General features: G+C 36.7%; 1 protein-coding gene across 8 annotated transcripts; it reads right to left on the bottom strand.

Moving 5' to 3' along the window:
• Window positions 1-25401: 25401 nt before the first annotated feature.
• TBC1D32 (TBC1 domain family member 32) lies at window positions 25402-105483 on the bottom strand. Of its 8 annotated transcripts, none has more exons than XM_065834808.2 (34): window positions 105107-105483; window positions 102654-102808; window positions 99152-99313; window positions 97052-97229; window positions 96352-96423; window positions 95042-95167; window positions 94117-94195; window positions 93871-93971; window positions 93720-93781; window positions 93089-93221; window positions 92276-92335; window positions 91090-91189; window positions 89825-89962; window positions 88363-88455; window positions 87966-88108; window positions 83569-83696; window positions 82243-82444; window positions 79247-79329; window positions 77427-77565; window positions 76627-76714; window positions 74977-75095; window positions 74220-74336; window positions 71442-71530; window positions 61476-61598; window positions 60542-60650; window positions 59588-59681; window positions 50040-50165; window positions 43215-43298; window positions 34231-34300; window positions 33340-33455; window positions 32246-32400; window positions 30463-30603; window positions 28442-28630; window positions 25402-26210 (listed from the first exon to the last, which is right to left on the bottom strand). In XM_065834808.2, exons 2-34 carry the CDS (start codon window positions 102806-102808, stop codon window positions 26091-26093), a joined length of 3894 nt encoding a protein of 1297 aa, XP_065690880.2. In that variant the 5' UTR covers window positions 105107-105483; the 3' UTR covers window positions 25402-26090. The 8 variants fall into 8 exon arrangements, 7 of the variants coding, with proteins under 7 accessions (XP_065690880.2, XP_071662693.1, XP_071662694.1 ...); XM_071806592.1 differs by lacking the exon at window positions 105107-105483 and adding an exon at window positions 104691-104886; XM_071806593.1 differs by lacking the exon at window positions 105107-105483 and adding an exon at window positions 101354-101540 and having other exon boundaries at window positions 102654-102743.
• Between the last annotated feature and the right edge of the window lie 38696 nt (window positions 105484-144179).

Raw genomic sequence — 144179 nt, 5'->3', positions numbered from 1 at the left:
TTTTGAGAGCTGGGTCTGCATGGGTGTAGCGTATCTTTACAGCAGATCAGGGCATCTAAATTCTGGCACCGAAACCATATGCAAGTACAGAACCATGTTGTTTTCTGAAGGAGATTAGAAATGTTTGTATACAATGTTTGGAAGATACCACATTGGAAATGCTTTTTCTTTCGATGTGGATACACATTCTTTTGTGTGGACTAACAAATATTTGACTCTGATTCTAACAGACTATTGCATGTCCTAATGTTTTAACCAGTGTTAAAAATATGGGCCAGATTCTCAGATAGAAGGTAATGTTACCAAAATCACTGGAACTGTCTGATCTCCTGAAGAACTGACCGTTCTATTTGAAAATCTGGCCGAGAGTTTAACCTGGCGGGTGGTTTCTTTTTCTTCTTTTGACACTTCAATCTTTATCAGATTATGTTTTTTGTCTATCTAGTCTTTCAACTGATGCAGAACCTCTGGAGAAAAAAAAAAAAAAAAAGACAAAAAAAATCCTTTTTTTTATTTTCTGATTGATTTTCCAGGGTGACTTACTGTCCTTTACTTCTCATGATGATAACACTTATGTGGGAGGGGAGACAACTGATTTTGTTTGGTCTAATTTATCTCTTTGACATAGTGTTATTCGAGAGGCATAAGTGCTCAACCGGGAAAAAAAAAAAAAAAAAAAAAGAAATTTAGTAAATGTGTGTGGAGCCAGGTTTCATTAAGAGTTCTGAGCAAAAAAGATGCTCTACTTCTACTGACACTGTGAAAGTTAAACAGGAGAGGTCTGATCTGTAACAAAAATGAGCAGAGGAAATGAGCTTTACTGGAGTGAATGAATTGTTGAAATTGTGCAACTGGTGTAACTTTTTTTCCAGAGGACTTAGCATGTGCTCTGCTATTGTCAGAAAATTCTTACTTGTGCTTAATATTTTAGAGATTTGACAAATGATCCTTTATTTGTAATCCACTGGAGATGTGAGATCATCCTTCACAAGAAATTTAAAGCCAATTGTTTTACTTAATGAACAGTCAAATACGAAGTATTAGAAGGTGTTTCATTCATAGAACTAATATTTATGCCATATGCATATTTAAGTTGAGTATGTGTGCCTCCAGGACACTTTTTGCATGGTCCTAAATTATTCTTTTAATGCAATGAATGAGGCAACCTTTCAAAAACATCCTATCCCCATTTTTAAGAGTGTGTGTCCATTTTGGAGAAGTATTCGCAAATGATCTTCGTGTAGAGCTTCTCTTGTTTCACAGAAGACTATGATAGAGAAAAGTTCGTGGAAGCTGTGTCATTATACTTGATACAATAAAGAACAAAGTAAAATAAAAGTAAATATAAGCAAAAAATAATAGCAAGTAACAATGTTTTGACCTCTGTTAAAACTGAGTTTATTATTTGGTATTTACATCATTGTATGTGCCTGTGAATGTATATATGCATCCGTATATCTCCACTTGTTTTACACTCCGGGTTTGAATCAAGGACTGGTTGCAGGCAGGACTGTCATTGGTCTTGTTCTGGCCCCTAACCTGCCTGTAGCCCATGCACTCAGAGGGATGCTGACAAACCAAGTCCGCAGTTCTGCTACTGCTGCTTTCCCAGCCAAACTGTATGTGCTGGAAGTCCTTGTGGTGCCCTACTCCTCTATTCCCACCACACTGCTTAAGACTTTTCAAAGGGACTAGTTAGGCATAGGAGGGTTGATCCATTATTCTAACACTGGTAAGGCATTTACATTTCTGAAGACAGCTTCAAAACAGAAATGTTGCTCCGTAGCCTGAAAATCCAAGTGCTTGTTCCCACCAAGATGAGTAGAGTGGTCTTTGAAACCAGACCCGTTTGAATCTTGTGATTGTGTTTCCACATCAATACGTGAAGAACACTCTTATCAAGCCTTCCTTTTTCATCAAAAATGAAGTGTTGCTTAGGCTCTTGAGGGGTAAAGGAGGTAAGGCAGTTCTTCTGTAAAGTTTGGCTCAGACGTAGTTCTGTTAAAGACTAAGATTCCACCTCAAAATTTCTGTTTGTGTTTTTAATAGTCCCTCTTAAAAATGAACAACAAGTATTTACCAGCTATGAGGTGTATGCAAATGAAGCAAGGGATTTACACCTGGACGTTAAAAAGTAAGCTGTTCCCTGCCTAACTGCAGTTCCTAGGCTTGTATTATAGACTACAACATTCTGCAAATAAACAGCTAAACCCTGACTGACAAGTAAAACCATGTAATTTCTAATGGGTACAGCTGCAAAGCAAAGTAGGTATTGAGCTGGGCAGCGAGTATTCCTTAGTAACAGTGCTTCTGCCCACCTTGTTTTGTGTAACCCTAGGCTAATCATTTTACCTCTATGTCACTGCATCTGTGCTTAGAATGAGAGTAATATATGATATACTTGCTTTCTTAATAGTGTTGCTTGGAAGAATAATTATCCAGAGTGTACACAGTGTTCTGAAAATGTAAAATTCTGTATGAATCCACAGAAGGCATTTGTTTCTTAATCTAGAGAGACAGATGTGTTTCTTAGTATAGTGCTTTTTTAATTATTATTAACACTTCAACAACACAAGTAATATCTTAGAAAATGTTTTGTTAATACCAAAGGGCCTATTGTAAGAAAAAAAGGCAGAAATGACTGCTAGATCACTAGTTGGAAAGGATTTGATAACTTATTATGAATAATACAAAACATTAATCTAAAATTACAAAAAATAAGATGCTGACTGTGGCTCAGGTGCACTACATTTTTAAATTTGCCCTAGTTTAGTGAAAATTTTTTAGTCTGAGATGTTAGGCAACTACATCTCCTACATTCACTAAGAAACAGAATGTTCTTCTCATGCATTCAAGCTATAAAATTACCCTTTGTATAGCGTAGGTTAAGCAGTTTCATGGGTTTGAGGGTTCCATAAATCTTATAAACCAAGGTGCTGATTGTTCTAAAGTGACTGCCTATTGCTAGCTGTAGTTCTTGCATTACACTAGGAATTAAAGATTAAGGAAGCTTGTTTAAAGAATGCTACTGCCATCTTTTAGCACAAAGAGTACTAATTCGCCATTTAAAAAAGATTAAAAAGTACAGTGATTCTTCATCATCTTGAGGTCTGCAGTGAAATTAACTCTGGAGAGAAGACAAGGGGATTTCAGGACAGTTCTGGAAGAGGTATAAAAGCATTAAACGGGTCACAAAGCAATCAACAGTGGCAGCTATATACTAGACTTACTGAGAAATGTAAAGGCGGATGAGAATAATCTGTTATTTTCACATGTAGCATCAGAAGTTTATTAATATAGAAATGGTGCCTTAACTTCCTAAAGATGCATCAGTGAAAGAAAATAGTTGGAGAGGAGGTCAGAACTGAAGGTTTAAGAGCTGAAACCTTGCTAGCTGAAGGTTTAAGAGCAATCCTTTTCTAAGGAAATCTGTGTTTTTGCAAGCTGAGTAATGTCAGACAAAGGAGCAATGCGTGCCCTCGCAGTAGCTTCCATGTCCAGCTACAGCTTCTTTACTGAGAGGTTACAGAGGGGCCTTTGTCAGCTTTTTGTCTAGAATTCTTTTCATGGCCCTGCTCCTTGCCAGAGGCTTAGAGCTGAGAAGGTCTCTATTCTCAGATTCTGCAGTTCTCATACATCATTTCAGGAGGCAGTTTAAAGATTCGTATTATTCTTCTGAATAAGGCAAGTAAAAACTCCATCTCCGCTTGTGATGATTACAGTTTTCCAAGTTTAAACGGAAGGCAGCAAGTGAGATGTCTTTGAACCATTTCAGAAATTTTTGAATTTTACTCTTGCATTTCCCATCCTTGAACTTTTACTGACAACATAATTTGGTCCTTCGCCTGCCTTCACCAAAAAAGCTAGTCAAGCATACAAGAAGTTGTCATGTTACTTGGATAACTGATTCTTTAGATCAGGGCAGCTGAACTGCAGGGATTTTTGTCTGTTTTGGGGGTTAGTTTGGTTGGTTGGTGGGGTTTTTTTTTTGTTTTTCCTGTGGAATTTTCTGGTTTTCCTCTGAAATGGCTTAGTTTCTATTCAATTAAACAGAACTTTAATGTTTCCTCTTGCCTCTACTTTGTTGCTCTCGATGTTCATCGTCTGTTGATGGTGAAGAAGTTCATCAGTTTCATCAGGTGTTCTAAGAAACTTCTGCTTCTCTTTAAGCCTTCCTCAGCCACTTGTAAATTAATTAGACAGGGTAATTTCTCCTTGTGTATACTAAATCCTGATTCTTATTTTGACAAATTTTTATAACCTATGTTCTTCAAATACCTTTGAAGAAAAGTATAACATTAAATTATAGTGAGATATATCAGGACAAGTTCCTTAAAAGAGAGGAAGCAGGGCTTATATACATGTTGCCTGTCTTTTTCTCCCAGAAAGCTTTCCTTTTTGATTTAGCCCTAAGAAGTGATTTAAGTTGGACAGCTGAAAGGCTTTAAATCAGCTGCCTCATTTAAATGCCATATTCTGGAAATTCTGACAACATCCAAAAGACAGAGCCTTTTTGGCCTGAAAGCTAGTACATAATAATTTATTTGTTGACCCTGTAAAAGGTATTGCATTATCTACCTTGTCAGTAGATCCTGACATTCATAGTGCTTGGCCCTTACCCTGGAACACATAAAACCCACTTGATAAATTACTTATGAAAAGGCTTGGTAGACAACAGGCACAATGACAGCAGCGTATCTCTCTTCCGTACCTCATTCAAACAGGCGAAACAGTAAGTTTGATTTTTCAAGTTTGATGTTTCAGAAGGATTATAGTAATTGAATCTGGCAGTAGACACATTTGTGGCTTTGCAGAGCTACTGCAATGTTGTAAAATAGCATTCATTGTTCTCTATCTTTAGTCTCTTGCAATGGCTCCCTCCTCTTCCCACCAAGAAAAATACCTGCTGAGGTAACAGCTTTTATGTCTGTTAAGGGATTAGCCCTTAAAGTGCACATCAGATCAGCTTTTTTATGTGCATATTGGCTTCCCACAGAATGCCAGGACAAAGTCAGGAATTCAGCATCACCCAGGCTGTGTTTTCAAAGCTATTCCTTGACACCTGGAGTTTCAAGACGGAAACCTTGTCCTAAAGGTTGGTTCAAGCAAAACAGTGGTTTCTATAGTAGAACAGAGCTTAGCCATGAGGAGGATAGAGCTCACTGGCTGCTGGGCCAATGCAGCGCAGGAACATTCTGAACTGATCATGGGCAGCGATCAATGTTCAGCACCATTCATTATAGAAAACCCATATACACACCCCACTAAAATAAAAAATTGTGCAGCCATTCCTCTGGAAAGTGGGTGAAAGAGTGAACAATGTTTATGCAGCTGATGGTCTATAAATTCAGGGGCTATAAAAAGTGCTGAGATACTACAGTGAACTGTATTTCTACAGGTCCATGGAGGTGTCTTGTTTTTAACAAAACCAAGACAGGAGGGAATATAGTTTCAGTGTAGGTTTAAGAATCTATGAAGATTCAAACTGATGTATGGAACTTCACCATCCTCATCCCTGAAGATTTACACCCTAACCAACAAAGTCTGAGGGTATAGAATGATATGAAAGAAAATTCATTAGCTGCTGAGAAACCATGCATTTCAATAGATTACAGGAAATAGATCTCCTAGGGGAAAACAAATTACCTTCTAAAATATATCCGTTTTTTAAGGATAGGTGTGGATGACAAATTCCCTTTTCAGAAGTCACTAATATTCTAGGTGAAATGTTTATGAACTGTTTTGTGCTGTCGTTTGTTGTTGTTGTTTTTCTGAAGAGGTTTCTGTTCATCCTTCCCCTCTACATATTTTAATTAAACAATTAAGAATGGTATAGAACAACTTTAAAACATTTCTTCTGGCAACAGAGATTTGCTGAATAGGAATGCCATGGGCTTTTATGGACTGGAAATGCAAAAAAAAAAGATTATTCTTTTAGTACCCAAACATTCATCTCAATGAAACAATTCAGTCTATAAAATAAGGCAAGAACTGTGAAAATAATTCATATGTACTAAAGTTGTGGAGTACTGAGTTTTAGGAAGAAGTTTTTATAAGGGATGTTGGGATTGAAAGAAATGAGAATTAATGAAAAGCAGTTCTCAGAAAACATGACAGAGTGAATTCATGATGTGAAATAGTCTGATTGGTCCTACAGAAACTTTGGTGACCTTTCAAAGAATCTTTGATCTAATTCAGCTTTGTAGGTTTGAAAGTGATTTTCCTCAAAAATGGTACCTGTATACTATAAGGAAAACCATTTGAGTACAAAATAAAGGTTGTATTTACATTGTGAGTTTCCTTTTATCTTTTCTTCTGGTCTTTCAGGCCTTGCCCAATAACTGCACAAGGACGCAGAATGAATCAGAACATAGTCATTTCTATTTCCTTTGAGTGCAGATAGTGTGTTTTATGCCAGAGCCTTGGATTTACCTCTTACAGAAGAAGAAAAGTTTGGGAGTACTGCACAGAAATCCAAGCCTGTAATAATTAAAGATTATAAAATACTCTTCTGCTTGCCTCCTATTTCTTCAGTCCAGCTAGCTGTCTATCTGCTTTCCATGTCTTGCAAACAGAGGGGAAGGTCTCAGCTGATCTCTAAGGGAGAAGTAAAATATTAGCTATTGCTCCTCTTTCCTTGGTGTAACAAATGTTCTAGGGAGAACCCCTAAATGTTGTTTAAGAAAGCAAAATTTTAGGGAGGAATGTTTCTTCCGGAAAGTTTTGTCAGAAGAAAAGTCCTTTACTGTAGTATACAAAATGCCTCTTTCTTCTAAACTGCTGGGAAATATTTATTAATTAAAAAAAAAAAAAAAAAAAAAAAAAAAGTGTGCTCTGTTCTGCAATGTCAGATAACAAGAATGGTTCATAATTTTTGCTCAAATCTTTCTAATGCCTCATTTTTTATTTTTTTTTTTTCCTGGAAATAATACCTTTGCACCTAAGGCCTTTACATTAATTTAGTCTCATAACTCTCTTACAAGACAGGAAAGCAAGACAGAAAACTATTAGCCTTCTGTCATGGATGGGAGAAGTGGGATACAATGTGTTTTAAGTAATTTCTGTCAGGTCATATATAGAGTCACTGCAGAGTCATGATGTAAGATTGCTGACCATATTCTCTCTTCATCTGTTGCACCTTTTCTCACATCCAGACTGTATTGTCCCTCAAGAGCACAGAGACGCATATATCAGTGGGAAGATTCATCCTCTGATAAGCAGTAGATAAAATTTTGAAAAATATGTATTAAATGAGGCATTTTTCTTCACTGTGAAGGATGAAAGGAGGAAGATGATATTTTTGCCCTTTAGAGCACAAAGCTAAATGTTTGGCATAGCAGGAATCTGATGACTAATTAAAACCAGTGATCATTCATACGAGATAGTTTTCTTTTCATGAAAGAGGGAAAATAACCAGAGAATGGAAGAAAAAAAGAACAAACTTAGGAGTGTAGTCCAACCCTTTCGATACATGAGTAGGAATAAGAATAGGATATGAGCAAAATCAGTGCTCTTCTCATGGAGAATTTGTTAGTGTTTGGCTTAAAAAAAAGTTGCAGTTTGGGAAGTGATTTCCATTTTATGGTATTACATTTAACAGTTCTATGTGGAAACAACCCTCTTGCAAGCTCACGTATCTATAAATAATTTTTAAAAAGCAGGTTACACCTGCAAAATGGATCTTGGGATGAGAATGAATGGTGGTGGGTTATCAGTTCACTGCGAACTAATGGTTCCCTCCTGTACCAGAACAGACATGGTCCATGGATGCAAGGGCAGGAATCGACCAATGAAAATAGTGAGAGGTCCACAATTGAGCACACTGAAAAATTAGAAAATGTTTAATAAAGAAATAGGGCTCTCCCAGAAAGAAAAAAAAAAAAAAAGAAATGTGGCCATCAAACAGCATGACAATCCTTTAATACTTGAACCTTAGGTCAAGATTTAGATACAGATCAAATGGAAGTTATTTGCTGAGGGACTTGTGTGGCTTATTTTATGGAGGAAGTCAGTATTTAATCATAAGTGATTTGTTTGGCCTGAAGATTTGTGACTTTTCAGTAAAAGCAGTTTTCTTATTAGTGCTTTATTCATATTTCCAAGGAAAACAGCTTTTCCCTTTAATCCTCAGTTTACCTACAGCTAGGTTTGTTCAGAGCATTCTTCTTGTTCTTTTTGGACTGTCCTCGACTGAACACTTACCTCCTAATTTTCTCAAAGTCATCCGTCCATCTCATTATTGCTTTTGAAGGTAGTAATATATTCTGTGTATCACTAGATGGATTTGGGAGTAATTTGGGATCAAGTTACACTGTTTTTTCCACTATGCAGCAGCTTGGTTTTGGGGGCAGAGATGAGGAAAGGCCCCCAAGAGCATTAAAGACACAAGTAAACACTTGTCTGAATGTCCAGAACCAGCATATTTTCGCTCACCACTTGGTTGCAGTCAGGATATCAGATGTCACACCTACTACTTTGATCTTGGGTAGCATTAAGCTGATCTTATTGACTATACATATTAACTTTTGTTGGCCAGATGTGAGAGTAAATGTATCATAGTCCAGCTCTTTGCTGTCACTGTGGAATAGGATGGGAAAGCTGTGGAAGGTGGGACTGTGTGATCACTGTGCAGAGTGTGTGGACTGACAAGCGATGTTAACACAGCAGTTGTTCACAGTATCACAGTATGTTTGGGATTGGAAGGGACCTCAAAAGATCATCTAGTCCAATCCCCCTGCTGGAGCAGGAACGCCTAGGTGAGGTCGCACAGGAATGTGTCCAGGCAGGCTTTGAATGTCTTCAGGGAAGAAGACTCCACAAGCCCCCTCGGCAGCCTGTTCCAGTGCTCTGTTGTCCTTTTATTCCACGCTTTGTCCATACAGATACAGAAATAGAGATATGTCTGTTTGTCAGTAACTACATGGGACAAGACTATATCTTTGATTGACACATTTATTATTCAACTGCAGCAATAAAAATGGAGACCAGGTGGTTATGGACAGAAAGTTTTCTGTTAAAGTGGGTTTGTGTCATACCCAGTACCCAGGGTTTCATCTTAGCAAGGACCTTGCCACATTTCTATATACAGCCAGTACTTGGCTGTCTATCAATGGAGCCAGTGAGGGCCTAGCAGTTCATAGATTAAGTGACAGATGAAAGACATGGTCTCCATCATCATTTAACTTAACTTCAGACTGATGAGATTCAGTCAGTTTTCCTTTCATTCCAAGATGAAAATCTTTTAACTGCACTTCAAATAGAAGAAAGCTACTCACTTTGTTTCTGACAGAAAACCCAGCAGGGATGAATAATTTTTGAAATGGTAATAACAAAACAGTCTGTGCCCTAGTCACCCTAGTAAGATTAATTTCTTGTAGATCTCTGCATCACACATCCAGAGGTTGAATAGCAGTTCCAAAGGAAACCAGAAGGAATGAGTAAGTCAACTTCACTCCTTTACAATGTTAGCATCATTGGGGTTTATAGCGCCCTTGTTAGATAAATCAGAAATACCACATAAGTCTGAAGTTACAACAACTCTTCCTCTAAGAACAGGAGGAAATTACTTGCTTTTATAACTAAATATAATTTGCCACATGGGCTGTGCTTTCTAGATGTGGCCCAAAAAAATTTGCATAGCAGTTAAAATCTCCTGTATTTGTTGAGTATTTATTGGGACATAGAGGCCAAATGCACTACATCTTTTCAGCTGAATTCAATTTCTGATTCTAGAATGGAGACCAGGTTTTTACTAACGAAGCTTGTAGTGTGCCTGAGAACAGAAAAAATAAGCCCTTTGCTCTTTTTGCTACTCATTTCTGGGACTGCAGTGTGAAGTCTGAACTTTTGCAAAGGTGCAGAAACAACACTTTAGGATTTCCTGAATAAGTTATTCTTCTTAATTGGCTTTTAAAAATCCCATTCTGAGTGCTTTTCAAAGTGTAGCCTATTTCAGCTTTTATCTGGCACTTCTACCTTTACTCCACGCTAACTCTCACTGTGATAGGCAGAGACTGTCTGCATTATCTATTTGTGTTTCAGAGGAAAGCAGATGGAATTTTTGTTTTGCCTTTTTAAATTTTTTTAACCTAAGGCTTCACATCTTTTATTAGAATAGCAAGGCATCTACAGGCTTATGTATGTTCGTATTGCTTATTGCTAAAACAAGTGTTCAAGTTTAATCTTCACTGCAGTCCTAGGAGCAAATCCTCATATAGGCTAATTTTTGTAGCTGCCAGAAATTTTGTTGAAGCACTGACCACTTCATGTCAACAGAGCATTGTCTCAGCTCAGATTTAATGTTCCATCCATCTTGCTGGGAGTTTTCTCATCTCTTCTTGAAGGAAAGATGGAGTTATAGGAAAGAGACAATATCTTCTATAACTGTAAATCACTGTAGGATTGATTTTGGAGGGAGGAGGAAACGGGGAGACAAAAGTGTAATGGTTTATAAGAGTTGAGAGATCTGACCATAATAGGCAGACACAATAGAAATTCATTGCAGTGCAGCACCATATATTCTTTCTTTCAGGAAAGATCTTTCTCAGACAAAGGTGCCATCTATTAGTTTGTCATGCCCAGCCTGCATGTACTGCAGTGGATGAGGAAACTGTGGGGAGGAGTTGCACTCAGCCCTCCCACCTGCCTGCATTCTGCCCACAAATTTGGCCTTGTGAGGACAGTGGGAGCTCAATGCACTAGAATATGTCAATGAGCTGAATTAAAATCAGGAAAGGATGATTTCCTCATCAAAGTATGCTAGCCTGAACAGTAAGGCATCAGTATTCAGCATGAGCTGATAACAGGTTTAAAAGATGCAGTATAACCACCAGTGCCAGGAGACAGCACAGGTGAATCATTCCTTGTCTGCTGCCGTAGAATAGAAATTATCTGGTCCCAAAAGGCTGTATGGAAATAGAACTTCGTATCTGTGCTTTGTGCTTTATCAAAAGTTGTGATACTTGGAGATTGCTGAAGCAAAAGTTTCTTTTCATTTCTTTTTTTTTTTTTTTTTTTCTTTTCTTCATATCTATCTGAAGAAGTGGGAGAAGTTTTAGTATAGCGATATTTGCTAACAGCAGTTGCTGAAGGTGTCAGCACACTGTAGTGCCTAGAGCAGGAAGCAACAACTTAAACAGCCTCAGGGAAGGCTTTTAAATCAGCTCTAGGATACCCAATAGGCTCTGCTTTGAGGGTTGCTCTTGATTTTACTGAAGTTAAAGAAATAAAAGAATTAAAGGGAATATTTTCCCAGCAAAGGTATTTCTCAGTTGACCCTATAAAAGTCTTACTCTTCAGTCTCTTCTAAATGAATAGAGAGGGGATCAACACTGTCAGCTGTGGTGCGTGCAGAAATACATAACAAAATGTGAAATAAAAACAGTTTTCTGTAGTTTAGTTGAGAATCACAAAGGTTACAAAACGTAGAAATCTGCAGTGTTTCTTGGAAAGAGAACTATAGGCTCGGAACCCATTCCATTAGGTCTGTTTTTACCTCTGACTAGCTTTTAAGACTGCAACAGTCTGGCATTTGAAACCACCAGTCACCTCGTCATACTGTGCAATCACTGTGGAATATCACTTTTGCATAGACTGAGGTGACCATTGTTCACAGGCAAAAGTCCAGAAACATCTCAGATATTAAATTTCGATCTTGAAATGCTGATTCATAAAGCTTTTTAAATCTCTGGAAGTCTTCTTATTTTTGCATAGAATCAACTCTTATAGAGAGCCATCATTTAACTTCATTGCTATTAGAAATATACATCAGAACTTACTTAACAATAACGGGAAAAGTCATGATTTCTTATTCTTCTTAAGATGCTGAAAATGTATAGTAATTTTCACTTTTAAGTTCTGTTAGAATTGAGGAGGAGGTGAAATTTTTAAATTTTTGAGATTTTTATCCATTTGTTATAAAGGTTTCTGCATGCACTGATGATGTTCAGAATCCTAGCTTTTATTTACAGAAATGTAATCTTTCTATGTATTTGATAAAGATCAATTTGAAGGAGAAGGTCATGGAGCAGATCATCTTGAGTGCCATCACATGACACATATAAGACAATTAAGTGATCAGACCCAGTCAGCATGGGTTTATGAAAGGCAGGTCCTGCTTGACCAACCTGTTCTCCTTCTATGACAAGGTGGCCCGTAGAGTGGATGAGGGAAAGGCTGTGGATGTTGTGTACTTAGACTTCAGTAAAGTCTTTGACACCGTATCCCCCAGCAATGGATAAAGAACTGGCTGGAGGACAGGGCCCAAAGAGTAATGGTGAACGGAGCCAAATCCAGTTGGTGGTCAGTGAGGAGTGGTGTTTCCCAAGGCTCAGTATTGGGGTCAGTTCTCTTTAATTTCTTTACCAATGATCTGGATGAAGGGTTTGAGTGCACCCTCAGAAAGTTTGCAGATGACACCAAATCGGGTGGGATTGTTGATCTGCTTGGAGGGTAGAGAGGCCATACAGAGGGATTGTTGGGCTGAGGTCAACTGAATGAGGTTTAAGAAAGCCAAGTGTCAGGTCCTGCACTTGTGTCACAACAACCTCAGGTAACGCTACAGGCTCGGGGAAGATTGACTGGAAAGCTGCCTGGCGAAAAGGACCTGGGGGTGTTGATTGACAGCCGGCTGAACATGAGCCAGCAGTGTGCCCAGGTGGCCAAAAAGGTCAACAGCATCCTGGCTTGTATCAGGAATAGTGTGGCCAGCAGGATTAGGACAGTGATTTGACCCTGCACTCAGTGCTGATGAGACATCACCTCGAATCTTGTGTACAGTTTTGGTCCCCTCACTACAGGAAAGACATTGAGTTGCTGGAGAGAGTTCATAGAAGTGTGATGAAGCTGGTGAGGGGCCTGAAGCACAAGTCTGATGAGGAGTGGCTGAGGGAACTGGTGTTGTTTAGCCTGAACATAAGGAGGCTGAGGGAAGATCTTATTGCTGTCTACAACTACCTGAAAGGAGATTGTAGCACGGAGGGTGTTGGTCTCTTCTCCCAGGTAGCAAGAGATAAGACAAGAAGAAATGGCCTCAGGTTGCACCGGGGGAGGTTTGGATTGGTTATTAGGAAAAATTTCTTCACAGAAAAGGTTGTCAGGCATTGGAACAGGCTGCCCAGGGAAGTGGTAGAGTCACCATCCCTGAAGGTGAGCTTCTTAGGGACATGGTTTAGTGTCAGAGTTAGGTTATGGTTGGACTAGATAATCCTAAGGATCTCTTCCAATCAGAATGATTCTGTGATTCTGAGTGAGGGTTAGAAGGACTGATCTAATGAGACTCAGTTATGTTCACAGCAAATAATACAAAACTTGTAAATGAAAGCTCCCTCCCTCGAGAGCGTCATCAGTTCTTACATGGACCAGGAAAGAAATATGAAGAGTTGTTTAGTTTCCTCATGTGCCCTTTTAGCCATCTGTGTTAGTTTTGCAATACTAAGTCAATTTATCAGCAGTGACACTGTGTAAGAAGGATCTCATTGCCTATCAGTCATGCACTAAGAAAATTATTGTTCAGGACCACAGTGTCAAGAAAATGGACATATTCCATTTTACTCCTATCTCAAAGGCTGAGCTTCCGATAATGACTGTTACTTTTGTAAAAAGGATTATGTTTCAGATATTTCTCAGAGTATGGAGAGTCATCCTAAGTACCTCATAGAGGTTAAGGCACCCAGTCACTCTCTAACAGTTAAGAATGATCAATTCTTGTAATCAACAGGAACCAAATGTCAGTTTTCCCTGACACACTGCACATCCAACATTGATTTATTGCTCATGAAGTCCCTTTTCTTTCTCACTGCTGCTATTAGATTACCAGGCATCCTCCCAGAAGAGAAGACCATTTTATTCCACATCAGGGCATGTAGGTAAGATGACATTAAAAAGCCTGGGATGAACTAACCATCTAAGACCTTCAACAATCCAACCCTTGGCAGAGCTGACCTTGCTCTGGGTGCCGCTTCAGACTGAATTAGAGCTAATCATTGCAGGCAGTATTGCAACGCAGAGAGAACAAACAGCGACATTCAAATGAAACACAAGAAATTTGTGCTAAACAAGGACGGATTGAATGAGTGACTCTATTTTATTATTTTGTAATGCAAAAATTTTGTTTTGTTACTGACCTATTGCTTAAGCCAGTAGCATTAAAGTGAAACTGGAATGTTAATAACCTAACTATTTCTTTCTGATGGTTCAGGCTTAATGTACCGTTAATTAAATTTATTGGAATGAATGCTTTGCTTTTCTTGGAAAGGTGGAAAAATGTTGACAAGGATCCGTTGCTAATTTAGGGATTGCATTTTTGTAACAATCAATGCAATTATTGAATGCTGCTTGGATATTTTGAAGCAAAATGTAGTGTTAGAGCTTTGAAACGTTTTCTGTAATCTTTTTACACGTGTAACTCTTTGTAGGCTGCTAAAATAGGATAGTGATAACAGCAAGATGATTATTCCTTTTTGTTAACTTCCTTAATGCTTTCCCTACAGCAAGTACTGTCAGGGGTATTGAAAAAAAAAATTTAAAAAGGCTGACAAAGGGAAATTAGAAGCATTTTTATTCTTTCCACTTTATTGCTAAGCATGTGAATCATATGTCACTGAATTTTAGCTTTGAAATACAAATAAAGGTGGAAAGAACAAAAAGTGAATTATCAATGCTGTTGAAGTTGATGGGGAAACCACCCTGACTTTATCAGAGGTCAGTTTGAACTCCGAATAAATTCTAAATGGCTGAAAGTTCAGTTCTGGCAGTAGATACTGCAAGCACGGCTGGGTGCCTGATACACCTCAGCATCTCACTGGTGCCTGTTCACTTGCTTGTAACTTGCAGACACAGATAACAGTAGCAGTGGGGAAATGGGCAAGGTTAGGATCTGCTCCAGAGGAGATATAGCCCCCTCATTTGCTGTTTATGTGGGGACAGAGGGGAAGGGAAAGTAGCAGGATAAAGGGACGGATTAAAACCTTCTTCTGAATTTTCCTTTTCTAAGGGGGAAGAAGGTATATAATGCTTAATGGGTAATGGTGGACTGCTTATGAGGTCTAGCAGAAGAACCTGTTTCTATTCAAGAATATTACTGGGGAAGTTTTTCCACTGCTCTGGTATCTGTGGGAAAAGAGAAAAAATTGCTAGCAATGTTGCTAAGGCAAAGTAGCTTCTATTCTCATTAAAGTGCCCCCCATGCTGGCATATAGTGCAATTTGCTGCTACTCAGTGTTATTTCAGTACCTGACATGATGTATCAACAGGGAAAGAATCCTCCTAAACCATATCATTGGGCTACGGCAATGGATGGTGTTAATGACTCCTCTCCGGCTGCGTTTGTAGACAGCACTTGCTGTCTACAGCATCTTGTACTGCTGTCTGCAGTATCGCTTTGCTTAAGATAGAAGACTTGTACTGCTGTCTGCAGTATCGCTTTGCTTAAGATACCCTGAAAGTAGAAGAACTGGTATTCAAATAGATACCATTCTGGGTTTTTTCCAGACTAGATATTAGTGCCAACCAACCTCAGTGACATAGTGTGCCCATCTCTGGAACATCTGTTTGGTTAAGATTAAATTTTGTTGCTTGCTGTTGTTTTCTTTTTTTTTTTCGTGAAACAGAAATACCAATGGCACATCTGCTTGTCAGGTACTCTTCAGTCAGAGAAATCAAATGTTGCTGAATGTCATTAACTGTTCATAGGCTGGGAAAGTTTTTAGCTTTGGGAATCTACATTCTTCCATGACAATATAAATAATAATAAATACATGTTTGGTACTAATAGATGTTATAGTGGACTACTAACCCGCTTTGAAAAAAAAAACCATAAAGGAAACCAACCTCAATAATGTGTGAAGAAACCCTGTACGTTCCTGTTTACAGTCATGCATGATGAGAAGCAGAGGGCTTGGGTTGGAGGCAGAAGTACACTTAAGAGTATTCTGCTGATGTAGCAACAAATGTTGCTAACCAAAAAGTCCTAAACCTAGTGTTACCTGTCCAAACTGTATAGCACACACATATGGACAGGCAATATTATAACACAAAAAGAACCAAATTCAAACACATACTAATGAAGTTGACTTAGATATTTATAATGAGTAGGTGAGGAAATATTATGTATGTAGATTATTTTCATGAATCACTGCTGTACAGAATGAATTTCCAGCTACCCTATCACAAGCATGTGTACCAGTCATCATTAAGGTGTGCTGATGTTGTCAGAAACCATCTCGGAGGAAACACAATCATTAGGGATGTAAAATGACAATCCTTGGATTGACAGTATAGGCACAGGACCACAGAGAGGGCCTCAGACTATGAACACAGCTGACTACTTCTTGATCAGTCACCTGGAGAGAAAATGTTTTAGAGCATAACAAAAAACATTGTTTGGCTTGTCTGTTGTGATTGAAGGCGTTAGTGATGCTGAGGTGTGTATCCTGAAGAGTGCTGAGGAAAACAGGAATCACCTGCTGGAAGGTGGGTCATTAGTTATAAAGCTTATGGCAGAGAACTCTGGCCTGCAATAAATCTATCTCTGTTGCTTTAAACTACAGGTATTCATGAGCAGCCCCAGTGATATGGGCAAAGTGAACTTGAGGGGAAACTGAAGCAATACAAAGGAGGATCAGTGTCATGTGCATAAGCAGTATGGAAAAAGAGGTAAAGTTGAAAAAGTAATTGTAGTAAACATAGGAAGGGTGTTACCAGTGGCCTTAGGTTGTGAAAAAAACAGGCCCTTAGGGTTTCTTTATAAATGTTATACGTGTATGGCAGTAGCTGGTATAAATTTATTTTACTGACTTCTTTTGTGCACAGGTGGGCAGGCTGAGATAACACCTGAGAGTTAGGTATTATATGGTACAGATTTAGGAATTATGGAAGAGACAGGTGTAAATTTTAGAGTTTTAGTAAATCTAAAAGGGTTAGATATCCCTATCCAAACTTTCAGAGACTGAAGCATCTACAGGTTTAGATCAGAGATCAGCAGTGATTTTTACAATATCAAAGGCAGATTAACCAAAAAATTCATAGCTAGTTGGGTCCTAGTTCTTTTGGTATTGTGGAAAATGGTTTGTATTATAATATCATCACAATCATAAACAACCTTCTCCCATTGGTATTAGACTGAGGTGCAGAACAGAAACTTCAAGTCATATCAGAAGAAAATAAAAAAGAACTAACTATCTCCATTTTTGTTTTTTCTTGGTGGTTTGAGGTTTTGTTTGTTTGTTTGTTTTCTTTCACTTCTCTCTTCAATTAACTTCTGGTGTTTACTAGGAAATTTGAGAAACCAAGATAATTTGTAATTAATTCTTCTGTAATTCCTCCTTTGCAAACTTCTCATCTGTATCAGGTTCTAACACTGGTGTTTTTCTTTTAGTCTAACATACAGCAAGGTAAATGTTCCCTATCAAAGTGGGTATGGGCTTAATCCCTACTTTTTTGGTGGGTTAGCTGGATTATTTTTTTTTCCAGACTGAAATCCTTCTCTTTGAATGGCACGTGATGCTTAAGATCCATTGTACCTTTCAATGCTAGACCAGGTGGAGTGCTGCATTGCTGCGTTTCAGAACAGATTTTCTCTAACAGTGTTCCCTACTCACAGAGAAACAAATGGCTCTTGCAGCATCACAGCACAGCAGAGTGGGGAGACGGGTTTAGTCACAGTTTGAAAATAGTGAAAAAGAAAGCAGTCTCCTAAACAAATGCTTTCCTACTGCATGAGGCTAATTAAAATCCATTACTGCTTTCTGCTTTGCAAACAGCGGTTGAGATAGATTTATTGGTGGCTTGTGGATAAACTTGAAAATCATACTGAAAAGCAGCGAACTATTTGCAGTTACGTATTGGAGATTTATGTATCAGTGATGTTTATCTGAGACTAACAGTGAATGATCAAAATATTTGAAAGAAACTGAGCAAATTCTTAGGACACACACCAATAGTTGGTAATGGAACATCCAAATACTGGTTTTAAAGCTTTAGCTCCTTCTAATGATGTGAAAAGTTTCTTTAGAAGGATCTAAGTGCATATGGCAATTTGAATGCCTATACAAAGAATTAGATGCCGAGTATTAAGTGCCCCAAACTTTGAAACAATTGAGTTTCTTTAAGCTAGTTTCCAGGATTTGTTATCTGATGTCATGTTGTCAGAATACGTTTGCCCAGACATATGTGTAAACCTGGGACTTTCAGTTGATATTTTTGGGTTTTCATTCAAAAACCTGGAACTATTTAAGCACTTCTATACAATTAAGAAGGTATTTAGAGCTTGTATTTCTCAGTGAGACTGGAATTGGCTAGGCTGACATGGAGGCGTGTAATTGTGTGCTGACTCAAACCTGATCACTCCTGCCTGGAAGTTGTGTGGACAAGGCATGGACATGTCTTCATCCATGTCTCTAAAAGGCTTCCCAACATAGCCTGGGCTCTGCTTTGTTACCTCACAGCTTGGCTGGTGACACAAGACGGGTCGTTTCTTCTTTGTTCCTGATGTTACCAGTACTTCTAGAGCAGCCAGGTTGGGAGGTTGGGAAGAGCTTGAGCTCTGGTAGGGCAAGCAGGGTTTTTAAAATACCCGCCTTGCGCTTATGGAAAATTCTTCACTGTAAGAAGTTTCAAAAGAGCTGCCTGAGGCCAATACACCAGCAACTTTAACAAAACTGTTCTGTCAAGGAAATTGTCAGCTGTGTAAACACAGGACAGCATTGCACAGGAGACACCATTCTACTGCAGGGGGAGAGCTCTGTGGATTTCATTTACCCCCTTGGGGCTGATTTTTGTTGCAAGCGGATGATATTTTCATATTTGTTGGAACTGCAAGTTTAAATTCAGATGGTCTCTGTTGTGCTCTGATTATTTTATGAAGGGCCTTGCTTTCCAGTTCCATGCTGGCATACTAATTTGATAGTTATTTCTTTTCTAATTTCTTAGTCTCAGATCTAATGTTTACACTCCTTCTAATTGTTTTTTATTATTACATTTACTGTTTTAAATTCTCGTTTCTCTCTGTACCTTAAGTAGCTTGCTGCCAGTGCAGCATCTTTGCTATACCACTGTGCACACAGTGTGCACTGCCTGCATTTGCATAATGAGCTAATCTTTGTTGGCTGATTACTTTGTGGAAAGAATTGAACATTTAACTGATAATAATTGCAATCTATCAAACCGCACAGTCACCTCACAAATGATCACAGTATGTTTGCTAAAACTTCTGCTGAATTTTATGAGCTCTCACTCTCCATATTGACACCTGACTAGAAACTTTACCTGACATTCAGACTTATCAGAAGAAATCATGGGATCTTATCAGGTCAGTTGCTGTGGAATTAAAAAAATGAAAGGGATTTCTCAAAAGAACCCCTGTTCTTTGTTAAAGGTCATGATGTATCTTAATATAATGTTAGTGTGAGGGCAACAGAGAAAAGGATATGCTTTTCCAAGCTACTGTTTTAAATTGGCTGCCCAGCCTTATTGTCCACTGATGGTATAATTCTAAGATTTTCTTTGCGAGCAGAACATGTAAAGTTTTCATTTCTTAGACCAGACTACATATTAACTTAATGATCACATCTAGCCTAAATTTCTCAATCATCTACCTTTTTGCAGAAAAGATCGAGCAAGTCTTAGCTTTCCTTATTCCTTATTCACAGATGAAACTTTGGAAGTTGAATTTACAAATAACCTAATCTAATCTCAGTGAAATTATCACTGGAATTAAATAAAGGAAAGCTATGTCAACATTGGCCTCTACTACATGGCAGAGTGGCATGTTTTTCTAAAGTGATAAAATGCAGCTAGGTCCCTCGGCCTTTGTGAGCAGCACATTCTTTTTGTGACTTTGACTTTTTCAGAAACACAAGCCATAAGACTGTTACTTTAATTTAAGGAATTGTTCATACCTTCCTGTCCTATGTCATGAAATGTTTTGAAATTTCAATAGAAACTAAACTGCAGGTACAAATACTAACGAGGAGGCTTTTTCCTGAAGGTCTTGTAGGAGCTAGGGCAGAGAGGGACCAAATATTATTCTCCATGTTGTACAGTTATGAATCTGCTGTACAGAGAACTTGTGATTTGCACACCATTGCCCATGAGGAGGGATGAGGAGCCATGAGCTAAATGCAAATCTTAGTCTTGAGCATCTGCTGACAAAAGACCTTTGTATACATATATATGGAGTTCCCCATATTGCTTAAACTTTTAAGCAGCTCTCTTCCTTGTTATTTTGGGGGGCAATGCTGGTGGAGAGGGGGACTATTTTTATGGGAGACATTCAAGAGTGTTTCCTCCTCTGAAAAAGAATCACTGTGCTTTTGGAAAATATTATATGAAAACATATGTCAAAATTTTGTTGTGGCAAAAAATTCCATTATTCACAATAGTGAAAGAGCGAGCAGCTTGCAGGTGGAAGATGATACTGTTTTCCTCAGCGTAGCATGTTAATATTGCATGAAGTTGACAGTAGCTGTTTGAAAATCTGTCCTCACAGATGAAAAGCAGCTGACACTAAGAATACCCATAGTGCTAGTGTGCAACAGCACTGAAGAATAAATCCAGAATAGTGGCTGTTAAACGCTACACTGATATTCTCCCACTCCTGCAGTGCAGGATGTTTAGGAAGCTTCAAGTCTAGTGCATGTTGAAGGTGAAGGCAATTATTCAGGATATAAAATTAATTTCTCTAAGGGAGAAAGCTGTTTGGCTCCAAGTAATTTGGCTGAAAATTCATTAAATTTAATTTTCTTGGGAATCTGAAAGGGTTAGGGTACCCAGAGGCCATGGTTTCCCCTGAACTCCAGGATCTGTATAAAATAAATTTCCTATGAGTATCTGAATGACTCCAAAGTGATTTAGACAGATGGTCTAACTGACTTCATGGGTCTATAATTTCTCTCAGAAGGAATTCCTTGCCAAAATGGTATTTGTTCCAAACGCTGGTTTCCTGTTTTCTAGCAGGAGGCTTTTCTTTTTTGATTTAGAGCTGGAGAAAAATAACATTACAACTCAACACCAGCCTGAACTGAAATAGGGAATAAGTTCTCTTGGACATGAAAGTTGTACCTAGAAGGTCCATGACACAGGTTATGACAGTATATGGCATTATTCACAACATTGGGTTTTACAAACCAAGAAAAGGTTGATCTGGAAAAAAATAGTTGTAATTTGCTTTCTAAGTGAATATTGTGCTGCAGGAGGTAGTCTTGATAACTCCAGAAAAATGTACCTTATCTAGACCTCTGAACAAGAGATTATTTCAAATAGATGAATGCAAATATGACAAAATGGGCACAATTCGTTAAATGTTTACATTCTCAGTGGGGTTTTTCATCACTTTTACTGCTTTGCTTGAAATTTCATCTTCTAGTCCAGAGAACAGCTGAGCTAATGGATTTTATTATTAGGGTCCTTCCCCTTTCAATTAATGCTCCTTTTGTCAACAAGGCGAGACCCTCAGCCTCCCAGTTTTATTAGGAGTATTGCCTGCTTTCAGCATTGACTTTCCCTGCAGTTGTGGTGTAAGGGAATGCTGCAGTGCAAATGGATTGTTGTGTTGGCTTATGAATGTTTGTATTATTTTAAAGAAACATTTCAAAATTTGAGTCCATTTTAAAAGCATCTAATTCCCACACGATGGATTAATCTGATACCATGTTAGGCTTTGAGTTAGAACACAGGAAATATGGAGAGCAGATGAAATCTTTTGAGAGAATAGACTTTGATTTATTTCAAATGGTTAATCTCCCTCAGAATTTCTGGTTTTGTTGTGCTTGTTTCTTTAAAAATCTACCAAAAATGCTTGCTTTCCACATTCATCATTCTAAGTGAATTTCATCTATTCTCCTTGTCTCATTCTATTTCTGAGCAGGAAACCAACCTGATGAAATATTAGTTAAGTGTCAGTTTCCAATTTAACCTCATCTAAACTAATTTTTCAAACCATGTTGATAACTCCCTATGCACCACTGCATTTGTACGTTAAGCTTGAAGACCATTTTTCTGTGATGAAACAGAATCAAACAGCATTATGGTCTGGAGCTGTGGGGTTCTTTCCTGATACTCTGCTGAGTATACAGAACTTTTTGAACCAGTTCTTGTTAGGTGAGGTAGTACAAGCGCTACCTCATTCATTTCCTGAAATTGAAAGATTTGTTCTGACTTAGCTTAGATTTTGAACAAAAGTGAAATCCGAAAGCACAGAGTCTGTGTATCTAGAATTAGTATTTTAAATGATTGGAAGCTAGGATACTTATCCTAGCTTCGAAGTGAGAGACATATCTCTTGTCTATTTGTGTGTGGTCAGTTAATAAAATGCCAGAACAAGTGTCATGAATATATTCAACTGATTTGCAGAAATAGTACACACATCACAGCTCTTCAAATGCTAGTTACTGCTTATATAAATACAATGTTATGTTTCAAACAGGCTTTGATTTTCTATCTGCTCAAGCTAGTTAAAATTATATTTACAGTTCTAGTGCAATGCGGTATATGGTTATATATTGTCCTTTGAATGGGAAAATCTGTCGTTTTGTTACCATCTAATGTTAAAAGTCTTTATATAAATTTTCTGTTGTCCTACCTCAGATTTGTCTGCCTCTAACTCCTTGTGTTGTTTGTTGTTTTGATTGTTTGTTTGTGTTTGGTTTGTTTTGGTATGCTTGAGATATATGACCTGGCAGTTGGCCGTATTAAAATGCATGATTTCTAATTAGCCTGCTGCACCAACTGACCCAGATCCATCTCCATTGCTTCCTTATCTCAGTCTTTATTTATCTCTCCATCAGTTTTGTGGTCATCTGGAAATGTTCTGAGAGAGAGTGTTGCAGTTTCTGCAGCATCACTGGCTTTGGTGCAGTTCCAGCTGATGTGAGTCCTGCTGCCTGACCTCACCCTGGTGTGTGGATGAGCCTGGTGAACCTGTCCATTTCCTCAGGAAATGCAGCCTAAAGTAATTGCTTTCAGGGGTTGATTTTTAACAATGTCCTATAACGTATCCTTTTTCTCAAATGTTGACAGAGTCCTGGTTTCCTTACCTGGGCAGCTGCTGCTCTAATTCACTTGTGAGGGACCTGCTGTAAGCCGAGCATTGCTCTTGATGGGGACAGAGAACACACGTATCCTGAAACTCTGCCGATGCCAACTCTGTCTTGCCAATTTTCTTGCCATCCCTGAAACATCATCTTTGTATCAAAAATGCAAATGATTGAACCAAGTACATGAACAAACAATAAAGGATGATGCTCACACTGAGGTGTGCAAAGGGACTGGCAGCAAAGCATCGTGTCACTGCTGTGTGCTGTGGGACACCTGGGCTTGGCCTGCAGCCCGGCCCTTTCTAACTTCCTTCTGAACGTCAGCAAATCTTCTGGTTTTAATCTGTATTGTGATCTCTTGTCATTAATGATAACATGTTATACTGGAATTCAGCCTATTTACTGGGATCTTTTAATGTTAGTCAAACTTAGCTCATTTTGAAACCAATGGAATAATCCTATGTATTAGCTAGGAGTTATTTTACGGCAACACCAAATGGTTTAGAGAAACTCTTTATCTGTTGACCTAGCGGATGTTTGAGTTGGACATCTTAAAACAGATGAAGATAGACCTTGCAGTGTAGCTATTTAACTTTGATCTATTATTTCCTACCAGATCTAAAGGATTTTTAAAAATTTTTTACCTTCTAGTTGCTTCCACTGTCAGTATTTCTCTTGTTGCATGAACACGATATATGATAATCAGGAAACTGTTGCCATTCTCATCTGCAGAACAGTCATTTTTAGAAAAACAAGTAAACGTTACTTGGATTTTTTTTTAGATAGATATTCAAAGTTTTCAGAAGTTAAATAACTAACTTGGCTAAAGGCAACATGGCAGACATGAACAGGTGAAAAATACTTTTTGTAGGTTACTGTTTTTATCCCAAAAGGTTTAGTCATGCTGCAGCGGCTGCTGAAGGAGGTGATCTGGAAGCAGCGTGTTTTTGGGGGCTAACATAGATTATTTTATTCAGCATTGCATCCCAGCTGACGGTTCAGGGAGTGTGACAGGCAGAGGCAGCAGTGCTCAGCTCCCTGCAGTGGGACACTGGGTCCTGACTGCTCACAGCTTCTTGGAGAGAGTTGTCTTCCTACAACTGGCTTTCCAATTTTTACAGGTTGGGGTTTTATTTTGCAATTCCTCATTTTAGGTACCAGCAAGGAAACATTTCTTATCCTTTAGTGCTTAGACCGCCACAGGGGTTTGGGAACAATGAGGCAGGTGAAAATAGAGAGAAAGAGCCTGAGACAGGTAAATACAGTCAAGAAGGAAAGCAGGGAAAAAGCAGCTGGAAGAAGTAAGAACAAAAATACAAATAGATTTAGAGATAGAAAATGTCTACATCTCGGCAGACCTTAGTTCCCTAGAAGAAAATGGGGAGCTGAGTGAAGGGAGAAACTCGTATTCAAGCCAGTAAGGCTGGGTGAGGGAGTCATGAGCACATGAGTGTGGCTTCAGATACCTGTTCCTAAAATGGTCATTTGTTTTTTAGATTTCTGTTGATCCAAATGAGATGCCATTGGTTTCCCTGACTATCATCACTTCAGGCTCTGTTTCAGTCTGCTTGCAACACGTGTCAACATCCTGTTTCTGTCATAGGACACAATAGAATTTTATATTATTATCAGGTATTAACATTTAGCATTTACATAGAATTTTCATGCACTAAATATTTTACAAATATTCTCTCATTAATAATCTCAGTACCTTCATGGACTATGAAATTGTAGCTGTTTTGCAGACGGGGAAGCTGCAGCTGATGGAATTGCTGGAGGGAATGCAAGAAGTGTTTTTTTTTCAGGAGCAGCACTTGTTGCTCAAGATGTTTCCTTTATATTTGTATTTGATTCATCCTCCTGATTATTGTCCTGTACCTCTTTGCACTGATTTGATGCCATATTGATGAAAGTCATTGATATTTAGGGTCCACTCGGCAGTGCCTCTCCTTTGTTGGGGGATAAGGAGTACAAAGTGGCAGCTATTTAGATGGCAGGAGTGTCTGGGTTACTCAAATGCCCAGCACAAGGTCTAATTTTCCTGACAAATACCTGCTGCTGATAAAGGAACTGATTACTTCATAACTGGTAGCTTAATCAACTGTGGTCTCTTTAAAACTGTATAGAATTTCTGGAAACATGTAATATATTTGTGTTCTAGTGTTATTTACCATCAGGATGTTTGTAATTTGGTTATTTTGAGAAAGTTGGCTGTTATTAAGGTTAAAAGAACAGATTTTATTGGAGTCTTGATATTCTTCAACCCTGGTGTCAGGCAAGTACTTGGTTCTATCAGTTGTTGTCATAATTTCTTCTTCAGAGTTGCCAGTCTCTTTTATTAATGTAGGTAAGTCAACACAGTTCACAAAAGTCCAAAAATATTTAAAACATTTATTTTCTAGACAGGAAAAAAAAGCTAAATACATGAACTTATGAAATGCACAGTCAGGAAAACAGAAATTAGTGGCAAAACCTTTGTCAGTGCTGCGTACTCTGAGGTTGCATATAATTACAGAAATTTCAGCTGCAGGTTCTAATGTATTTTATAATTTCAGTTTGTGTATGTGCTCACACATTCATTTTATCTAGTGAAATTGCTTTTCAAGAACTTTGCAGTAATGTTTAGTTAGTCTCACAGGGAAGTGTGGTAATGATATTGGATAAATCTAAATTAAACATTTGTGGTTTCTGTTAGACTTCTAAAACATTAATTATATCACAAATTCTCATCAAAATATTTTGAGATTCCAGACATTCTGTAAAGAAAACGTTACTGCAGGTTCTAAGGAAGACACTTCAGTGTCCTACATGTGGGTTCTGAAGCTCCCTTCTGCCAGCTGAAAATGGGGTTGCGCATACAGCCCATCTGCAAAAATGTGTTATTTTTGGTCATCAAACTGAAGTCCTTTTGCAAAACCTATTTTTCTGAAAAAAACCTCTTTATTTTACAGTATGTATATTTACACCGACTGACTTATTTTAGGTGAGACTGATATATCAATCAGCATCCTTTTCAAGGATGTAAAAAAACCTGGAAAATAAAGTGCTTGTTTGCTTCATTCATGTATTCTGTACTCTTATGTTCCTCATGTCTTTCAGCAGCACATGTCTGTAGCTTGTCTCCAGGCTTTCCATGTATTCTAAATAATCACTCACTCGAAATCCATGGAGTGCTTCTTCCTGCACAAATACATACAGAAAACATTTATTAGCTAGGAAAAAGAGATGTACAGCTCAAATTCAGCGAATTTCAAGTTGCTAAAGAAAATTTTGTTCTGCTTGTCACAGCCTGGGCACTTTTTTTAAAGCAGTCCAATCTTATGTTGATTAAATGTGGGCACAGATTGATCAGCAATGTAGTTATCAATTATATGGTTCATACTTACAGAAAATAAAGTGAAGAATAGCTAAATTACTCCTAGAAGACACTGACGTACTGGCCTACGTGTGCTATTACAAGTCACAAATCCTGTAGCTCCAAGTTTCTCTATTTTATCCAAATGAAATGAAACCAATGAAACCAAGATAGTCAAGGTGGATTTACTGAGGTGGCAGGTTACACTATGCACCTTCATTCTTCTATGAAAGCATTAAAAAAAAGAAAAAGCAATAAATTGAAAATTCAGCTAATGCTGAATCTTCAAGGTTCAGGGATCATCACTGTTAGTAATCACTCTCAGCCAACAGGAAGAACAAGGGAAAAAGTATTCATAGACAATTCATTACTTCTACATTCCTCTTGGCACAGAGGAAAGGCAAATTAGAGAGTAATAGAAAATGATCTCACAGGTTGTTGTCTGTGTTTTGTCACTAGAAGAACCCACTAAAAGGGTGAATGTTCTACATATTTTAAGTACTAGGCATAATGTCATCTGAATTGACAGCAAAGTTGTCTCCAACTTCTTTTTTCATGTGCAAATGAAAGTATATTTGTATTTTAAGAAGAAAATATTTGTTTTTCATTTTAATAGCTAGCTGGAAATACTTATTAGATATTACCAACAAAGGTGTATTCCTGTCAAATGATCATATTTCCATGACAAATATAATGCATGTTACAAGCTTAAAAACAGAAAGTACTATTGGTTCTTGAAAGGAAAGTAGGTAGGAGGACTTGTTTGTAGAGCAAATGATCATTGCTAGTATGAAGTTTGAGATGTCACATTACATTAAAAAATAAAATTAATATTCTAAGTTTTTTGGTGTGGTGGTGGTGGTGTTTTTTTTCTTAGATTATGTTCTCAAAATAGTTTATACTTCCACTTTTAAGAGAATTGCTCCACTACATTAATCCAAATTTGTGAATGTTATGCTGAGAGATAGGCTAAAACTTGAAATGGAATTTTGCTATTTCAATAAACAGGCAGCTGACTAATGCCTTTGCAAGTACTAAGTAACCTCACATGAAGCCCATAATACAGCTGAAATTGAATGAATATAATGACACGAATTAAAAACTATCAAAAGCAAGAGTACATTTTAAGTATACTGTTAACTCCTCTTTTTCTGCGTACTCATTGAATTGTAAATACTTCGGTAGTGCCTTAATATACAGTATTACTCATTAATATAACAGTACCATGTCATGTCTTTGGCCTGTTTACACTATAGTTGACAATATACAAAATCTCTCTTCTATAATCTACATAAACTATCCTAACAATGCCATCAAGATGATGTAGTTTTTAAGCCACATTGACCAAAAACAGGTCAAACAAAACAGTTTATTCATTAGACTTCATATCATACTTTTTCAATGAAAATTATTGTGTTGACATATTATTCATATTTAAGAATACTTAAGGTGGATGCAAACTAATCAGAAAACTATTGTTGTTAAGACAGACTAAGATGCAGATATATGCAAAAGAACTCTGACTGGAGAAAAAAAAAAAAGACCAGAGAAAAAAAGAAAAAATATCTCTGGAAAGAAGAGTCAAACGTTTGTATCTATTCATGATCTGTTCATGACTGTATCTACAGCTGAGCAGTACCCTGCAAAAAAAAGAATTGAATAACCAAATGTATTTTATAATATGGCAAAGAAAATGAAATTGTGAGGCTGGCTGTGTAGTAATTGGCACCTGTTCTCAATTCCAGCTCATTGAGTTTTGTGCCACATCTCTTCAAGCTTCGGTAGGAGACCCCTGTGTAAACCCACCTTCCTGGAGAACATTTTAAAGAGATTGGAGTCACATAGAGAGAACTGAACGAAATGCCCTCAGGACTTCATGTGGCTATTTACTTCGCTTACAAAGGGAACTGATTAGGATTTCCTGCCAAGAAGTAAATAAAATTGAAGTATTATTTCACTCACTTAAGTGAAATTCAGATTAAGTAACATACGTATTTTCAGTACTGAGAGCTTTGCTTCCCTTCAGCAATTCAAAAATTAAAAAAGAAACCCTTACTTTAAGAAAAATCTGGAGATCTTGGGCTTCAGTGTGCTTCAGAATGTCTTGATGCAGGTGTTTGAACACAGAAATACACATATATATTTGATAATCAGGACCCAGGAAAATACATATAGCAATGTAGTGACAGATCTCACTCCAGTCCATGTAATTCCAGAAGCACTGAGTTATCCATTGAAGACAAATCTAGATGAGATAAAATTATATATAATTAAATTCCTGTAGACATTCAGTCAGTTGATCAGCTTTATCTCTTAACTTTCCTGTATTACAGGCCCTTTTTCCTATAACATTACACTACTTAAGAAAACAGAAGAGCTAAAGTACAAGAAGCCAAGAATCACAATTTTTTTAAATCGCAGCTTCTGAATAGGCTTCCAGTGAGTTCCACTAAACATAACACCCTGCATCTGTACCTCTCAGTTTTCTGAGAATATTCTGGCAACTTCTGAGGCTGAAACATAAAACTCGAAGCTGAGTGAAAGCAAAAGTGATGTTTTCAAGATTTTTTTTTTAAACATAGTCTAGATGGTAATGAGGGTGATGACGGTATGCTTAATGTGGATTTTCATTTAAATTAAAATAATTCTTTGCCTTATAAATGAATGTTATGCCCTTCCCTAAGACACATTTTTATTTAATTAAATGGGCATGGAACACATTTAGCAACTCCTTTTTCCTTTTCTAAATCACAATGTACTAAGACGCATACAGCATATTTCATTTAGTTCTAGACCACAAACATTCTGCTAATCATTTGTTAAAGTGTTTAGAAGTATGCAGCAGCCAAAGTACCAAGATTCTAATTGGATTACAGCAGCCATACTCTGGCATTAAATCTGTTTTCAGGTATTTATTGACACACACAATCACTTCAATACATTAGAGTTATTTTCACAGTTCAGAGTTTGTTTGTTTTTAATCCTTCAGTAAAACTGAAAAATCACACAGAAGAGACACAGTGGCACCCACCAGTGGCATTTCAGTAACACATTAAATAAATAAATAAAAATCCCCAATAAAAAACCTTATCAGCAGTTTAGGACAATAACTATTCTATTATTAATTGTGTGCAAACAATAAAAAATGCATTCAGTACAATGAACACAAGAATAGTTGCGGAAAGAGTGACTGTCCTTCCCACCCCAAACCAGGAACCTTATTACAAGCACCTCATTCTTACTCTGAGATGAAGTCACTCATCTGCCAGTCTTCCCAAAGACCAAATCCCAAGCTATTTTAAGCAATACCTATACCACACTGACATCTGCCCCATTATGAAGTTTCTTGAGCTGCAAATCTTGTTGTAAAAACAAATTACAAAGGCATAAGATTAAAAATATTTTTCTTGCCTTGGCACAGCAATAAGCTTTCTTACTGTGGCAAGACCTCCTTTGCTTTGGCAATCTGTTATTATTACATTAAGCCGTTTACGCTTCATCATGACTGTAGTCTTGCGACGACGATCCATACATAGCATTCCATGTTACCAAAGAACTGCAGTAAGTAGGTAAACTGAAAACTAACATTATGGATAAATGTTCTTCTTTAGTAACATCTCTTTAATATAGAAGCATGGCGTGTTACCTGATTGTAATAGTTATGGCAGCTCACGTAAAATGAATTTTGTTCTAATACCTGAACTGCTTCCTCTTATACACCTATCCCAAATTACTCATTCTGGTCCCATGGAAAATTCAGAGAATGATTCCAAGGAATAAGATATGCTATTTATTTTTAATGATAAATATGAGGTTTTAGTATAAATTATTGTTATCAAATTTTCTGCATGAACGTGTAATGGAAGGTCAGTACACTGTCATTGCTCTATCAAGTCAGTTGCTTTCTATTTTCAGATGCTCTAAGTCACTATGCATTCAATACTCCCTCCTACCCCCCAGTTTCATAACCACCACACAAGCGCTGTACAGAAAAAACACAGCAGTTCCTGAATGCCCTTGATTCTGTGGATTTAAGTCAAAAAGTTGATGATACTCTGATACCCTTTCATCAGTTACCTGGGATGGAGTGAAACCAGACATGTGGAAGGCTGAAGAGACAAGTGGCAACTCAGCTTTCAGCAGCATTTCGATGTAGTGACCACTGCAAAAATAGACTGGATGGATGCCACATTCCACTGTGGTAATAGGCAGGTGAACCTGATTAACAACATCATCATCATCAACAACAAAACTGAGGAAAAGGATTAGAAACTACAAAAATGTGTTATTTTAAAATGCCTTCCTGCAAATGATATATAAAACCATTCATGTTTACTTCTAGGACAAGTCATCCCAGTTATTTTACAGACAGAAAATAAAATATGCAAAAAAGTTGATACTGTCATCAGGAAAAACATGCAGTTAAACTAAATAAAAAAAGTTAGAAACTGTTTAAAATATATCCTGACTATTCCTTTGCATTACCAATCTAGTTTTTTACTGAGTGCAAACTTTGTCAAAGCAGGGATGGAGAAACCATTGTTATATTCTAAACAAAAGAACAGAAGTAAAGAAAGACTAATTTATGTCAGGTTTTTTTTCCTATTTACTGGTGGATAAAGTGGAACTTCTATGGTATTTGAAGTCGTTCTCTGTGTGCACGTTTCTTTGCAGTATGCGTGGCTTAGTATGAGTGAAATTATATTTGTGCAGCAAAAGGAACAGAAGTTTTATCAGTATGGAAAGCTCTGGATGTCAGTGCTTGGGTCTAAGTAATGAATCCTTGGCTTCATGCTAGAAGGTCAAGGTACATCCTCTAGGATTTTCCTCCTTCCTGAGTTAGGTAGCATCACAATCCAATCAATAACTGGATAATTTCTCCTTTATGTTTTGACACTTTAACTTACTTGAATAACATCCGCAATGTAAACTAAAACAAGTATTGAATCTTCTCTTTGTGTTTTCAAGATATATTATGAAAGAGAAATCATTTAAGTATTGAGTATTAGCACTGCACCAACCTGCCTGCAATGCTGACAAGGTCTTGTATGGAAGACAACACTGACAGTTGTTCAGCACAATCATATTCACACAATGGAGCAACATTTCATTGTGCTGGAACAACCACAGGGCTGCGCTCAGGGCTGTGAGTGGACCAAGACGGTCACTTCTGGTGAGAAGACAGACCGATTCATATTAATACAGAGACAGCATGCAGAACAGGTACAGAATCTAATCCGTGCTTCTTATACCCCAGAGTTCTCTGGTAAAGACTAGAGTTGTTTATGTTCAAAACACTCAAGATGATGTGACAATGTATAAAGTCAAACTGAATGGGTTTTATTTTAAATTAATGGAATCACATCTAGGACAGGTGAAAATTATGTTGCTACAAACTTCATCCAAAACAATAATAATTCAAAACTATCAATAATTCAGTATTTCTGCAATATTTTAAAAAAATACTAAATTGAAACATTTAGTAAATTTTAAACCAGATAGTTTTACTAAAGAAACCAAAAGGATGGACTTGCACACTGTAATAATGAAAAAAGGCCATTCAACAGTATTGCAGACTTCACACAGAATTTAATGCTACTAACAAACTATCAGCTTTAAAATTCAATAACATTACTGTCAGTCCACCTGTTATTTCACTACTTTTAAACAATCATTTGAACAAATGTCAAATCTATATTTTTCTTAGAGAATTTTTCAGGGTTCAGTTAAAGGGCTTCAGTAAAAACATCCTGCATTAGAAAAAAAAAAAGGGGGGGGGCGCAAAACTAAGGAAATTGATAGTCTCCTTTAGAAACTTTCAAAGTTGCCTTTCAGAAAGAAAGAGCTTTTAAATTCTTACAGATTTATGCAGTCTTGGTAGCCAGAGAAACGCTGAAACAAGAAGACGTGAAAAATCCTGAAGAAATGTCAGTGTCTTCTCCCTGTCCCCTGACATGATGAGGAAGATGGAAGAGGCGAACCAGTCATAGCCAGAAAAGCACTCCTGCAAGCAGCCTGGGGAGAAGGTCAAGGAGTTGGGGCAGAGATCTCCTCATCCCCACCCTCCTCCTCCTCCCCAGGCCCACGCACCCAGAGGGAAGAGCTGCTTGGTTAGATTAGATGGGAATACAGCTGCAAAGAGGCAGCTTCTTCAGGCACGGCTGCCTCTCAAACTGAATTAAGACAAACGATTTAAGCTGTTTTCCCTATACACTACTTTTCTTCCAGTCCATAAGCAGTCTCACCAAATCGACAAAAGTAAACGAAAGCTAAGTAAATGTAAAAAACCCTGCACCAAAACAAGCGTGTGTGTAGTACAAAAAAGGAGAATGGTGGAGGAGGAAAACGGGAGTTGCGAAGAGTATGGAAGAAAATAAAACAAAAAGGTAAAACCAAGGCTTTGAAAAAAGTATATTCTGACTAATATACCTGAAGTGTATTTTAATAGTGGTTTGTAAGTCTAATACCTGAAGAATATAGCAAAGCTTGCTGGAAAGGGGTATCTGTTTTATTTTTTAAAAAAGTTTCACAGTAAATCTAAAAGAGTCAGAATTCAAAACATTCCTGTTGACCAGATTACAGCCACATAATGTCATATGAGCAATACCATTACACTGTTGGTATTATGGGAGTACCACAAATATTAATGCTGCAGACTCTTTACCACATGCAGAAAGATGTGGATCCTACTCCAAAACAATTTATGAAAAATGAATGAGAATTACAATTTTAGCCAAGCATAGGAAGAAAATGGTAAGGATTTTCTTGACTGGATTGAGTATGCATTTTTAACTTAACAAAATCTCGAAGAAAAAGTGCTGCTCTATTTTGTTTGCTTGTTTGTTTCTTAATCTTTCAGTACATATTACGCACCACCATCAAAAGCCCAAACTAAGAGTTCAAATTCCACTGGCATTTTCAGGCAATAGAATTTATACCACCAAGAAAGGATACGAAGTGAGGATACCACAGTTCTCTGCTGTTGTTTCAGAAACTTCTCACAATTCATTAATAAAAAGCACAGATCATTTTCAGCATGTTCTTCTAGCAAGTTTAGGTATTTTCCATATCTAGCACAAAAAGTTAAAAACCAAAACTGTTTAACAGTTAAATATTGTATTAATTCCTAAAAAGCAAGAACTCATATTGAATAGGCCTGTGAAAGTTAAGCTGTCACAGCGTTGTTCATCACAAACACCATGTTGTAGATACACACATAAATGGTTTAATAAACCCTGTCATGCTTTATCTACACACCAAACATTTGCTACTCAGTGTTAAAATTCCATACCTAAATTCCTTTCACTTCAGATTGAGAGACTGTACTCTAACACACATGACTCATTTTCTTCACGTACATTGTTTGGAATTCCATCTAAGTATACGGTATGTGTAATTATTAGCATCTGAATTCAAATACTAATGCTAAAGATAACAATCTGTGGAAGTACAGACACATTAGCTTTTCCTTCATCAAAGCTCTGCAAATTACCAGTCAAATAAAATGTTTAAATGGCATATAACTAAGCTTAGCTAAACAGAGCCATTTAGAGAAGTAATGTGAGGAAAAAAAAGACAGATAACTCAGGATAATGTAACTTTACGGTAAATCTTACTATCAAGTTACAATTAGCCTTACAACAATAAAGGATAATCACCTATATAATCTGTAAAGATAATTTAATTATGTATAATATCTTTTTCATTTTCAAAGTCAGAATTAATTTTCTTAAAGATGATCTTTAGATTTAAATCGTATAAAGCACTGGTTGATGGATTAGGTATCATTAAAGTCACCTCATGAAAATCAAAATAATTCTAGGGGAATATTTTAATACCATATACCTGACTGTCATTTCAACACCAAGCTGCTGAACAGATGAAAGGCTTTCATTCTTCACAGCTACATCTGTGGCTAAAACAAAAGAAAAAAATGTAATAAAATATTAGGATAAATATGATTTTAACTGAATACTAATGTAAAGCTTATTTTATGTCAATACCAATTTTGGAAAGCTGTTTCCTATTTGAAATGAGTTTGTAGTGTTTGAAAAGGATGCATGAAGAACATGCATTCCTCATATACTTTTACTTTTTTTAATTAAAATAATTTTCTTTCTATGAAAATCTTCACTTTTAGTACAGTTATCATTAGCTTTACAGCATGATGCAAACGAAAAACATCTTTTTTCAGACCCATTTCTTAGTAGAGCTTTATCCCTTCTGGTCAAGGTATGGGAGAAAGTATCATTTTGTGATGTATTTTCTTCCCTTCCAGTGGCCTTAAAGTCTCCTATCTGTGAAAACAACCTTATTAACAACAAAATTTATTTTGATATAAATGTCAGAAAACTTTATAACTGATGGATTTAGAAAAATCCTGCATTTCTATGCATTGTTCATTCACAAAGTAATATATATCCCCTTTTCTGCGTTTGTTTGAACTAAAAATCCAAGTTAGACAAATTAATAAATCATGAACTAAAGCAACTTATGTTGTAAAGTTTTCTCAAAATTTTAAACTCTAAATACAATTAAAACTGGTCATTGTTTCTCTCATGTACACATATCACCTAAGATAACTCTACATCCAAAAAACTGCAGTCCTATAATATGAGTTACAAAGCTGAGGGCTTAAATCTTTAACATACTTCTTTCAGACAAAGTGCTAATTAAAAAACCAACCAAATTGAAAAACCCCAGCCAACCAACAATACCCACCCCCCCGTCCGGTTAAATAAATGTAAATAACCCCATAACAACCAACACAATTTGTTAAAAGTGAAAATAACAGATATGGCAGCAGAAGTTAATATATATATCCATGTACCACAGTATCACAGTATCACAGTATGTTTGGGATTGGAAGGGACCTCAAAAGATCATCTAGTCCAATCCCCCTGCTGGAGCAGGAACGCCTAGGTGAGGTCGCACAGGAATGTGTCCAGGCGGGCTTTGAATGTCTGCAGGGAAGGAGACTCCACAACCTCCCTGGGCAGCCTGTTCCAGTGCTCTGTTACCCTCACTGAGCAGAAGTTCTTTCTCAAATTTAAGTGGAAGCTCTTGTGTTCCAGCTTGATCCCATTGCCCCTTGTCCTATCATTGTTTGCCACTGAGAAGAGCCTGACTCCATCCTCGTGGCACTCACCCTTTATATATTTATAAACATTAATAAGGTCACCCCTCAGTCTCCTCTTCTCCAAACTAAAGAGACCCAGCTCCCTCAGCCTTTCTTCATAAGGGAGATGCTCCACTCCCTTAATCATCTTTGTTGCCCTACACTGGACCCTCTCCAGCAGTTCCCTGTCCTTCTTGAACTGAGGGGCCCAGAACTGGACACAATATTCCAGATGGGGTCTCACCAGAGGGGAAGGAGGACCTCTCTCGATCTACTGACCACCCCCCTTGTAATACACCCAAGGATGCCATTGGCCTTCCTGGCCACAAGGGCACAGTGCTGGCTCATGGTCATCCTGCTGTCCACCAGGACCCCCAGGTCCCTTTCCCCTACACTGCTCTCTAATAGGTCATTCCCCAACCTATACATTTATCACATGTGAGTGATAAATGTCAAAATCCAATTACATGGTAACTTGATATGTACTTTTTCTATACCCTTCTCTGGCAGATAGAGAAATCAAACTGAAGGATTCCTTCACTACCTATTCTAGTAAACACTTGATATTCCTGGTAAGCAATATTTACAGGTTAAGGGAGGAAATGCCTCTGGTTGAGTACAGAAGTTAAAGAAAACAACTTAAGAAGCACTCTGCTCAGATGAGATGAAGTAGGTTGGAATTTTCTTGAAGGAAACAACACAGTAAAATTACACTCAACAACAAAAGGATAAAAATCAGCAGAGGCAGTATGGTAAGAGAAAAAACCCACTCTGTATTACAGCTTCAAGAGAGGACCATGATCTAAGTGTTAGGCTCATGAGAAATTAACCTTGTACTTTTGACAAATACATTTATACATAGGAAAAATCAACTAATCTTCGAGTAAAACAAATTTATTCAATAATCTGATGAGACTGAAATAGCAATCCCACTTCAGAGAGGATTTTTTTTTATCTGGAGAAAAGAAGTTCAAATGTCTTTTGCATACTATACCACCAACTAAATATTTGGAAGAATACATATAAAATCACAGGGCATTTCAGTTAAAACCCCACAGAGATGAGTGAAACAGTTCATATATTTTTACCGCTCCTGCTCCAGGTTTCCCATTTACTCAAGCTGCAATTACCACATCAACAGTCAATTCATTTTCAGGTTCCTGTTCACAATCAGGAAAGCAAGAAGCATACTTATATCCTAGAGATCACGATGGAAGTCAAACCAGGGGGAATTTCAATGAGTTGGCTGTGATTGATGGCAGAACCACATTCAATGGCAGGGGAGAGGAAATTGGCATAGCAACCCCTAAACCACAAGGCAGTCCTGTCTCCATTTTGACGTGGATCTTCCTGTGGGTGGCAATGCAGGAGCTCATACCCCAGTCCAGCAAGGGTGTCATGAGGAACAGCTGTATCATCACCCACAACCTGAGCTCAGTTTTCATCCTGTAGCAGTTTACAGCAAGTACTGACTTTTCCATTAACATTTAAAGAACACAATTGATTTAATTGATTCTCCTCTTTGTTGCAATAGTTTCTTAGTTGCTGAAAAGGGTTTTCTCCTCATCAGTTTTCCTTTGGTATTTTCCCCTGTATTATGAAAGAAGAGTTTGGATTGAATAATAATTCTATATTATATAGTACCTCATCGGGACAGGAAAAGATAGGCTGATGGTCTTCTGTGTTTGGTAGTTTGTTTTTTAAAGCTTCCAGGTTTTTCTGCAAAACTTTGAGGAATCATAAATGTCAAAAGGGATTAGGGGAAATAGGAAGAACCGGATGAAAGGAAGATGGGGGGCAATTCTTTAAGCAATTTCAGCTCTCCCTTGCTTCAAGGTCATGACTGATAATTTGTACTGCTCTGACCATGTCCGTTGCAAACACTTTGATGGGCAATACTTCTCAAAACATTTTGAAGCATTCAGGAGCACAAAACCAGACATCCCATAAGGCACGGTTTGCAAAGGCAATTCCATAGTATTATTAAGCTATAACTACAAACACTTCAGAGTAAGTTAACTGGCACACATAGTCCAGCAGTATTTTTTCTCATCAGACCAAACTTCAATCAACTTTACAACTTGCCTGAAAGATTGCTTTCTCATTCATTTTCCCTCCTACCATGAAGCAGTTTTTATGTGTTTAAGTCAGAAAATAGGCTACATCGCAGTCCTACTGAAGTGTCAGGATGCCAAACTGAAACAGCTTTACAGCATATTTCATACAAGTTGTATGGTCTTTAGGTAATAATCAATTTACTTCCCTATTTAACTGCTGTTAGCTCAAAGAAACTACTGGCTTCCCTCTTGTGTTAAGTGGAGGAAATGACTAAAGCTGTTGCTCACATTATTGATTTTGTTTTTTCACTCCATGGTGCCTGGGCCAAATGTTTTTATCACAAACATAAATATGTTTGCCATAAAAATGTTTATGTTTTTACTGCAAACAATTGTTGAAAATGCCATGATGGTCAGAGCCATCTGCATAATTCTTGCAGATGCTCCAAAAATCTTTACAGCATGTAGTCATGTTCACCATCAGGTCTCTAGTCCTTGGCTTTGTACCTATAAATTGAAATTGTGGAACTCACTTTTAAAAAACAAACAAACAAACCTAGCAAGTTTTTTACTTACTCTTCAGCAGGTATCTAAACATTGACACTGTCAGTGGGCAGGTGCTCAAGGAGTCAGGATTATGTTTTGTCCGTACCTACCCTCTCTCCTTCTGATGTCCTTATGAAAGTTTTCTTTTTTAAAATATTATTTAGAGTTGGGGCATGGCAGATGTCATACATTTCTCACTATATTCTCTTCTGCCATTTTCCTACCTTTTTTGATGGTGTCATCTCCTCCACCAGGCTACTCATCTAGAGAGCTTCTGACAGTTTCAATCTCATTGTCATTGCTAGAATGGTCTACAAAAATATCCTACTTCAAGGAAAGGTATTATTGTTGGATTTGAATTGCAAATGGAGACAATGTAAAAAAGATGCAAGAATAGTTGCTAGAGAATATTGTTGGTTTTTCATCAGAGCTAGGTAATCTCATGTGCAGTTTCACCTTGACTACTAAGAGTATCTGTTATATCATCAGTACATTTGTCATAACAATACAAGATCAAAATATTAATACCTAGAACTTCTTTATGTATTGGTCATCACAAATACGCAAGCTGTTCTTGGCAGCAACATCAGTAAGAATAAACCACATTTTCAATCTAGTTACATACAAACTGGCAAAGGGCAAAAAGCTTTTTGCTAACAGCATCTTTACAGTTGGCACCCACCTTTGAAGAAGTGCATTCAACAAATGATGCAGGAAGAATGAAAGAATGCCCTCCCTTCTCCTTCCCTCACAGTCCAATCTGGGGTGTAGTCCTGTAAATCTCATTGTCTCTTTTCTGATCTATACTGGCAGTCTCCCATTGGTGTTTTTAAAATTTCTCAGTTTGTTACTCAATCCATCTGACCCTTAGAAGATTAGGAGCTCATTAAATGGTAGAAAGTTCCTATGAGATTTTGCTCAGTCAGAGAACTAAGCCTCATCTAGAGAAGAAACACACCATGACATTCGAATTTTACAGCCAGGACCTGAAATCCCTGAGGCTCTGTCCCTCTGGCAGTACATGACCGAGCTGTTTCAGAGACAAAGTCCAGTGGAAATAGAGAACTGAACTTCAAGGTCATCTGCACAGCCAGAACTACCAAACAGAACAGATGATCCTGAAAGGTCGTAGCATTCCCATGTCTGGGCAGCCCGCAACACATGGTGGAGATGAGTAAAGAAGTTCAGACACCAACATATCAGTGGAAGTGGAATTCTTTCAGAAATCGGTTTGTTAAAACCTTAAGAAAACTAACATATTTCCACAAAGCATTTATGTTGCAATGAACTGGAATTTGCGAACGGGAAGAGCAAATGGCCATTTTAGGAACTTCATATCCCTAGCACATAATGCCGATTTTACTACCATAGCAAATTTCAGTTTCTTGCCATCCTATTGCCTATTACAGCTAGACAGCAACGATTTGGTTTTAAATGGTTATGTTTTTTGTTTTATTTGTTTGTGTTTTGTTTTGTTTGGTTGGTTGGTTTTTGTGTGTGTGTTTTTTTGTTAGTTTCGTTTTTTGGTGGTTTTTTTTTGTTTGGTTTTGTTTGATTTTGTGTTTTGGGTTTTTTTTAGAAAAAGAATAATAGAGGCAAAATATAAAGTATTAATTCTGGGAAAGGGGATAGACAGAGTTCATTAACATTTAACATACGTATTGTATGTTATTTTACTCATTTGAATCCACATCACAGCAGTATCACAGCTGCTAGAAGAAAGTAAACTTCAAGTAAGATTTGTGTTATAGTTTATAATTAAACACAGGAACCACACAGTGTTTCAGCATACATTTTTTCTCCTCTCATCTTGAAAATGATAACAACCCAAACTAATTTGATTTTTCTATATTTGCAAATTTTACAATAAACTAAAATCCTGAGGGATTCCACAGCAGATGGATGACTCTGTTAATCTAATTACAACTACCTACGGGTTTAGAAAGCTGTCATTCTTTAAGATAATCAATTTCTCATTTATAGAAACATAATAAACACTGAGTATCTATGCATCGTACTGAATCCACTTTCATGAAAATTGTGGTTTCTCCTCATTAACATTTAACAACTATTAGTAACCGTTTTTCAGTTCCTCAGACCCACATTTATTCAAGTGAATGGTGGACACAGACAACTGCCAAGTGCATGTTTGGCTTACTTAGATGTGCAGCTAGAAAGATGCATCTGGAATACAGTTTACCTTCTAACAACTCATTAGATTTACCTAATTCAGAAAAGTGTCTCTACTGCAACAGCAGTTATAGGATTTAGCTTAGATAGCTGTTACACGTTGGCATATGGAAAAGATACTGTGAAATAACATGGCATTTAATAAATGAGTTGTTCTGCTTGGAGAAATTCCAACCCTTCATACACAGTAGCAAAAAATCCTGGGAAACATATACATTGTATACAAGTGTATACAATGTATACAATCACTATTCAATCAGTGAGAAAACTAATTTTAAGTAAATAAGGTCTGATAAATATTTGAGTGTGTTTTGTTTGTCTCTTCTGTACACACATAGGAAGGATAATACAGACTTGGGTTCTCAAAGTGCATTTCCTGCCTTCACAGGAATGCCACAGTGTGTGTTTCATGATGTAAAAAATAACCTGAAATGAGTGTAAATTTAGCTGTACAACTGATTCTAACAATCAAGCACATTGACTGTTCCAGAGTGGAGCACGATCACAGATACAATTATAGAGCCAGATTTTTGTTTCACTTTCACATCAACCAGCATGACTTTGTTGGTCTAAACTAGTTTCCCTGGACATCACTCATTGCTAGACCTGTCTGAAAAAGGTGGTACAAAATTTTAGTAGCTATTTTCCTATAAAACTTAAAATAAACCCTTGATGAAACATATTCTGTTTGCCTGAGCAACACTCTTTCCCAGACTGAAGAACTCTTCACAGAATGGTGTTGTGGACAGCGGAAGAAAACATCAAGACAACATCAGCCCTTTGCCTACATTTTGCATCAGTTCCTTGCCACCAGACTACTGCCTGCCCTTGAGAAGGCTTCTCACTCTCCCATTTCCAAGCTTACCTTTATTAAAGCACATTTGCAAATGAAAATTGTTCACCGGCCAACCCTTTAAATTTTGTAACTTCTATTTGAGAACTGAAGAGGCAAACTTAATGTCCAATACTGTCTGTGTAAGACTGAATGAAAAAAATATTCAGAAAATACAAAAAGGAATGTCTTACAGACTGGGTTGGTTTACCATACAAATAAAATCTTTCAGGCTCAAGAAAATCAAGAATTGAGGTTTTTACTACATCGTATGTTTCGTTTCTGTACCTATCCATTGGGATTTTCAGTTCTAAAAATTTAATTTAATGTATGCAATTGTCACAGGATTTTCAAATCTGGTGTTTCTTCAAAGTTTACATCAAATGTTAGATAAATATCATAGTGTTGTTGCCACCTCCACCTAGTCAACGGTTCATGGTGAAATCACACATCAATGAAGTAGGAGATCCAGGTTCAACATTCCTGAACAGGTTTTAAATCCTAGCTTTGAACAAAAGGTTGACAAGAGCAGATTGAAACGAAGGTACTTGACATCGAAATCAACTGAGTATGGACTGCTGCTTCCCTCCATTAGAGTTCTTCCATATTGGATGGAAGCACTTTGCTGTTATGATTAAGCAACAGCAGGATGCTGTTTCTGCTGGGCAAGGCATCCTCTTGGAGGTCATGCAGTTGGATGTCTGTTCCTCCTCCAGTTAGTTTTTGCCTTACTCAAACCAAGTGGGTTTTCCTGTTTTTCTAACACATAACACTAAGACAACCATGCAAAATTGGGTCTGCGGGCTATAGTGTCTCCAAAGAAATGCAAGGTAGGTGTTCCCCAAGGCAGAAAACTACTCTTGGGACTTCCTTATTGTTGGAGAATGTGTGATATTTTGAACTATGGCCTAAAAAGACAGACATACAGAGAGGAGCAAGAGATGCAAACATTTATGTCATGAAGACATTATGTGGGCTTCTAAAGGAACCACCAAAGTCATCATTTGAATTGGTGTCAGAAATATGTAACTAGCAAGTCTCATGAGTCCCTGAAAAGATTTTTTTGCTCATTATGCCACCTGAGAAGTTGAAAAGTAAATGATGAACTAATTCAGGACAACAAAAGCCCTTTAAGGATCTTGTAAGGAAAAATAAAGTAGTAACAGAAAGAACTATCACTTCAGCAACTCTCTCCATTACGCAAAGAAAGAGACTGTCAAATAAAATTAAGAGTACTCCATTATCGAGCTTCCAGAAGGAAAAGGTCATTACATAAAAGAAAGAGATCCTCTGAAGTCTCCAAGGACACTATGTTTTCATCCTATGGATGCGAGAATAAAGTAGCAGTATAAATAACAGACACTCCCCAAAGCAGGCTTGGTTCTCCAGAGTTAGTGGCAGAATAAGTACTCTAAATGACTGAACTACAAGCTAAGAGAAAAGTCCTTGACACACAGTAAAGAATGAAAGTGCATTTTCTGACAGATATTAACAATGCTTCTAAATCTTCTAATTTTGCAAGTACTTCAAAATACTAAAATGTATTGCTTTACACTCGGAATAAATCAACTTTATCATTCATCCTTTACTCTTGGCTGTAAGCACGACACCTGTACAAAACTAACACTCAGATTACCCTGCCAACAATAGCAGTTTTTCAATAAATATCCTTTAATGCAATACAAATCGCATACCTTTGGGTTGATTATATTAATATATTAGGGGGCTTTCAAAACACGAGCCAGATTGCTTACAGTATCTTAAATGTTTATGCCACTAGCTTTGCAAGTCATTCTATAATAGGTGTCAACAAATACTTTGAATCATACATCCACCTGTTCTGCATCCCCATTTTTCCATTACACATACAGAAATGTGAAAGCCCATCACTAACAATTACCTGTACTGCTTACTCCAGCATGTCATCTTTTGCTCCAAAGTGAGGTATTTCCCATCAGTTAAGTAATAAAATTCTGAGTTGTTAAAGAATATTTTAAACAACCTCCAAAATGCTACAAATACATTTAAAAGGAAAGTCATTTAAATATGAAGCAGCCACATGGCAATAAATTATTAGGAAACTGACCTTTATAGTTTCCCGTGCTGAAATAACAATCTGACTGGTTTTCAGAAAGTTGCGACACAAACTTTTCAATTAATTCTGCCAGAACTGCAGAAAGAAAAAATCCATTAAAACATTAGAGACAACAAACAAAATGTGGAACTACATTATTTAACAAAATGTCAATATGTGAGAAACCAAAGCTATTTGAATTCCTGCATGTTTATGCATGTTTTTGTAGGGGTACCATTCAAAGTGTGTATTGCGCTTTTGCATTCGTAACACCATTCCTAACTTAAATTGAATTTTAATAGCTTTACTGAGAATATATTCAGTGTAAACGGAAAGAGAATCCCATATTATCTTTATATCCTCCAAGGATTACTTCATAATTTGTTATAGAGTTTCAATTTGAAATTAAAATTAACTATAATTAAACCATAATACAATACCATACCATTTTTGTCTGTGTATGTAGACAGGAGAGGGAAAAAAAAAGAAAAAAAAAAAAGCCCAAGAACCTCCACACAGCCAAAAACTCACACCACCCCTAAATGGCGCTAACAAAAATTTTAAGGGCTGTTTCAAAAAAACCCCATACAATATAAAGTACCTATGCCATCATAAGACAGAAATTATTGACTTAAAACGAAGCAACAGGAACACTTCCTTTGGGAAATTCTGTATTTTACAATAACCATAGTGTTCTTATTCAGCTCTTGCCATGGAACTTTGAGTCTGTAGATACCACTTACACAAGTCAGCTGCTGACATCTGGCCGCTATGTAGAAAATCACATCTCCCACCTTACCAGGATGTTAGCAAGGAAGTTAGCAAGAACTCTCAATGACAAATCATTAGAAAAAGCTGTTCCTGATTCTGCAAGTTTGAGACCACTGCAACTGCACGTGCTACCACTTTACACATTTAAACACAGGATCCAAGGAAGCCTTAACACACAATGCATAGAGGGAGCCCATATTGAGATGAGCCATGTTAAGAATTTAAGATAGCAACAATCAACATTTTTTATAAGTAAATGCTATCCCATAACAGCTGCTGTTCTCATGATTAACAGGATTTACATAATAGTGATATAACCTTCTTTGCACAATAACGCCAAGCAAGGAGAGTAAGGAGTGTTGCTACCCATGGGATTCCATTTGAAGCCGGCATGTTACTGTTTCCTTGGCAGCACGTCAATTTCACAGCACTGAAGCTTCAGCCCCTTCTCACCCCCTCCTGCATATAACTCCATGTACCCACGGGTGCTTTTGCCATTTTTAGACCAAATCATTCCACTAAACCCTGTAGTGGCTGTACGAACAGTTGTAGCAGCATAAGTAAGGCAAAACAATCTGTGGTGGAGGTGATGGTGGAGAAAGCTAGAAAATTCTGGAACCAGCCCTGTTGACAGGAAAACTAACACAGAAGGAGACGGCATGCAAGCTGTTTAGTGCATGTGGAAGAGGGAGACTGAACGTCCACCCTGTCTGACACTTGTTATGACAGAAAAATAGTGAAGAAAAAGATATTGTAAAGAGAATTACCTCTTCTTCCAACCATTTTAATCTAACACACTGACATTAAATCACATTTTTTTCCTAGATCAGCTGTCTAAAACATCTACAGAAATTCATTGACACTGAATGAGTCAAGAAAGTTTTTAAAAAATTGAGTTCTGGTCATACTGTGTTGATGGGTAGGCCTAAGGGGAAATAAAGTTTCACTACAACAGCTAAACACAGATTTACAGTTTGAGTAGCCAATTCTAACAGAAACAAAATTAATTTTGCTTTGCAAAGTACTATTAAATCAAAACAAAAAAATTTACATGCATAATTTATATTCTTATACATTTTTATGGAGAGAAGAAACTGCTAATTAAACATAATATAGCTATTTTTAATCATGGTTAATAAACCACATGGGGCTAGCAAAAAGCAATTTATTTTATAGAAGAGCAACAGTCTATTCATTTTGTGAGAATAAACAGAATTAACAATCTCACTAATCTTCACTAAGATACCTAGAGGAATTTGGTCCACAAACAATATAACAAATATTTGTGTAAAATGAGAAACGGTGTCTATACCTGGAGCTTTAGGTAGCAAAAAGCAGAAATTAAAATTCCTAGCTAGCTAAATGTTTACTATGTGATTATTAGTATCATGATTGATGAATATGCCATATTATTATAATGAACAGGAACTATGTTAAAAAGACTAAAATATCATTTAATTCAGAAAGTTTAAAACCAAGTCAGAACATTGTACATCGTTTCTCTTTTTGTTGGAAGGCATCCACACACTTGGCCTAGCAGTCGAATATTTCAGTTCAGCGCTTGAGTTAATGGGAGAAGTGACAACTCAACTGCTAAACAAACTTCCGAATCTCAAGCACTAAATTGGTTTCCACCATTTGAAAGTATTTATCTAAGTGCCTATCAGGATCTCTAAAAAGCTTTTAATCAAATTTTAGAGAGGAAGACACACATAAGAGTTTATCAAAACAAATTTGGTTATTACATAAATAGAGGGTTTTCACAGGACATTGTATCTTCCAAAACAACATCTATGTGAAATGACAAGCAGATACTTTAATTTTTGTCTTTTAACACTACATTACGTAGCTGCTATGTGAACACTCCCTGAAAATCTTTATTGAAGGTGGAAAGTACTCAGTGATTTTCAATTTAACTAGAAAAGTAAAGAAAATAAATTCAGGAAAGTTAATCGTATTGTACAGTCAGTATCGTTGTAAAAGCCCGCATTCCCGTGCAGAGGTTACGTTCAAGAGGTAGAGATTAGTGTTGTGGTCTACCAACTCAGTGAAAAAGTTGATTTTCTTAGATTACAGTGGCTTGACTGTATTAACATTGAAGTTTTTAAGAGACTGGAAATTACCTCATGCAAATTTAATCTACACATCCAAAATAAAGATAATTTTAATTTAGGAGTGTACAATCATATACGAAGTAAATGAAAGGTTTTTAAAATTCCTTAAATGATTGCAGTATGCTCATAAAGCAGCTGAATTCCCGCAGGATGTATGTTTGGTTTTTTGTTTTTTTTCTTCTTGAAGAACTAATGTATAAAAGCAAGGTAATCAAAATGGCTTCTAAACTGCATAAGAACGCTGATTAAACAAATTCACATGATTAATACTGTTTTAATAGGTAACCACCATGAGAGGTTCCCTAGTTCCTACTCTGAAACGTTCATGCTAAACAGGTCAAAAACTGCAAAACACATCAGATTTTTCTAGATTCTTTAATGTAACTAGTATTACTGGATTATATTCTATACTAACTCGCAGATGCTTCAGAGGAGTTTAAAAGGAAAATAACTTTCTTAAGAGAATTAACAGTAGTTCTGCTTGAGTTGTGTTAGATTAAAAATTCAAGACTGAAAACCTCGAATAGTTGACTTCTTTGTAAGAGGAGTGTCAGAAATTTTAAACTCCATCAACCATACTTCAGTTTAATTAATCTATGAAAAATACAGTTGGCAATTCCTGAGACAATGGGTGAAATTTTCAATTATTGTACATTGAAAAGGCAAAGGAATAATCTGTATTTTTTTAAAAAAGAAGAAAATAAGATAATAAAAATTCTGACAGTGTTTCCAATAGAGATGAAGGCTGCACATTGTATTTGGTCTGGTTGAGATGGACTTGCTCCAAACTGGTTTGGTGGGCAGAAGAAAAAAAGGTTTGATCTGCAACTGTTCTTCCTATCTAACATGAAAGACCCTCTGTTCCACTCTAGTTCTGAAACAAGCCTCCTTGAAAAAGTCAAGTAAGGACATAAAAATGTAAACATCTTTTTTTTTGGCATTATTCTAAAAACCTCTTTTGCGAATGCAGTGTTTTTAAATTGGTCATACTAAAAAATGAAACCAGGCTGCAGGCAGAATGTAGATCTAATTGAGTGATCTTTGAGGTAGAAGATGTGGTCCACATTTAAAAAGATTAAATGGAGCTTAGAGAATCTATGTTCTTCTTACAGAGATGAATAGGATCCTCTGTGCATCAATTCAGAAAGGAAATCTAAGCAGTTACTCTGATTTCTCTTGTTGAAATCACAGCCTAGAGGATTCTCTCTCACACACTTAACAAGAGCCCCTGTGGAAGACTGCTATGCAGGACTAAAGTTGGTCTTGGTCTTGGACCTAATGAAGACTGAAATTTAAATAACTTTCTCCTTAAAAAAAAAAGGAGCAACTTGCTAGTAATGGCTCTTTATCAGAGAAAAGGCTAATCTAGGGGTGAAGATGGACATTCTCAAAACTAATGCAAAACCATAGAATATAGCACAAAATTGCTGACCAAGTCACTGCGATGGTAAATCAACAGCAAAAGAGTGAATGAAAGATATTGATACTATACAGTTTGCTCAAGAATTTTCTAATTGCGTTCAAGCACATTCTATACATTCAGCATCTGATAATCCTGACACCAGGTCACAAAACACTTTAAGAGTCAATACACACTACACTATATAGTCATTGAATACAATGTCATCTTTGCTGACTATGTTCTGGTTCAACTGCTGTTAATCTCACTGTCTGTTAATAAGGGCCCGGTACAAGAAGCGTACATGTGCATCTTTGTTCCATAATCCTTGCAGTTTGCTTCATCTGCGACTAAAGAGAAAGCTTTGATTTCTTCATTCCATGCTGAAGCCTCTGAGTCCTATGAAATTTTTGAGAGCTTCACATGCTGCAAAAGACACATAGCAGGACAGCTGTCTCTCATAAAATAATTTCAATGAACACGATATTGTTTCAAATCACACAGTGAGCAGGTATTTTGCTGCTTCCAAAATATCTCCAAGCAGATCATTTGAACAGTTTTGCATCCAGTTTGAATTACCAGAAATTACACTCAGTTTATAATATTACTATCCTTTTGTAAGGTGTTGTTACTTATTTATTTACTGTTTCATTATGCTCTTCTGTTTCTGTTTTCATACTTTATTTTTTTGTGCAGTTTGTGAAAGCCTTTGCAGAAGTCCCTGTGAGGCTTAACACAATTCCACAGATAATTTCTTGCTTACTTCTACTCCTAGTTCCATCTCAGCTGGAAACAGTTATTCAGAAGCAAGAACAATTTTTTTGCTCTGGGTTAACTAATCTTAACAACTCTCCATAATTCTACATTGTAGCTTCTAGTACCTCTAACAAAGTTACAGAAAACAACCTACAAAGGTTAGAATAACTACAAAGCACAAAATGAGAGATTTTTCTTTGTAAGCCACCTCCTTTAAACATATGTTCTGCTTTTTGTAAAACTATGTTGTTTCAACAAATAATGCCTTTTAGATGCAGGAAGACAGACTAACAATTTTCAACAACAACAACAACAAAAAAAATACAATCCAAGAAGGGATCAGTCTAGAAAATATGCTGCATTCAAATAAAGCCAATTTTATGAAGACTAAATTATTTATGCTTCACAACATATAACATCACAAAAAACCCTCACTGAACTACTAGATCACAGTCTTGCAGGAAAAGTAAGCATACCGCTCTGCTAGAAAAATCTAGGGGTTTTAATGGTTACTTCTGAATTTACTTTACTTATACTACCAGAAGCTCATATAAAATACATTTAGTTGTTTCTGAATGGTTATGAGTCTCTGTTCACCTATTTCAAAAGGCTGTCTGAATATATGCATTTGTGGATGTGCGCAATATTACGTACATTATAAGTGCATATGTGCATTATATACAAATACATACGTATTTTCTCTACACACACATTCTTCCCAACAGAAGGTGAGAGCTCTGACTAATTTACAGTCATGTAAAACTAGAGACTCAAACCTGTTTCAAACAAGCAATAAGAACAGAAAGCTCTAAGAATTTAGAAACATCCAATAATTATTGACTTTAACAACACTGTACAAATGACGAATTTCTTATTAACTGTTTTAATATTAAATCAGTTCCAATATAAATTACTTACTTAAGGCTTCTGAAACTGCCCTATAACTTTTATATTGGTATAAAATTTATCATAAAACTTAGGTCTCTTCTGTAAAACACACATACTGGGTTATTTTGATCCCACATAGAAGACATTTCATCCGTCTTCACTGTCAGTTTTATTAACTGCTCACCTAAGGAATTTGAAGGGAAACCTTCGGGATCTGTAAACAAAAAGTTAGACTATGTACCAAATCAGAATTCTTTCAGAAATGAAAGCCAGCAATTTCTGAAAACACCTAGCTTCTTTATTGCTACAGAAGTTTATCTGATATTGCAAGAGAATTATTACATCTGATTTTTGATGATTTATGTCATATCGATGATCACTGGTTTTGTTAGGGCTGGTTTATTGTTTTAACTGATCTATACCAATGCTCCTTCATGAGCACACTCTTCACTAGAAAATACATATGAAAATGAAGAAAAATCTGAAGGAGTGGGTTCCCTGATGTTTAGTATGGCATAATTTTGAAAGTTTTTACTGAAATCACCCACTAATACAATTTCCTGTCAAAGTCATTCATTGATCTCTGGTAAACGTCTGTTTTCTCTCAGGCTTTCTTTCCGATTTTCTCAGCACCTCAATAACGGACCCTTTAGAGATGTGAAACAGAGAGTTACACTTGAGCCCTCTTTCTGTGTCAAATTTCACTGAAAACAGCCAACACAGAGGGATGATGGCCATAAAGGGAGAAATACAGGACATGAGGCATAAGATCACTGAAATAACTTTCATAATCAACACAAAATTCTTGACTATTTGCATAGATAATGTAATCCTTAATGAAACTTTAAAGAATGGTTGCTTACTAGTGGTCTTCTGTTTGTTTGCTTTAACTCAGTAAGTCATACTCACTTGTTCCACTAATGATTTCCGGTCTGGCTTTCATGACTTTGCAGAAGAGTTTTCTACAAATTTCTGTCCAACCAGTTTGCTTCTCTGGATGTTTTAAGAGTGATAAGAGCTTATCAAGATCTTTATCTAGAAAAAAAGGAAAAATGAGTGTTATTCTATAATTATAATATTGGCTTATTATTTTTTCCTTTCCTTTTCCTTCTCCCCTATTTTTTTCTTTCTTTCTTTCTTTTAAACTTACTACGTAAGTAATAAGAAGCTATTTTTTACAAAGTACCCCAGAGACAAGTAGATGAATTCAAAAACTAGAAAACATTTTGACAAAGAACAAGAAAATTCAGATGCATCTGAGAGGTCTGTCACTGCCTGGCATTTTTGGCAGACTTCATACCTTAGGAAGAAAATACAAAATAAATATCCCTTATCCTCTGACAATTAAACTGGAGAAGCAGTCCTAAACGTAACACTTAACACATTACTAAGGCACATTTTGTAATTCGCCTAAAGGTATTACTCCCCCGCCCTGAAATGCTAAGAATCGGAAAGACATTTTAAAGAAAGTAGTTGGGTATTTCCATGTAATTTCACCACTCTGAGAATCTAAAATAGAAAAGATAGGAAAAGATCCTTCTCCAGATATCATTAGTTTAATAATAATAAAACCATGAGGTGGCAGCACTACTTTGTAGAATAGGACATGAAGCATGGTAAGACAGTAACACAACGATGTTCCACAGAAAATTTCTGCTTCTTTTTGTAGGCAGGTTTCCTTCAGATGCTTCCACTATGGACAGACATATAATAGTTTTGCTGGTAATCCCCAGCATTTCCCAACTTTAGCACCAGGACGTAAAACTGGGACAAAAGGTTACACTAAAAGTACACTTTTGTTGACGATGAAATGTCACCTTGCAAGTTTTGTGTTACTATTTTGAGAAACTTAGAATTTTAAATCAAATTTTCTGAAAAATCCAGGTGCAGCCAACATGCTTCTGCTCAGGGCCACAGGCTCTTTGTTGGTTGTGTCAGAGACTGCAAGAACATAATTCAAGTATTTTCTAACTTCTCAATGTTTAACTTCTTACCCGAGCACTACTAAAACACAGTCTTTTGGTACAATTTTTATATATGAGGTATGAATATATCAGATAACGTTTTTCATTATATGTTCAGCTTGCTTATAAAACAAATTTGTGGAACAATTTACTAAAAGGTTTTTAGAAAAGATTCCTTTTAAACGCAAAGAATTTCAAAGATTGATCCCTATTGTTGCTTTCACCTTGTTATTAAAGACACGTTCTCTCTTTACAATAGGGAGACATGCTTTCAAAATTAAAATTTTCATTGATGCAATGACAAAAGCACAGTAAGTATATTCTCTCTTGGCTAAAGCTTTTTTTTTTTTCCTCCATTTTCTACTAAGCTAGAGGAAATTACACACACATTACCAGTTTTCTAGTATTAAATATCACGGGCAGAGGCAGTAAATTTCACAACTAGCTGATTCTCACAGAGGACTGAAAACAGAACCATTGCAACAGATGTAGAACCAGCATGTGTAATCCAGGTTTTCAACAATATGATGTCTGTACATAAAGTCTTAACAATATTTTTTTCTTTAAAACGAACATCTTCTGCAACCAAAATGTCTGTCTTGGAATTCACAGCGAACAAGGACTATTTGCAAGTTACCACCACGCATGATGACACAGCACACTGAAGGCAGCAATTAAAAGAATGCATAAATATGCTCTGGCAAATCAAAAAGGAAATAATTTCTTCCCATATGCAAGATTTGTTAAAAAATGCTGACATATTAGGAAGGGCTGACTGTTCAAATTCTATTTTTCTGAAAGTACAACAAATTTCAAGTTCAAATGCCAAGTCATTTTATAAAGTAATTTCATGTAAGATAAAACTGACCAAACTCAGTTTTCTAACAGAAAATCCTGACCCGACAAAATGGAAACAATCGATTAGACTGCCTCTCCTCAGAAAACCTCATTCCCAGGATACTTGATTCTGCTATGAAACACTTCTGGTCAACTTCAGGGGAAAAATAAAGGTGGTACCTGTAATAAGGTAAATCCACTCGAGCTGTGCACACTACCTTTGGTATGGGATCATGCAGTTTCCGTCATTAGGAAAGGATTGTAGCCTACACCACTGCTACTAACTATTCACTAAGGTGATGAAGGTTCTTTATATCTTGCAAACACTCCTTTGTTCTGTTTTCTACATTTTGGAAAAACAAAACAAAAACAAAACAAACAACCAAAAAAACCAAACAAACAAACAAAAAAACCTTCATAGAAATGAATTCTGTAATGAAAAAAGACTTCTGATTAAAGATTCAACAACAGTTTGAGCCAGTTTACAGCTATTTAGAATATCTGCTGTTACTTTTACTTCCTTAGAATACTTCAGTATTCACTTTCCAATAAAACTTAATTGTTTCCACAAACAAAACACTATTTTCTAATTATCTTATTCTTTTAAGATGATTAGAGTATTTTCAGCATAATTACAATCTTGTATAAAATTTATTTTAAGCTGGTCTGAAGACCTCATTGATTTATAAACAGTACATTGTATAACTGTCACTGGGATTTATTACATGATATACAGTACTTCAAAAAAAGCTTATTACAGTAACTTCATTATTATAATTAATAATTATTCCAAATTAATTAACATCTAATTCCTTTGTCATCCTCAAATAACTAGATTTTCAGTTAGGATCTTTCCACATAACATGAACTGATGCTTAGAACCGCTTACGTGAGTATGAAAATTTAATGTGAAGAAGGATTTACTCTTACAATATTATCAGTAGGATTTCCAGTTTTCTCCGCCCTTTTCTGCTATTTCTATAACAGATGAAGGTTGAAGAAAATCTTAGAACTGCAAAGCAACACTCCTCTACAAGTTAAATAGTTATTCTACTTCCCAAAAGATTGTAATAATTCAGTTTGGCAGAAGAGGATCAGAGACTACAAGCTGAGATTTAATCAGACAGTTTACCAGATACCAGGGTGAAATTTTGATTCCTCTGAAAAAAATAAAACTACAAAAATATCCCTCAATAATTTCAAGAAAGTAAGACTTCAAGACCATGGCACATTCCTCTGCTGCTTCCTCCTGACTTCTTCATTTGTGATTGCTGAAATGCACACATGCTAATATCCAGCAGTGTCAATACATCCAAAATTGTACTGTTTAAACATGTAACCTTTTATAATGCTAATTCATGCTCCAACAACAGGACATAAAGATGACACTATTACAGTATTTTCTGAAATTTAGCTAAAGACCATCAACCACTGTATTCACATTAAGGTTCCTCTGGAAAGGTAGTCTTTAACAAAAAGAACTTAAGTAGCCTCAAATATGTAGCAAATATAACTAATGCATGCATATGTATGCAAATCTGCAAAAAGTTTAGACAAGAGACAAAATCTAAGATTAAATACTCTCAGTAAAACGTGAACTACCTACTTATCACAACTGCCAAGTCAACACTAAATTTCCATTTCTGTCATCAGAATAGAGACAGGCAACCTACTGAAAACAATAACTCATTTTTATATAATTATTGGACACTTTTTTCCCTCAGTCAACAAGGACACAAGATTTCAGATCCTCAGGGAGCTCACAGGAACTTTCAAACCCAAATTACAAAGAAACAAGCTTGAGATCCATGCAACCAAGGTACTATAGCATAACCATGTATTCAATATATTCATTACACACTGTAACTGGTATCATATTGTGGCAACTCAAAGTTTCTTATTTTCTTCCAGCTAAACCATTCACTTATCTTAACAGCTTGTCATTAGAGATGGACTATCATTTTCTCCAGCAGGTTATCACAGTACAAAAAACGAAGAGAACCTTCTGGGGCAGGGAGGTTGAATGAAAATTGCTTCCAAAAAAACTCATTATACCAAATAAAAGTCAGCTCACTTTCACAAGTTAGTAGTCAAATATAACTTGTCTGACAGGATTACCACATAAGCTGAACTCCAAGAACTACACAGTCCTGGCTATGCCAACTACTTGTTACTGAGGATGGGCTTTCACACTATTGCCAGAGGTTTTCTAAACACATATCAGAGAAATGTCCTCCTATTCTTTCTTCTCTTTTCACTGGTACATCACTAAATGGGTTCACTAGTTATGGTAAATTAATTTTTATCCTAGATTTTCTTTTTTTTCTGGAAGAAATGCCAGAACTGCTAAAGGAGGTGAAGGAAAGAAAGGGAGAGAGCGGAGGGAGGGAGAAGAACAAAATTCACAGCAATAGAAAGAAAAGTGAGGAAGGAAATGAGTAAGGCCTTCCTCTTCTGGTGATAGTAAGCTTTTAAATATGCTTAACCATAACACAAAATCATACCGAACAGCATGACTGAAGACACCTTTACACCAATTCAATTAACCTGCTGCAATCCTGCCTTCTTTGACATTTGTGGTTAAATTTTGCTACCCCATTCCCTTCTTTGTGCTAGCACTGGTTGCTTTGTGTAGCCTTGTCAAAAAGAAAAAAACAAAACCACAACAAACCAACAAACAAACCAACCCACTAAACCAAAACCCCATGACCTTTACTAGTTTATGAAAATATGGAACTGCACTACAAACAACCTACAGTTACCTGCATGTAGGAAATCTGAACCACCACACCATAACTTTCTCCAAGTGTAAACTGATCCCATTCCCTAAAAATGCTGGTATATAGTTTTTCAAATAATTGTTCAGCTAGCTTTTGTGTCTAAAGTGGGTAAGACCTAGGAAAATTCCTAAATGTTCTAGAAAATGTTAGAAATGCCACAAGACCTTTCTCATCTAATTGTTTTGTGATAAAAGTGTTTTTCTACTACTAGGAAACTAAGATCTGTAAATCCATGTGTATCTTATAAAAAATTTAAATTTAGAGTTAATGAATAATCTGGCTATATTATATTTGACTACTACACAAAAACAAATCCATATAAGGACTGCTAGTTTCAGACAGATACTAAAAAACAAACAAATAAAACAAAAACAAACAAAACACAAAAAAGAAGCACGGCACCATGTCCACATTCAAGTTAGAGTATAAAGCAAAGAACTCAGAGAACAGTGGCTGAGATAAAACACCAAAAGACTTTAAGAACATTTTCACAGGAGATTTTTGGTAGTAATTCTAGACTGTACGAGTAAGAAACAGAGGAAGATTAATGGATGGTGGGGTGCCTACGGGTATGGAAATGCTAAGCAGTGAATGTATCATTGCAGGACTATTACGGACACTATTCTTCAGTCACACTCATCACCAACTGTCACAGCTGCAGAGAAGAAAAGGAAAACAGATCTGTGCAAACAGATCCAGTTCTAAAAAGTTTAACTTTTAATAACATACAGTGTAGGTAATATTACAAGTAAAAACCCCACCATTTTTAATAGTTGTATCATGAATAACGAAGGACTATATGACTTTTTGAAAACCACTTAATAGTTCTTCCTCTTATCTTAGTGAAATAATAATTGAACAATTAAGACAAAAGAAAAGCAACAGGGTATCTTGCTGCAGTGTAAACATGTGGAAATGGCATAATTAATTTCCACATGTAAATAACGATCCACATAAATCACTTGAAGCTTCACTATAAATTTTCTTTGACAGAAGTGAACCATTAATATACTGCTATACTATAGTTTTCCAATTCTAAATACTGGCTAAAATAATTAATGCATATTAATACAGAATCCAGCAAGTTTATTTTTCCATATATCCTTTCCTACAGACACATATACCATACCGGCAAATGCCTAATATCTGCAAAAACAGGGCAGATATTTAAAAGGAATGATGCAATACAGATTTTCCTCAAATACAAAGATACTTTTTGGGTGAGTTTATCCATTCAAAGTGTCATGAAATGGAGGAATTACTCCACTAATCCAATGCAGCTACTAATTTTACCAGCATAAATTACAACAGCTTCATTTTTGATCTAGTGAAGCAAAATATCCAGTTACCAGTGTTTGTGAGCACTACATCAGCACAAAATAATAGCACGAGTGTTAAAAAAGTTTGCTAAGATGAAGCCTTTGGGCCTTGGTGCTGAGAAACACATATTGCAGACACTCTGCAGAGTTAGCACTCCTCTGCATTTTCTTACAGCTAATTAATCCTTCCCCTTCCCCCAAAAAATTTAACAACCAAAAATGTGCCAGTACTGCATGTTTACCTCTGTTTTTAAAAAGAATGTAGAGAGGGAAGGAAAAAAAAAAAATATATATATATATATATATATTTCCTGAGTTTTCTTCATTAAAAAAACTCAGTGTGAATAAGTTCTTTTCAGTGACCCCCATTCATGCGCTACTTTAAAGTTTATCTATCGTTTCCATTATACTGGATACACAGGCTGTGTGATATCTAGGGATGTGGAAATGAAGCTTTCTGTTTCCTGACCTCAGCAGAATCACAGAATCATTTTGGTTGGAAGAGACCTTAAAGATCATCGAGTCCAACCACAATCTAACTCTAACACAAAACCATGTCCCTAAGAGCCTCATCTCTATGTCTTTTAAACACCACCATGGCGGTGTATATTAAAAACAACAAAAAAAATCAACTCCAGTTATGTTTTTACAGCTGACATCATAATCATGGACACATGATCAGTTTTCAAAGAAGAAAGGTAAGCTTCTCTTCCAGTGTCCGGGTTGCCTGCATAATAAGAAAGGAGGTAAATAAGAGGTCAGGACAGACAGAATAAAACCTACAGTTACAGCCTTTTCAGACAAAGAAACTGCACATTCTTTAACAGTGCTAAGAGTCTAGCAGTCTTAACTATTCAGGTAATAGAAACACCCCAAAAAGAGGGGAAGACACAGCACAAATTACACAATGAAGCACTGCAGTATGAAATCTGAAGGCACAGAGCTCTGGGGAACTGCAGAAGTATCATGCTGGCCTTCAGTCCCTGGGGGCAGGTGTGACAAAGCTGTCCTGCATTCCCACTCATAACATGTACAAGTGTTTGCGCGGCTGCAGAACTGTTGCCATTCAGAATTCTGTGTGAAGCCTGTCTGTCTCTTTGCACTGAAGCAGAATTAAAATTTAAAAAGTACTTGCCTAAACTGTTTTAAAAACCTCTGAGCAAGTTGTGTAACTAACACACAACATGAATTCTGAATATTCACAATAACACAGATGTTCTTAAAACCTCCGGTGATGATTTCATGAGTTCCAGATGTACCCTACTAGATTTCTTTTTTTTATTATTTGATTTGTAAAAAATCTTTATTGCCAAGTAAGCCAACTATTCCTTTTTCTGCACAGGGACACAGAAAACAATCAATCTTCTCTCCTTGCAACTCCTTTTAACATATTAAGAGACTTGCAAGACGTCTCTCCTTCGGGCAGCCAGTTCTAATTATTTCAATCTATACTTGCATCTAACATTTCAAAGTCACAACCTGTAGCTGTGCTCTAGAACTCTTAAACGTACCTGTTTGCCTCAGACTGCAGAGCCTGTGCCAGAGGTACTCCACTCTAGGACTCACCACTTCCAACTGACAAAGATCATCTGCTGTCTTGCATAAACCTAACTCACAGATCTTTCTCATAACTACATTTTTAAACTCTCCTGTAAAAGAGCATTCCTATCACTGCCATACTGTAGTGCTGAAGAATCCAATTCAGATATTCCCCATCATTCACTCATGCTCTTGAGTTCTTTTTTTTTCCTTAAACACTGGAAATAGCAATTTATGAATTTAATTATTTTCATCTTTTATCTACTTATTCTGATATTTTCTTTCAAAATAACTTCAGTCTGGCAAATCAGATACTTGCAGTTTCACAGAAGAAATTTTTTTTTAAATACTTACTGAAAATGAACACTTTCAGTGGTTTTTTTTTTTTTTCAAACCACAAACACAAAATATTGTGTTTGACTATGAAACTAAATGTTCTGATCATTTTTCAGTTATATAGTTTTTCACTTCAGTTACTGTAGTGACAGTGCTCATCCTGGGGGGACGGAGTTGTCGCAAGCCTGGCTAGAAGGTGAAGTCAGAGACAAAAGAGACAACAGGAATCCTATAAGGAAGTACCAGCCAATGAGCAATCGCCGACACGTGTGTGCAGAGCATGTGGACAGTGCATGCAGCCAATCACATTACTGTATAGCGCGTGCTGTAACCAATCATATTGTTGCAAGGTGCGTGGACAGGGCAGCTTTTGGTATAAAGCTAGCTCGGTCAGACAATAAAGTTGAAGTCTGTGAACATCATATTGGTGTGTCAAGTTCCGTCTCTCGCATGGAAAGAAACAAGTTACCTTTAAGATAAAAAATTCATTTTCAAATAAAAATATTTCAATCCTTCAAACACATTTGCAAACTTTTGAAACTTCAGCAAATTTACTATTAGTCAAAAAGGTTTACCCTAGGTTTCCTAGCTGGTTGTCATCCACAAAAGTCACAACTTCAGTCTCCCTTCCATTATCCCACTTGTAATGATGAGCAACAGAATTGCTCTGAAGAAGAAAACAGAGAGGTTCTCTAGGATACAATAAAATATGCTTTTCCAGTCCAAGAGCAATACTACCTGCCTCCTTGAAGACAAATTCAAAGCAAGTGGGTACCCACTTTTTAGTGATTGGATTATTGACTCAAGAAAATTGCCTTGGGAAGCCTGAAACAATGTTAGCAAAGTTAAGATCCAGAAAATTCCCTTCTTATATGATTACACGGCCTTCATTCTTGTCAGAGAAGAGAATCAGCCTTTCTTTTAGTTTTTGCTAGATATTTATAAACAGACTATTTGTATTCTACAGTTAATGTAGAATTGCTATTACTTCTGAAAACCTATATCTACTAAGGAAGTTCACAAATACTTTCTAATAAATACATCTCAAGGATACGGTAAACATGAACAAATACAAAGAATTATTTATTTCCTATGAACCATTAATCAGATTCTTTTACATTGTCTATGGAAACTAAAACCTTAGAAAGGTTTCTCTGTATGAGTGAAAACTGCTTTGCCTAGATAGCTCTTCAAAGGATTCTTCAGTGTGCCCACATTCCAAATTGATGTTCAGTGTGGAAACCAACTATCCTAAACGCTCTCTATTTCACACACCACCAAGCTTTGTAAACACAGGGATCTGAATCACCAAAGTAGTGTACAAAAAATTTGTAGCTTAGCCACACTGTCTTGCTTCAGTTACCAGAGAGATGATACAAATATATCTCATGAGTCACCCACCTGAGACGAGCCAAAAGGTTAATCTTGAAGTTTGCATAAGAATTAGATTACTAAATGGAGCTTTGCGGATTGACAGTTGCACAGAGCCAGACAAGCAAAACCAAACCAACTTCTTTAGCTACAAATGCAGCCAACAATTGAAAAATCCGTAATTTTTACGAGATTATAATCTGGTGGATGGGGTGTGGGGAGCAGGAAGGAAAGAAAAAAATGTTAAAAAAAAAAGAAATCAACAAAGATGCTTGTTTGACATCTACACTGCTTGCATGCTTTATATGTACCTTGTCTGAATTCGGCTTTCGTAGGGATTTCTGCAAGATAGCACCTTGGCAAAGGGAATGATGAAAACATTGGCCAAATGTATGGATCACTGCCCTAGAAATAGGACCAGAGAGAAATTAATTTAGGAGAAGAATTAATAGCATTTGCTCAATCAACACACAGGTAAAGTTCCCAGAATTACTGCCTATGCACCAAAATTATGCTTGATACTACAATTTGCAATCGGATATTCCACAACTCAAAAAAAAAAAAGTTAAAAGATACAAAACCCAAAAAACATTGAGCCAGAATTTTTCCTGGTACATACCACTGACAGTTTTGATTTTACAGATTTTTTTTTCAAGCAAAAGGGAAAATGCATTTTTTCTTAAATAATTTTTAAAAAATTTTAAAACCCTGCAGTTCCAATTTTGTGCATTGATCTAGCTGTCTTTGCTGTGATGACAGTAATTTGCATTTCATCTTTATAAGAATGACAGCCAGTGAGAAGCAGACCATTTAAAGGAGTTGCTGAACAAACACAGTATTGTTAGAACATCGATGAAAGCTCCAGGTATTAGACACTGCAGATGAAAACCCAAGCATGGAAAAAAAATATCTAATGAAAGGAAGATATAACAAATGGAAAGCTAATAAAGAAAAGATAAAATACAAAAGTAAGAAAAAATACAGATTTCACTTTTATAGTAGAAAAAGTAACATTAAAATGGAGCAATATAAACATTTCATTTGAAAGTGATATAACCTAGGCATATCTCAACCCCCTAGATAGCAGGACCAATATATTTTTTCAGTGTATCGCTCCTAAAAGTTTTAGCTCTTTATAAAGTTAAAGGTGAACTGCTACTTCATAGTGTTAATTAATTTTCCACATGCTGAAATTTCAGCAAAAATGTTGAATTAATTAAGGTGGAAGTTATGGAAAGAGAAACTGTTAAACTTTAGATTCTAACCTTATCTAGTACTCTCAAAGGCAAATTTCTTTCCTGTGGTCCTCCAATTAGATTTATCCTTACAAGAACATGGTTCCTCTCCACTGATAGAGCATCAATTATAAAATCTCTGTAAAAACAAACAAATACCAAACCAAAAAACAAGTAGAAAACTCTGGAAGTTATTCATAACACACAGACAACATGCTGTCTGAAGTCACTGTGTAGTTCCAGGTACAAAACTTTTTAAAGGAATAAAAATCAGCCTTTATACACCAACTTTCTTACAACTTTTTCCTTCAAAAGGAAATAGTAGGTTTCATCCTCAAATGGTATGCAATGATCATCTATATCTATTGAGATTTCACCCATACTGTTTGATTTAAACCCTGTACTGGTCGCATATGCGAAGAGAAAGGACAGAATGTCTGTGACTAAATGACCATCCACTTCTGTCCCAAAAACACACTTTTCACTTTGAAAGGATACATTGTGAAATTTTATTTAGAAGCCAAAAAACGAAAGTCAGAGAAGTTTCAGTCAACTAAGTTATAAACAAATCGAAACCAAAACAAAACCCCAACAAAGTACTGATAATGCCTTTAATTCCTAAGCATTTTATATTGTATACATAACATAAAAATAATAGAAATGGCATATTTGCATCCACAAATTTTGCACTGTTTTTTTTAAGAGGTAATTTAAGATTAATACAAGTAAAAATGCTTTTTTATTTCTTACACTTTTGAGGTGGACATGGGAGAAAGAAGAAGACTGTTGTAACTTTCCAGAATTTAAGATTGATGACAAACCTGCATCAAAGTAAACTTATGCACATTAGAAGCCAAAGTGAGTAAGAGCATTTGTATGTTTAAAGCCAGTAATGGATTCATGTATTTGTTCTCAGAAGAAAAGTTTGATAGTTAAAATAACATTTACATCAGTCACTTCTTACCCTGGTCCTTCTGAAGGTTCTGTGACATTTTCCTCCTGAGCAGTCAGTAAAACTTGTGACACCTTGTACTGAGTCTCCAAGAGTAAAAGGGTATTGAGGTCACAGCACAGCACATTTAACAGCCTGCAGAAGGACACATTGAAATGATGGCACACTAGTCAGGAACCCAGTAATGCAGAATAAGACAAAGGCAAACATGTTTATGAGATCTCATAATGGAAAGAAAAAAAAAACAAAACACAACAAACAAGAAACTTTGAGTGTTTGAAAAATACTGAGACAGAACTGGGTCAGGAACACTCTCACATCCTTTTTAGCCACTCAAGTGGCACAGCCTTGAGCACACAGGGAACGGTTCTCAACAGATTTTTCATGTGCACTGTAGAATCAGAGAAAATATTCACTGGTGAGCTCAGTCTGCTTTTGACTTTATATCACAGAATAATAACGGTGACACAGATTTAAAAAGACATTCCATGTCAAATGTGAAGAAATTATACAATAACAGGTTTGTAAGGCAACTCCAAACCAGGTTGTCCAAAGGGAGGGGAAAGTTGGGAGATAAAAATACACTTTCCCTTTAGAAAACAGGTTTTAAGCACTTCTATATAATCAAATTTAACACGGTTCAAAAGCAATAAAAGATTTAACATATAACAAAACCAGTAAATGTCCTTTATTTTTTTTTATTTCAGAGAAACACAAAACAATGGTAAATGAAGTTAATAAACAAAACAGTACATGACGGCACATTACATACCATTTTCTTTTATAACCTCAGGGCAAATTAAGAATGAAAGTAATCCAGCGTATTTCATTTAAATCTCATGTAGGGCAATCCAAGTCATATTACTTTTTTTTTTTTCCTCTTTTTTTTTTTTTTTAACACAGCAACAAAATATCATTGTAGGTGATATGACTAAATGTTCTTGTTGCTATTTTTATTCTCTGTTTTATCACAGTCATAAGCCACAATATAAATTAAGTCTGATCAGCATTTTATTTTGTATTCACATAAGATTTGATGCAAACGAGAGAATATATATTGTTTGAAATTTGTAGTCTGTTAGTCACTGCTTATTTTCTTCCATGTAATTCTCAATATGCTTCTACTGACAATAGCAAAAATTTGCAAGCCATTCTTTTGATAATTTAGCACCTCCAAATTCACACAACTGTGGTAAAGGATTAAACAGTCTAAATGATAATGTTTTTTCTTTTTTTGTCTGTTGTTTTTTTTAATATAACTTGATCTGTTCAGTTTCAGACCTCTTCAAATTTATTTATTTTACATTAACTATTTCCTGACATTGATTTATTCTCAGTACTTTCCTAAATCACAGAAGAAGAAATGACAGTACAACTACGATTTTTTTATTATTATTACATAGCAAAAATAAAATCCACAAAAAGAGCACTGAAACCATTATGAAGATGAACCATTTCTTTTGTTAAGTATGATGACTAAATGGCAAAAGAACCTTTTTCCAGTAGTCAAAAACCACTTGGGAGAAGACTGATGGCTAAGAATGCACATAATATCTCATCTGGTACACAAGGCAGAGCAAAAAAAGACAAACCACAAGCAAATAAAATCAGGTAGAAAGGACAGTGGTAGGATAAATGACAAAACATACAAGATCTAACATGTGTAGCCTCTGCTGAGGCAATCAAATGAAATTTTCATCTACATGAAAAAATCCATTTAAAAATGCCATCACTGAAGTACAGATATTTGATTAAAAGTAATATTCTATTGCTTTACTTTCCAAAGTCATAAATTTACAGACTAGAGCACAAAAATAAAAAATCCCACATTTTACAGTGTGTATATATGTGAGTGTGCTTGAATATGGCTGTGGATTTCTTCTTCTTTGTTTATATTAAACTGTGTTTGGAACAGAAGAATTGGATCAGATCCCTCAGCTCAATATCCTCTCTATAAAGAGTGCATGCTTCTGAAAACATATGAAACCTTGACAGATATAACACAATGAAATCAAAGCATATCTTTTTGAGATACATTTAAAAATTCTGGTTTTAAAGCCGAAGATAGAATTTCTAACCTAAACGTTGCTGAAAATTGGAAGATATGCTTTGGTATGAGGTCTGGTACCCAAAAAGGAATAATCGCAGGCAACAGCAGAAGCTGGGGACTGAGCAGTTAGCAAGCAGCTTTGGAGACAAGGACTTGGTGGTCCTTGGTGGACAACAGGTTGAAAAGGTGACAGCAACATGCCCTTGAAAACCAACAGCATTGTGGGCTGTGTGAGGAAGAGTGGTGCCAGAACGTCATGCAAGGGAGGTGAACCCCTCTAGCACTACTGGTGAGGTCATACTTGAGTGTTGAGTTCAGTTCTGGGCTCTCCAGCAAAATACATAGATGCACTGGAGCAGGTACAGCAAAAGGTCACAAAGATGATTAAGGGCCTTGGGCCATTTGACATAAGGAAAGAAGCTGAGAGAGCTGGGACTGCTCTGCCAAGAGAAAGCTCAAAGGAGATGCTATCAATGTGCAGAAATACTGACAAGAGGGTTTGAAGATGCAGCCAGACTCTTCTCAGTGGTACCCAGTGAAAGGACAAGACACAATGGGCATGTATTGAAACAGGATATTCCATTTCAAGATGTAATGGTGGTGAAACAGCGAACAGGTTATCCAGAGATGCTGCAGAATCACCAGCCTTGAGGACGTTATAAACTAGATTGGACACAGAGTAATGCTCTCTAGTAGAATGCACTTTGAGCAGAGCAGTTGCACTACACAATCTTGAATCTCCCTTTCACTTCCAACTCTATAATTCTGTGAAAACTTGTAGTAAGATATGCCATGTTCCCAGGAAAAAACTGCAATACAGATAAAATAGGTTACCTGAAGGCAATCTTTTACAGAACAGCAATTTTAAAGAAATTCAGAAAAATCAAAATACATATCATAGTTGTGAAAATATGGTAGCAATAAGTAATCTGGCTTCTGAATTCTGCATTTCCTGTACTATGTCATCCCTGTCTTTCTTGGAGGGTGTTCCCTCGATTCCCCCCATTCAACTATAATTTCACAACTAACATTTCACTGTAAAAATTTCTAGTCTGAAAGAAGGCATGCTAACTAGTATTTGAGTATCTGTGTAAACTGACCAACTCACTGGTTTGGTAAGTAGAATCATAATGACTTCTTTAATTACAGCAAAATACAGGGTCCTTCATGGGATATAAAACAGCTGCAAAATAATTCTAGCTGCTAGAAAAGCCCTGTTAATTTTATGTTGCCTCTCTAAGTTTTTTCACTTGAAAATAATATAATTAAACCACCTATGAATTTCTCCGAGTTGCTAAAAACACCCATTATGAGGATAGCTTATTATCATATTTCTCAGTATTTTTTCTGTCAGTTCCTTCTAAAAACACAAAATAATATGATGCTCCCTGTTGCTAAGCAGCGCTTGCATTGATAGCCAAAACACACGTACATTATCAATACTATTCTAGTCATAAATCCAAAACATAACATCATGTGAGCTGCTATGAAAAAAATGAACTCAATCCCAGCCAGTACATCATCCTAGCAAAAGAAGATGCAATGTCACGCAATAAGCAAAAGTCCAGCCACCCTAGGGAAAAAAGAAACTGGTGCATCCAAAGTAAAATAACCTGCAATCTCGGAAACAGATGTGTGCAGGCAGCATGCAACAGCTAACCAAACCTGGAATGCTTGCATCTATGCTGTCCATAAGGTGTTCCAGTGATGTGACCTCGAAATGGTGGACTAAATTGGTCTTTGCTACCAGGTTTTCTTCTGGCTTGCAGTTACTTCCTTCTATAGATACAGGCATGGATGATTCAGACCAGTGCACAATCTAGAACATGACACTTGTAGAGAGCTCAGCTATGGTACAAAGTAAGGTCTTTCCTTCTCTCCCAGGATTCAATATTAAAAACATAAGTGGGGGAAAAAAAAAAAACAGACAAAAACACACATACACACACAAAAAAACCCCACAAAACAACCACACAAAAAAGCTAAACAAAACCAAAAACAAAAGAGCAACAACAACAAAACACACACACACAAAAAAAAAAAAAAAAAAAACACCAAAAAAAAAACCCAGAACCTTCTTGCAGCAGCAGGACCTCCTTCCTTCTTGCTATATGAATACGTATACTAACAGCGAAACCCAAAGCAGAATTTTTGTTAAATAATTCCAGTGTTGTCAGGATGGGGTACAGCCTCAAAATAGTTAACATCAGAGCCTTATATTACCAATTTGATTTATTCTTTATTATGCTTTGAGTAACAGCCTGAGCTCCAATGAAATCACTGATCCAAACAGCAAGTGGGAATTACTATCAAGCATGCCACACAAAGCAGATGAAGGCAAATGGTTAGCAGAAAAAAAACCCGTAAGAAGCCAAAAGCTACCTAGTCAGCATTAGAACACGGGGCATTTGGAAGCTTCAGCTACACAAAGCCTTGCACACTGCCCTTGCAGACAGAGCAAAGGGCATTAGTAATGAGCAAAGAGAACACACCTCTGCATGGGGTCTTTCTAAAGAACCAAAGCTTTTGATTGTCTCACTGAAGGCAATGCTCATAGCGGTTTTAAAAAAAATGAGATCTTCTGGATATGGAGTATTTATCGATACCCTGCGTTACACCTCTGGTGCCTGGGGAACTCAAAGCTACTACCTCAGGGTACTCATGTTTCTCCCAGTAAGAAAACTTGGAGACCAATTTATTCCTTACGATCTTTTCCACATGAAAAGATTTAAAAAAAAAAGCACCTAGTGCACTTCACCCAATGTACTTACAAATCACACGTAACATGATTGCTAATGGTAAAAGTTTCCCGAGCTAAACAAAAATGCTTTTCATGAGCATCACTTGCCAGCCTAGAGGACTCAGAAGTGAAGCTGATTTTAAATTGCAGGAAGCAAAGTGTTTTAATTCCCCTCAGTGAAAAAAAAAAAAAAGAGTGACACAATCATATCACAGAATCTGCTGCTACTACTTCACTAGTTATAAATTGTTTTAAATTAATAAACCTAACAAAATTCTATTAACATATAAACTAACAAAAAATGAATTAATTAATGTATAACTACATCACATGGAAGCCTGACAACATAATGCCGTTGCATATCCCCATCACTATGAATGTAGACTCCGTCCTCTTTTACTTTTGAATTATTAAACAAGGTTCAAAGTTTTACAGCACATGGGCACCCGCCAGTGATCGGTACTGCAGAAGTCTTTTCCCTCACACACATCCAGCATGAACATTTGGAGGGAAAACATTCATTTCTAAAGAATCGTATATAATTTACCAACCATAAAACACATTTAAAATAATAGAAAATGGGTCTTTAATTATTAACTCCGTCAATTCTCCTTATTTAGTTGAAAAGTGTTTGGTAGAAAATAACTAGAAGACTACATAGTCTTTCATGCTTCCATCATAAGAAGTCAAATCTGGTAGATTTGGAGGAAGAAATAAATACTGTCATGCTCAATTTCTCCCCTCTCTCACCATTGTCCTCCTTCCCCTTGAGAGGAGGAACTCTGCGAATACGGCTTTCTTCCCTTCACAAAGACATAAGGATGGCATGAGAAGGGCTTCTTCAGCACATCCAGCCAATAGGACCATAAATGTTGTTGCACGATGTACCAGGCAGTCTTTCAAATGTTAGTGATCAAAAAGAGTCATCACTGGCATTATACAATGGTGTTTATGGGCCATAACAGTGTGTTTAAAACAAAGATTGGAAAAGCAAGAAATACAGCCTTGTTGTCAGCTCTACACAGTAGATGGAAAAGAGAACATGCAACTTTATAAAAGAGCCGCTTTTTTTAACGAGGAAACTGATTTAAAAAAGAAAAAAAAAGTTTTAAATTTAAAAAAAAAAACTTGCTTCAATTTAGAATGAAGGAGATTTTAAAGAATTATATATTAACATTTTCAAAAAGTTTCTGCTGCTCATAATGCTTTTTAATAAAGAGAAAAAGAGGATAAATCTATATATCATGCTGACCTAAGGAAAAAGGATGATCATGATTCTTAATTTCTACCTTTAGAAAACAAGAGAATTAATGCACCTTCCATTGTGTTGCAATCATTAAAATCAAACATTCTCTTAATTAACATTACACGTAATGTAAGTACAATTAAGGGAACAAACTATTTCATATGCTGAAGCTACCTCATTATTAAAATGCAATTATATATAAGAGGGTGTGTTTACAATGCAGATCAAAACGGAATGGAAAAGAATGCATGGGTGTTTATTATCTGTATTTCCTAAACCCACAAAGCTGTTTCTTGCCTTCAGTTTCTTCATCTCCCAACTCCTGCAGGATTTAAGTTATTCTCCTGGATTTCACTGGAGTGCACTAGACGAAATTTTTACTAATACTGCTTTGAGGTAAATTTCAAGCCACTGATTGATTTTGATGTCAATATTGTATAAGCCATTTAAATTCTTTCCTAAATCTTTCTCTTACTAGTTTGTAGGCCAACAGAAATACATACAGTGCATTTTTATCATCTTCTGCACCCTTTAGTAAGTAAGAAAATGAGTATTATAAGAAAAAAACATATTCACCATGATATTTTATCTGACAAAATAATGTGACTTAACAATGTCAAAATATTTACTATTCCAATCTGAAAATAGAGAGCCAACATTCTTTTTTCAGCTGTCGCAGGCTCTGCAGCTCTGCAATCCTGAGGCTGATATTGATGAACATATGACTTAGACTAGTATTTACATTTTTCTATAATTCCACAGAAGCATAAATGCATTTAGAAGATTCACACATAGCACTACCATAAATACTCCTTCAACCTTACCTTACACAGGCCTAAAATACAGTTCAAATTACGATTCTACAAAATAGGTTATCTTCAGATATCTCTAATGCTAAGCAAGTACATCATGTCTTTAAAGTTAAACAGTCCCGATTTCCACATTTGAAGGAATAGTATTTTACTCATAGAGTTCACAGGTATTTTCCTGAAGAAAACCAAACTTTGGAACAGAGTGCTGTCCTTGTTGCTGGACACCCGCTAGGCATGAGGTGTTTCAGTGAACAAGCGTGGGGCTGACAAAGGTTCTTCTGATTCGGAAAGTACATATGAAAGACCTTTTGATTTCACTATATTTAGGAGTTTTGTCGACTTATGGCCAGAATAAGCCAACAGAGGGAAAAATGGAAGAAAAAAAAAATTTGATAGTGGCTCATGTAGAGGGAGGGAAGGAGGAAAGGAGGGAGGTTTTTTCCCTCTTTGAAGTATTCAGATACCTATTACTGCCATATTGTCATATATGCACAAAAAAACAAACAAACAAAACCCCACATTTTTCCAGGAACAGTATGTGTTATAAAATGTTACAAAAGTCTTTACTTGGTTAAATGAGGGGAATTTTTTCAAAGCTGCCTATTAGACCAACTCCAATCCCCTCCTACTAGCCACAGTCTATGCCCACTCCCAGTACCCCTGTTTCTCCTGTTTTTCACATAAGCTACCTCTGAGTTTCTTTGGATTTATTTTGGAGTTTTGATACTTTTTAGCTATGAGGAGTTGGTTATTAAGGTAAAACTTTGGTATTTTGCCACACTTTAATACAGCTAACAACACAGTGTCACAGACATTCAAAGAAAACTCAGCTTCTGAATAGACAGAATAGCAATATGCAAATGCCTGAATAACGCTTTAGGCAGAGGCTTTGAAAATATATAGAATATGCATATATTCTCTTGGCAGGCTGTAAAAACTCACAACTCATGGATGTGCTGAAATATTAGACAAGCTGCCTTGATGCCATATAATTCATCAGTCTGAAAGAAGACATATGTAACTGCTGTTTACTTAGTTCCTTTGTTATTAATAATATAAGTTACAGAGATTCAAAGAGCTTGGCCTTGAAAGGGAGAAGGTTAGCATCTCCAAAGCCACACCTTTATGAAAACTGATCTTTTCACATTCAAAAACTTATAAGATCAATAAGTACACCTGTATCAGAGAAATAAAGCTGACAACTATATTAAGAGAATTCGCTATATTTAATATGTTAAAAATTTATGACTGATTATTGCTGCCAATTCCCTTTTTATAGGATTTTTGCCCTGGCAGCAATTTAAATTCAGAATTTTCTAAAACAGAAAGACAGTTTCTGTGCATCCAGATTTTCAGGCTGTACAGAAGAGCAGCTGATCCAGACTTCAGTGTTCTTTTATCAACCAATATTGGCTGATTGAGAGAATTCCTGCTTCTGAATAAGTATAAATCTGCTTTGAAGTTGAAAGTTGAACTAACAGTTTGAAAAATCTTTCTATACACAAGTTAGAAACTGTTTATTTACTTTCACTTTCCTATTCTTATCTCCAATTTCTTGCCTGATACTTACTAGTAATAACAACAATAATTTGTTTCTGTTTTTGTTTTTTAAATGAGTTGCAAAGGACCTTCAAGTGAATAAATCTCATCCTAGAAGTACACAATAGCTGCAATTAAAGGCATTCCAGATCAGCATCTGTGAAACTACTGAAGAAGAATCCTAGGCCAAGATACTTCCAAGTTGAGAATTAAAAAAAAAAAAAAAAATTCACACTAGGCTATAGCTCACTGTGGAACTGAGTATTTTACCTTGATCACACAGGAACTAGTCAGTACGAATGCACTCTAGGGAGCATTCCTTATAGACTGAGAGATATTGGCTATGCAAATCCATAACTAGCTTCCCTATGTTTTCCCTTTGATTTCTACTGCATGCACACTGCTTTGCAGAACAGGCAAGCTTGAAAAGGAAAGCTGACAGCTGAGCCTCCACAGGACTGTCCTTGAAAATTGTAGTTCAGAATTCATACTTACTCAAAATGAAAACATTCATCCACCAGAAAATGCAATGTTAACCTTAAAAACAAACAGATAAACCTGTGCTTTTTGGATTAGACAGACTGTAGAAATACCTATATATTTTAAGTTTCCTATATAGTTACACAGCTAGTAACCAAAATAATTTTAAGTCACTGAAGCACAGTATACACATGAAGAAAAATGTAGTTCTGAATTGCAGAAGTTGCTTAACATTCAAGTAAGCAAATTTGTAACTCCTTTGAATTATAAAAGTGCGTTACAGGCCCTCAGAGTATAACCTATAAGTTAAACAGATCTGAAGTTCAACTCTGGGTGAGCCACTCATACAATGATACCTGACCAAATAACAAAATATATTGCTGTGTAAATCCGTGAATGACTAAAGAACGTCAGTTTGGCTGCACTACTGGTATTATGTTTAGCAGAAAGAAATGTTTCTAGACAAATGTTTCACTAAAATCATCCAGTCACACAACTGTTCATTTTTTCAGTGTTGCAGTTATCATAAATATTTAAATATTTGATTTGTACATAGTAGCAAAGAGAAAAGTAGAACTTTTGCTCTTTCTAATTAATTTTATACATTTTCAGATCCGTTAAGCATCTGACAGTTTTTGACCTAACTACTGCTGAATTTTGTATTCTGGATGGAATTTCATTAAGGTGATAATTAGACAAACACATTTAAAAAAAAAAATAAGTACAGGGAGACTATATACATATTTAACTGATATAAACATGGTAAAAAATACTTTGTTTCTCTTAGTATTTTGGTACAATTTTTCATTTATGCACTACAATGGATCTATAACATGCTCTTTTCAATCAACTAGGCAAAATAACAACATGGAATTTCTATCACTGCTCATTGTATTAAAATATATCCATTTACAGGTAATAAGATTAGATTCATTGCTATTCTCATTTTGTAGGCCATTTTTCATTTAATCTTCTTATGTTAAAAAAAAGAGAAATTTCACCTTCACGCGTAATAAAAACCAAATAATGTTATCTTATCAGAAGCAACACATCCAAGCATGTTATATCCTATTTAGTTATGTGACCAGAGAATATAAAATGAGCATCTTACCTCAGACCAAAGATATGTGATTGTTCATAATTGAATAAGGAATGAATTTTAGCTTCTGAATTCAAAATTATAAGCCTGTCAATGATATCCTGCCAAAGGAAGACAAGTGTAAAAATCTCATGTATGGTTTTATATTTTTTGCACGTAATAGTTTCATAGGGATGTTTACTATAAAATGAAACCTTAATTACTAAAACACACATTGAAATTTCTGTAAGAAGGGGTGCTTTCCACCATAAAAGCTCATAGCAAGAACAAACCATACAGAAGGTTAGGGAAGAAAAATAGTTAAAAAAATAAATAAACCACTAAACATACAAAAAATTCTAGCATATCAAGTATCCTAGTTCTTGTTTAGTTTGAAACCACAACAAAAGTGTTCAACAGTTTTTTTGTATGTTTGAAAGGTGTATACATCTATTTTGATTAAAAGAACAGCAAACCCTTCAGTATAATACCCTTTCTAACACTGGTTACTACTACACGCTTCAAAACATGCCATTTATTCTCAGTGTAACCAGGCTTGGCTTGGGTGTCGAGGCTTACATCTTTCATCCTACAGCATCTCATGTTACAGACCATGACCTGTGGCTGCTTTCTACTTCTACCACAAATCCAACCTAATTATCTTCCCCTCTAGTTCACTGCACATCCAAATCACTTCTGAAGAAACAGTTTCATTAAAAGACTAAGAAATCTGTAAAAACATTCATTGACGTTATTGTCTTAGAGACAGATTGTTGTGCTATGGTCAGAAGAAACAAACTACAAAGTCCTTCAGGCTTTAATTAATCTGGATTAGACTTTTATTTTCCCTATGTTTAAGAAGTATAGTCTCAGAGACAGTAGAATGAGTTATTATTGAACTGGTTAGATCAATGGGTTGTTTCAATATGATAATAGAGAATAGTCAGGATCCATACTTTCATGAAATCAACCAAAGCTCTGGTTTTTAACAAAGACCACAGGTAAAACTCCCAGCAGGAGGAAAAAACAAACAAACAAACAAGAACTTGTCAAAGTAAACAGCCTTCATAAAATTCATTCTTATCTAAAACACAGTGAAACCGTACTTCCCCTATTAGAGCTTTTGGGGCAGTAAGGGAGAGGGCTATGAAGAATGCACTTTTTCCACATAGTATGTTTACAATAAAACTCACAATAAAACAATTCATCTCTGACCTCTTGGCCGTTCATAAAATTGGTAATGCAAGCAATTGATTTGTTTGGGGTTTAAGGTTTTTTAGATATTTGCACATGTAAAGAGTTAAATGCCAAGGGACATTTCTCTAGCAACAACCTCCTCCTCTCATCCTTACATCAAAGCTTGGAGCCTGCAAAAGAGGAGAAAGCACAGGCACAGAGAAAGGACTACTGAGAAAGCAGACTAAGCTCTGACTTGGAATATTAGGATGGAAGATAATGAACAAGGTCCAATGCAAGGTCTGATCAGATAAACATGCAGGTAAATCTGCACTGCTTAACGACAGAGCATAGCTTAAATATTGCAGGTAGGATGCCATCTACTTTTAATTTCACCTGCTTAAACATGTCTTTCAAAGCTACAGATCTTTAGCTTTCTGCAATCACTGCCCAAAGACATGTTTATAACAAATCTACATGTCTGTGTAAACCCAGAAGGTTTTCTGAGTACTTAGACTCAGCTGATACATGTTAAATTAACATTAGATGAACTGTTTCCCTTCTGTTAACTATCTTGGCCCCTCAGCTCAAGAAGGACAGGGAACTGCTGGAGAGGGTCCAGCGCAGGACAAGGAAGATGATTAAGGAAGTGGAGCATCTCCTTATGAGGAAAGGCTGAGGGAGCTGGGGCTCTTTAGCTTGGAGAAGAGGAGACTGAGGGGTGACTTCATTAATGTTTATAAATATATAAAGGGTGAGTGTCGCGAGGATGAAGCCAGGCTCTTCTCGGTGACAACCAATGGTTAGACAAGGGGCAATGGGTTCAAACTGGAACACAAGGGGTTCCACTTAAATTTGAGAAGAAACTTCTTCTCAGTGAGTGTAACAAACACTGGAACAGGCTGCCCAGGGGGGTTGTCGAGTCTCCTTCTCTGGAGACATTCAAAATCCACCTGGACACATTCCTGTGTAACCTCATCTAGGTGCTCCTGCTCCGGCAGAGGGATTGGACTAGATGATCTTTCGAGGTCCCTTCCAATTCCTAACACTCTGTGATTCTGTGATGCTGTGAAATGGTAATACTATTTTTCTTAGGACTTCAATAGGCCTTAATCAGTAGCTTTCCAATTAGTAATTTTTTCTGCATGTAAATCATCTGTGCTATTAAGAAAGTCTGAAGTTTTGATGTGTTTGGTTGTTCTTTTGTTTGTTGGTTTTGGTTTTTTTTTAATTTTTGTTAAATCCACAGATAATGTCATAGAGCAATGTTATATAAAATATGAGTATAGAGGTTTTCCAGCATCTTCCAGCATGTAACTGTATGCACATACAGAAGCGTTTCTGTATGTCACTTTTTTTCCACAGAAAAACAGAATCGTAATAAGTCAGAAAAGCTGATCACTAAAGTAGGCATCAAATTTCATATTATCTTTACGATTTCAAAATGAATATTTAGGTTAACATGAAGTGATATGTGTATATACTGCCCTCATGCTGTATATAATACAAAATGCAGAAAATTTCAAAAACTTTCAGTGAGAAGAAAAAAATTATTATTACACTAACATTTTCTCAGAAAAAAAAATGTCTTCACAGAAGTATTTAGTTCTCATTCAAAGTAAAAACTATACTTACAATAACATCTGTAGGTACTTCTCGGAGTGAATACATTTGTTTATTTGGTATATCTTGTTCACTCAGGAGCTCAAAAACTGCCTGGTAAGTGAGCAAGTTTATCAGAGACAGAAAAGACTAGAAAAAAAAAAAAAAAAGAAAAAAAAAGGGAGGGGAGGGACAAAAGAGTATGTTAATCAGTTCAGTAAAACCAAACAGATGTTAACAATTATTTGCCATTTACTTTAAGTTTGTTCTTATCCTTCTTTGCAGGCTGAACTCGACAGAACTAGAGCTGCCCAAAACAAGACTGTAAACGCTGGCAGGTGTCCATATAACTTAAAAGTCCAGTAGCATCTGTGAAATTATGTATTATCTATCAAACTGTACAAGTAATTTTGAAAATCATAATATTTTCATTATCACGTATTTCTAAAATCTAAAGACACAACATACTGTAAAACATGTTACTCTGCCTTATCTTACTACAGTAACCAGAGATATGAACTGATGGCCAGTATTTCAAGACTTTCACTTTTGTCATTATTGTTATTTATTATTTCATATTTACTTCAACAGATGCTTGGTACTGTGATCTGCCATGCAACACAAGAATCCTTTAAATCAGTCATCATTTGACTAGTGCATTACAGTAATTTTGCTTCACGTGCCAAGAAGCAATAGTCTCAATAAAAATTCACAGAAATATATGTATCATCCTATCTGAAATACAGCAATGTTTTTTCCACACCAATACAGAAGATAAGTAACTTCTCACCTTCTGACAACTCCGGTCAATAGGGTCAACTGGAGTAGATTTAGGTTGGGTTATCCTCACATCATCTTTTCCACACTCCAAAAGAGCCCATAGTTCAGTTACAAGTGCCTTTATAAAGCCTAAACCAAATTTTTGTTCTAATCATGAGAATGCCAAGAACACCAGAAAAACAATTTTCATATTAAACAAACATTGAATACCACAATTCTAACTCAGATTCTCAAAACTCTTTACATTGTGGACTAAAATTTCACAAGACAGACTGCCTGAGGTTGCTCTCCCTGCTATTTTCAGTCCTTTAGTCAAAACACCTTTACTCAGCAGTCTGCTTCTATTCAATTTAAGATCTACAGCAACAGTTTGCAGACTATTATACTAAAGTAGGATGACATTTCTATATCTTCCACATAAATGAGCTGCTGACCTTCTTTAACAAGTTAGCTGCTACAGATCGAGGCCTAGCTAATACTGGCTGTGTGGTTTTAAAAATACAGATCTACTACAATTCATTAATAAATTAAAACATACCACAATGAAAGGCTAAGGACTGAAAAAAATCTTTTTAAGAGAAGCACTAGTAGCTGAATTTAAAATGCTAAATATTAAAATTGAAGAAGGATAACCATCTAACTCTGAAATCTTCAAATGTAAGTTATAGGCCTAATGCAAACTTTACATACATTACACAACCTCCTCTCAGGGTTGAAAAACAATACTGATTATTTTTCGTCGACCATTTGTTTTAAACACCAAAGGCCATGAGAAGCAACTTGGCAGAGAACCTTAAACAGGACATACGGGCTGCTCCTCAAGCAGATCTGCACTCTGCTTTCTGAAAGATCCCAGAGGCATAAAAAACAAGCAAATAACAATCAGTTTCCTTGACTGGCAGAATTTGCCTGCCTTTCTGACAGTCTTTCAGTTGAGTCCTTTTAATTACACACCAGTCACTTCTAGATTCTCAGAGAGGATACTTTCAACTTTTGTACCTCATGGACTTCCTTATCAACTTAAGACAGTAGCTTTAGTTAATTGATAAGATTCTAGTTTTAACATAACTGCTACCTAGACAGCTGCGTAGTATGGCAACAGCTGAGTTATCTGAGAATCAATCTGAAGGGGCTCTGGTGGTATGGGTTGACATATGAGAAGAACTATCGGTTCAGACAATCTCAGTTCCATCTCACTATTGTATAAAAGTGCCAATGACATTTAGGCATTTGCAGTTTCTCACTATGAGTAGTCAGTAACTGTGAAAAAGTACATATAAACTGCAGAAATCAACAGTTATTAATTCTGATCTGTAGATCAATAAGAAGCACTAGCAAATCATTAGCAACTAATTTTTTAACAGATATAAATGTCTTCACGCACATAGAAGAAAATTCTGAAAATCCAAAGCAATGAAGTAAAGATTTCACATAGCTTAAGGAAAACAAACAAACAAACAACAGACCTGCATCAAAGATAAGTGGATGACTTAAAAACTGGAATTTCCACCATGAAGAAATCAATAGACATTTAAGTAGTCCTTGTTAATACTGTGTTATTATTCCACTCAGTTGATATTTCTTAGCCTCTTTCTGTCTTTTTCTAATATGCAAGACTACAACATGTAACTATTCATAACAACATAATTCTTCAATTTACCTGAACTCTGTAGAGCTACTGCACCTGTCGGTGTTGTTGCCATTTGTGTAACAATCACTCTATTACCAAACTCTTCATATTCATCTGCCTGTTGGTAACAAATACAAAAGCACAGTGTTAGTTATTCAGAGGGCCTGAAACTCTCTAATGATCTCTTAAATATTGATCTTTCCTACACTTGTTTACAGAATTTAATCCACAGTATGTAGAGTTGAACAGTTCATAGATATTATCCTCTACAGACTCACCAGAGTCAAATTTCAAACCAAACATCTTTATCAAATTTATTTTTCAAAATTTAAGTGCAAAGTATTATGGTTGAGACACGTAACATCAGCAAAAAATAAAAATTATAGTATTTATTATTATTATTATTTTTGCACACACTCAGTAGGATGTCTGTAACATTATGTTTTTTTTTCCTAAAATGCATATTATCTGATTTTTGGTTACATTTCAAGTATTGTCTAGGATCTGGATTTCAACATCACCTACCAATGTGGTCTAGAAAAATATTCACTTAGAATTTTTTAAAAATTATTTTTCCTAGTGTTTCAAACTTTACAGTTAAAGGTCAGAAAAACTAAGTATATGCCTGACATTCTGAAGATGAGCAACATCTGATAAACTTAAATCAGTGTGGCACCAATATCAAACATGGTGAGCTACATTTTGAATTCTTTTTTTGCAAAAATTTAGTGACAAAATGGTTTCTGAACTTATTTTCTTATTATTTGATTTCTATATTTTATTATGATCATTACGAGAAACAAAAACTTCACAGACTCTGTAATGCTTACCTGGAGTTTTTTTGATAAACTGCTGAACATAAAGCTCACACAGTCATTCAAGGCACCCGTACTATGAAGCAGAAATAGTCCTTTGGGTGTGGCAGAAAAATTTAGCAAGGCATCTAACAAAGTCTCTTCCCATAACAAACTGCAAGAGTAGTAAAATAATAATTAAAAAATATATGTAAAAAAGCATGGGGAAAAAAAGAAGAACAACAACACTTCATTCATTGGACTCTGTTTTTACTCTGTGTGTTTATGTGAGTTTAAGAAAGTTTTGGGAAAGTATTAGACTGTAATATGTAATATGTATTAGACTGTATTTTGTACAAACAATCAAACTCATCCTAACAAAACTAAGGTTAGGTAGGAACCTGGGACAGGAAGATGATGTTATGGGGAATCCAAAAGATCTGAACCATTCTGAAATGTACTTATGACATGCTACCTGACTCTAGACAAGTCTTACGGTATTGATGTGACAGTTACAAACTGGCAAAGCAGACAGTGAATTTCTCACTAATATGAAAATACTATGAGAAACTAATAAAAACTCACATTTGAGGAGACAAGAGACTCCTACTAGAATTTAGCACAGATTTATGAAAATTAGGCATTGTATATACACAATAGCTTCATGTACTAACAGCAGTATACAGAAAATATTTTCTACAGACATGGCAGAAAGAACAGCAATTGCAAGAATCAAGTACGATGATACCCTCTGCCCCACAAAATATTCTATGCCCTAAAAAGCGAAGCAACTGCATCACCTTTCACTAGGTACAAACCCTGCAGGTATCACTAGACTCTTGTGATTCTGTTTCTCTAAAAGTATTTGCTTACTGGATTCTCATCTCTAGTTCTCATTTCCCATTTTTGACTCTTCTCATCAGCAAGCAGCATGCAGGTTTTTTTGTAGCAGTCAACCATTACTCCAAACTTCAATCACTTATCCTGCAAAATCCCTGCCCCCTCATGTTCAGAAGCAAAAATTTCACCCAGAAATATATCAGCATGTCTTGTTCCACAGTTAAATAAAAAAATCTAGATGAGGAAATCACAGCTTATGTCAATGGTAGTGATTAGTAACAGCTGCCTCAGTCAGAGCTCGGCATCCCTACATTTCTTTTTACCACTAGATTTGAACTGCTCTAACCAGCTCACATGCCACCAACACAGACTAGAGTAATAACTGTTGAGGCATCTTTGCAAATGATACACTAAATCTATGGTAAAGTATAAACAAGAATCTACTGAACTAACTAGATTCTGTGCTACCACCAACATCACTCTGAATTTTCAGGCTCTCAAATATTTGTATATTTCTCATCTGAATGCACACAAACTTTTATAAAGGGACATGAAGTTTTAGTATAAAAGGAAGGATGCCTTTCACTTAGTACGTATCAGGCTTTCAGCCAGAATGCTGGCAATCTCATTACATAATATTTTGAAGGCACAGATACCATTCAGCAGAACCACTTTTTAATTTAATACCATATCAAAGCCATCAGATAAACTCTGACAGATACTTGGTTTTATGCTTTCTAATTCACATTTTCCTCAAACCAATTTCTGTAGTCAGAAAGAATCAACTATAAGTCAATTTTACACAAACTCGACACGACTCTGTAAGGCAAGAAAGTCCTGAAAGGTCAAGAACAATTTGTAACTGTACCGAGACCTATGCTAGGATGATTCCACTCCCTCTACCTACCACTATGCTTCTGGCAAAAAGACACAGGATTACAAAATGCCTCAACTGTGGCTAAAGTAGTAGCATGTGCTAATACTTGTGCATGTGCATAAATTAACCACCAACTTACGTGTTTTTTGACTCCAGGTTTATTGATGAAGTCGACTCCATGCCAGTTACAGGAGTGGGTACTCTTTCTGAAAGCGAACTTGCCTGTGAAATAATAAATAAATACATAAATAAATCCTTAGTGTTTATTTACACCATTTTTAAACTCCTGATCTTGCTCATTCTCTTGTTATCTATTAAAAAACAAACAAACCAACAAGTGACCAGGTTGCATTCTATCGTTTGGCACAGAATCCTCTATTCCTCTACAGCTTCTATTCCAGAAAAGCTTATCTTTTATTTCTTCTTTGGGTATAAACCATTTTAAAGCTAGTACATTTAAAAATATATTTATTAGAATTCTTATAATAAAAACCTATTTCTTTTTACTTTTTGACTAGAGACTCCCAAAGCAAAAATTGATATTAAAAACAAACAAAAAATCAGAAAGGAACTCTTTACTCCACTTCTGTCACAGGTAACGGACATAACAGCTTCTGGACTCAACAACTCAACACCAAATTCATTAAGTACTCCTACCAATTTTTATTTTACTTATTTATAAAGTATACATATTATCTCTATTGGCATGGATATAATTAGAGCTACAAACATAGACAAATACATTTGCATATTTTTATATTTGATGGAGTTCCTAGTTTAAATTATATTTGAAAATAATTAACATGAAAAACACTGTATATTAAAGATGAATGATTTAAGTTATTTTATGTTTCTTGGGATAAAAACCAAATTGCACTATTCAAATTAAAGTGAGCAGTAATTAATTTACTCTCTTATAAAGGTGATTTAATAAATCCATGAAATATTCCTCTATTAAACTACTTAGTTGTCCTGGTTCTGTTAAGTTTGCCTTTTATTATTATCTGTACATATTCTATCCCATAATTCCTGCAGAATCTGCCAATTAAAAAATGGTTTCTCCACCAGTCTTAAAAATCCAAGAGACATGTAAAATAGGAGGAAATAAATTACCAGTCTCACTACTTCTTGAATGGAGTCCAAAGTCCATCATTTTTGCTACACTATAAATTGTAAAATACTTTATATATTGCAGATGTTTAAAAATTTAACAATGACAACAAGCAATTTAAAAAGTAATCAACATCACAGCATTGAAAATGTGAATTTCCTATATTAACTTGTCAATTCCTAAAGTCCTGAATATGTTGATTGCTCTTCAGTCTCAATTGACCTCCAGAGTGATGTAAGAAAATGTCATTTTGTCAGTTAAATGTTTCATGATTTAAGTTCAACACATTGCACCTACTTATCTTGTATGTATCAAAACAATTTGTCTAAATGTTCTGTACCATAATAAAGGATTTTAATGTGCAAAGAAGTCTATTTTTGCATGTGGAAATGCTGTGGTGCTTTGGAGCAAATAACTGGAAATGCCAATCAAAAGCACGTAATACCCTGCCTGTGATAAACATTAAACAGAATAAAAGGTTAATTCTAGGAGGACTGACACAATGAGAAAGCACAAAAAGACAAATTATTGAGTTATGTAAATCACAGCAAGTTTCAAGTTAAATAAACTCCTTAACTCTCAATAAAATCCTCAAGTTCTCAAAGCAAAGAACACAAGTTTCAAAACCAACATTATTTGATAAGAAACAGAGTTTACTGTGATATTATTATGATTGTAAGTAATAATATATTTTATTTTCAATCAAAATGTATGCTTTCACAATAATATTCATGTATGAAAGCTGTGAGAAATACCCACAAGCTGGTGATTTCAGTATCTCTTCTATTCATGTTCTATCTTCCTGATATTTTCTGCCTCAGTTTACATCGTGACTCTATTTTTTAAATTTCTAATCATCATATAAGCATACAGCATCTGACAGGAAGAATAGCTGCTCCGTTCTCTTTCCCTTGCATTCAAGTCCCTCTTCCCCTTCCTCATCTCCAAAAAAACCTCTTTTCTTAGCCAATTTTTTCTTCCAGCTTGGTTGATCCTCCTCTAAGAAAATATTTTACAATCACTGGAGAAAGAAAAAGAGATGGTTCAATTTTTCAGTATAAAGTGAAATAACACAGCTAAATTTTAGTGTTCCACTACGAGTTCTAATACCTGTAGGTTAAATATGCTTTCAATTTAGTTGGAAGCCAAAGCTGAAGCTTTATATGCTACTCTTACATAAATACTAGCCATGTTATTTTAATGATTCAAATGTTTGTTTGTATTTTACTTTATGGTGAACTTTCTGAAAACTGCTCTTGCAAGACCTGCTGTAATTTTTCCATCTTAACTAAATTTTTTAATACATAAAAATTTTCACACTGCATATGGCTACCAGAACAACAAAAAGTTTAGTGAATACATCTTGTTCAGTAAATTTATAACAGAAACCAGAATACACACAACTGTTACACCCAAGCTCATCCATGCAGAAAAAGCATCAGACTAGGGATCAAACTGAAGTTGAAGTACAGACTCTACACTTCTTAAGATATCCAAGTACACAGCTAAGACAGTAACTCCTTCCTGGCACTTTTTGTTATGGTCTCTTGAGAACATTACAATGGCATCTAACTATTTAGATCAAGTATTTGGAACCTTCTTTTTTTCCTCCATATTTCCCACTGAAACAAACTAGTTTAACCTAAAAATTACTAAGACCACATCTCCGGAGTTTCTCTTTTCAAAATATCCCAAACCAAGTGTGAAGACAAGACCTGTGGTGGACACTGGCTGTCATGACGTCAGGTGACCTCTAGCATCAAGGAAAACGAAAAATAGGTCTACTGATGCAACTTGAGAGCTCCTGGTTTAATCTTAAGGCACGAAAGACTCAAACTAAGCTGCTGCTAGGTTCGCATACAGAAGGAAAATTTGAAAAAACAGAATTTCATTTTTAGAACAGTTCCAAGCATTATCTCACTACTTAAATATAAGTAACCTGAAGCAAATAATAACTATTACATAAGATGAACTTCTTCCAGTAAGATTTTTTCCCAGTCTTCCCAATACAAAACAAGACTTACCTTTTTCCAGGCCTCTGTGATAGATTCATGCAAGCCATAAGGAATTAACATCTGCAGGCCTTCACAAGTGCTGTACATCTGACGACATACAAAAATGAAAGCTCCTTTAACAACTGGCAAAAGCTCGGATCCAGATAAATGAGAAATGTCGTCATGAAGAAGTTTCTTTGTAAACTGAACAATTATATGAACAGCTGTAGGGCTAGAAATAAAATAACACTTTTAAAATTCTGGTTTGTAGTCATCAATAAGCCTTGAAACAAATCCTCTGACTAAACTTATTTAATTTTTTCTAGTGGAAAAGAAAACTATGGAAAGAAACTATGACCCACTACGGAGGGCCCAACTAAATTATAACTTGTAACACCAGTCAGAAGAAAAAAAAATGTACAGCAAATGATGTTACTTTGGCTACAGTCTACATAAAGCAAAAATGTATCAGTGTCTTCCATCCAGCCCACATGGCCATGAACTGCAGAGACTGTGTTTTAGGGGAGTCCACTTAGCAAGAGTAACAAGACAAACATTCTAGCTTCTGTTTAATCAGCGTTAAGGATATCACTACAAGGCAAAATTTGTCTTTGTTCTTCCTTTTTCCTATCTGAGAGCTCCTTCTGAAGACTTGTAGGTTTGTGATGAAGAAGAACAACTCTTTCTCCAACCCCCCTTAAAACACATGCAACTTCTGAAATTACTCCACTTAGAAGACATGCTTTCCAAACATTTTCATGACCTACAGCTTAGATATTTTTAAAGGCCACTCTCAATTTTACTATCGTGTTTCAGGTTTTAGCATCAGCCAACAATATACTACCCACAGGACCACAAAGATCCTAAGCTAGGTACAGAGTTACAAATGACAGTTTCTGATACAAGATCTGTCTCTACTAGATATATTGAAAAGTGAATGCCATATTAAATCTATTATTTCAATAAATTATGTTGATTTTGAATATTCTAAAAAAAAAACCAAAAAACAGAGAAGAGAGGGCTTTGGCCTGAACAGAAGTACCATGAATACAATGAAGCTGCATTCAGAGAAAGGAAAGCTCTCACATGAATAAGGAAAAGAAGTAAACTATGGAAATCTCTTTTAATAAAAGTATTTCTTTAAACTGCCGTTTCACCTAGTTATACACATAAATGTCTCTCTAACACATTCTCTGAAACACTTACTACTTTACTTAGTAATCAGATATTTTACACCAAACATAAACAAAACATACCACATTACAGATGAAAAAAAAAAAAAAAGAAAATGAGTCCTGTAACACTAATGCAGTTCATTAAAGTACTCACTAATGACATTCATTAATGCACTCTTACCGATTTTCTTTAGCAGTTTTTTCATTTTCTCCATAAAGAAGAAGAGAAAGACCATCGTCTACAGCAGCAATCCTTGTCAAAATATCAGCTACATCAATTAAAGTGGTTTCAAGACAATTTATATACACCTATGTGGAAGGAAAAAAAAAATAAATTCAATGCTTTTGTGAAAGCTGTTTATTCAAGCCTGGCTTATGTATGCAGAACGTGAAGGTCACCTTCCTGATGGTTGCTCAATGGCTTAAACAAAATAAGTAAACAGCCTATGTTCAAACACCATTACATAGAATTTTTCATCACAAATGGCAATAATTCACTTCTAATGATTATGGCAGAAGTCCGATGACTGCACAGATATAGAAAACACACATTTTTCTCTTTCACCACCATGAATGTGGAAAGGTTCTTGATACACTATCTAGGGGTATAAGAACAATACCTGAATCAAGGTGAGAATCATGCTAATTCTCTCATTGCTGCACACACACTGGCAACATTCTGACTAGAAATGAAATTCTGGTTCCCAAGATCTTCTGCATCCACCTCATGTCCAAGCTGCCGTAGGACCAAACAGGCATTTGCTTTGGAATCGTGAGGCAAGCCTTCCCCACTGGAGCAAAGCAGAAATCCTCTGCCAATTTCTTATTCACTTCAGAGCACTGTAGAGCCAAAAATAGGCTCTAATCAAGTGGAACTTGAATATTTAACACTGGGATTCAGGCTGTTTGGTATGGTACCATGACTAATGAATGTACTAATCAAATTAATGTTAAATTGGCTATTGCTTATTAATATGTGAAGTCAATTTTCCCACGACAGACAAGGAGAATATGGGTGCTCCATGAAGAGCCTGTCAGAGAGGAGCAGTGGCGTAATGCTCAGTAAGAGACGAGAAGCCAGGAGATAAGCATGAAAACAAAGCAGGTAGATAGAATGGCTCGCCATCAGATGGACAGGCAGTTCCACCACACCCAAGCAAAGTGAGCAGACAAGGTAGAGTGGTAGTAATCAGGTCCACCCAACAGTCCAGCTCCCCTCCACAATGATGAGGGAGGTCCAAGGTTAAGCCAGGAAGTCAAGTGAATGAGCTGAGGTCAGCTCCAGTCACAGTAACCATGGTCAGATACAGCCCAATGATCACCGTGTAACTGGATTTATAGTGACAAAACAGGTCTGAGGTGAAGCAAACCAAGAAATCATGTCTGCGGGTCACAACTCAGATCAATGGGACAGTAGGCTTCAATGCTTCTACAGGCAGGGAATGAGGACAAGAATCTCCTTTTAAAAAACACTCCTGAGTGGAGGATGGAATGAGTCCACACTGAGGCTTATTAGCAGAGCCATCACTGGAGGATCTCGGTTGAGGCTTCTTAGCAGAGCTTTCTCAAAGAGCTCTCTTCAAGGCTGGACACCCACACCACTACTTGTGCTGTCCCAAGCCCAGGCTGCCAAGCCCAGGGGAGGGGATAAGGAGATGTGCCAAGGGCAAGACAGTCAACAGTAGCTGTAATTCTGTAGGACTTATGTAGTGTCCTAAAGGTGCTCACCAAAAGTCTGTTACTGTTCATATGCCACAATAATATACAGTCATGAGACAGCCAGAGCATACCTTCTCATCCAGGGACTGAGAAACACTCCAAATTTCTACAATTTATGCATAAATATACTTACAAAGAAGGAGGACAGTTTTCAAAGTGAGATGTCCCCTTTGATAGCTTCCCCCTATCCACACCCAGGACAACTGAGTGGAGTCGACAGTGAGAATCAGTTTAGACAACAACGAACTAGGCAGGGGTTACTTTCCCCATAACACTTGCTAAATAGCTAGTGTGTCAGAATGGGTAATAAAGCACCACTGTCCTTAAGTTTAAGTCCACTGTCTAAATCTTTTCCACTCTTCTGTTATTCATCAAGGACAGCTGGACTCACAAGAGAAATTATTTTTAAAATGCTATGCAATCCAGCTTCTGCTTCTTCTCTTACATGTAACTCTACATTTTATATAACGCACAAAGGAAAACTAAACTGCCTACTTTAAAAAATAAGGAATTTACTATTAAAGCTGGTGGTCAAAGTAACCCAAGAGAAAAATACAATTTTGTCTTGTTTTTTTTTTTAGTTAAAATGTTCAGTGACAGAGAGTTAAAAAAATCTCTTTGATCTTTTATTTTTAGGTTACTGGCTATTATTGTTCAGAATTTTAAGAAAGGAACCTACTGTGCTGTCACTGTGTTTTCAAGAGTGATATTACTTTGTTTTTCCTGTGCAAGACCAAAACAAAACTCAAAAACATGGTACTTTGTTTATTTAAAAAGTTAATACATTGTTCCGCACCAGCTACGCTTCAGCAGCAACTCAGACGCAACAGAGCCCAAAAGGTCAATATTGCTGTGCACAAACTGATCTGCCTGACAACTAGTGCTCATGGTCACCGAGTTTCCCCTTGCCTCTCTACTACAGATACACAAAACTCCTCTGCCTAAAAGGCAAGTAAGACTTGCACTTATCTGAGGGAATTCAGAGCTCAAATGTAAAATAACAGCATTGTGTCTGCTCATTAGGCCCACTGTACAACCATACGCGGTTCCAGTGATACCCACGCCCATAACCCAAGCTGAAAAAAGATGCATACATGGCCACCTTCCTTTTGAGGCAGGCATTGTCCAGTATTAGAGTCCAATGTTAGGGTTTCTGGGTGACTAAGAAGTGCCAATGGTTTGACTGGGAAGAAAAAATAGTTCAAATTCTTGTAAAAGAGGAAAAGGGTCACTCTGACATGGTTTACCTTTTCTAGATACTGTTTTGCCAAATGTAATGCAAAAGATTTGCACTTTTGTTAGAACAAATATGACATGTTCCAGATTCACAACACATATCCAACCTTCTACAGCTACCTTGGATTAAATAATCTTTAACATGACCTGTTTTATTAAACAGACCAGTTACGAAATCACAGGAGGGCTTACAATTCGTAAAGAGTTCAGCTACCTAAGAGAAACAGCTGAGAAAGACAGAAACAAAAACAAAACAAAAAAAAAAGGGAAGAACTATCAAACATTGAGATAATTTCTTTTTTTAACTATTAATGTATAAGAAAGAAGAGAGACAGTTGTATATGCTTTAGAGTACCCTGTGACCAGAGAGATCGCCTGGGGGATTACACAGGCCTCCATCAGAGCAAGTCAATGAAGCATTCCTTTAGTACTATTTTTCAATCTGACTATCTGTGTTCAAAGCATATTCAGGTTCAAGTAATATTTTGTACTTGAAAAAAAAATTGCTTTAAATTTTTGCAATGTACAGTAAAAACAAGACAACGTAAAGCATCCATAGATAGCCTTAAATCAGTAACATTACTGTATTCAGTACAGATACCCACAGAAGAGCCAAATTATTGACATTATCAAATTTTTGCAAGACTATCATGTTAAGCTTTACAGAAATACACACTTTAAAATATTTACTTGGGAACTAATTGTTTACACTTCTGAAATTGCATTGGAATATCTTCAGGAATTAATACAAAGAGGCTTTTCTGAAAAATAAACAAACTGCACTGAAAAAATAATCAGAAGGATACTGACAAAATTCAACTTTAAGAACCTAGATGAGGTATTTAATAGGGACCCAGACTGTCTTTGTGTGAGTCTCGGGAAGTAAATTTTAAATTTCTCAGCCATTAATTTCTCTCAAGCTCTCTTTATGGAAGAAAGCTCAGTCTCCACCATGGGTATTTCAGACCCACAGCCTCTCTGTCTTGAGACTTACAGTCACCTCGGTCAATTGAATCGTCTCAGTGAAAACAAAGAGAATACGACAGGTTTAAACCATAACTAGACTTTCAAGGTACATAATGTTTCCCAAGATTTTGACAATTGTTATAGAAATGTTAAAACAAACAAACAAACAAAAACACCTCTTCCTTTTACCAGTTCAGAAAATAATAATTTTCCAGGAAGAATTACATATTTTACTTATGCTAATTACTGGGAATACTTGAAATTGCCAGCTCGATTTAAAAAAAAACAAACAAAACAAAACAATAGAAGTGAGTTGCCTTTTAAAAAGCAGGTAGAGCAAATAAGCAGCCAAGAAGTATCCAAAAGACACACAAAAACATCAGAAGAAAAAAAAAAAATTAAAAATCGAGCTACGTGATTTTCCCAAGGGCGCAGTCTCACTACAGCACAATTTTTACTACTATTCAAAAGATTTCAGGAAAACCAAGTTTGTCAGACCAATCATAATGACAGCCTACACTATTTAAGACATAACAGCTAATGTAGAAAATACTACAGAAGTTACCATGTGACTAAATAAATCTTCTCTATAGAAAATGCAGAAAAAAATGATAATATTCTATAGATTTTAAAGCTATTTGGAAGATTATTACAAACCTCTGTGCCACTCAGTAAACTTTGAACAGGATGAAGTAGGGCATCTATCACTGCATCCGTATATAAACATTCAGCAGTACATCCTGTTTGATCACAAAAAACTTGCAGAATCTCCATTACAAGACTTGCTGGAGAATAATTGTCTGGTGAACACAAGAAGTATTTATTTACATTTTAATTTACATAAACATATCTATATGATTTATGTAGATACTTCTGAATTATAATGCTGTTAAGTATTGATTTAACACAGTTAGAGGGAAGAAGAAAAGTTACGGGAGCAATGAAAGAGAAAAATCTGCACAAATAACTGCCCCAAATTAAAAACTGCAAAAGAAGTTACCACATGCCTCATTATAATTATATATGTTATCATATATTAAAACCAGACATTTACCTGCATGTGCTGCCACAAGTGCCTTTGGGTAACTTGGAGAGCAATAAATAAGCTGAGTAAATAATACCAACAGATTGGTTATGGATACACTATCTATCAAAAAAAAAAAAAAAAAAAGAGAGAAAAGTAATCTGCAAATTAAAGTGTAACTTTCATTTTAACAATAAAATGGATTTTGCAAATGCATGTAAACAATGTTTTGCTTTATTGAGGAAATCAACATACATACAACTAATAAAGCAAATGACCTGCACGTCCCTGGGATGCTATCAAGGTCTTTCAGTGATCAACTTATAAGGCTTGATCTTGCTCCCAATTTAGCCAATTTCAATTTTACCCTGTCTGCCACTGAAACAGATGGCAGCCAAAGTTTGAAAATGCTGAATATACACAACTGTAGGAAAAACCATTACCTTGCCATTAGATTTAATGAAACAACTAGAAAAGAGACAAGCTGTCAGACAACTCTTCCTCGGGTTGCAAACAAAAGCAACAAATGTAGCTAAATGCAGGTCAGGAACTATTGCTCCAAGTTTAATAATATCATTATGTTAATAAACCAGACAATTTCTGAGGAAAGGGTTGTTATCTATGAAGCTGAAAAGGATAGCATTAAGGAGATAGATGGTGAGATTGTTGCTTTTGTAGGGGAGAGAAAAAGCAATCATCACCAATGGATCACTGTTTGAATCATGTTATACAGATAATCCATAAATGACAAAGTACTCAATTAGTAGATGTTTCTTCTTTACAATTGTTCTACATTGGATCTATTAAATCCCGATTCTCAAACCAGAAGTATAAAATACCTTCAAATTACAAGTCTCAGAATTAGTATCCAGTGATGTTTTGAATTCCATATTGAATTCATAGAGATACTGACGTAACGCAACACTACAGTTGTTGTCACACACTTGTATTTGCCAACCCTGCACAATGTACAACCATATGCAGATTTCTCTGGATGTCCAAGAGCTTTTCCATCTCCTATCTTCTGTCCTTATTAGCACCTCTGTTCCACAGGTACTGACCTTTTCCTCTACCACTGTTTTACCTTTATTATATTAAAAGGTTAAGCTCAAAGTAATTGTTCTCAACTCGCAATTAGCTTGAAATACAGATTTTTTTTCACACCTGAAAAACAGTTTCTCTTCCAACCAATTCTATCAATTGGTTTGACAAAAGATATTACTCATACCTAGAAAGACTGAACCACTTACACACTGATTCAACTCTCCTTCAACATGAAATTAACATTTTAAATGTGAGGACAAAAGTAATCTATTCAACTACATCCATCAAAGACTAAAAAACTGTGTTGATGTCCAAAATTACCTATGCCATCTTTTAAGAAAGGTTTCCAGGCACAGAATTGCTAAGCAGTTAAGGTTATTGAAGTGGAAGTATGTATCAAGTATGGATAAAGTGTTGCCCAACAGCTTCCATTTTCCTCAGCCCTTACCTTTTTTATTTTTCAGCTGTACTGGGAAGAGATTTCGGCCTTGCTTATAGATCAACAATCTTCCTAAGAGGCACAGTGAATGAACAAAATAGATATACTGCAACCCTGATCCAGTGTAAGAAAAGTTCTGTTTATCACCTTTAACCAAAAAAAAAAAAAAAAAAGTTTTGAATTTGACTCTGTTTACTTCACAGTACATAGCTACTACCTGGAACGTTATGGCTCATTTTGTACATAAAGACAGACAGCTTATGTAACTAGGCATTGCTGTTATTGTTCTCTCAAATGGCACACATACAATATTTGGGGGAAAAAAAGAACAGATAGAATGTCTTCCTCTTGAGGCAGTGTCCTGGTTTTGTTAAAAAATAAGTTTCTCTTTTAGTGAATTTTGCCTGCCAGCTAAAACCTTCATATTAGCTGCATTTTCCTGGAAAACCAGATACATGTTTTGGTAAACCTAGCAATGGAATGCAAACTTATCGATAAGCACGGATGGACATCTCGCGAGAGGGGCAACGAGAAACTGGTGACCAAAAAACTGACCAACTGTGTATAACATTCCATTCACATGAATACTTCATATAAAAGTGGGAGATCACGAGGATCTCGTCCCTTTTTCCTTTTCCCTTCTGCTTATGGCCGACATTAGGAGAGGACCTTGCTAGTTGTCCCTGCAAACTGAGGCCTAGTGAGAGACTGAATCCAGCTCCGGTTGGCTACAGAGTCTAATCCAGGACTTTGGGTGCTGGCTCTGCAGTTGCTGAGACTTTCAAGATTGGTTTTGTATATTTTGTATTATTTTCTCTATTCTCATTAGTAGCATTAGTAAAATATCTTTAATTTTTCCAACTCTCTTCTCTCTGTCCTTCTTTCCCTCCCGATCACCTGTCCTTAGTGGGAAGGGGGGAGAGAGAGGGGGAAAAGGGGGAAGTGGGGGGGAGAGGAGGTTAACAATACATCTGCCAGAGTTTTATTGACACCCCACAATCTTAACCCTCAACAGGCAGCATGCTCAAAGACCTCAAGCAGGGGTGTCAAACTCATTTTCACCGGGGCTACATCAGCCTTGCGGTTGCCTTCAAAAGTCCAAATGTAATTTTAGGAGTATATGAATGTAGCTACATATGGTTCTAAAATTACATTCGGCCCTTTGAAGGAAAGCGAGAGGATGATGTGGCCCTGGTGAAAATGAGTTTGACACTGCTGACCTAGAGAATATGGATATACATGCATATAATGCAAGACATTGCAAAGATACTCACTACAGTGCTGCTGGAAGAAGTCATTGACTCTGGATTTTTTATTTACTACTGCCTTGCAAAATTCAAAATAATCAAGACATTGCTGCACAGCTGCATTAATCTGTGGAAATAAGTACACAATAAAAAAATACCTGGTATTTTACAATAAAGTCATTCTCTCTTGTATACAATATTCTCCTTTACATAAGAACTTAAAGATCCACTTCACAGCAATTACCTCATGTTTCAAGGCTTTGGATGTGTTAACCAACAGGAAGCAAAATTTCATAGGGCTATTAAAATACATTACTATTATTAAATTACCACACTATCAGCTCCATAAGCATTAAGACAATCTACAAAGAAGAGTACAGAAAACATGCAAGTATTTTGAGAAGTTAATAGCAATCTGTGATTACCATATTGTTATTACTATGGAAGATCTTCATTTTCCACACAGGGAAAACTTTGTTTTGAATACACCACTCACTAAACTGTAAGTTTGGCTGTTGGGTGCTGTCAATGCTATTACAGTGCTATGTACCATTATCATAGCTGTATCCTTGCCTCCCACCTTAAGGTTGTATCAGTCACATACAGTTTACATCATATTTCATTTGTATTACAAGATTTTACAGAATATAGCCAAAGTCCCATCTATATTAATGGATTCCACACTTATATTGGTCTTAGTGAAAGCAATGAAACCTCCATCATAGTGAAGAGATCTGCCAATACAGAATATGTGATAGTAACACCTACATAACTAGAGATGTTTTCCCAATTTATCTTGCTGACACCTTGAATCCTTAATGCCTCATATCACAACTTAAAGGACACATCAAAAATCCAAATTCAGCATGGAGTCTTTATGATATTTTTTCAAGCACCATTTGTTATTTTTATATGTTGTCAGAAATAATTCTAAATATGAATGTAACACAATAAATAATAATCCTAATTGAACACTTGCTATAAAACACACAAATTTCCCTTAACGCAGAACTGGTCACATACCCTTTTTTCATTTAACAATGAAAAGAGAAATTCAGATTTCAGCAAAGTAAAAAAAATCCAAAAGGTTCATCTCGCTAAACAACATGGAACATCTCTGACAAAAAGGGAAATAAAGGGGAAAAAATAGTCTAAACTACTGTGTGCAAAGCAGGAACAAGTTCCAAGTAAATTTGCCTTGGGAAATACTTACCAAAGACTTATACTTCTTTTCCAAAAGCCTAAGTACCACTGCTCTGCTGTAATACGCATGCTAAAATGACAAAGAAGACCTAATGTCAACTTTTGACATATGTTTTATTTTTTAATTAAAAAATATAAATTATCTCCAATTCTGTTCTGTTAGGGATCCTGCGCACAGTACATATTCCATGTACTGAACTCCAGCTTGTGTATGCCAGTATTATACTCAACTGAGCCTTTTGTTTTCAGTACATTTAAGATGACAAAAAATTTGTCATTACAAAAACATGTAGCAGAACATGCAGTAAACCAGAAAAACAATAACTACACTGAATTGTTAGACTGCGTGTTTTGACATTGCCATGTAAATCCTAAATTATAAGTTTATACATTGTAGGCTGCAAAAAGCTCTATGTCCACTAGAGGTTAGCAAGTTGTATGCAGTGTATCATATATATAACTGTGCTTTCACGCTCATCAGTTCTTCCAGAAAAATATTTGCATCTTTTTATGGCTATCAGCTGATTACGACAAAGGGACTGAAGTAACAAAGCACAGTAACTTCTTGGTAATTTTATGAAAACTAGTAACTGAATAGACATAGAGGGAGAAAGTAGTGTTAAAGGGCAAAGGACATAAATGCCAAAAAACAAAAGCAACCAACGAAACAAACAAAATGGACTTCCCTAATTACAGTGTTCATTATAGGTTGTTATGAGAACACAATAGGTCTGTGATAATAGCAGCCATAAATCAGACTTTTCAAAATACATGTCAGACATGAACAAGTTATGGTTTGTTGGGTTGGAGTTTTTTTGCTTACCGTCCACTTTTTAAACCATACTGCTTTGATATCTATCAAAGCCAAGAAGTAGACTGGACTCAAAAAATCTGGATTAGCCTCGTGTTTTACTGACAAAAGTGACAAGGTACTCTCCACTACTTCTTCCATGTACCTTATGACACAAATAGGAAAAAATGAACAGAAAAAAAAAATCACTTAAATCTTTCCAATAGTAATATTTAGGAACAAATTTCTTGTAAAACCTTGTTCAGATAGATCATAAATAACAACATCATGTTGAACTTGACCTCGTAAGGATATTAATCCTTAGTATTATCATGAAGCAAAATAATGTTAACATACATGCGTATTCTCCTAAATTATTACATATTTTCTAAGTGCTAAATATTACACTTGTTACTTTGTAAATCTTTCAAATTATTTTTGTTAAAAAGCACTTAGAACACTTCAAAAGCTAAGCAAGAAGCTTAATATGACCCATGACTACTCCTATTCCACTTTTCCCACCCTCTGTTTTTATTCCCCCATTATCACTGACCAGTCATCTGTGTATCCTGTAAGCAACTCTTCGCTAAAATTATACGCATCTAATTATATGTCAAAAATTATTACATTAAGAAACAGTGACAGCCTTTCAAAGGTGGCATACTTTTCTGGATGACGAATCCAGGAAGATGGAGCTTCCTTTTGGTACTCATTTAAAAGGCGGACCTGAAAATATAATTATTAAAATTCAAAAAAAAAAAATAAAGCTTGATGTTTCAGTAATGATAAAAAAGGTACAGTAAGTTCACCTATACCTTTTTAAGTAAACGATTTACATCTGTGTTAGATACATCGAGACCAGCTGAAACACGAAGAGAATATTCTCCAGAAAGAAAGTACAACTCCAAGTGTCTTGCTAAAAAAGGAGAAAAAAAAAACAACCTCATCTCCATGACAATAGTGACTAAACAGGCTGTATTATACAGATTCATTATACAAGTTAACTGATTTTCAGGAAATATATGAGTTATGAAGTCTTAAATGTAATTAAACGCACATACCTAAACTTGTGTAGACATCTCTTGTCACATTAAATGGAGAAGAAGAAAAGGTTTTTGCATAGAACCTAAGAACTTTCTCCTACAGGAAAAAAAGCAAGCAATGTATTAAATAGTTATGTAATTGCGTATTATTATTGCACAATAATCAACATGTAGTGGCATTATTCTTAACATTATATATTGCTCAGATATCTCTACAGATGCTAGGCATATTTTATAAAAATACACAGTTTGGGACCACAGAACCTACAGTCCAAAGGAAATTTTACTTTAATACTTTAACTGACAGCACCAATGCAAAGCCTCACTGAGATACAACGAAGCAGACCAGGAAATATTACTGTACTTTTCCACTAACATTAATGTTTTTATGTTATTAAACATACCAGTGACTTGTGACTACTATTTTTAAAAGAAGCTGTGGACCTTCTAAGCTGAAAGACAAATAGGTGACAACAGCTGAGGCAACTTTCATATTTATTTGGTAATCATTTTAAAACTCAAAGAAAAAAAATTCATCAGTGCTTGTGTAATATTACTATGTATCATTTTCTCATCATCATGGAGCACATACCTGACTTAAATAGGAAATATTAATAGGACATGTTTTACAGAAGAGTTTTATCAATTTTTTTTACGTTTGCTAAAAGACATTCAAACCTCTTTGCTCCCATTAAAAGATACATAAATGAGTACTCCAGTCTCTAAAAACCCTGTTGAAATCCTGTTGTAATCCTTTCAATCAAGACCTAATGGAATCATGCAGTTCTTTTACTTCAAAAAGAGTTTATTTGATACATACACCAATAAGAAAATACCTTGGGACGCTGCTGGACTACTCATAATACATGTAACTTGTTACCCCTCTTCAGTACACTTTACTATGGCTACACGACCGATAACTAAATACAGAACATGAGCTTACACCAAGTGTTGCATCAGGATCTGCCAGAGACGTTGTTAGATGCTTACGCAGAGTTGGCCAACCCTCAGAGTTCAGTATATCAGAGGGAGGAACAAAGCACAGCGTCTGCAATGCTTCCTGGCGAACCTGAAGTGGTCAAAAGGATAAACACTACAAGTCCTTTCACAGTAACTTCTCAAATACGTAATTTACAATATAATTCGGAGGAAGGAAGAAAGAGGATCTGGCTGTAGAACGGATCATTCCAAAATACTTCACTCTTGTGATGTTTTTATGGTAATTTAGACAAAACACTACATCACTGAGGAAAAAAAAAGTATGTATTTGAAGGAGCAACAAAACCATCTGATACAGGTTTTCAACACTGGATGCAAGGATTATGTTCGAGTTTCTGATTGTAATCAAATATTTTATTATCAGGGAATATAGGAAAGTATCACCAAACAACATAAATGTGCCTGGCAGCTCTCTAAAATGTCAGTAAACTGGAAACAGATTTATTAGACACTACGCTTTAGTGCTGAATTTTCATAATGTCAAATAAGCTTTTTTTTGTTCTACTCATAAACAACTGTAATCTCTAGTAATTTATTTCCTATTACTGAAACAAACCACAGGAAATTTTAACAATATTTAACAGCATCAGACTTTTCAACTTGTTTTCTAATAAAATTCAATCAATGTTTATATCAGTTCCCACCTACAATGCTTTTTTCAACTGCCAGACAATCCAAAACAAATCTTACTAAGACATCACTATCAAAATTATGTTTCTCCAGGCTTCAAAAACATCAGCAGCTGGTGCTGATTGATGGTTAGAGACCCAGATTAGTACTGCCACTGGCAGGAAGGCAAACCTAACTGGGACTTTATAGATTCCATCTGGCAGCAGCCTGTTGGCAAATCAGAAGGCATCTCTGTCTTCTCTTAGGGATAACACAAAGGACAACACAGAAGTCACCAGTAAGGGCAAGGGGCACATATAGAGGAAAATAAGCTTCAATAACTTTATTTCTCACAGAACAACTTTTGCCAAACTAAAAGTACCCATCTATAGACATGAACATCTAACAAAAACAAACAAACAAAAAAAAACACACACACAAAAAGCAAACAAACAAAAACACAACACAAAACCAAAACGGTTATGAACAACCAAGTACTGCACTGCAGAGCAGTTGCTGCACTGATGCCAAGATACATGAACCAACAAAGATTTCACTTAGGTACATATGAACTCTTATGCACATACAGTCTGTTTTCCAATATGCTAATTCGTATTAACATTTTACTTCTTCTTTTAAACTTACTTCCTTAGGCTGAATAGGGTCAAGCCTTTCCACAAGCAGCTGCAATTGTTCTTGACTCATGAATGTATAACTCTGTAATACACATTACAAAATGATCATTAGTACATTAAACTGAACAGCAAAAGATTAAAATCATCAGTCTTTCTGATATCTAATTTACTTTTAATAATTAGGAAATCAACATTTATACTAATTTAACATTAAAGTCAATATTCTAAATGTTTTCTGCTATTTGCCCAAAGTTAAATTTACAGCAACAAAATTACCATTACATATTTTGCTTTGCTTTACTTAAAAGTTTCCTGTATCTTCATAAAATCCCTTATAATACTCCAGTCAGTAATACAGCATAGTGCAGTAGTCTGGTAATGAACTGCACATTACTTGGCTCCTAAAGTAAAATCACAAAAAGTTAGACGATGTATTGCTTTTACCATTGTTTTATCTTTACCAATGCAGTACTTGCACAGGTACTTTAGAGCACATGGGCATATCAATCTCATCTAGAATACGCTGTCCAAAGGTTAGATATCTAATACACTTACTACTTCAGACTGAAAGGAAGGTGATTAAGTCATTTTGGGATCTACAGAAGAAAGGATCTATCTTTTTCTAGGGCTGTTCTCAATCTCCACTGACAGAAACGTAACAATTTTGTAGTACCATGCTCATTTTGCAACAGAGAGAAAACACATCGTACTTGGTTAAGTGAGGAGTCACTGTCAGAACAGTTGTCTGTGTAACAGCCACTCTGACGTCCATTCTTCGTTTTACTGCCCAGCTCCTTATTACACATTCGATCTTCTTCAAACTTGTTAATCAAAGATTCTACTACAACCATCATGACATTCTTCAAGGCATGCATCATTTCTCTGTATCTTCAAAGTAAAGATAATTTTAATATTTAAGAGCACAAAAAGAAAAAAATTCACTAAAACGTGGATAATGGTACTCAGACTTGAACTCACTAAATTTACAGAACTGAATGAAAAACAATGCAAATCCAAAATGAACATTAAAACATGTATATACCTTATATGTTTCAGATAACTATATTTTAAAACCATAATAAAATTCCTTTTTGTCATTCTAAAACCCATGAATGAAATACCACTAACATAATCCTGTTCTGAGAGGTTCTTAATAAAGAACAATGTGAATCTGCATACAAGGAGAACCCATGCCTGAGAAAACAGGCCAGTTCTCATCCTTGTTACTGTTTATATTTCTTTAAGTTCAACATCCAATTTTTCTTCTGCCCTAAGCCTTGAGCAGAACCAATAGAAGAGAACACAACATCCTGATTCAAGATCTTGAGTACAGGTCATGCACACTAAATCATTCTCTTTCAGCAAAACCAGAGTTTTTTCTAATTTACATAAATTGAATAATACTATCTACAAGGAAGCAATTCAAAACAAAGGCTGCTTCAGAAACACATCCTATTGTAAAATGCTCATATTAGGTGCTCAATTGAATTACATTGTTTTTACACTGTAGTGGTTCAACCTCAGTAAAGCCCTCATTATGACTCTCTATGACAATTAAAAATAGAGAGGTAAGGATCTGATTCACTATGATAACAGAAGTATACTGTTTCAGTTAAAAAAAACAATATTTCTAGAACTGCTTTAAGCACTATGATACAGTTAGAATTTGAACAAGAATTCAAATAACGTGATGCATAAACTAAACTTTTGAAGTTTTTATGTATTTTATGGAAATAACAGCTGTATATACTTAAATCCACTTTATAAGTACTACTGAACACTGCTATAAAGAATCACAGCAATTATGTGCCTGTGTAAATTTGAAATCCAAAGCATGAAAATTTACAGAGAGCTATCAGCCCCTGTATTACAAGTTAAAGTTATTTTAATATTCATAGTAAGGTTAATAAAGTCAGAAACGAAGAGAAGACAAAATAAAATTATTTCACTTGTAAACACAGAGGTTTTTTTTACTTAAGGCTTCTAAACTAAATATGGTCTTCAAAAGCCAATTAATCTGGACCACAGATCCTACAGTATGCTGACACGTGGTTTTACACACCTACTGATTTCTAGCTGACAGTCTGAGTCAAAAAATCTTGGATAATTACACAGTTGGTCCACATACTTACTCTACACCATATGGGCAACACTGTAGAAGTACCTTTGCATGTACACTAAGATACAAAGTAACATAGCTAAAACTTCAGTTTTTAAACTCATCAGTAAAAGTTGATCTGATTGAACATACTACTCCTACTACTCTCACAGGACACCTGGCTAGATCCCAAAGCAGAAAGCTTAAAAAAAATACACATGTATTCTAATTTATATTTTTATATATGTATATACACATAGATATTATTTTTTATTAGAAAAAAACACTGTCATGTAGACTCTCCATTTATATTTAAGAAAATTATAAAACTTTAATATGTAATGAAACCAATTTTTCCTTTAGGCCAACTTCTGTATCACAACCAAATTTAATTTGCAGCTAGCGAAACAGTATGAAGCAGTTATTCTTCTCTCAAATTTTACCCCTGCCCAACTCCAGTTCTAGATGAATCAAAAACTTCATACATAGGCTATTGATCTTTTTATGCAATAGTTCATAGGCTTAATTCCAGAGCGAGACAAAGCATGATGAACTGCAATGTAGGGTGGGAATATCTCAATTGCTTAGCACCCATTTTTGAAAGCAAATTATAATTTTTGTTACCCATTGGTTCAGAATGTATTTTTTCAAAATAAGTTCTGGAAAGGAGAAAGGGAGACAAAGACCAAGAAGTAAACATGTATATACTCACTCTTTTGACTCACGGGTCTTCTTAGTAACACGTTGGACAAGTGTGTCATAGCCAGATACTTCCCCCTGATTTTGAGCAGAAGTACATTTTTCCGTTTCTTCTTCAATCACAGATCCCACAGTATTATTTATATATTGCCTAAGGTATTTCACAAACTCATAGCTGCAAAAAATATACAAAATTAAAATGTAACAGATTTCCTTGAGCTCATGGTCTAATGTCTTCAACATTGTATCAACATCAGCTATCTTCTCTCCCAGAAGACCTGTTACTTTAAGGTAAGTTTCATGACTTCTAGAGAAATACTTTACTGGTGTAACTAAACAAAGTAAAGTTCTGTTTTCTTCAATATTAATCTCAAATTAAAAATTAAAAAGAAATTACTCGGAGCATCCTGAACATAGCTTTGTGTTACAGTATATCCATCTGGTGTTATTATTTATGCAGTATAGACAAAAAATGAGAAGAAACACAGGAAAAACAATTTATAAATTCTAGAATAGGAGCATGTCTAAGGTTTATGAAAGTCTGTGTGTCATGAAAGTATGCTGAAGATCTCACTCAAAGTGACTGCCTATAATTACAGGGACATAACGTAAGGAAATTGGCACTTCGTGCTCTTGTTATTAGATACAGAAATTTGTTTAAACACAAAAATAATCAGAGAGGCATTTCAAAGGAAATACTCTCACTGCATCCCCAGATTCTGTATTGCTACAGAAATTGCTGAAAAAAGTAGTGCTCAGAATACATAAACTTTTTTTTTTTTGGTTAGTCTTCCAATTTGTATAAAAGTAACACAAAAAAGTAATCATACATAAACAATAGATGCATCGTAATACTTTCATTATATCAAATGCAGATGTGCAACTCCTTTGTGTTAATTCAGATAAACACAGAGTGAGAAAAATTAAAAAGTCAGTCACCATAGGTACAGAGTCTAAAGCTATAAAATGCAAATATAAATAAAAGCAACTGTTAATGACAGAAGCTTTTGCCTTTCTTGGATATTAAAAAAAAAAAAAATCAGACTACACTCAAGATATATAAAAATAAATCAGAATAGAAAATTGTGTCTTGTATCATGCTACAAACTTCCTCACTGGATTGCCTACTTCAAGTTCCATCAGGTATAACAGTCCCTTTTTTTTTTTTTTCATTTCCCACTTATTTCCATTCCTATATCATGTTTGTTCTTAACGAAAGTAACAGAAATACATCTCAAGAAACATGCGTATTTGCATTTTCATTTGTCTTCAAGGCTGGCTTTTTACTTCTGCCATAATGAAATTTCACACGACTCTTCACTGAATGAAAGCTTTCATAAAACCTTCTCCCATTTGTCCTACAACAGTAACATTCCAACGTATACATTTTTGCAGTGACTGCTTCTCTCTGACAGACACAGCAATCACATCACTATCCATGTCACTAAGGTAATGTCTGCTTGATGTCCTAGCCTTGATCTTCTGCATCATTCTTCCATCTTAAAAATGTTTTGTAACAAATAAGTCTTTCAGCAATGACAGAACTACTTCTTGACATGCAGAATCAAGTCAGGCTGATCTGGTTGAGCTTACAAAGGAAGTGACAGGAAACAAACAAACAAACAAACAAAAAGATAAAGTGTTAAAAAACTCTAGGATTTTAAGGAAAAAAATACAGCAGAAAACATGCTACTTATATAGTTAAAAAATCTGATTTCTACAACTGCAAATAAATTTTGGACTTGATTCAATTTTCCTTTATATTAGCTTTCCAAGGATGCTGTGTTTCTGTCTTTTCTACATCAAAGTTGGAACAAACGATAATGTAAGGCCTAAAAGTCTGACAAAGTTACTGAGGAAAAATAACCACGAGGCAGGAAAAATGCTGATCAGAGCTAGCATATTGTGCAATTCAAAAGCACACACTACCAATAAAGGAGTTTGCAGTCTGGATGGATGGGGTACGGGTCAAGGAGAAAGTTTATTAATGGTCTCATTAATAAACCAGCAAACGATCTCTCTGACCCACCACGAAAACCAACCTATACTGCCATGGGTTATGAACAAGACTAGAATACCTGTAGAAAAATTCCAGCGCCAGAGAGCAAAGCTCACATTCTGCATTTAAAGCATCACTTAATTTTCCATTAAATGTAAGTTAAAATTATTCTCATGAAAAGAAAGTATCTTTAGGATCACCATTTTTTTAACATACCAGAAAGATTAATGGATGCCATCGTTTCACTCTTCTAAAAGGCAAAACCACGTATGCTTTGTGTCCACCAGTTGTAGCCTTTACTCCTCACCCTGGGTATTCTCCTAATAAGTACCCAGAAGAAATATTGCCCAAAGTAATTTCATAAGGTTTTGGTTGTTTGGGTTCTTTTACTGTCCATGTCTTCCTTTAAATAAAAATGATTTTGATATGTTTATCACCAACTGTTTTGCTCTCATGCTTGTCACCTGCTGTTCAAAATTCTCAAGACTGCCAACAAAAGTGTTATCTGATACAATCTGTAGTACAAATTTAAATTGAGCTAAAAATACACTTCAAAGCATTTAGTATCTTCAAAAGATACAAAAGAATTATATTTTTAAGATTACAGAACTTGGGTTTGTCAAAAATGTCACTATTTCACTTACTTATTTTTACCTAACTTCTACCACTGATGAAGCAATGCCAAAAACTAGACAAATTTAAGACAATTTAGATAGTGTCACTTCCGAAAAAAAATGGCAGGAAAACAGCTTTTTCAGAAGAAGTCAGGACACAGAACTCTGGTCTTTATTAAAATGTCTTCAAGATAATTTCATCTTGATATTCTATTGATTTATCATAAATGCATGCTAAAAATCTCCCATGTAACAAAAAAATAAGTTGGAATACCATGGAAAGGAAAAAGGAGTGTGGGCTCCAGAAATCTAGATCGCATGCAAGTGAGGTCACACTGTCAAGTGTGATTTAAGTAAAGTGTGATAGGGACACATTTCTGCTTTGTTTAAAACATAAATTCAAAGAACTACTATCTCATAACGCATACAAGGGTTCAGTAACACAAGCCAGACAGAACAACCAAATATGGAAGCCAAGTAGCCTTCTGAAAATTTACCTTTTTTTGTAAAACAAAACCATATTGTCTGGCAGGTGTCAAAAATACTGCCTGACAGCCTTCAGTGGGGATGTCTTCCAGCTTCTGTTCACATGTTCATTTAATGCATTACGTGTAAACATGCATCAGAGTTGGCTAAGTCAGGTAGTTTTATAAGTTCCTCTCTCACGAACAGCTTATCAATTACTGTCACAATAAAAACATCTTACTAACAGTGGGAGGAAAAAAAAAAATATTATTCTCCAGACACACAAATTTGAGTGCTGATTAGTGACAGGAATATCTGGATATACAAATACTTACATATTCATAAAGCAATATAAATTGTAAACATTTCTCTACAGTAATATAGATCAACACACTTCACTTCCTTCAAAATGTTAAAAATAGCAAAAATATTTTTACTTGTGAAAGTTCTCATCTGTTTCCTCCAAATGCAAGAGAATCTCTTCTGCACATTCTACTGATGGGGCTCCAGTGATTTTTTCCTTCACACTCTGCAGCAACTGTCTAAGCATAGACTGTAACAGAGCTTCATCTTCACTTGTAAAGTGAGACATCTGTATAAAGCAAATATAACATTCTTTCTTAGTTTGGGGATTTTTCCTCCTCTCAAGATGCTAAGAAAAGCATAAACTCCTTGAACTACCACTTTTTTCCTGTTATCAACAACATGAGATTATGCTATCAAAAGACATGACCACAGAAAGGAAATATTTGATAGGGTTTATCTTCGGACAAAATGAAAACAAAACAATCAAATCAGTTTTAATAAATGTCCTGTTATCTTAGTACAATATTCTTAAACAAGATATTGCATTAAAAAAATCCTGAATACTCCTTTGCTGCTCGAGGACTTGTCCATCAAATAGGCACAAGACTACACTAATTTTAAAAAAGGGTTTTTTTACAGATGTAGTGATTGTACCTTGATGAGAAACCTCTACAAGTCTCTCAGCTTCTCCTCATAAACTATTACCACCCAGTTCTGATTTTTGGATCATTTTACTCAGAGCTGTTGCCATGCCTATTATGGAAGGTGCTGGCAATTTTTGCAGGCAACAAGGGCCAGGTGCAGTTGTCAGAACTGTTTAATTTCCCTGGGGTTATCTAACTGCAGTGACCTGATAGAGTCCCAAGTCAACACCACAACTACTTGGCAAAACCGGAACAGTGGCAGTAAGAAGTCAGGAAGACACTGTATTCTAAGGTTAATTTTCAATGGTTGAAAAACAAGCAAACAAACAAACACCCAAAAGCTTCATTTCTATCTTGATTAATTAATTAACCTAAATTCATGGCTTAAACTTCTTTATATGCCAACGAAGACTTCCAACCTCTAGTTGCAGTTCTAGCATATGTACTTCAAGTCTATTTGAGAAAGAATGAATTACAGACCTTTGACTTGTTTTTAAAAAGAAAAGGTCAAGCAAAGATGCTCTAAGCAGCTGTGAATAAACAATATGCACATTTGGAAGACACAACATAATAAATCACTGCTTCATACTTAAATACTATTAACCAATAAAAAGTCAAAGCCATATAACACCAGCTGGAGGAGTTACCCTTTACAAAAAGGTAACAGTTGTGTGAGTTAGCAGTTCTCTGTCGAAAGTGGCACAGTTGCTGAACATTTCATTTTGATAAAACATAAGTCAACATTACCTCAACCATCTTACCAGAAATAGCATTAAAATAATATAAAAAAAAAATCTTCTACTACTCTTAACTCCCTGATTTGAAGCCCTCCTTCTTATAAATTATAGTCTCAAGATATTTAATCAAAGTCAATGCATTTTTACGTCTATATACGCTACTCTCATAAGTCTTGTCTGCTGACCTTAACACTGTATGAACCTAACGCTCTGCAAAAAACTTCACTTATTATTTTGGTATAACTAGGCATTTTTATTTGGATGCTGGCTGGCAATCAGTGTAAATCCCTGCTTATGAGAATATTGTAGTTTCACCTCCAGTTTGCTTTGAAAAGTTTTATTTGACTTATATAATCACTAATAGAGATATATTTCTCTTTAAACTCATTTGTAAAGGTTTGTGGTTTGTTGTGTTTGGTTCTTCAGTGTTTTGTTGTTGGCCTTTTTTTTCCCCAGCAGGCATATTCCTCAGTCCATTTCCATGCAAAATTTAAATGACTGTTTTGTCCCTAAGAAACGCTATCCCAAGCCCAGTTTGTGAAGCCCTTTCAAGTTGAAATTCATTTTCCCAGCACTGTTCCATAACTGCAAGGCCTGACGCAAAACGCACGGGATAAGCCAGAGGCAGCCTGTTGTAGCCAGCGCTTATCCTTACACCAGCCTTGGCTTCAGTAAGGTTTTGAACAGGGGAAAACAAAAACAAACAAACAAAATAACAAAGTGATAATTTTAGCAACAAATCAACGACAGCTGTTAACAGAAACACGAGTAACACAAGAATTCGTACCCTCGCTCGGTTTTTACCGTCAGTCGTGTCAACCGTGTACCAATTTTTTAGCAGCAACCAGACCTCTAGTGATAACTTCTCTTACTAAAAGCATCAGGAGAAGAGGCTACACCTGGCCGGGCCCGCCTCTCACGCTATCGCTAACAGCACACATGGTATTTTCCAGGCCACCTCGGACGCGCTCGCCCCAGGCACCGCTTTCGCACGGCGGTGCCGCAGCCGCCCACCCTGTTCTGCCCCCGCGGAGGCCTCCGAAGCGCCCCCCCCCGCCGGCCCGGCCCCGCACTCCCAGTTCCGCCCAGCCCCAGGGGCCCGGCCGTGTCCCGCGGACTGTGGATACGGGCGTCGCCGTGCGCGGACCCCCCCCGCGGCCCCCACTGCCCCCGCCCCGAGCCCCCCGGCCCGGCAGGAATCACCTTGAGGCGGCAGCAGCCCTGCCCTTCCCTCCTCGTCGCGGCGGCAGCGCGTCTCCGCGGGCGGCGGCCCTTAGCAACCGGCAGCACCCGCTGCCGAGTCTCGCTGGGCCCGTAGTGACATCGCGAGATGCCGGCGGGAGGGCCGAGCTGCCCTAACCTGCCGCCTGATCCCTCTTACTCGGGTGGGGAAGCTGCTGCCGCTCCGGCCGCCGGCACCGGGGGTCTGTGTTCTCGCTGCCCCTGGGCCCAGGCCGCCAGCGCTCTCCTCCGCCGCCGCAGGCTTCCCCGCCACCGGGGCGGCCAGCGCGGGGGCGGGAAGGGCGGCAGGTCGGCAGCCCCAGCAGTGCCGGGGAAACGGTATCAAGCATGAAATGGCCTCCTTTTGCTGCACGGGGCTCTTGGGCAGTCCTGCGTTACAGTGCGTCTTGGTGGTCTCTGTGTTGTCGGTCGAATATGTGCCGAGGAATAGCACTGGCCTCGTCAAAAATTGAGCTGTGCTTTCCCCTCTTTTTCAGTGCTGTGGCGAAGCACCCAGGCGATGGCACGGCTGGGGTAACTGGGCCGTGTTTATCAGGAAGGGTCCGCCCCAGCACAGCTCGTGAAAGACTCAGCCGCAGGCAGCTCGGCTCTGCCTGTCTTCAGACCGGGGTGTCGGGGCTCCCTCTGTCCAGCCCATGGTGGCCCCAGGGTTCTCTGGTGCGCGGGTTTTCCACTGAAATCGAAGGAGGACACTCATGCTGTTACTCCCAATTTACATCAGCAGGAGAGCAGATCGTGTCAATAAAATACGAATGCCAAGGTATTTTCTAGTGCTTTTTAACCTTATGTCACCTCCTGGGATGGAGGAAGAATTGCTAAATCAACAAATAGGATTTTTTTTTTTTTTCTATTTGACAAAAAAATAACAGAAAACAGTGAAATCATTCTCATTTGAAATAATTTTCCATTAGCGTAGCTATAACAAGCCAGAAATGAGTTACAATAAACGCTCGTAATGATGTTTGACGGTGCTTGCATGTACACTGACACATTGTACATTTTTATCCTTCACTCCTACTTTTTCTAATGATTTTGATAATGGCAGTAATGCTAATCTTCTGTAACGAAATGTTCCTGTAAGTGGATCTGTAGCCCCTTAAGTTAACAGCACGCTACCTAAATGTGGAGATCCACTCTCACACATTACAACTACTAGTAGGTTGGGGCCAAGCATGTCAAATGCAGTATTTCTGTTGAAAAGTGATGATTCAGGAATTGAAACATAAACCTGTCTTACTACTAGTTCCTGAGAAACAAGATTTTGATCAGTTGCAATGGAGTCTCTGTGGTACCTTTAACACTGTTCTACTGTTCTCTTCAGTGCTTTGAAGTGGGCAGTGCTCTCAGGTATCCACAAAACAAAAACTGGAACAATTGTCTGCTGACTGCTGCTTGCAAAGGATCTTGAGTAAACTCACCAGAGTCCTGTTACCTCAGCTGTGCACTCTCCAAGTCTTCTAAGTGCAGTGTTTGAAATGGGCCACAGGTGGCGGCAGCTTTTTCTACATCCATTGCTTCTTTTCTGTCCCCATACGAACCGAGAAGTACTGTGCTGAGATATGACACTTCTTATTCCTTTATCACTTCACAGGCACTGATTCAAGTGACAGCACCTCAATTTCATGGCTGGTATGGAGTAAAGAAACTCAATATATATAACATTCAGCATTCCTAGTCCTTACTGGAAGAACCTCCATTTTATCATGACTTATCTGTCTTATAAAACACCTTATAAGACAGACTGCAGATGCAGTGGCATCACAGAAGGATGATCTCATGGTGCTTCTGAAATTCTCCTCTTCCTTTCTACTCACTTCCACCCTCTATATTTCACCCAGCTTCTTTTGTCACATGTTTTGCTGTAATTGGAACCTGGAGCCCTTTCTCCTGAGCCAAGCTGGCAGATCTCAAGTGCCATCTGCTGAGATCATTAGGGTGCATCCAGGCAGATACCTGGATGATACTCCAGAGTGAGCAACACTATTCTGAAGTGCATTATGTTTACTTGAATGAATGTCAGTCACATGAGAGAGGTTGCAATCAGTGTGAAATTGCTCATGTAGTCATTTAAGTATTACAGAGAAGTTTAATTTCCATACCTGGTGACTAGTAAGAAGATTCTCAACCCATAAATTGAACATGTCCCAAAATTTGAGTTACTGGTTTATCCCAAATTTCCATAAATTTAAAATACTCCTGAAGTGTCTCTAATGTGGCAGTTCCAAAAGGAGAAAACTGGACAATGAAGAAATCTTTACAGATAATGGTAGTAGTGGGAACATCTGGTCTTAGTGCTAATGTCATCACACCAGGGACATAACTTTTTTCCTCCATTTCTGCTCTGTTCTACTCTGCCCCTTCTTCTCTTTTCCTACAGTGTAACTGTCCACAAGAACACCCTTTTGCAAATGGCACACAAAAGTCTGGAGAGATTTCAGTTTTATGTAGTAGATAGACAGCCGTTAGTATGTACGAGAATGTTTAACTGTGACTTCCAGTAACTCAGTAGGTAGGACCTTTCCTTCAGCAAACTAAATGGATTGGTTTTTAGTATCTGACAGAATAACTTACCACAACCAGTATGTATTGAAATCTCACTTCATGCTTTTCTTTGGCTGATATGGTTTTCAAAGGAGTATATATTAAAGAACAACCACTGGCTCTGGAGACAACACAAGAAGCCTACCCCACTTTTCTGAATATTCCCTTAATAGTTCTTGAGCCCCCAAATAAAAGATGAAGACACTTCATGAACCTGTTTATGACCACTGTGGCATTTGTTGCCTTCTCACATCAGTGATCATGAGAGTTTCCCAGATTTGGAGGAACAATAAGCATGTTTTGAGAGTTCATTAGGTCATAATCTAATCATAAATATCAAAAAGGAAACTGCTTAAAATATAACTGCTGATGGGAAAGTCTTTTTAAATAATCTCCAAAGGAAATTTTCTATTTTGGAGACCATCTGTCCTTCCCTCCCTATGCACTCTGGGGAAATACTAACCCATTACTAGATGTTTCCATTAAAACAAACAATAAGGAATTGGTGGGTAAATGGGCATGAGGGTTGCAGGCTGGATAACTTCATACTATCAGCTCCACTTGGAAAGCCTGTGTTAAAACATATCTATACAGAATTTACATTGGTTCCATTACAAAAAAGAAGTAAATGATCATGACTTTAGTCTAAAGTTACATTAGATGAGTTTGTACTTTACTAGTGAGAGCTAAGCCAACATAGACTACATGTAAGCTCTTACAAGAATCAAAAAATAAAATTGAGTCCATTTGCTTATTTGGTAATTAAACTTCAGTTATGCTGATATTTCATGAAGACTGAAACTCTTACACTGCTATTCCTGATTTCCTTCATCTGAGAAAGAGAAGGGAAAAACTGTCAGGAAATCAATAGGACTGTGGCATAAAATCGTAAAGCATAAACTCCAAACCATCCTGACCAATAACAGTCAGAAATGTTATTGATTAAAAATTTAACTTAGTGAATACATAGACTCTGATTTTTCCATCTGCATTTTATGACACAGTTTTCAAAAGACAGTCTTTGTGTGGTTGTAAAAGTAACTACTGGAACTGAGGTTCAGTACAGGCAATTAAATCTACACTGCAGTACCTCAATGAATTAAAGACAAAATAAGCTTCAATGACAACATAAATATCCAAATACCAGTAAAATTATTTTCTGATCCACAAGTCTTTCTTGATGAAACTTCAAGGAGCTAAGGACATACGTGTCACTGGCTCTGATTGTCCTTAGGCAAATCTCTTAACAGTGGGCTTACTTCTTTATTGGAAATCGAGGATAATAAAATTATCAACGTGCCATTATGAAAATTAATGCCACAGAATTACAATATCGTAACCAAGTGATATCATAAATCCCTGTTTTAGTTGCCATTTCTTGTCTAATTGATGTTTTGGTCTTTTTTTATGAAGTGTTTCCTGAAGGTGGCAGCAATATTCTAGAGTTGTGTGGATGTCTGACTTTTGAACCTGTTGACCTGGAATACTGCATTTCTTTCAATGTAAATGTATTTGTATTTATGACTATTTAGAATATGCTAAAATCAAACTTTGATGGCATAGATATTGTAGTTGTGGGCATATGATGTACAATGTCACCACAGAATACGAAGAAAATTTGTTGACCTGGGATGATGGGATGCCTTATTCTTTTGTGTAGTAAAAGTTCAGAGGCTAAAGGAATATTTCTGAAGTATTAAATATTTTTTATTAACATTTTACAGTTGCTTGCAGTTAAAGTTATCAATTTCATTGACTTCAGTGGGTCATGAACATTTTTTGAAGTGAACTCAACTAATTTGCAGGCACTACATTAGCACTTCAAAACACTACAAGTATTATCTGTGATCAGAGAGGCAAGATTATAGCCTGTCTGCAGGGTTCCTTTCAGTTCCGTTCCTCCATTTGATCTTAGTCGTTTATAATCACTGCTAGAGTCACTCAGGCCAACTGGATCTCATGCCAGCATCACAGGTTTTTAATTCAAAAAGAATCTTTAACACTGCTTCCCTACTTCTCCTTTAGTCTTAGAGTCAAGATACTTTGCATTAATTTTGAAATGGTTTTGCTACCAAGATGAGGCAACTCCATCATCATTAGGAACAAGGAACAATTTAGAGGATTCTCTTCTCTTTTCATTTTGCAAATCCCAGCTGCAGTCTGAGTGGAGAATCATGGAATCCAGCAAAGACATCTCTGCAGCAAGGCTCTCCTCTTCTTCATCTTTCACCCCAGGACTGCATAATGTGAGATGCCATGCCTGCACATCTTCTGTTGGGTCCAGGTCTGCTCTCATAGCGCATCCAGGACATGTGCCCAGATTCTGGTTCTGCTGTCCCAGAAAGGCCACCTTTGAGGAAGGGAATTGCAAAGCTGCCAAAGGAGGTGCAAAACAGAGGCAACCGCTCCCCTGTGAGTGAGTCTTCACTGCTTCAAATGGTCTTCCCAAATCCTCTTCTACTTTCAGAGCTGAATGGCTCATCCTGAGAGAAGAGCAAGGAAGAAACTGCATTTGGTTTAGATGCAGTCTCCCCACCTAAATGCGCATGGAACAGAAAAGCTACAATTCCATTTTAAATTATGCTGACAAAGTTTATTACACTGTGCTTTCTAAGGAGTCTGCTCAGCAAACCTGGTGGCCTTTTTTTGTAGTTGAGCATGAGCATCACTGTCTTAGAATTGTTTCTCTATCTTCTTGTCTTCCCCAATTACTATCAGTGCTGCCTTGCAGACTGGTACTTTGATATCCTGAAGTTGAATATTTTTATAACTACTTGACTTTATGCTCATCTTTTGTGCAGTATCACTGAAGTAACTTACTTCAGATTTCCTTCCAAGATTAGCATTAATTCCTGCACTCATCACACTGACATTTCAGAATTCATTCATCAGCTCTTCTGAGTTGCTGATACAGTATTCTGTTGCAGACACTGACTGCTAATTGCTTTTTGTCTTAGTTTTCCCTAAAACGTGTTGCTACTATTCCTTCTTATATCATCTGTACTATAAAGTCTGTGTAAGTGGTATCCTGTTGAGCCGCCACACCTTCTCTATCCTTTGTTTTCCATCTGTCTTCTGAAAATTACATCCATCTGCATGAACTACAGCTCTCCTTACCTAAGGGCTTATCCTGCTGTAATTCTGAATACTACTGTCAAACTCAATACAATTTCCTCCCTGCAACGTCACACCAAGTGCTTTCTATAATCTTAATATTTGCATGGAGTCAAATATTTGAGACATTTGCTACGTAAGCTGTTGTTTTATATTCTTTTGTTAATATAAATTATAGCCTTGTGTTTAAGGCTTCTTCTAGAAGTACAGATTAATCTGGCCAGATATGACACACAGAAAACTTTGTGCTCTTCATTTTTGGAATGCTGTAAAATGCTTGAGAAGTAAGCAACTTGTGTTCTTTGCTGCTCATCTGAAGCTATACTCTTTTGTAAGACTTGCCTAGGAGGGCAGAATTTGGCCCATATTTTGCAGTGCCTTATTCCTCTGTACTTTCAACAATGTGAGATGTGTGCTTTGTTTTTCAAATATTTTGTGTCCTGGCAAACTGTGACCTCCTCAAACATCAAACTGATGTTTTAAAGAAACAGTAAAAGCATTGCTTGGTAACAACACTGTTTATTTTCATTGCAGAATGCACTTTTTAAACTTTTTTCTTTTATTTCGGTTAGACAATGTCTGGGATCCTAACATAATTTTACATCTGAGAAAAGTTTTTGGACCTGTTCAGAACAAATACTGTGTCTGGAGTAAAGAAAGATTGATGAACACCAGTCCTGAATGTCTCCACACACACAAAATGGTCTTTTTATTAAAACTGATATGAAGATTGTTGTGTAACAGAATCTTTTGTGCAATGAAATCTCTAATGGTAACACCCAGACATCCCTTAAGATAATGAATCTCATTTCTTAGGAGAAATGAAAAAATATGTGTTAGAGTTTTGTATTATTGAAGTCAATATGCTATATTCTTCTCTGGTATAATTCCAGTGAATTTAAGTGTTAAGGATTAATTTGATTCAGTAAGTCTGCAAATACATTTCTCTGACATGAATAATAATCTCTAAGTAACAAACAGAATACTTAATAAGTTCATTGACATTTATTTTAGTGCTCTCACAGCATAGAAGTCAAACTCATTTCAGCAAGGAATGAGACAAATGCTTCTATATCTTGATCCACCTCTGGGTAACTGTTATAAATTTTGTAAAGCATATTTTATCCCAGACTAAATCATTGTCCCCAAAAGATTGGCAAGTGAATAAAATATTAGCCATATATTACTTTATTTTAGTATTCTGAGGGAAAAAAAAAAAAAAAGTAATTTTCATGAAAGCCATATGGCTTGCAGCAAAATTAAGAAATCTATCCACCAACCAGGCATACCAGAAATTATTAGGGCTCTCTGCCAGTGCTTTAGGATGCAAAAGTGCAAAGCTACATTCCATTGGTAAGGTCTTGCCTCCCACTGATCAGGACTTTGAATGTTACAGCCTGTTTGACGTGAAATGTCCTGATTTTTTAATCTCTGTCTGTAAATTCAAAAGAAAATTGGACAGCCTGCAAAAAAAAATCTATCTCTTTCTCTTCTTCCATTCAAAAACCTCAGCTCTCCAATTATTTTTTCAGGGGACCACCTTGTCCATCTAGACAATTTTACTTGTGCACCCCTGTTTGGGTGACTACCAGAAAAAACAAACACTGACTCCCTCTTCTCTTGGTTCAGAAGTTTATTTAAACCTACAACGTGGGTCTTGGGTCCCTTGATTCAGGAGGTATCTTTTTTCTAGACTTGTGAATGGTCTTGTTGACTGCACCAGGCCTGCAGTGTACAAGTCAGTGCTGCTGCGATTCTGGGGTGGGATCAGCCAGGTCATGTTGGGGGTCGTGGCTTCATAACCTGGCTTCAGAAGCAAAGACAATACGAGCACCTCCAGATTTGATAAGGCTTCGTGTAATCTTCAGCCCTTTCACATAATGAACTTATCATCTGTAAAATGGGTTTTGTGAACTTGTAATGACTTCATTGAAGACTGATTATTCTGCTTGGAATCCTTGGAGCACCCTCATAACAATGCAAAGTATGCTAATAATGTGTTAATTACTGTTTTAAAGTCTGCTTCCCTTCGATCCTCTCTTTCTACTTAACTCAGGTTCCTGGGCTTGAACTGGAGAATAATACAATAGCTTGAAGGGAAGAATCCGTATTGATGTAGACTCTGAGCTGGTGTATGTTGATGATTTTTATTTATGTTGATAGATCTATGTTTAATTACTCCAGCAGAGGATTCAACCCTATTTTTAAGGAGGATATACTCACAGCAAAATTTGCAAAAAATTTTGAAAATACATCCCCACTTGGTTTTCAGCATAATTTTGCTAGCTACACTGATGCTTTATAGTGTTTATAGCACTAAATAATTGTAATGGCATTGTGTTTCATAATCTTTATTTTACTGTTTATGCACCATATGGTGCTGATGTGTATTATATTGCATATAACTCAATACAATAAACATAGCATTACAAAACAGAGTTGTTGCATTTTTGTTTTTTTTTTACAGGTAGGTTACCTACTGTGATTAAAGTAATATAAAAATATAGGGAAATTACTATTCCCTTTCTTCCTACTTTTATTCAAGAAATAACCTATGGTAAATTAGGTGCAGTTTTCATGAAATTTTATACAAACGTAGATCTCGGTATATAGAGGTAAACAAGCTCTGCTAGAATTTTATGGTTTTTACACCTGATTTTTAAAATTGGCTTACGTTTGCAATGCTTTTCCTCAGAGGTTACTTGAAGATAAGTCCTGAGGGTCATTGCTTATTCTCAGTTTTTTCTGAAGGCAATGAATGCCAAGAATGTCACTTTGCAGAACTGAAATGTTTATTCTTTCTCTTATTTAACCATATGTAGATTTTTTTTGCATTTTCACCAGGACACTCCAGTTCCTATCCATCAGAGACTGACATACTTAGCTAAGCTGACTTCGATGAGCAGATGACTGTAATTACTTACAGAAATATAGTGCATGGCTCTTATTTTGTGGACCTGATTCAAGAATGGGACCTGATATCCAAAAGGGACCATTGAATTAGCATTTTTTAGGCAGTGCATGGGAAGGTTAAGTGGCCCAAAGCTCTCAGCTCATTCTTACTTGTTGGTTTTTTTTTTTCCTTCCCCCAACATACTGAACAAGGAAGATGCATGTAGAAAATATATTAATAAAATGAGGGGTTGTCCTTCAAATCCTGCTCTGTAGCTTAGGTGCCTTATTCAGAGCTGCAGGCATGTGCCTCTCTCTACTTTTGTTATCCAGAGACCATATTGTCTCCTGAGGGTAAGTGCCCATCAAGACTGCTTGAACAGGCTAGGCAAAGCTCCTGGTGTCTTCTCAGTGTGACCTAGCTCTGTCTAAGGACAGCTTAGCAGTGGTAGATGTGTATATTGGGCATCCTCCAGCCTGTGTCAGCAGTCTGTAGGATGTTTCCCAAAACAATGCTGAATTCCTGTAGCTGAAAAGTGTAGACTGGAATGGAGCTTCACTGCAGCTTCATGGTTGAATACTGATGTGGGAGCATCACTACTTTTCCATTTACGACTCTTAAGTCCAATAACTTTAGTATAAAATGCACGATCATCCTGACAGTAGAGACAGTCCCACCACGTCACTCCCACCCAAGCGTCCCAGTGGCTCTGCAGAACCAAGCTCCTCCTTGTTGGCTTTCCCTCCCTCTTTGGCAAATCCTGACCTCCTTCACAAATCCTCAGAAGAAGAGGAAAGTCCTGCTCAGCCTGGCCTACTCCTCATCAACTATTAATATAAAACTCTCCCAGGAGTGGGTTTGTGCTGAATCGCCAGTTTCTAGGGCTGAGTTAGATAGCATCAGTGAGCCTTGTGGGACTGCAGAGGAAGGAGATGTGCAGGCATTTTGGGATCTTCAGAGCCAAACAGGAGGTTGCATTCTAATTTTCAGTTCAGGGTTTACCATATCCTGTTTATACCAGAGTTCCTTCTGAATGTGGTGATAAATGCTTTGCATTTTTTGTATGTGCCTCTTTCTCTACTCAATTCTCTCTAGGTCAATGATAGTTCTTACGACAATTTCTGATACCTAGGATAATATAATAAAAATAGGATGTAGAAGATGTGTCATATCTTTATATAAGCGTAACTCTCTTTTTAAAGTTGTCACTCATTTTGTATAAATGAAAGGGTTTTTATCAGATAGATGTTATAGCAGATTACATCCTACATGGGGTAAAGAAGGGAGTGAAGGGCAATCTGGATCAAGAATACAAGGAACTGCTTATATATGCTGTATTTTAGAAGTTTTATCTGAAAGAAAGGCAGCATGTAGGAAAATTTCAGCCAGCTTTTAATATCATAATGTCAAAGATGATTTGTGTGTCATTTTATAAGTTAGTAGAACCTGCCATCTCCAAACACTATATATTGCTTGGATCAGAGCACCAAAGCCATGGTTCATAACACATATGCAGATTAATTTGTTCCGGATTATTTTGCCAGTGTCAATAACTCTGGCTTTGTCTTAACACTCCTACAACTTCACAGCCACACAAGATCAGTGGAGCTACTTCAGCTGAATTCTCCTTCTCTTCAGTTTTACACTGGTATAACTCAAGTATCAGAAAGAAATCACGTCTGTCTACCCTAGAGTAAATGATCTGATCATGCTTCATACTATAGAAGTACCTGGTGCAAGTCCCATGGAAGGAGGACCAGAGCGAGGCTCAGGCTCCCTGCAATCGTTACTATTCCATTTGCTGCAACTGTGACCCCCCTGGCATTTTAAACAAGACACACTGCAGTGGCTCATTGGGAACAAGTGAAGCTGTTCAAGACCTGATTATTCCAGCAGAGCCTGAGAAAATTAATTAATAATTAGGTGTGAAATTAATGTACACCTTCTGTTTTCCCTAGTACTTTTCCCATTTTGCTAATTTGTTCCTGTACCACCAAGGGACAAAGTAAATTTAAAGAACATATGTGGGAATGAGCCAAAAGTCTCCCCAGGTAAACCTTGTTACATTTGCTGTCTTTTTTAGTATCGCATAGAGCTTTGTTTTAACTGTTTAAAATGTCTGACTCCTTAAATCCTAAATATTTTTAGTGCCTTTTTAAACAAGACTTAATTTGCTGATGAGAGAGAATTGTGTTTTGTCTTTATATTATACTATATAGATACATAGTATATTATTTCACTATGTCTTGCCCTGTACGTTTGCATTTCAAATGCACTGTCTGAGGGTGTTTATATAGGACGTACTAACTGAAAATGGTGTGAGTTGATGTTAGGGCTGCAGTATTGTGTATAATGTACCAATGTGTTGTTGGAGAGATTTTATATGTTTCTGTATGTTAAGATGAAGGTTTTACTCAGAGGGAGTGTTTTGTGAATCTTTACAATGAGAAATACATAAATGAAGTTGAGTGGACCTGACAGCCTCCATATGAGCACTTAATCATAGACTGCACCAAAATGCAGCATGAATATTACAGACATTTCAGTGAAATAATAGCTTTGACTGTCACCTGAAATATAGGGTGTTGGGAGATCTCCTGCAAATCTGAGATGACACAAGATGAAGTGTGAATCTCTGTTCCTCTTAAAAAGTGAGATTAAGGGCTTTTTGCTCTAACTGGCCATCTCTTGGCCCTTTACTATGTGTAAAGCTATAGCTATGCCTGTGTTTTCCAGAGTCTTACTGATTTTTTTGACTGTTTCAGGCTACTGAACAGGGATTAAGATATCTCTAGCACAAGGGAAATTGCATAAGTGTAGAAACTTCCATGGGAGTAGGTAGAAACAAGTCTCTTACGAACTTTAAAAAGCACCTTTTATTGTAGGAGCAATACATGGCACATAAGGTGCAAGGTTCTCTCTCTTCATAGAACAGAAGAGTAAAGGAAATCCTCCTTTCTCTTAAGCAGAAGGATGTCCACAGGCCCCTTCCCAGTCTTACCTCTTCTTGAATGTACTTGACCTGGTAGGGAAGTACAGCAGGTCTTTGTCGCTTGTTTTCAGTTTCAGGTACCTCACTTCTGTTCCAGTCAAGAGTACCATTTCTGGTCAACTAGGAACATCAAAAGGTGAAAAGACTTTTGACACACTCTAGCAGTCTTTGAAGTAGTTCATTTATAATGCAGATAATTTCCCAAACTGTTTTTATTGCATATGCTAAGCAAATAATCTGAACAAAATTGAGCTAACGCATCTTGTTCAGATTAGCCTTCTCGCCAGCATGTTAGCAGAGTGACTTTTGTGGTCCCTAAGGCTGTTTATTTTAGTGATGTACTAAAAGGTAGCACTTTCCTTTCTTTGGATGCTATTTACCATCAAATGATCTAGGAATTATCTGAAAGGTAAATAGTTAGCTTGCTTGTAAACTGTGTTAGGAATATATGCCAACATTTAGGTTTATAAAGGGTAGTATTTGCCTCTAAATCCAAAGAACAGTTTACGTAAAGATTTTTAAAAGGCTGATTCATCAAAAATCAGTCACAAAAATACATTAGGATTAAATAGAATCTAAATGTTATGGCTGGACTTAAGTGTCTTGATTATACTTTTAAATGTCTGGCAGTGTGTTTTTACACTCCTAATAAACTGAATATATAATTCTTCCAAAAAAATGTTTCTGCTGTTTATACCTTTTGAATAAATATTTGCACTTGGACAGGCTGGCAGGGGGAGGGAAGCAAAACCCTTTCACCAAAATCACTGCTGGTGAAAGCCCTGAGCAGGATCTGCCACCTGGAACATGGCACATGGCTGGGTGAGGGACTGTTCCCTCACCAATAGTTACAGAATTGGTCTGTGACTGCCAAGCCTTGCCACCTCCCACAAAGACAAATTTTAAGGCTCTCTCTGTGCAGTCTTAGGTTAAAAAATTGTTAGTGAAAGCTTATTATTATGATCGATGTCACCAGTTTTCTGATGTGGATGTTCTGTTTCTTCCCATCTGTTCTCACAATCCCTTTCTAAGGCCACCCATTCTGCTTCATCCATGCAGGTAGAATCACCTGAGTAAAATAGGACCATTTATTCCATGCCCATATTTAATCATCTTTTCTGCTTATGGATCCTTCACTTTAACTAGAAAGTTTTTTCTGAGCAAAATCCTTCTCTTCAGTATTATCAATACATACAGGTATACATAAGGCTGTGTAGAATAGCTATTCATAAGTATAACAATAGTTTCCTCTGTCATCAAACTAACAAAATTGGCCTTCGTTAATAACTCGGGTCCCTTTTTGCTTATCACTTTCCATTTGATTTATTTGCTTGGTTTAGGAATGGAAACTATCCCTCTGTTTAGCTTTGTCTCTCATCTAATATAATAGGTAGGTAGATCCATCTGGGAAAAAGATATTTAACTTAAACCTCTGTATCCCACTGAAGAGAAAGAAAAAATTTTACTGAACTAACTGGAAGTGTTTGGAGTGTGTGGTTACTCTGTGCCTTCAAAGCACAGTATGTCTGAAGGCCTGTGGCATGTCATGTGATTTTTCAATGGCAGAATCAGTTGCAGGCTTGTATGTCCAATTCTGTGAGGCACAAGCCCCATGTCAGGGAACAACATTAGAAGTCTTAAAACTGAATAGGAGAACAGAATGTGTGATGGGCTCCAAATTTTCAGTTCTACCACTTGAAGTCAGTGGCATGTGTTGGGGGCAAACAAAGTGGCTGGTCTGAGGTGGGACCCTCCTGGGTGGTTGGTTCTGCACCACTAAGTGTGTGTGACCTGAGATAGTAACAGAGGGATGCGACTGTCCTCTTTTTGACAGCACGCCGGGTGTACACCACTTGCCACCACACCGCTTCTCATTCTCCATATTCCAATTCAGTATTACATCTGATTACATCAGATACAGGAATACAGCTTTTTTTTTAACACCTAGAGGTTACTGCTTTCAGTGCTTGGATGAGAAAAAGAATCAAATGTCATTATCTACTGAGAAAGATCAAATATCAGAGGGTATCTTTCTTGCCCTCATTTATTATGTCATATACATTTCCCAGTCTTTCCTGTCTCTTTGTAGTTCAGAGAAGTTTCAGCTTCCTGACATCCTTTAAGTTCATAGTATTATAGTATATGCTACCGCAGTAGCAGAATACAAGACGCTGCATTTTATACATCTGTGATTTGCATTATTTTTTTCCTCATAATTGGCCTACTTTCTTCTTGCTGCAAAAGCAAAGCCTTCCCTCTTTGTCTCCTTTTTTGCTTTCAGCTTTACTTGAATTTGTAATGGAAACAGGAAAGTGGGAGAGATTCATAAGGTACTTGGAGGATTGTAAATCCCTGCAGCTCTTATCAGAGCTCTGTGGAAGGGCTGCCAGCTGAATTTTTCATTCCCCTCTGCTGTGCTCTTCTTCCTCTCTCTTCCTTCCTATGATCCCTCTTCCTTTCCCTATCTGCTTGGAGCAGAGCCCCAGCCTGTATCCTTACCTCAGGCATGCCTCAGGGGAAACCCTAGAATCACTATTCTTTACAAGGCCTCCTGACCTCCTCCCTTGCTACTTTTTTTTCCCGCTTCTTAGGCATAGAAATGTCAGGACATTGTCCTCTTTGCTTTCCTGAGCTTTGGGTGCTAGCCATAAGTTAATTTCACTGTGGGAGAACATCAGAATCTATTTAAGTCAGTGGAAAGACTCCTCATGATTTTGGAGAGGTTTGGACAATGGCCATGAGACCATGGGATGGGCTGTGTTGGTCAGAATTTCTTTCAGTATCAACCCTGTCTAGCAAGCCAGAAGAACACTGTGGCTCACCCTGATTCCCCAGAACCCTTGCTATTATAGTTAGTCAGGACTACAGCAACAGTGAGGAGCTCTTTCTTGACTCACGTCTTGAGCTATTTGAAATTTAATTACCTTTTCAATTATAGTAATAAGAATTTTTAGTCCCTTTTTACACACAGAAAAAAAAAAAACAAACTTTTTTTTTTCATAATGGCAGTGGCCAACTGATTCATACAATCCATCTGCACTTTTACAATGATGCCTCATGTGCCAGATATTCCCAGTCTATTCAACTTCCTTTAGTTTTCATCAAGAAAATCAGAAAACCCTCTCACTTTTTACTGATATTAATATTTAGCTGAATTTTTGCAGCATTAATTTCTCCATATCATATTGAGGTTACTATTTTTAAAATCATATCTGTGACTGTGGCTACATTACCTCTCAGTCAATCCTTTGCTGAGTTTGATGTATTTAGAGCCTTTAGTTGTAGCTTATAATTAGTCTCAGCCTCCTGACCATTTCCGTTACTCTTCACTGAACCTCTTCTTCATTTAATAATGTTTTCCTACATATTGAAATTAATTTTAGAACTCTCAAACGATTAGCTGAATTGTCCTATTCAAATTTCAACATTTGACTGGTAAATTGGTGCAATGAAGTGGGCATCTTAAATTAATTTTTTAATGAACTATTGAAGAAATTAATTTGCAAAGCTTGAAGCTCCTAATTTTCTTCTTGGCATGTATCTCCTAACTATGCACACTTGGGTGTTCATGAGTTCTTGATTTAACTTTCACAACAAGATCATTCCTCTGTAAGTATTTTTTGCCAGTTACTTCTGACCTAGAGATGCAATTTTGCAATTTTTCCAGCCTTTGACACTAAATCAGAATATCCTCTGGGGTCTTTTATTTCTTACTAACAACTAGAATCTCCTATGGTTTTAAATCCTTGTGTGCCATATGCTGGATCTGTGCTTTAAAGTTATGTCAAATTAAGATAGTACAAAATCTAGCAAGTTGACCCACAAGTTATGTTTTGTTAGTTGATATTTATAATCCTTTCCTCTCATTTTATTATGATTTTTTAACTGTGGAATTTTTCTTCAGTACATGTGCTAACCTACATGTTCAAAATAATTTAGTTTAGGAAAAAAAATCAGCATCATCCTTCATCAAGGAGAAAAGGGGTGGCTCCAACAATGGTGGTTTTGCTATTTTAGACAGCTAGAAGTCACACAGTCAAAGGATGGTAATGTGCTGCAGATGAGCCATTTGTTGAGCACTGACTACGAATTGGAGCCAGGACAGGAGACACAATCATTCATGTCAAAACCACATCCTCAAATAATTCATCAAATCTGATTTAAAGTCCAAGAGAATTGTAAAGAGAATGAGACAAAGGAAATAATCAAACATTTTGGAGATATCTCTGATGTCATCTTACTCAGACAAGCAAATGGTGAATTTTCCCATCTGCTTCTCAATTTCAGGCTTGGATGGGATTCCTGCAGGTCTTACATTCTAATAAGACATGCTCAGATCTATGTCATTGGAAGTTGAGAAATTACACCAAACAACCTCTGCCATTGTTGTCTTACATCGAGTAAGAAAGTGACACTTTGGAGTCTAATAGAAAGGAGAACACTTGGCCTACCATTTCCATCTAGATTTGTCTGGGAATGAATTTGGCCTCTTTTCTTACTCTCATGAGAAGCTGTTGCTGATGTGATGCTCTCTGGAGGATGCTTTGTGTTAGTAACAACATTGTGTGGTCATTTTCTTAATAAAAAATGAATGTCCAAATGTTGGCAAAAATCTTATAGTTTGGACCATAGAATAATAGAGCAGCCCAAATTGGAAGAGACCTCAAAAGATCATCTGCTCTGCTATATCATGGGAAAGAGTGCCTAGATGAGATTCTTTAGCCTACTGTCCAGTTGTGTATTGAAAACCTTCAGTTCCCTGGGAAGGCTGCTCCAGTGAATGATTGTTCTTACTGTAAAAAAAAAAAAATGATTTCTTATACCAAGATGAAACCTCTCTTGTTGCAGCTTGTACCCTTTGCCCCTTGTCCTCTCCATCTGGTTCCTAGTGAAGAGAGCCTTCGTCCTCTTTGTAGCTTCCCTTTAAGTACTGGAAAATTGTGATGAGGCCCACCCTGAGCCTTCTCCAGGGACACAAGACCTAACTCCTTCAATCTTTTCCCCCAGAGCACATTCTCCAGCCCTTGGATCATATTTATGCCCTTCCTTTGGACATTCTCTGATCTGTGTACGTCTCTCTTGAATTGTGGGGACCAGAACTGGACACAGTACTCCAGGTACGGTCTGACAAGTGCTGAGTAGAGCAAGATGATCATGTCTCTATCTCTGCTAATAATGTCTCTGTGGATGCAGCCCAGGATCCAATTTGCCTTTGTTGCAGCAACACAGTTCTGACTCGTGTCCAGCTTCTTGTCCATCAGGTCCCTTTCAGCAAGGCTGGTCCCCAGCCACACAGATCCCAGCCTGTACTGGGCTCTTTGGTTATATTGTTCCAGGTGCAGGACTTTGCACTTGTTTTTGTTAGTCTCCCTACAGTTATTGCTTGGCCACTCTTCCAGTCAGTCCAGGTCTCTCTGTAGCATGGCTCACTTCTGTGACGTGTCCACCTCACCACCCAGTTTAGTGTCATCAGCAGACTTGGCAACGATGCTTTCAATTGCACTGTCCAGTATTGATCCCTGGGGAACTCTACCTGTGACAGGCTGTCAGCCTGAATAAAAAAAAATTGATCACAAGATTATCTATTGATCATCAGATTATCAGGGTATGAACAGATTCCCTAAAATTCTCTGACACCTTGCCCTATTACTGGTTTAATTTTTTTTAGCAATGTACATCTTGATTTTTCTTTGATATAATTTTTGTCATGTCCCCAAGCTTTCTGTGATACCTTCATAAGTGCAGAGGGTAGAACATGAAGTGCTAGATCTTGCCTTGTGAAGGTGGAGAAAGGTTCGTTCTTTCTTTTTCTTATCAGTAATTTGCCTCCCTTAATTTAGGGCAAATCCACTTCTGAAGTAGGTTTCAGAGGAAGAAGCCTACTCAGCAGTCTCTCATTATATTAGTGAGGGGGTTTATTTGCTTGTTTGTTCAATCTGCTCATCAAGATCCCTGCTGGATATCTTTTCACTAGTAGCCTTGGGTTTGGATATGGCTCTGGGAGCCAACATTTTAGAGAAAATGTCCCTACTAAAGATGAGGCTTTAAAACTGGGAAGCTAAATTAACATCTTCCTTGGGGGCCAAATGTTCTGATAATATGTGTGTAGTGGCCTGCAGCAGTTTTTATAAGGGAAAAAAGGAGACACCACTGAAACACTCGAGAGAAATGATAAAAATTGTTCCAAGCCTATGAAAGCAAGGAGATATTCAAAAGATAAACAACCTGAAGGATCTGACCAGGTGGTTTACCTATAGGCAGAAGGTAAAGGGAAATGCAGGATTTTTTGTTTGTCTTGTTTAAAACCATCTTCTTAAAAAATTATGAACAGTTTACAAATTAAAAAAATGGAGTGATAGAGATGTAAACTGAATGCAAAGCAAAAAGTTAGTATCTGGTGTTAAAAATTTTCTGTGAAGATATTTGCTGATTTTACCTCTAACTTGGTTCTCCAGAGATCATTGGTGCTCATAGAAGTCACAACTGATTTTAGATAGAATGCTATAAAACAGCATCTTCTGCAGTTTTTTCCATTTTGTTTCAAAAGTTGTTGAGCAAATGCACCTTTGGAGACCACATCACTGAATTTGATTCAATAAGATTTTTCCAGGCATTGAACTTTACCTGCTGTCTAGTAAGTTATTTTTTATCAAATTCCTGTTGTAATTTAGCCAAATAAAGGCTGTTCTTTAATGAATGCAATGGTGAACACATCTTCCTAAAGCACATCCTCATTTATGTTGGCTAACGGTGCAGTTGTAGACAACCTTCAGAAATATATTTGAGATACTCTCCTTTTCCTATATTGAAACTCAACTAAAGCTTCCCAGCTACAAAGTATTAGGATGCTGCCTACCCATAACACTAGAAGGAGACACAGAGAAACAGGGATGATACGTCTTAGCTTTTTAATACTTCCCATTATTAACGTTCTTGCAAATTTTTCTATAAGTGATTTTTCTTTTCATATTATTTGCAGGGGGATTTTGCAGAGTAGCAGTACTTACCGTTAATTAAATATTTCTTCTTTGTCCTGTGAAATTCTGAAAAGCTTCTGCTGAGATGTAAAGGCTTGATATTGCCATTTCCCTTCACAGAATCGCACAGAATCACAGAATGTTAGGGATTGGAAGAGACCTCAAAAGATCATCTAGTCCAATCCCCCTTCTTTCACCCATGCACCACAAGAAATAAACTATGACAGCAGGCTGAAATATTCACAAACCACGAAGCTCTGTGGCTGGGTTGATTCAGAAGTCAAAACACAAACCAGTTTATATTTCTAATACAGTCCATGTGTATTAACATACACTGTTAAAACAATTGAGTGACATCTATCTCCATCTATCTGCTGCAGGAGTCCCCACAAATCCATGTATTTCCCTACAGTATGATATTGCAAATGGAGGGTAGAGAAGAAAATCCAAGTTCCTCTTAACTGTCTCCTAGGCCAATATGTGGGCAGACCAAATAATTGCAATCCCCATTTCATACTATGAAGCTATGTGAGTATAGAGAAAACGAAGGAAGAAAAGGAAATAATAGCAAAATGAGTCTGGGCAGTGGCACATTATCTAGAAGTGTCTCAAAATTTAGCAACCACGCATAGCTGTTACATATCCTTCCCTTTCACTATTGATAGGAGCCTCAGCCACTCACCAGGACAGCATTGCCCTAGGTGCTGTCTAAACACAGAACCGAAAGATAGTCACTGTCACAGTTTACAATCACAGCATAAAAATAACAAGAGCAAAAAAGAAGCCATATGCTAAAATAAATATGTGTTTTCTGAGTTGAGATTTGGAAATGTCAAGTGAACTTTTCCAGCAAAACCAGCTTTCAGGCATCTCAGTAGGCACTCATGTATATTAGGACTGGACATATCCCCGAAACACAGGTTTAATACACAAAGCAATATTAAAGGTAGTATTTCCTAACTTTTTTGTGTTTAACATTTCAAACCATTAACTCTGGTTTCTTTCACACAGACAGTTAAAAGTATGCAAATACATGCATATGTACAATTCCAATAATAAATGAAACTAAAAGCATTTTTTTGAACATAAATTCAAATGAATTAATTATGGTCAACACTGATCTTCTGGGGAAAAAAGCTTCCCTCAGCTATATTCACAGATTCTTGCAGCTTTGGTGGGATTTTATAGCCCAGGCCTTCCTTAAAGTGCACTATCAAGCAACAGATGAAAGATCTCATGAAAAAAGTGAAATTCAATGAATGTGATTTCTGAAGGCACCAACTTAAAGTGAAGTTGAGTAATTAACCAAATGTATCCACTCTGAAGATTTCAGATCCATCTAATACCACTGAAGCAAATGCAATACAATTTATTTTGCATGGATGTTGGAATGATTTCTATTAACAGAGTAGTCTCCAGGACACTTTCATCCTTGGGAGAACCATGGAACAAGTCCTCTTGAAAGACATTTCTGGGCGTGTGAAAGAGGAGGAAGTGATTTGCAACAACCAGCATGGATTTTCTGGGGAATATTCGTGTCTGATTAACCTGGTAAAATCACTAGTTTTGCAGACCAGAGGAGAACAGTGGATGTCATTGACCTCGATTTTAGCAAGGCTTCCAACAGTGTCTCCTACAATATTCTTGTAGCTAAGTTGGGACATTGCAATGTGGATGGGTGGACAGTGTGTTGTTTAAAAAACAGTTGGAAGGTTGGGCTCAAAGGACAATGGTTAATGGGTTATAGTTACCTGGAGGCTGGTGACAGTGGAGTACCACAGGCGTCTGCCCTGGGATCCGTCATGTTTAACATCCCCTGATGAGCCCAATCTGATCTCAGCACCGAGCCTGCTGTGGTGGGGCTGGACCAGGGACCTCCCAAGCATTTTGATGGTATATCCTTGTACAACTGCCAATGTCTGCATTCTGGAAATGATATGTTTAGAAATGATACTAGGTTTTTGCTTTTGAGAGCCTGTTCTTATCATGCAAGTAACTTTAAAATACTTACAGGAGGCACCAGACATCACTGAGATCTATTAATGCAAAACAAGTTACACCTGAAAAAATTAGTGTGGACTCTGAAGAGTTCTTAGAAATTAGGTTTTGATATTTTTTTAGTTAAAAAAAAAAGGCAAAATAAAAGTGAAGTAGGACTCTATTTACAAATAAAAAACCTGCTAACTGGCAACTCTACTTACTAAAAATTGAATTTATTTGCCAGAATGTGTGCTGAGTCAGAGAAAGTCATTGTGAAGCCAGCTGAACACAAAAAGCCAAATTCAGTACTTAAATGTATTCACACAACTATCATTGACTGGGAACAGGATTGGCTCAGAGCATGGAAATGAATGAGCCTTTGCCAAGTGAAGAAAAAGTGAGCCAAATTTCAGAAACCACATCACAGAAACATTTCCCCACTGTGCTTGTGGTTGTGGTCTGGTGGTCTGCTGAAGTGAGGGAGAAAGGAGAAGCATGAAATCAGCCAGACAGATGTGTCTGCAGGCACCGAACAGCAAGAGAGTTGCAGCATAGTGGCAAAGTGCCTCACTGACTGTAACTCTTTCCTAAAAAAAGCTGAAATTGCACTGAAAAAAAAAAAAGAGTTTATTAATTCTTTACAGTAATTTAAAGAATGATGGATGGATATGCTTTGTAAAAGTGATTCCCTGCTTGTTGAGTTATACATATACTCCTCCTGAACAGGCATTTTGCTTTACCGCATTGTTTTTTCATCTCCACATGTGTGACAGTGGATAACGTGTTATGGGAGCACTCATTCTACAGACCTGCTTTCACTGTGTTACTGAAGGATGCCTTAAATGGCCTTATTAACAGTAAGGAAAATTAAACTAATTTTACGTTAAAATATAACTCACTCTGTGGTGAATTAACAGTTATTTAATATGTATTGAATTGTTATTTAATATGTGTTGGGGTGGATGGTAGTATTATCCTCAGGCTGCACAAAGTAGTACGGGAAGAAGACCCCCTGAAAACTAACAGAGCCTGAATTGACCTAGACCATCAGGGCAAAATGATAAATCTAAAGAAGTTATTGAATATTTATGAATATTTGATTAATATTTGGAGGGGAAGAGTGGAGGGCAATCCTGAGAGAAATTCTTAAAAACTACCAAACTACTACTAAACAAGATAAAGTTAATTCCATTCATATTCCTACAATTTTTTTTTTTAGGCTGCAAAATCTTTTTCAGTTATTTTCAGTGGGACCAGATAGCAATAAAAGCATCCACCCTCAGTCCTCCTGAGCAGACCTGCAAGTAGCTCTTAGCAAGTCCAAGGGGCCTGAGGAGCTAGGTGCTGCAGTGATATCTGAGCTGCATTTTGCTTGTTGACAGCTCTGAGCACAGTAGTTTCCTTTCAATGCTGTTTTTTTCCTGTGGGGAAAAACCCCAAAAGTCAGCAATGTGAGTCTCTCTTAAGCTGCTAAACTTTATTATTTATCTAAAGAATAAAGAAAGTTATTGTGCTGGTTTCGGCCAGGACAGAGTTAATTTTCTTCCTAGTAGCTGGTATAGAGCTCTGTATTGTATTTAGCATGAGAATACTGTTGATAAAACACTGATGTTTTAGTTATTGCTAAATAGCTTTTGTAGTAAGGACTTTTCAGCTGGGAGGAGGCACAGCCAGGACAGCTGGCCCAAACTGGTTAAATGTATATTCAATACCGTATGACGTCATACTCAGTATATGTTTTGGGGGAAGAAGAAGGAAGAAGGGGACATTTGGAGTGATGGTGTTTGTCTTCCCAAGTAACCATTACATGAGACAGAGCCTGGCTTCCCTGGAGATGGCTGAACACCTGCCTGCCCATGGGAAGTAGTGAATGAATCCCTTGTTTTGCTTTTCTTGCATGCACAGCTTTTGCTTTACTTATTAGGTTGTCTTTATCTCAACCCATGAGTTCTCTCACCTTTCTGATTCTCTTCCTCATTCAGCTGGGGGAAAGTGAGTGAGCAGCTGCATGTGACTTAATTGCTGGCTGGGGTTAAACCACAGCAGTTACTCACAGAAATTAAACCATTCACAATCTAAATCTTTTCTGTGTTCTCTAGACACAATGTGCCTCCAATAAAAGCCTGGTCCCGGGAACCCAGAGCAGGATCCCTGCCTACGTGGCAGGGCTGGAGGGTTTCTCCCTAACAATGTGCACAGCAAACATCGTGCAGGCGTCTATACTGACAGCAATGCCTGTGGCTGCTGATCTGGGCACAAACAGTAGTCATTAGACCTGCACTGACTATGACTATCCTACTGAGTAGGATTACTAGTGAGAGCAACAGCAGCTGCTCTATCTAGTGATATAATGATGTGATGGTGGCAGAAACACTTAGGAAGAAATAGGTGTTTCCATTGCTTCAGACTTTTCCTTCATCACAGCACCATGCTCCCCATATTCTTAGTCACATACTATACACGTGTAGTGCAAACACTTTAATTTTCCATTATGTGTGTTAGGGAATAACATCTATCAGAAATAATGCTTATACCATTAACGTGTAATAGTATAACCTTCCCTGCCATGAAGTATTTGGCTTGTGCCTGACTGGTGTGGAGAACAGAAAACCATGGTCCCTTGGAGAAAACAAGGAGGCAGCAGTACAGGATGCAGTGAGCTGTATGAACCTCTGCCAGATCAGACAGACTGAGCATGAAAACTGGCCATAGAGCTCCCACTTCTCCCACAGACAAGTGTGGGAGCTGTATGTGTGCTATGTGTGCTGTGTCTGTGCAGTGGATTTAGTAAAAAGTCATAGCATCCTCTCCTCTGTCTGCTAAGGCTGCTTTTCTGTCCCATGATACAATTTCCATTGTAATGATATAAACAAATGGGATTCATGAAAAATTGATGAGGTTATGTGTTCGCTTTTAAAAACCACTAGCATATTACAGATATGTATAATAAAATGAAATGTGAGAAAATACTTTTTCTTTGCGAATTTAGAAAAAGCTATACAGACACTGCAGTTACAAGTTGGCCCTTTCCAACACAGCTTCTTTATGGTCTTTTCTACAGTTACCCATTTTTGCATGTTGCTTCTAGCTAAGATTTACTCTTAATTGTGAGGTTTTGGCATTGTTTGATGCAATTGTAACCCTCAGGGAACTGTCAGTCCTCACTGTGACCTGAGAATGTCTTGGAGGGCAGGGAGAACAAAAAATGAATTATAGCTGCACGTTGATGTCTCAATACATTTTAATGCCAAGACTGGATTCAAAGAAAGCAAAACCTATGACCTGAGTGACAGGACAGCTATGGTTGCATCTAGTACAGGGGAAAGGCAGAGAGGCTGGGCTTCTGCTCGAGTGGTGAGGTCATTTCTGCATGTGGTTTTTGCAGTGGTTGCTGGAGGAAACAGAGGGCTTGAGATAAAACACCACCTGATATCAGTTAGTTAACACAATAGTGGTGACTTCTTTAATGCAATAAGCCACGCTGTGATTCTCCTGTTCATTTTAATCACCTCATAAGTGACCTTCACTAATTTCAACAGGGCTGTATATGGGCAAAGGTTCCACTAATACAAGGGGAACAGTCCTTCAGAGTGTCACAGTATGAGGACAATAAAATGCTAAGATCAAGGTTTTCCAAAAGGATAGTTGATTTTTGGGGTGTTTAAGCATTTTTCAGGAAACTTCAGTGGGGCTTGCTTTTCAAGGAGCGCTGTGTATCCATGCCCTGCAGCTCCCTGAGTGTCTCCTTTGCACACATTGCTGCCAACCGCTGCTGGAAATTTCAGACTACCTATTTGCAGTGCTGTTTCTCACTAATACTGGCATCAGCCCTGGGTGATGAGAGAAGCCTCCCAAAACTAATTAAAAAAGCCATTGCAGCATCACAAGAAAAAACATGCTTTGTGAATAAAACACTCCAACTTCTGTTTGTACATCCTTCCTTTCCAACTAGCGGCATCTGTTCTGTGAGTGTGCCAGTATATCCTGTGGTGCTTGCACATAACAGCAGGAAATTGAAAGTTGAAAATTCTATTTAAGGAAGCTGAATAAAGAGTTTGCATTCTTCCAGTTTAACTATTTTTGAAAGTAAAGCCATGCTTTAGGGATGCCAGAAAGCACAGTAAAACCTGCAGCCTCTTGCAGCCTTAGAACACATGGTTTTGGCTGGAGTAGAAGGGCAGAAAGAGAAAGACCAGCATGAAAGACCAGGACAAAGAGAGGAAAAGTTTTGGGGGAGCTGCAAAGAAAAAGGTAAGTTGAAAACAGGGCCACAATTAAATTAAAGTTAGCATTATAAATAAATAGTTTTCCTGCTAGTGCAAAGTTGTGAGCCTGCTGATGGAGTAAACTCATTGCTTTGTGCCATCTGCACTTGCTGATGGAAATGGTGTCTTGCTGGATATAGAGCCTCGAACATCCCTGAATGCATTCATGCTATACACTGTTCATAGATTAGCATATGCTGTCACAGAAACACTTGAATTAGAGCAGGAAATGACCTGTCATACCAACTTTACGAGAGTCCTTAATGGCCTCTTGCAGCTCTACTGCATGCAAGTAAGTGAGTGACCCAGCAGCGATCTGAGAACATTGCAAACCCTTATCTGCAAGCATGGATCCTGTTTGTGCCTGCAGGCATCATTCTCTATTAACAGCCAAAGCTGAAAACCCTTTGAAAGTTGGCCCTTAAAGTCATATCCTCTGTCCTCATGTCTGTCAAGGATTTTCCCCCTACAAGACATTCCAGGAGGTTTTTCTAGTGCATACTTGCCTTGTTTTGTTTTCTTTTTGATGCAGCAGAAACAACAACCTTTAGGAGAGTCCAGATAATCAGATTTATATTTTGTTTAGCTAGTCTCACTGCTCCTATCTAGGAAAAAACTCCCAATATAGTTTTATATTCCAATTCATTAGCATAGTATCTGATAATCTTTCATGCTAAACAATAAAACAAAGAAGTTCCCAAAGGAATTCAAAGAAACAGTCTGTGGCTTTTCTTTTTTTTTTTCTTTCTCAGTGTAGGTCTTTGTTTGGGCTGTGTGATTTTTCAGTTTTTGAGATTCTATAACTTTGGTTCACTGATTTTTTTTTTCTCAGCTCCTGCAATTCAGGTTGGAGGAAGGATTAATGTTCCTTAGTACAAAGCAAGGTGGTTCTTAGATGGAGCAAAAATCTGTTCTGTTGAAGGTTTTGTTGTGCTTCCTAAAGAAAGTCAGATTATAATATCTTCTGATTTTATTTTTTCTTTTACCATAGCTGGGTCCCATGTATGAGGAATGCTTTGTCCCCATACTGTCACAGGCTTTGTCCCCATACTGTCACAGGCTTTGTCCTGTGGTTTTCAGCTTGGCACTGCTACAAAACAGCTTTCTCCATAGTGGATAGTCCACCCTTTAACTGTTTGCATACACTTATCACCTCTCTTCAAAAGGGTCACACCACCTGCATTGAGCTTTCTCAGTTTAATATTTTGCCATGATTTTCTCAACCTTCAAGGTTCTTTATTTTACCTGTTTAAACTTTGTAAACTCACTGATTTACATCCTTCTTGTATTACTATTAAGTATCCTCCTGGGTAAATGTGAAGGCATTTAGAACTGTAAATCTCAAACCAGAGAAAGGCAGAATCCTTAATTTGTTTAAAATATCTACATTAATGAAAACTGCTCAGTGGAAGTGAATTATAAACCAGCTAGTTTATCAAATACTGAAGTCAGTTTAGATGATTCTAGGGGTCTAAGAATAACAAACAAGGTGAAACGACATTCTTTAACTGAGAAGCTGCTAACTACAAGAACAAACAAAAGAGATTCAGAAGGGATTAGTGGCACACTGGTAAATGGATCGAAGGCACATACGCAATATAAAATTTATTTATTTTCTTGTTTTTGCTTATTTTATACTGTTAAATTAGTCCATTAGAAGTCATCCTTCATTTGTAATATTTTAACTGATGGGGGAATCTGGTGGAAATGAACTTTCAAAATCTCCGTAAGAATGAGTCATATAGCCAGAAGCCAAAAGAAAAGGCAAACTGAATTACCTAGGGTGTGGTCTGTGTTAAGACATGGATTCATAGACTTCATGTTAATTAGCTTTTCTGCTAGACTTCTTTTGGTATGTAACTGCTTAGCCCTTTCCTCTGACAGACTGTCACTGACAGAAGTGCTCAAGTGCTCAGAGGCTCTTGCAGCAGTCACTAGCCTTTGCTTCAGCTCTCTCTACACCTGGCTCATTCATTTCCATATCATCATTGCTGAGAATGAAAGTACAACTAACAATTGAAGAAAACATTCTGTTTGGTGAACTCAAAGGAATCTCATAAAATTGTTTCCAGTTCTGCCTGGGCTCTTAGTGGTGGAGTATGGTCAAGTGTTAATCTGTTGGCTATGTGAAACCCACTGCTGTGCAGAACTGGGCAATGCAAAACCATCTTGTTTGGAATTTGTAAATTGTCATTGGCAATGAGGTATGTAAAGTGCCCTGCAGATGTACTGAACGTGCTTTGGAACAACATTAAGATAACAATGGGAAATAACACATCTGTTAACAAAATCCAGTTTTTATTCTGGTGCAATTAATGTTAAAATTCCTTGGTTGTGTGGTCCTCTTTTGCTAAATTACAATAGGTCATTGTGGCTAATGGTTTTGAAAGTTTTTTTGAGGTCAGTAAGTGGCAAATTCTGTTGCCTAAAAATGGTATTTAGTGTTGTTTGAGATGTCCTCAGGCACACTGTGTGGTATCCCGCTGCTCCAGAATGGTGTAGGCATCCTGTTTGTCCTGCTGTCACATCTGCCAAACACATGTCTCAAATGTCCTAGGGCATCTCAAATGGCACTAGCTATCTGTTTTAGTCCACTGGATCAAGGATTCTGTGTTTCTTTCAGGTGAGCTTAAATTGCAGGTGGGTTTAAGATGACCCAACTTATGGTTAACTTAAAAGCAAGTCTTGCCAGAGACCTGAGCATCTCCTGTATGTCTATGATTTTTCCCCAGTCCCATGGATATATCTTGGATACCGTAAGTGCACCAAATGGCACTAGCCACCTGTCCATATGGGCAGTTTCACCACCTGCAATTCATGCAAATAAATTTCATCCTTAACATCTACTTAATTCCTTTTTAGACTCACACATCCTGAATGTAAAACAGTACCTATCATTTAAGTCTAACATGTTAGTTCAGTCTATTTGCTTTTCACTAATACACTTGTCCCCCTTAACTTTGAGGCACTTCATACGGAAATTAATTACAGTGTGGGATCAGAGCTGTGAACACAGATGTTAGCAAATGAAAATTAAAGACAATCAACTCTTTTTATTTATGTTTTAAATAAATACCAGAGCTTATGATTTCTTAAGAGAGGATCAATGTAGCCTTAGCAGTGTCTTATTTAATGTACTTTCCACCAAAGGAAAAAGTTGCTGTCATAGAAGTTTTTCCTCCAAGTTACATCTCTATTGGAGCCTGTTATTCTTAGCAGTTTTGAATTTTCCCAGGTAAAGTTACAATTCATCATTTTGAAGTGATGTTATCACTCAAATTAGAACCCATAGATTTTTTGTTTTTCAGGGAAGCCAAAAAAAAAATAGATAAATAGTTTTCTATATCAAGGAAATACTCCTTCATAGATGACAGGAAAAAGAGGCATAGGTGTTTGGCATATTAGAAGCTGACTGTAGTTATATTTCAAAGAATGAATGCACAAGGTAGAAATGTGATAGATGTCAGGTTCCTAATACAAAACCATATTTCAAAGCTGCACAGTTCAACTCACCTTGAAGAACTCTTTACCCAGCTCTAGGAAGAGCTGTGGTTCAATTCACATCAAAATGGTGGGAGTTTCACGGTGGAAACACTGAACTTAGTTTAATCTTCTCAAGGACAAACCTGGACAAGAGCTTTAGGATGTGTCAGTGGAAACAACTAGATAATATTCTAGCAACAAATTAAGAACTACTTTTGTTCCATGTTGTACTTACATAAATTTCTCTGTTACTATGAACTGGTGAGTGACCGATGCTTGAAAACTGGGCCCCATACTGCATCCACTGAGGCCCCTGAGCTGTGTCATGGGTGGGCCACAAGAGGTATTCTATATGAATAAATCCATGCCCTGAAGGTGCCACCCCAGAAGAGGTCAGCAGGGAGAGTTAGTGGTGGCTAAAAGGATCAGACGAGGAGACAAGTGTCTCCAACATGAGACTATAGTGGCCAGGTGGCAAACTGCTTCAATGCAGCTCTCCCTTGCTAAAATTCCTAGTGCCCAGATGGAGATTCTTAGTGACAAATTATCAAAAAGACAAACTATTTTTTGTAAAGTAAGATTATTTTATGCCTCAGTTTTTCTCACCTTTTTGCTCCCGATTCATTCCACTTCCCAAAGTCTGTGAACCTTTCTCAGCAGAGCAGTCTTCTCCTGGAAGTCACCCCACTGAAACTCAGTAGGAGTGCCTGGGCAGAAAGATGCTATCTATTTCACTAAAACCATTTAGAAGATGAAGAGTACTTGTGGACTAGGCTGTGTCTCCCCACCTATCACTGAGACAGCAGCATATGCAGCAATTTGCCTGCAACATTAAAAGCCTGCACCCTGCGTGCTCAGGCAGGTGACAGTATTAGACCGATATTACCCAGTTTCTGACAATTTTCCAGCTTGTGCAGCTGTTGGGAACATATGGGCTTAGTTAGCGATTCTTCCTCTTGCTTTTTCTTACATATACACACACATCCCACAGCCTGGCTCTACTAAACACACTGAATATTCAAATAACAGATTTACTCTCCAAACAAGGTAGTAATAGATTCAACTCACCTTAATTACTGAATAGCCTCATTTGCCTGAAACAAATCTAAATGCATTGCCAGGCCTGAAATCTACTTCTTTGATACTGGTAAAGATTTTCTTTGTGAATGCACTCAGCTAGGTATCTAGGAGAATCTGAAAACTCAGAGCTAAGGCACAACGTGCCTCTTCCTGATTATTTTGAACATTTTACAGGTATGGAAATATGTTGTGTTTTAGCTGGCTACAGTAATTTAGGTGGAAATAAGACAGGTGCTGCAAATTTCAGTGCTAATTAAACAGAATTTTGGCAGCAGGAGAAAGTGATATGCCCTGTTCTTCCAAATATAGGTTCAGCCCATCTGTCTTTTTAATTGGACTGCAACAGATTATTAAATGATTCAAATAAATAATGGAAGTAAACTTCAACTAAAATCCTGCTGAAGGAGAAACTGCCTTTTATTAAAATGCTTTCATATTATTTTGTTATGTCGTCTGACAAATGCATAGCCATCAATATTCTTGCCTCAGTGTGACAGAAATGGTTCGGATTAATAGCTGGCAACTTGAGTCTCAATATGAATTTCTATTAAAAATATTGATGAAATTGCCATCACATTTTTAAATGGGCAGGCCATGAACAACTGCATTACCCTGCAGTATTATTTAATAATTCACCAAATTGAAATATATAGCAATCTTGAGAATTTCAGTAATTAAACTCCAAAATGAAGCACACATGTAACCCAGCTGTTTTCTCATGGCCAGTTCAAGGTAGAAAGAAAATTCAACAGTCATACCTTTTGGAAAAATTATGCTTTGGAGGAGAGAAGAGTGATGAACAGAAATTGAAGATTAATCCGTGAATAGCTGGGTTATTTTGAAAACCATCTGAGAAGAATCCATATGCCTCTATTTGTGTTCACAACTGAAGGAAAAGTTGGGAATAAGGCAACCAGCTCCTAGAATCACATGGAAAATCACTGCTAGGAAAATCCGTCTTCAAGCAAATGGAGTTTTACTTACAATTGCTCTCAGAAACTGGAAAAGTTTTCGTTCTAAACTATCAGTATGGGGAATCGGATATGGAGCTGTTAATCACACTAGTGCCTTCTCCTGTGCAAAAGCACAGCCTTGGAAGAAATTGGGTAACAATCTGGAGCATGGGAAGGGTTAATCTACAAGAGAAATCATATCAGAGGAAAACTGGAAGACAGTCGAACCTTCAGATATGGAAGAAGGCATCGTGACTGATAGGGTCCTTACAGACTTGAATATCTTTCCCTGTTTAGTTACTAGAATCTCCAAACAGTTTTCTTGTTCTCCGTTCACCTCCAGGTAAAAGTTCAAACCTGCTTACCAGATACTAATTATTCTGATTTTTCTAGTTGTGAATTTTGAGGCAGGCTATCTGTCCCAGGTACAACAGATACAATTGGTGCCACAGAAATTTTATATTGAAAAACATAGACTCTGTCATTCAATCCAACCACTTTCACAGCTATGTCTTCCTTCCATACATTGCCAGAGGTGGTACATGTAGAATATAACTCTGCTTGACAAGAAGAGAATAGTTTCCAAAAGCTGGGAAAAGAAGCAACCAAATGAGCAAGATCTTCCCAAACAATTAATGACATGGCACTGCACATGCACACTCCATTGCTTTGCGTAAAATTCATAATGGAACTGCACTTCTTACTGATTATATCCAACCACTAAATCTTACATTAATTAGATAATTTTAGGAATTATCTTTCAGAGTAAATCCTTAGAGCTGAAATAATTTGCATTTCCTACATTTACCTATCCTGAGTCATGATTCAAAGTCCAAGTTGTTTGGATACTCCATCTGACTTTGGGAACTACATTGATCCAGCAAAGACTGAGCAGTATCTAAGTCAGTGTGATAATCACGATGAAACAAAACCCTTGACCTGGTTGTTTCAAAAACAAAATCAGATTACATTTACAGAAGTATAATCCATATTGAAGCACTAATCATATCACTGTCTGTTTTGTTTCATTAATATTTCATGCAAACTTCATAATCCTGTAGGATATACCACTATTAGGTGCAATTCTGTGTTGAAGGGTCTTTCCAGATCCTGGAAATTCTAAAATATCACAGCATATTTTCTGAAGAGGTAAAAGTTTGCTAGAAATCGCCATGTCAAGGTGTGCTTTGAATAAGGTTGTGTACATCCATCATGCAATGCATGGCTTTCAGTAAGAGGATTTCATGATACAATTCATTCATGATACATGATTTACATGATACATTTCTTTTTCAGATTGTTTAATCTTATTTGATTACATGTTTAAAAATCACCTGTGACTTTGGCAATATCTCCTTATACTGTTTACTTCATGGAGACCAATCTCTATAGCCTTCAAAGAGGACACAAGATGCAGACATCTCTGATTTTCTTACGATTGTATTTCAGCTCCCCCTACAACCATGAAGGAGTAGACCTCAATTGTTGAAACACAAAATCAGAAGATTAGAACTGAAAACAGCTTTCATTAGGTCTTTTCATCTATGGTTTTGCTATTTCAGAATTGCTGTCTTTCAAGGGCTTTTGTCCAAGTTAGTTATAAAGAACTCAGGTCATACAAAAACTGAGAACAAAAGCAATTAACTTTTAGTTTCAGTTCCCTGATAGCTGGAAAAGATTTTCCTTCAAATGAGAGCATCTTTAGTAGCCTGCCTTCTATTTTCAATTATTGCATTTTTTCACCTTCACTGCAAAAAAAGGAATAATCAGGCAAACAGGAAAATGCCAAACTTTGCCATTATCTTTCATTTCAATTTGTATTACTGGCTTGGATTGTAAATTATACTGTGCTGCCTACTGTCTTGATTTGTCTGTATGTAATTCAGATGCAGCCAGCATTGGAAGATTTCTCATAAACACAAACACTTTCTGCAGGACAAATTCTTTGAAAGTGTGGGTTTTAATTTAAATCCATATCTGTGTCATTATCATCAATGGAGTCATAAAGTTGATGGCCAAGAGAAGAGATAAGATTATCATCACCCACTAAGTACCTTTTTTTTTTTTTTTTTTTTTTAATCCTTATAGCTTTGTACTGAGCCAAATAACTCAAGATTTTGCTACAACACATCCACTGCATTCTACTTTTCTTAAGGGCAGTTCTACAGGATAAGCCCTATTATCAGGGATTTTTGCTGAAAAGCAAATATTAGAATCAATTAATGTGGTTTTACACATCATTTTATTAGGGGTGTACTAGAGGAGTACACATGATCTTCTGGGAAATCTCTTGTGGGTTTAAGATTAAATCAATCAAGCAGTAGAAAAAAATAGCAGCATAAACTGTAGCCTACAAATAATTCATGTTGAAAACTAGGGTTGGAATGATGATTATCAGGAGCATTCCTGAGGCATTCCTGAAAAACATTAATGTAAACATTTAAGTGGATAATTTTGAACAATAAGTTTGTAGTTATCAAACTATGCCTGGAAATACTATGTGAAAATGGAAAATGTCTAAATTAATTAGATATATTATTTACTGTGGCCATGGCAGTCAACATTGCATGACTGCTACAACTCAAGACTGATGGAAGTGTTAATATTCCTGACTTTTTGCTAATTTGTTTCCCTTAACATTAACTTGTATCTACAGTACAAGTGAAGGGGTGCCTGTGATTTGATTATTTTATAAATAGTAATAAGAAAGGCTTTACATTCCTGCTACTTGCATCTGCCAGTGTATCCAACTTTATTGTGTTTATTTACCTTACACAGTGGTTTTTTTTATGTTCCAAACACATACAGTGCCTTTTCTGGAAGAGACATCAAGCAGCAGTATGTCCTTAGGTATCATTATTAATTGATACTTTTTCTATTAACTTATTATAAAGGAATTTTAATGCTTCTAGAGATAATTAGATCTCAAGTGATCTAAGTATTTGGTTTTAATGCAGGTGAACAGTCTCCAGATGAAAACATTAAGGCTTTATTTATACTCTCTGAAATTGAAATTGTTGTTAAAACAATTGCTCTATCATATTGCCCAGAAGGAGCTGACCAAATCAATTATAAGTAATCACTGGCTTCATACGCAGCTGACTGACACGTTTAATGAAAAATGTCTTTGTTGCAGGTTTATTGACAAAAGGATACAACAAATTGCTCCCAGAAGAACCAGAACATTTTAATAGAGTAATATGAATGACAGTAAAGAACCTGGAAGACAATTAATGACAATTAATTAGTTGTGCTAATAGACCTTGAAAACTCAAGGGTGCTAGCCAAATGACTACACTGTGTTAATTTTGTATTTCATATCTAATGCAGAAATCCTGGTATATGAGGAAAAATAAGGACTGACCTTCTGAGATGTACTTGCCTTTGGTGAAAGCTGATTGATTTTGCAGATGTCCCAAGCTGATAGATAATGAAGCAAACATTCCTGCAAATTATCTTGGCTTTCGTGGGAATACGAAAACCAAAGATAAATTGTTGATCAGTTTGTCAAAGTCTGAAAATGTTATGGCAAGTATATATTAGAGACTATTATATAAAATACTTCAAAATAGTTTTCAAGAATCATTACTGTTTCAGGTGGAAACCTTTCAACGGTCACTAATTTTAAATTCGCAGATATCAGTTCCTGAAATACGAGGAGAATGGCCATAATGAACCAAAACTCTTGATGTCTGAGCTACACTTTTTTAATATTTATAGTTAGTTCTTGCGATCATTAACTTTTTTTTTCTTTTTTTTTTTTTGCGGGGAGGGTAGATCTATAAAAATGTGTCTTGTTTTTAATAGATATTGTTAAAAATGTTTATTTGTGTGGGGATACATGAGTGCATGGATGGGCTGATGGAGGTAAAAGGAGTCAATGTCACAGGCGCTCCGGCCCGGCGGGCTCCCTTGTCTCACGTCGCCCCCTAGCGGGACCGCGCTGCAACGCGGCCCCCTGCCTGCCCCTGCGACCCCACCCGCCAAAATGTCCGGCTTCCATCGACGCTTTTCTGGTTAAACCTTAAGTCTCGAATAAAATCAAAATTATTTTCCGTAATCTTTGAATAATTTGGAATAATAATATAGCCACCAATATAACTTCTTTTTAAAAATGAAAATTATTTTTTTTTAACATTTTGTTGTACTTTCATATTTTTTTTCCTTCTGAATATAGAGCTTCTTTCATATTTAGATGTGGTGCAGATCTGAATAATGACAGCATGGAACTTCATATGTCCTGTCTTCTGGTGTCTTCCAGGTTAATTTGCTGTGTTTGCAGATGACACTTTTTCTGAGCCACCAAAGCTTCAAACCCTGGTTAGGATTAGGGATGTTAAACAGCCCATCAGGCATTTGGCCCAGTAGCAGTTATTCTTCTTGGCACAATCTGAAAATTGTGTCTAATATCTATCTGCAACCTTGGTTTGCTGAGCCACATAGAAATGTGAGCTTGTAGTAAAACCGGTAATTAACAGTGACATAAAGAATGATTACATTTCAGCATAACATTTAGAATTAAGATAAAGATTTTGGCTTAAAGATACACAATGTCTTTCTGTACTGCTGTAATAGCCTGGAAGCTCCAAGTCAGCAACTGCCATGTCTGGAGGCACCTAATTTTCTGAGAAGTCCCTTAATTACGTCCTGCTGTGACTGTGTAGGAACATGCTGGTCTTGACAGCATGAAGCTTCTTGGTGCCTCAGTCTGCTGAGTCTGTGTATGGAAAGCATCTTTCTAAGCTGCAACAGGAATTTCCACGGGTTGTTTTTGTGGCGATCACCACTGTGGCCACATGTGATTAGTACTGCAGTGTTAGAATCCTTTTATGGATTTGATCTGCAAAGCTTATTGTTATCTTGCTTTCCTGGATACTTTTTAGTCTCTTCAAAAAATAAGTCAGGGAAAGATGGTATTTTTTTTTTTTCCTTGTTCTTTCATTGCTTTTGTTTTCACCCCCAAGTTGAAAACTCTGGCAACCAACCATAGGTGTATGAGAATAAACTTCCCTTGGGACAACTTATAGAATAAAAGAAGCTATGTAATTTTGCCTACCAGTCCTACACCGGAGATTTTGCAAGGGAGCCAAAAGAAGTTTCATACATTTTTAAGTGTATAGTATTCCCTTAAATGTGGCTTCCTAAATTTCATGAATATACAGAATACTTAGATGCAATATATACTCAATTCCCAGTTGCCTGGACGATGTTAAATCTACACATATCCACGATCAGAGCAAAACACTTTTCAAAAAACTCATGGTGAGTTGTTATAGCAGAGACCAAGAAACAGTGGTAGAAATTAGCTGGTTTATGATGATACATAACACCAGGGCTTCCAACACACAGGCCAGTACTTTTCAGATGTAATCTGCAGGTCAAGCAGATTGCATATCAAGGACTTTTACAATTTCACACTGAGACTTCTACATTTCCATTTCAAAGGTTGACAGAGCCCTATTTGTTCTTGGTGTAGAACTCCTACTTGAAATCAAATGGTATTGAGGGCAGGGAACAAAAGTTGAATAAGTAAAGAAGATCCCTTTATGTGTCATGGAAAGAGAAAAAATTGTGCAGGTGCATCAGTATCACTTGATTTTACATTGATTTTAGCATTTTACTCGTAATTTATAGTCTGTATTTCCCTTTCCTGTACCTAAGATTAGCCCTCAGTTTCTGGCTCATTTGGCTAATCAGCAGGATCTTCCTTTATCAGTAAATATTTTCAGCAGTCTCTTTTACACTTATCAATTTAACTGGCTTTGTACTTGTGACTGCTTCCAGGTTTCAGAAAAGGAGTTTACCCAGAGGTGTATAAACAGTGACTGAAGAAGTTCACCTGAAATGTAGTCATCACTCACGATTTCCATAAACTAGTGTGCAATGGGTGGCAAAAGGAGTTCTCAGGTTCACGTAGATTGTATCAGTTTGTGCTGTGCCCATCTGAAATGGTCAGAAATAAATACACTTTCTTCAGCACCATGTCTTGAATACTTAGCCTGTCTTGTAAGAGTATTTCTGAAAAAGATGCTAAGAAAAGCAACTTATCCGTGTTCTGGATTCTAAGCTCCCTAAAATGTAAAAGCAGCTTTCTCAGATAGTAAGTTGTGAAAGTCTTTGGATTTCTGCCTTGTACCTTGCAGTTAGTGAAACATATATGTATATATATACATATATATATATATACTACAGTGATGATTCAAATTTCCTCGAATTTCATTTTTGAAGTATTATTAATATTTTTATTTTCCATTGAGCAGAGACAATAAACTTCTGACAATTCAGTACACGAAGAAAGACAGTTCTTGCTTACTGCTTGGAAAAACTTCACGTTCTTCTGTTTGAACAGAGGGATTAGCAGTCAGCTTTTGTCTTACAAACATACTGTTTAACAACTTTTTTTTTTTAAATATGTTCCAAAAATAAAAAATATAAAAAGATCAATATTTTCACAGGATCATGAAACTACATTGGCAAATTTTTGGTATGTGAATATTGTGTTGATGACAGAATTAATTCCTGACATAGAACATTCATATGTGTATAGATATACATATCTCAAAGATATATAATTATGTATCAAAGTTTTTATATATGGATCATCTTTACTTCCTGAAAGTGTGAGCTTCTACACTGAAATTGAGGCTTCATAAAAAGAGTGGGGAAAAAAAGAACACTTGCATGGTGAAAACCTCACTTTCTGAAATAGTGGTTTGAGCACTTGGTGGGGCAAAGTCAGAATCTTGTTTCTTCCAGGGGAATGTTTCTCTGTGTGGCAGACATGTGAAAGTTATCCCTTAGTTTAATGCTTAGTACATTCCAACTAACTTTTCCCACTTTATTGAACTAATTTTGTTCTGCCTGCTTCTAATATAATGTAGTTTGCATTAAAGTTTAATAGCTGAAACACATTGTTATCTCTTATGTTCTGATTCCCCTTATGCACCATTCACATTTGCTGAGCAGTGCTAGCAATAGCTAACAAACAGTCCTCAGCCTGAATTGCGAACCAGAGATTTTTATCTTCTTTATGCTGCATTTGTATATGTCATTAAATTACTGTTACACTGTGTTAACTTGATTACTTTTTTTTTCATTCAATTAATTTTTAAATTTCTGAAAAATCAAAAAAAGGAATGTACATGCATTTAAATTCAAAGCAGACTACTGGAGTTGATGTTCTTTACTGCCTGGGAAAAGGACTCGTATTATACTGGAAGGTCCCTTTCTGGGAAAATCTTATAACAGAAACTGCTAATTCCAGTAGATTAATTTTCCAGTTGTTTTCCCAAAACTGTTCTTATGGGAACCCCTTAATTAGTAGTATATTTTTTAATCAATGCATGTTTTTACTGGTAGTCAACCCTATTAATAATTTTTATTTGCTTTTACATAAAATTTACTGATGTTCAGTTCTTTGCAGACCCTTTCATGTATACAATAGTTAATCCTGCAGACTGCTAAAGAAAGGAACAATTAGGCTCCTCAAATGATTCTGGCCAACATATATGCAGCTGTACAGCAAATGGCAACAGAGTGGTGTAGGCAAAATGACAGGGAAGCCTTGAAATGTTCATGTCCTCAAAAGTCCCTTTTGATGCCTTCAAGAAACCCAGTGAGGCACCTCTGCTTTTCAGCCAGGAACATCTCACACGTTCTGCCTCTGTCTTTCAGAAAGCTGCTGAAATAGTGTATTTGAGGCCCATTCTCTTAGGTGAGATTAAACTTCTCTTGCCTGCAGCTGAAAAAAAACCTAAAGTGAGAGAAAATCCAATCCTTTTTGTTTCCATGGCAGTTGTATGGGGAGAAGACTTTAAAATGACCGGCGTCAGCTGTCTGCAGGTGAGTGAACGCAGTCACTCAGCTAAATGTGAATGAACCCACATGTGAATCTGAAAATGATGGTATCTACTGGAAAGGACTGCCCACAAGCATTCTCTGATCTTGTGATGAATAAAAAGATTAAAGGAATAATGTGATTAACAAATATTATTCAAATGTATGGAATAGTAAATGAGAGCCTATAAATAGTTTATTCTAGTTCTATTTCCATGTAGAAAGTGGTAGAAAAAAGGGACTTACTTCCAAATATTAAACGATTTGCAGATCAACATAAATAAAATGTTCATTTTTATTTCTGGATAAAAAGTATTTTTGGTTAGACTTCAGTGCTTATTTAAGCATTGAGGCAGCTCAATTTAATTCACTGTAACCAATGATATCACCTAACTAAACATAAATATATTGCCCTGTGATTAAAACACAGTGTCTCCCATTACCAAATTCATTCACATTCCAAATGAAACTCTGAAATGAGAAGATCAAAAATGAAAATTAAATAAACTGAGGAGATTCAGGGGACAGGATGGAAAAGGTGAGATTTCTTTGCTCTTCTGGCAAGGCCGAAGTAGCCAAACTTTCTGTCCCTTGCTTCAGCCACATATGGAAAACTCATCAATCTCTACAAGCTTTCAAAGACTACCACAGTAAGACAATTGCTGTTTGTAAAGCCTGAATAAAAAGTATTAGAATTTATGTCAAAACCACTCACTTTTTCTAAACATCCAAAGCACAACAATTATTGCACAGATGGTTTTCTGTTTGGCAATAAAGAAAATGCTTTTCATTGATAACAGTGCAAAAGTATCTTCAACTGGGAGTTTGGCTGCATAGCCTTTATTTACATTGTTATGCAGTACTTAATATGTGCAGATTTGTCAGATTCAGTGAGATTACCTATCATGGTAAGTAGATGA

Source organism: Patagioenas fasciata, chromosome 3 (genome assembly GCF_037038585.1).
Source record: "Patagioenas fasciata isolate bPatFas1 chromosome 3, bPatFas1.hap1, whole genome shotgun sequence".
In the NCBI taxonomy this organism is placed as follows: domain Eukaryota; kingdom Metazoa; phylum Chordata; class Aves; order Columbiformes; family Columbidae; genus Patagioenas; species Patagioenas fasciata.
The sequence above is the reverse complement of the archived record's forward strand: the minus strand, read 5'-3'. Positions and strand labels throughout refer to the sequence as shown.

Bases quoted from the DNA above. Each gene is read 5' to 3' on its own strand.
- TBC1D32 (XM_065834808.2), bottom strand. From the start codon at position 102,808: ATGTCTCACTTTACAAGTGAAGATGAAGCTCTGTTACAGTCTATGCTT. The intron at 99,314-102,653 runs GTAAAAATATTT...TATTTTTTGCAG, and splicing joins ACAGATGAGAACTTTCACAA to CTATGAGTTTGTGAAATACC. The intron at 94,196-95,041 runs GTAAGCTCATGT...TTTTTCCTGTAG, and splicing joins ATCCTGATGCAACACTTGGT to GAGAAAGTTCTTAGGTTCTA.